Below are 124,949 nucleotides of genomic sequence, written 5' to 3' on the forward strand. Positions count from 1 at the left end.
TCTTTCAAGTTGTTAGAGAGCTGCAGGGTGAAAATGATGAGTAGAATGTAACATTCACTGTCAGCTTTCCTGCCAGGCCTGAGGGAAAGGGTTGTTGATTTCAGAAGCAGAGCTGTAGCCACTCTCTCCTGTAACCAAGAAATAAAGAGGGAAAGGTGAGAAAAGACTGGGGAAAAAAAACTAGGAGAAGAGATGAAGAAAATGCTTGTGAAAGGAGGGAAGAGCAAATGAATAATGGAGCGCTGGAAAAGGTGGGGAGAGAAAAGAGGTAGGGAAAGACAGACTATAAAGGACATCAAGGAAAGATGACAACAATTTTCATGTATTTGTGTCATCAAGTCCCCAGCAATCAAGACTCCATTGTTCTAGGCACTGTACACACATCATTTTTAAAAAGTCCTTGCCCCAAAGAGCTTGCAATCTGAATTGGCATGACAGATGGGGGAGGTGGGATGCAATGTATAAGCAGAGTCATTTAGACCACTGGTTTTCAAACAGGGGTATATGTACCCCTGGGGGTACTTAGAGGTCTTCCAGGGAGTACATCAACTCGTCTAGCTATTTGCATAGATTTACAACCGGATACATAGAAAGCACTAGCAAAATCATTAAACAAGTCATTGTCTGTATGAAATGTTAGTTTGTATACTGCTCTATATACTATACACTGAAATGCAAGTATAATATTTATTTTATAATCATAAGGTAAAAATGAGAAAGTAAGCAAATTTTCAGTAATAGTGTGCTGTGACACTTGTCTTTTTGTCTGATTTTGTAAGCAAATAGTTTAAGTGAGATGAAACATGGGTACACAAGACAAAAATCTCATTATTGAAAGGGGTACAGTTGAGAGCCACTGTTTTAGACTATCAGTTCTATGGGGCAGGAACTAACATTTGCTGTATGTTTGCACAGCACCTAGCACAATGGGGCCCCAAGCCAGTTGGCCTCTAAGTTCCTTTCCAATATAAATGTTAAATAATAGGAGCAATCACTGAGGTCACATTAGTTCAATTGGGGGAAGATCACGTTTATTTTATTTTTGATTATTGATGCATCTATAAAGAGGGGAGACGGTGGAGAGAATGAGTTAGGGAGCCTGGGCATATGGAAAGGAAGGAAGGGACGGGCAGAGGAGAGATGGGGAGGAATGTTAAGGGCAGGAGGAGAGAGGGCATTTTTTCATATTTAATCATCAAGTTTCATGTTACAACAGCAAATATGATGTTTGTCTCCACATAGAAGGTGAAATCATGGCCCCATTGAAGTCAACAGCAAAGCTCATATTGACTTCAACAGGGCCAGGATTTCACCCGCAGACCTTGCATCTATGGGGATAAGGGCCACAAGCTGCATTATGTCCAGCTCTACCATTCTCTATACCAGTATTCTGACCACTCGATTTAAATGAACAACATTGATTTGAACATTCTTCACAATGAAAAAGGCATTTACAGTTATTTTGAGCAGACAAGATTTTTGTTAATGCATTGATATGTTTTCATCTATATGAATTAAAATTATTTTTGCTTAGGTAATGTGAATTACAATTCCTGTCGTAGAGGAAGTGAGGTAGGTGTATCTGCTACAAATTGTGTTTTTCAAATGCCATGGTGATCTATAGAATGTGTGAGTTTACATATATATAAAATCTCTGTACACAGATATAGATATAATTTAATCTACTCTAAAACATTTATACAGTTAAATGAGGAAAGCAGGGAGACAAAGTTAAAATGCCCCATCTCACTTCTATTTGTATTAATGTATTTTGCTTTAATTGCAAGATGTAGATTTCCCAGTGAAATTAATTAGAATGTTGTTCTCAGGAGATCTTACAACATGCAGCAAAGAAATTGTGTTCATAAGCTAAATATAAAACTTCATCTGAGTGAATTAGATGTCAGCAAATTCCCTATTATAACACATTTGCCCAGTGCTGATAATACGCTATCACACTTCCTGCTCCCAGTCATTATGAACCTTAACAAGACTGATGACCCTTTAAAAAAATTTAAAAAAAATAAAAAAAAGTCAGCATAGCCTTATCATTCATGTAGCTTTGGAAACAAAAAATAAAGTCTATCCTGACTAAAATCCTGATCCTACAATTAGATCTCCATTGAAGTCAAACTCCCAGCTCCAAATTGCTTATAGTCTAAACTAGTGGCTCTCAAACTTTCCAGACTATTGTACCCCTTTCAGGAATGTGGTCGTCTTGTGTACTCCAAGTTTCATCTCACTTAAACTATTTGCTTACAAAATTAGACAAAAAATACAGAAGTGTCACAGCACTCTATACTGAAAAATTGCTTACTTTCTCATTTTTACCATATGATTATAAAACAAATCAATTGGAATATAAATATTGTACTTGCATTTCAGTGTATAGTATATAGAGCAGTATAAACAAATCATTGTATGAAATTTTAGTTTGTACTAACTTTGCTAGTGCTTCTTAGGTAGTCTGTTGTAAAACTAAGCAAATATCTAGATAAATTGATATACTCCCTGGAAGACCTCTGCAAACCGCTAGGGATATGTGTACCCCTGGTTGAGAACCACTGGTCTAAATAAGATTTTACAAACTCAGGCCTTGATCTTGCAGCTGGATATGCCTGGACAGAACCTGGCACCTGTGCCAATCCCTACTGACTTTAGTGGGGCACTGCATGGACAGAAGCATCTGCCTGCTTGGAACCAATTGCAGGGTTGGGGCCTTCAAACCTACTCGTGCTCTGACCAAAGTCAATGTCATGCCATGCTTTTTGGCAAATTGCATGTTCTGTCATTTGTATTGTATAGTCCATATATTGCACGTCACAGAAATAGATGGAATTCACTTAAACAATTACCATAAATCACAGATTGTCATTTATCTTCACTTGTTAATCCTTAAAGTCATTAACCTTAGCACTATTATCCCATTTGTGTGTGATTCAACTAGAATTCTTACTGAAGTAGTAAGAAACACCTTTCTCCTATAGACATTCATTTGATTTCAGGACTGTGATTCTCAAACTGTGGTTTGTGGACCATCAATGATGCACAGAGCCCTTCCTGGTGGACTGAGAGTAAAATGGTTTGAGAACAAAGCAAAGTGTTGGCAGAGTGCCCTTCACAGGAGCTCTCTCTTAGGAAGTGCTCCACTAAAGAAAAAGTTGAAGAACCATGGCCTTGATACCCAATGCATTGATCTAACTCACTGTAATAGAGCTAGGCAAAAGCTATTCTTAATGAAAGAAAGTCACAGTAAAGAAAAAAACCTCAGGGGATGCCTGTGACTGGCAGGTATTCAGGCACATCTGAAGAGAGAACTGATTTCCGAGATGACTCAGTCATAGAATTAGTGGTGTCAGTGATTGAAGAGACCTATTAGCCCATTTAGTCCATCTGTCTGCCATTGCAGGACTGTTCATGGCCTATTCCAGACCAATCCAGTTTCAAATGTCTCAAAACAAGATTATTCCCATACCCTTGGGAGGTTATTTCACATTCTGTTCAATTTAGGATATTTTTCCTGATATTTAGTCTAAAAATTTTCCTTTGCCTAATTTGATTTAATTACTCCCAGGATTATATGAAACCAAACAGCCTTGGTGAATGATCCCTGCAGGCCTGGTTTTTGCACGATGGAGCATTTTCAAGCTGCTGAACTACTAGATGGCAGAGCTGAGCAATCAGCTAGCTCCTCTGAAAAGCCTTCTTGTGGATTTGGGGACATTGGGCCTATGTCCCAGATATGCCAGATGAAGGATGCCTGTTAGCCAACCCCCAAACATCCAGGAGGGGACCAGAATAAAGTTCCCAGGGTCCTCTGCACCTTTGAAGGCTGCAAAAGTGAAGGCATGGGTGTAAGGCCCACCAGTTGGACTGTTGGAAATGGAGTAAGTGGGTCTTGGGGACTGAATACTTTAAGTTTTACATGAACTTCTAGCCAGGGGTGAAAGTAACTTTAAGGACTTACCAGTACACCAGAGTCCTGAGCAGGGGGGTGGGGCCTCAACCGGAAGGTAGCGGCAGCTGGGAGCCCCGGGCCCTTTAAATCACCGCCAGAGCCCCATGGTAGCAATAGCTGCAGAGGCAGCCGGGAGCCCCAGGGCTTTGGCAGCAGGGCCCTGGCGGCGATTTAAAGGGCCTGGGATTCCAGCCGCTGCCGGGAGCCCCGGGCCCTTTAAATCACCGGCCTGGGGAAGCCGCCCCCTGCTGGTACAGTTGGCTGTGTACCGGCTCTTGCCAGTAAGCCATACTGAACCGGACTGGCTTGCTTTCACCTCTGCTTCTAGCCCATGTTTGTGCAAGCTGGGGAGAGCTTAAAATTTTGGGGACAGTTTCAAGTTTGGGTGGGGGGAAAGGAAAATTTCATGAACTCTTCCCTTTCTTTCTGAAATTCAAAATTTCATTGAAGTTTGAAAAATTTCAACCAGCTCTACCCAAAATATTTACATAGTAGTTCTGTCTTTTCTGCCCTGGATCACCCTAAATATTTCTATTGCCACCTTTGTGCCTTGCATTTTTCCAGTGTTTGTAGGGGGGGGGTCTTTGATTCTGAACTCTCCAATAGTCAAATGTCTTGCAAAATAATTTCTTAACAGAGAGCATGCAGATTAATGGGAGTTACAGATGCTCATGATTTGGCCTATAAAGAGGGGATTTTAAAGACAGAAATCTCGCAAAAATCTTCATTTGCAATTAAAAACAAAAAAAAACAACACACCACTCCAAGCATGGGATAACTATAAAACAGAAAGCCATGCCCAACCGTCAACATCTATGAGCATTCTCAGTAGTTACCTGAGATTGGCTCTTTTAGCTAGCTTGCACAGAAACTGGCTTGTGGAAAGACGCAATTGCTTGCTTGGCAATGATCAAAGTGCTGTTGCCAAATCCCAGTGTTTGAGTTAATTGCCAACCAACTTTGGAATGTTGCCATGGTTCTAGGTGTGGCCCATGAACCCCTGGTGCCAACTGGCAGAGGGCACAGGAGATGCACAGAGTTTTACAGGGATTCCCTGGGTCAGATCTATGCATAATAATTCATTATAGGGTTGCATGTGAGGTTTCTACCAAGAGTCAGTAGTCAACTGGTCATCATAAATCACTGCAAATGTATGCTCAGATAATATTTAAGAAGCTGTCTTTTTACTGAAAATTATGTTCTTAAGGCAGGTGACCAGAAGGTGATATACCTCAGGAATGTTCCTTTCAATCAGGTGGTACAGATGTTTATCTCCTTTCTGGTCACTGTGTAGGGGATATTGTCCACCTCACAATGCATGTCTATTTGTATACTGAGCCTCATCAGGAAATTGCGACACCAACAAGAGAGGAAAGCCACAGGAATCAGCCGGGGGGCTTCCTGTTAATGAATATGAACAATGGATTGTTAATATATCTGGGGGTGTCAGACACCCTGGTCCTTTCACCAAGGAGACAAGCTGCCAGTGTCTCAGGAACAGAAGATCACAGTCAAGCCTGGCTGTAAAATGCTGGAAGAACTTGGGTGAGATTTGCTCTATAACATGAAAGTATCTAGTTAAAGAAGTCTAGGTTCTAGAATGCGTCTTATGATTTTATTTTATATGTAACCATTTGTTTCCAATATTTCTACTTGCTATCACTTGTATCTCTATACCTCACTGAATAAAACTTGTACTTGTTTTCCCTACAAAAATGTCTACGTGCTGTGTGTTAAGTGGAGTGGTGATCTAAGGTGTAACTGGTAAACTGATGTGCATTACTTCTTTGGGAGCAGCACATCTGGAAATACTGCAAGTATCAGTGGAACAGGGGCTGGATTCCCCAGGGAGATGCTCAGAGGGCTCGAGGATTGGAGTGTGTCCTCTGGTAGCTTGTGAAGAGGCAGCAGAGCCTGCTTAGGTCTAAAAGGGAGTACTTGTGTTGCCTGTTGCCACTGGAGTCACAGAACAGACCTCCAGCAGGCACAGACAAGGGTTCCTCACACGAAGGGCCTCAATCCTGGGTACCCCGGGGAAGCATCATGCTAGGTTGTTCATCACAGGTGAGGCAGCATGGGCAAATCTTGCACCACCATACCTGTTATATGGAGAGAGGATTTCAGTTTCCTATCCAGCATTTAAATTCCCCTTCACAAAAGGATTAGATTTTGTCTAACCCAAGCCAGGGAAGTTCAATGGAGAAAGCCAACTATATACTGTACATATACCTTAGTACTATGGCTCTCCTGTTTCTCTTAGGCTTAAGCCCTTCTACATCCCACCCTTTCAAATTTAAAAACTTATTTCAAACAAAATGGAGAGCAGTAATTTCAGCCATTTGGTTTTGCCTGAGGATATTAATAGTAAAACAGACAAACAGGACACAGTCCACCATGTAGACATAATTATGTCAATTGTCCAGTACCCAGGAAAAAGGAAATATAGGACCACATTGCCATGGAGACCAAGTATTAAATCTCTATTAGTTCTAATGATATTCAAGAGGACAAAGTGCTGTTGTAGAAGCCACTAAAGCAGTTTTAATGGACCGAATAAATATCCCTCAAACTCACAATTTTTTAAACAGAAAAGGTAAAGTTATTTTAATTGTATCTACATTTTACTGAGAAAAATCAATAGACAAATAGTAAATCTGCTCACTACAAAAAGTTAACTCTATATCCCCATCTGCCTTGTGTCTTTTTTTAGATTATATAAATGTTTTTATATAACTTACTCTAATTTTCTGTACAAAAACCTTTGTCAGTGAAAATGCACAATACCTAAAGCCCTGTTCTCCTAGGGCCTGTTACAAGTAAACCCTACTGAAGTCATTGGGGGATACTCATATCCTGCTCTAAGAGATTTGAGCATTCGGACTTTAGGACAGCAACCATTTCACCATATCCTAAATTAATCTTAGGTGAGTTTAAAAAGCTCAATATGGTGAACAGATACAATAGTCATATTAGAAATAAAACCAAAGGGTTAGAGAGATGGATAGAAAAGGTGTGTAGGAGAAAGAGAAATTAGGCATACTAACTTTCTACTGACCGCAATGTTGTCTTCTGAAATGACAAACCCTGCATTGGGGAGCTGACTACATGATTTGTCTACACATAAGGAGTTTTGTGCATACAAACAGTTGCACACTCAAAACTTGCAGATGTAATTCAGAGATCAGATTTTAAAATGTGACCCTGTAGTTTTACAATTCTACAAAATATCACTGGCAATTTATGTCACAAGGTACGCACAATACTACAAGCAGAACAAGAGTCCTTAGGAAGTTTTCTACTAGTAACCTTAAAGTTACTTTAAGCAGATAAGTCTGCTGTGTATTAAAGTAGGTCTCTTAGGTGACACAATGACTGATGAAAAGACATACTCAGCTCTAGGAAAAGACATCTTGATACAAATTAGAAATGCAAGGATCTGAAGTTAGGTACTCTGGATCCAAAGCTCATTGAAGACAATGGAAAGATTCCCCCTTACTTCTATGGGTTTAGATCAGTCCCTTAGTCCTCACAAATACGCAGCTGCCAACTCCAAGCAAAACTCTGCTCGGATCTGGATTGTAACTCCCATAGATTGTGTCGAGGTGTTATGAGGATGATCATTAGAATGCCATGGATGTAAACAGCAATTTACAAATCTATAAAGAGGACATACCATTAATCTGAGGTTTTTATAATCTGAGTCAGGTAAATAAAAATCCAAACGATAAAATATCAAGCATAAAAATTGAACATTTCTTGTCTGGGAGCTGGAAAGTTGTAAGAAAGGGTGATTTGAATAAAAGGGCAGGGAATGGGGGCATATTTGGCACACAGGAAGGGAGTTTGTGCCAAACCTAGTGTAAAGAATAGAAATAAGGTGCAAAGTTAACAGTAGGAGGAAGAGACAAAGGAATGCAAGTTGCAATTCCAGGCTCTGAATGTTCACTAAAGACTGGTTCCATGGATAATTGCAGTGTGGATCAAAGAGCAAGATCTTTCCCATTGAGAGTAATTAGCAGGTCAGGTTAGTAGCAAAAAAAGGTATTCCCCCCCTCCCCCATTATACAGGTGCATAGCAGGAATTGTATTACTCATTTGTGTCTTCTTTCATTCTATTGTCAATTATCCACTGCTAATGACGTCTTCACCATTTGACAGCTCTCTCCTTGTTAGCTCCCAGTTCATTGCCATATTATGAACATGCTGTGCTGTGTTATCCCAACTTTCACCTATGATTTAATAATATCTGTCTCCCTAAATAACACTCAGCTTCAGAGAGCTTATACTTCTGAGGCTGTTCCGCAGGGTGATAAAGTTGAGACACTAGAAGAGTTTCCTTGTTGCTAGATTTTTTTGTTTTGTTTTATATTCAATACTATATTTCATTAGTTCACTAGCTCTTAGGAAAGAGGCATGTCAACTCTCACATATTTGGCATTATGCCTGGCCTCAATTATCTTGCCACTCATTTACTGTTTAATTTCTATCCAACCCATCATCAGCTGTTACTAATGTTCCATAGAGCTCAGATCTGTAGCACGGTCTTTTTCCATTGCAGAAATTGTGACATGTTCTGGGTTTAATTATCACCATCATGAAGAGCATACTTATGCTCCATGGAAGTCTTAGTCTTTTCCTATATATTGATTATTGAAGGGTTTAATTGAGACTGAACATTGGATGCTCAACGATAAAGGACTCTCAAATTCTATACACACACTATTCGTTATTAGCTCTCTGTTTTATAGAATAATAATCCACAAAGTACAGGTTGGTTGGTTTGAAGTGGTCTATTAAAATAGGGTTTAAATAAACTTTTTGTATACATTTTACCATTATATCATATTTCAAGCGAATTATTAAATTGTAAAACACTTTCACCAGAATATTTAATTTAAACTGCATTCCTCTTAAACCAGGTTACTACTACAGTTCTTATTAATTCCTTTATTTCATCCATTTGTTTCTTTTCCGTGTACATTTATATGCTCTATGAAGAAAAGTTCATAAACACCATAAGATAGGGATGTTAGTAGGGTGGCAGGAATGTGGCTTAAAAACAACCGTGTCAGTGACTGAGACATGGGTGGTTGTGCCCAGGGATTAGAGCCAGACTCCGGAGCCAGATGCCAGAGCTGGAATCAGAAATTGGATCCAAGGATCAGAGCCCAAGTCAGGAATCAGAGCTCAGGGACAGGACCAGGTTACCTGGAGTGAGGCAAGGCAGGGGTAGGACTGGGAACAAGCAGGCTTAGGTACTATCACAACCATGAGCAAATGCTTTGAGCAACCACTGAACTGCTGCTGGGCTTAAGAGCTGGTCTGCTGCCTCTTCCAATCAATTAGGCAGCCTTCTATTGGCTGCACTTGAGAGGTTGCCAGGAGACTCTGTCTGCTTGATTTGACAATGTCAATCACTTTCAATAGTTTTTAGCTCCTAGCATTTTTTTTAACCCTGTAGGACTGTACCTTGAATGTATATGTGTATATGAGGAGAGAGGTGAAATGATTAAGTGGGCATATTGTAATATGATATCAAAGACAGATTTATTGTAACAGGCATAATCCTACAAGCCTAAATTCTTAAAATTCCCATTGATGTTAGTGGAAGTTTTACCGGAATAAAGGACTAAGCATGGGCAGCAGGATCCATCCCAGAAAAAACAAAACACAAAAAAACAAAAATCCACCACTCAAAAAAGGATTTCAAATGTAACAATTTAAGAGTTTCCTCATTTTCCTCTGCAGAATGAGAGAAACATGGAAAGTTATTTGAGGCCTCAAGCCAACACGTATTTTATTCTGAATAAATGGGATATAACTGAACCTTCCACTAGAATTATATGAGTCAAAATTAAAGAACAGCAATCATTAGGAAGCAGGTGTATTTCACAAGCAAGGCTGGACCTTGACATTTTCTTCATGATGGGGGTGTGAGCTTTCTAAGGGACAATGAAAGAGTTAGTCACTGACACTTTCACTGTGCAACACAAACCCACCGAGGTTCTCACACACAGAAGAAGAAACTTTAACAATATGTCTGCTCACATACCTACTAAAATGCCATTATTTTGTCTTCCATTTCTCCTCCCTTCCTCAAATCAATGAGAGAGAAGGGCCCAAACCAGAACATTAAATCTGAATACTGCCACGTTTCAGGGATTGTCGTCAATTCAAATCCCAAGTTCCAAAGCTTCTGTTTTCTTATATTTTAGTTCTGAGTTAGCTCCATAACTGGAAGAGACCTCTTTTCCTACATCTGATACAGATACAGCCCCCAAGTGATGGAAATCTAATGAAAAACACCTGACTATACAGGATTTCTGCCATTTGAAGCCAAAGTCTCATGAGAAAAGCTTGCAAGATTTCAGTGCCATCAAAACTAAACCCCAGATTCTCACACTATTCTGTGCTAAACTGTCATACTAGCAGAACCCTGAGGTGGATGTGGATTTGCACACTGCTTCTTTGACCCATCTGTGGCTAATTCTGATAAGCTTTTTTGAATTAATTACAAACCATTTATTGCATCTCTTCACTTCTAATGTCCCCACATGCCTGTATACAATATCTTATGAGCGTTCATTTTAAATATTGCTGTTTTAAAAATTAACTCTGATGTTATCCTGCCCGCTCTAACAAGTCACAGACCTGTCACTTCCCGCCCCCTCTTTCTTTCCAAGACTAATTTTTGTTTCTACGGGAATCACAGATTTCAGGGCACTGTAATCAAATATTAAACTCCATTAAATCCCAGTCTGCACATCTGTAGCCCAGCAACCCATTATTTTTGCAGAGAGTTACCATATTATACAACCGTGTGTTACTTCTTTACATTTCAGATACTCGGTCTGCAGCTATTTAACTCTTCCAAGCAATAGACATGCAGCACATAGCTGCTAAACTGAATTGCTTTGATATACATAATTCTAAAATAAGGAGGTTTTTATTAACCTGACTTGTCTAGAAAATATTTAATAGAGATTCAATCTCCCTGAAGACATCTAGCAAGAGGACAATGATTTCTGTCTGCAGCTTAACTCAGAATCCACTTTGCACTCAGAGCACAGGAATATTTGTCAGTCACTCATTCACTCAGCTGAACATTTTATTCTGCAGAAGAGAGTAGAATTTTCCCCCCTTACATTGGTTTGGGGGATTAATTCCATCTCTTTTCTCCCATATGAAATTGGACCAGCTGTCACCATGCAAGGAAGGTGCTGATTCAGTCCCAAAGAAGAAGGCATTCCCAACCAAAATAAGCATAAATAAGAATGGTAGGGGGCTTCACAGCCTGGGACTGCCCAGCTGGCTGCTTTCATGTCCCGCATTCACAGAAAGGACGGATATTTTCCCACCACCCATATTAAGAACACCAACTTTTAAAAGCTTCACAATGGTCATATCTACGGTCACATCTTTACATATATTCAGTGCATTTTATGCAATCTATAGAGTTTCTGTGTTGATGTGACAGGGTGTGTGCACTTCATCTAGGAGTTTGGGAGGGACCCCACTCTCTCAGGAGATACCACAAGTATCAGCCCTAGCTGTTGAGACAGCAAAAGCATCCCAGCCATAAGGGCTATATGCAGGATTCACATGGGGATAGATGCTCTTTAAAGGCCTGATCCAAAACTCATTGAACTTAGTTTAAAGATTCCCATTGACTTCAAATCAGACCCTATACATATATGGGCCATGGGCCCTCGGCTCCACCAGTATTCTAGAAAGCAGGCCCAGCCCCACCAGTGTTTGAGCCAGGGTGTGATCAGAATTCTACTCAGGAGGGGGATGCAGGCTACTTTGCCAACCACCCCAAATTAGATTGTGTTTCAACCTGGTACACGGGATTGCAATGCCACTCCAATTTGGACCGGCCACCCCGCCATCATGCCATGCCTACGTAGGGGGCTTTACCCCCCAGATGCCCAAGTACAGGAAGCTCTGCTCCTTAAACCCCTGCCAGAGGCCCTGGGCCATACCAAAAATGTTACAACCAGGCAGCTATGGTCCTATAGGACCCTTACCTGCAAATTGAGGGGCTGCTCCATCTCCCCTCGATATCACTGGGAGTCGCAGCTGCTCATTACCTCTCTGGATCACTTGTGGCCATGTTTCAGAGGAGCTCAGTGCATTGGGAGTGCACAGGAGACTGAGCTGTTTTGGAAATCTGGCCATCTGAGTCGCTTAAATGGGAGCTCAGCTCCTTTGAAAAATCTGGCCCTGACCGTGGAAGATGAATACTGCAAAATTGGTCCTGAGCTCTTTGCAAAAAATCTAGTTCTAGGTGAGTCTGGATCATTTCCCTTTGCTATTCGCATTAACCACATAAGTGGTTAATGAGTCTGCTAGAGTGGCCAACTAAGGGATTTAGGTAAAGACATTTAAAAACAGGAGCCTACAATTAGGCATTTAAGTCCATATTTAGGCTCCTAAATAGTGTTCTGTTCTAAAGAGCCATAAACTAGTCTGAATTAGCAAGCTGCTCCTTTTTCTCACAGGGTGGGAGCCTTATGTTTTTCAAAGCTACCATTTTATGGGTTGTATTCTCATGATGCCATGTAGATATCTGTAAGGGACGTACTTTGATAGATCAGTGCAGTGTGCCAGATCTTCCCATTGAAGAGATCCAAGGAATAGTTAGATGGTCTGGAGCATTCTTAAATAACTGCTGCTGTTTTCCCCCCCACGAGCTGCCTGTACACACTATACAACATAAATGATACTGGCCCCTACAACAAAAGCAGGAGAATAGGCTGCATCTACCCTGCATGCTATGTCAGAAAAAATTAATTGCCAGGCCTTTCTATTTCTAAGCAATACTAGATTATCCTCTGTAATAAAACACAGAACTGAATGAGCTCACATTGGAAAAATAGCATTTATTTTAGTGAAAGGAAATGTATTAGTACCTACAAATCAATTCCCTATGAGATGGGAGGATCTGCACACACAGCTCCTTAGATGTTAACAGCAATCAATGCATTGTTTTGTAACCACCAATCAAGCCAGCTGAAGCCTCTGTGTAGCTTGCACTCCATCCTCATTAAAATGCAGTTACCCAAAATGTAAGAGTTCGTGCCATACTGTAGATTACTGAGAGACCAATTAAAAAGGAAATATATTTGCATATAGTATGCTTTCAACATAGCAAAATGCCTACTTAAAGCCATATTGCTCCCTTGGAGAGGGAGAAATTTATGTCAGGCTACATCCTCACTACAGGGGGGGGTCGATTTAAGATACGCAAATTCAGCTACGCGAATAGCGTAGCTGAATTCGACGTATCAGATCTGACTTACCCCGCTGTGAGGACGGCGGCAAAATCGACTGCCGCGGCTCCCAGTCGACGGCGCTTACTCCCACCTCCGCTGGTGGAGTAAGCGCGTCGATTCGGGGATCGATTGTCGCGTCCTGACGAGACGCGATAAGTCGATCCCCAAGAGATCGATTTCTACCCGCCGATTCAGGCGGGTAGTGTAGACCTAGCCTAAGTCTAACCTGATCACCTCCTATGTAGGCATGACATTGTCAGAACCTCTTCAGCCAGAATGCCAAGCCACTGCAATGTTAGCTTTTGAGTGAGAAATAAGTGGGAATCCTATCCATGAATCAAAATAGGTGGCTGATAGCATTTTGAGGTAGCTCCACCATAACAAAAGAATTTGCATTCAGGGGTAGCCATACCACACACACACACACACACACACACACACACACACACACACAAAACTAACAATTTGCATGCATGTCACACTGAGAAAAAATTTAGTAAGGAAGCAGATTTTGGTTGCAAATTTCCAAGCAATTATAATGACTGAGTAAAACCAACTATTTTTAACATTATGGAAAGCACCTGGACAGAGTCCTATTGAGTCTTATATGCAATCATCTAGTACAGAAATAGAATGACATTCCTACAACTGTCCAGTGAAAATAAAATTACATCACTTCTATGTCCTAAACTTCAGCTAGTCCAGGAGGTACAATGTGATGGCCTCCATATATACAAACACCCAGTAGGAATATTAAGTGGCTCCAGATATGGAAAAGGACAGTTACCACATTGAAACTGATGACTTTTATAATGATCTACAGAAAACCACACAAGAGTTTCAAGACAAGAAGTGTTACTGGTACGGTGACCAGATAGCAACTGTGAAAAAATGGGACAGCGGGTAGGGGATAATAGGAGCCTAGATAAGAAAAAGTCCCAAAAAACGGGACTGTCCCTTTGAAAACAGGACATCCGGTCACTCTAGTTACTGGTGATGGGAGATTTTAATGCAAAAGTAGAATTGGACTGGAATTCCTGAGTGGGAACAACAGCCAGATTTGGACTTTGTGAAGAAAATGAAAAAGGAGAAAAGTTATTCCATTTGTGCCTGAATAACAATCTGGTTATAATGAATATGCTGTTTCAACAAACAAAGCTGAAGAGGAAAAAAAGACTTGGATATCACCAGATGGGCAAACGAAAAACATGATAGACTTTTTCGTGTTTCACGAAAGATTCACACTTTATGCTTGTGAATCGCACATAGAAATCAAGTGTGTTGCCATGCAGATCATTTGCAGCCAATATCAGATCAGATCATAAGTTAGTGCTGGCATCAATGAGGTTGGGCCTGAGAACAATCAAAAAAGGCCTGAAAAAGTGAGATACATGACATGGACAAACTGAAAAAGTCAGATATCAGAATACAAAGAAGCTGTGCAGAAAAGACAATCTCTGGTGAAAGAAGAAATGAATGTTTAAGAGACATGGAACAATGTAAAAATGGGATTATGAGAGTGTCTGAACAAGTGTTGGGCTACAAGGACAAAATGAAGAAACCAAGGTGGATTAGAGATGAAATGCTGCAGTTGAGTGACAAGTATAGAAAGCTAAAAGATGCACGTCTAAAAGCTGAGTACAATAGGTTGACCCGAGAGATACAACAGGAAGCAAAGAAAGACAAACAATTGGATAAGTGAATATAAAGAAGCAGAAGAATATATGAAGATAATGCAATACAGGGGTTGTATTGCAGGGAAGGAGAAGTGAGTGTGACATATGAGTTGAAGATGTTGGTGGTGAAAGACAAGCACAGGCAGATAATTGAGGGCAAACAAACAAAATGATGTAAAGAATATTCTGGGGGGCTGTACAACATGCAGAGCTCAGGAGATGAAATTGAACTGGAGAAGCTTTCCAGTACAAAAGAGGGAGAGCAGATGCTGGAATACTTAGAAGTAATAAAGATCTCAATAGAAAGTTTGAAAAAGAAAGGCTCTGGGAGTGACAACATAACTGCAGAGCTGCTAGGTACACATAGTAAAGGCAAAGCACAAGCTATTTAACAAGAGTTATAAACAAGAGCAAATGCCAAGCAAGTGAGGAAAAGTGAGAATAGTACCGACTGGAGGGGCTGGGGGAGGAAAGAGGAGTGAGTGCAAATTCTACAGAGGAATCACCTTACTGAGCATGCCAGGAAAAACATTCACCAAGGGTACATCTACTAGCAATTGTATTTTCTTACATGTCCATAGTTATGCCATAATCCTGCCATTGTCCACACCTAAACCTCAGAAGCACATGCCTGAAAGCTAGTAGAGGGTGGGCAAGCTAGCACGCCTGAGGGATATGGGTGAGTACATGCCTTAGGGTTGGTCTACACTGGGAGGATGGTGTCCAGCTGAAGCGCTACAGAGACATAGCTGTGGTGCAGCAGCTGTGCCAGCATTGCAGTTAAGTGTAGGCATACCCTTTGTCTGTGCACAGCCTCATACCTGTGCCAGTTTGCAACAGAGGGGGTTAAGGGGCATGTATGAGGTCTGGAGTTTCAGTAGTCCCAACAATGCACTGAATCCTTTTCTTCCTACCCTTAGCCAATCAGTAACAGCGTGCTGTGCTGTCCACTTCAGAACAACTTTCCGCTGCACTCTTTACCGATCAGTACAGGTGATAATGGATCCAGCTCCGATAGCAGCTACTTAGTCTGGCGACCACATGAGTACCACATCAGCATACACCATCCTCCACAACGTCACCTGGAGCAGCAGGAATATTCACCTCCAGTGGGAAATTTCATGGAGGTAGGAGCAGGTGGGCATTCAGAGGACTGTCTTCGTTCCAGGAACGCATTATGCACTTGAAGCTCCTGTTCAGTAAGCCTGAAGACTGAAAGAGTCACTTCAGGAGACTTGTCGTACATGCCCCTTCTATTAGGAGCTTGACCGGCTGTTGTCAAGTGCTCCACATACACAGCCTGAAGTGGCTCACAATCCCCTCCTTGTTCTCAGTCCCTCATTGTCCAATTGGATGCTGATGAAGGCCAGGGCAAGAAGGCAACAGGGCAAGGAGGATGCCACAGAAGACCCAGAGGGCAACCAATTCTGCACCTCTACCTGGAGAGGCCAGTTGAGGAAGCCCCCTGATGAATCTGAGGTGGCCCCCAAGCCACACCAGGAACCAGACCCTGAGGCTGTTAAAAGTACAACAGACATCTACCCTCCCCACCATTATCCCATCTTGTTCTGATGCTAAATTCCAGATTTTAAAATACAGGGCATTTGAATTACTGTACACTGGCTTTTCCTCTCTGGACAGTGTGCCATGCGTTGTTATGTCTCAGAGTCTGAATTACAAGCGCTGAAACCATAGCACTGTCACACTCTGTCCCCTTACCAAACTCCTCCAACTTTCACCCTCCATCTAGCCCTCACTCTGCTCCACCCCACACAGACCTCAAGCAAGACATGGTTATAACTCAATTGTTCTACTGATTTCTGATTAAGCACTATCATGCATTCAGATTCTAAAGGCACTTTTAAAAATAAGTTAAGGAAAAATCATTGTGCCCCCGTGTCTGTGCATTTCTCAGACAGCAGTCAGGCAGTGATAGTCCTGGCGCTATGCAGGCAGAGGCAAGGGAGGGGAGGACTGGAAAGGTCCCAGCTGGGGATAGGACAGCTGTAGAAAACTTATAGTTGGTTGTCAGTAAAGCAGTCTTTTGTCCCTTGGAATATTATCCAGTTTCAGAGCTTCTCCCGTCACCCTGATTTTACCTCCCCCTTACAAACAGGAGATGTGCAGAATGGGGGAGGTGGCGGGTGGTGGGAACTGAAGAGGGAGTTAGGCCCGGGGAGGGGAAGAGAACAGAACACAGCTGTAGAATACTTTGGTTGTCTGAGGAAAAGTTAGTCACAACAGTCCTTTCACCCTCGGAAGATTGCAACATTTTTACCATCCCTGTCTTGTCTCTCCTGGAATGCTGAAACATATCAAAATTGTAGCTTTCTACAGCCAAGTTATGTTCTATGGGGAGATTTGTCAGCTTCTTCCAAAAATAAATAAATACAATGCTATCCTTGTGTCACAGGGTCCTCTCACTGCTAGTGGTACCTCCTCCTGGTCATTCTGGGGATTATCTCCTTCCAAGTGCTGTGCCCTCCTCTGCATAGGCGCGGGAACTAACAATGCGGGGGGTGCTGCAGCACCCCCAGTTTTTGTGCAGGATCCCGGCACTGGCAGCCTGGCGCTCCACTCCCAGCCCCGCGCATGGGGTCCCGACTCCCAGCTGCTGCTGGACCTGCTCTGTTCCTGGCCCCGCATGCAGGGTCCCAGCCTTGACCCCTTACCCTTGTCTGTGTCCCCCCCCCCCCGCCCCAGAGCCACAGACCAATTCCTGGTCCCAGCTCTGGGGGGTGGGGGGACATGGTCAGGATAAGGGGGGGTGAGGTAAAAAGTTTGGGGTGGGGACAACTGGCTTTCAGCACCCACCCCCCCACTGTAAAAAGTGTTCCAGCGCCACTGCTCCTCCAGCAGTCTCTCTCTGCAAAAAGAGCTCCCACATGCTGTGGCTCCATTGTCTCTTCTCCCTCTTCCCCCCTCCCCCCCCCCCTGCTACAACTTTTCACACTCCCTGTATCAGAGGTTACTGCTTTATACAATTTTTCCCAGTCCACCACAGACTCCCCTTTTATCAGGGGTAATTGCCTGCACAGTCTTTCCCCTGCCCTTTGTATCAGAGGTACTGATCTACCCCAACATTCTCCACCCAACATCACAGGGTTCATGCACCACTAGTGACACCTCCTCCTAGTGGCTGTGGGGATTAGCTCTCACCAGGTGCTGCACCCTCCTCTGGAGAGGTCTCCACCGGTCTTCTTCTCTTACCCTGCAGGCTCTCTCAGTCCAGGAGCTGCATCTTCCTCTTTGTGACTTGGCCCACCGGGCAGGTCACTCTAGTCCTCCCCTTCTGGGGTATCAAAGTCTTCCAAGGCCAACTGTCCCAGACAGTCCAGTTTCTGGTCCATGCCACTTTCCCAGCAGCTGTTAGGGGATCCCGGTCCTGCCCTGGGTTCCAGCTCAGGGGCCCTCTCATCAGCAGCCAAGATCTGCCCTACCCCATACCTTGCTGCCTTTTCTGCCTTTCTGACTCTCCCCCCTTCTCTGGGTTTTCCAGCCCAAACTCCCTCCTCCCAGGGAGTAATTGTAGGCTACCTACCTCTATAGCCCCAGACATGCCTTCCTTCACCCAGGGAATCACTGCAGACTACTTCCTTGCAACCCCCAGCTGCTCTCCGCCCCTGGGCTTTACACAGGCCCTTCCTGTTCTTGTCCAGCTGGGCCCATTTAATCAATCCCTGCTCCCTGGCTCCTCCTCCAGGTGCAGGTTGGAGAGTTAATTGGCCCACCTGGCCACCTTAACCACTTCAAATCTTGCGTGGACACATTGTCTTTGAATTGGCAGGACCTTCAACTCCCAAGAGGGAAACCATTCCTCCAGGAGGGCAGGAGCATCAGCATAAAGACAGCAGAGGCAGACAGAGAAGGACTTGGAAGAACTGCTTATAGGGATGGATAGGAGAAACCAGGAGCAGTTTGAGTTCCTCAGGGTACAGGAGGAATGGGCTCTTCATCAGGAGGTGATTCATGATGAGGTGATTCATGGAGCAGGAGGAGGCACACCTTAGGGCAGTGGTTCCCAAATTCGTTCCACCGCTTGTGCAGGGAAAGCCCCTGGCAGTCCGGGCCGGTTTGTTTACCTGCCGCATCCACAGGTTCGGCCGATCGTGGCTCCCAGTGGCCGCGGTTTGCTGCTCCAGGCCAATGGGAGCTGCTGGAAGTGGCGGCCAGTACTTCCCTCAGCCCGCGCCACTTCCAGCACCTCCCATTGGCCTGGAGCAGCGAACCACGGCCACTGGGAGCCGCGATCGGTCAAAGCTGCGGATGCGGTAGGTAAACAAACCGGCCCGGCCCGCCAGGGGCTTTCCCTGCACAAGTGGCGGAACGAGTTTGGGAACCACTACCTTAGGGAATGGGAGCATTCCCTAATGGAAAGGGTCATTGAACTGGTGACCAAACAAGGTCAGGGTCTGACTGCGGCTGAGGTCACTGAACCAATATATCAACAGCAACCACCACATTCTCCTCCCTCCTCTTCCAGTTACCGCCCAGGGTGCTGCTGAGCCACAAGATCCTGTTTTAAGGATTACCCCACCCCGAATCACGGGGAGGAGAACATGGAGCCTGCAAGACTCCCAGGAGCTCACCCTCCACTGACACCTGAAACTCTGCACACGGGGATCCCCCAAGTCAACAAGAAGGGAATGATGACCCAGTGGGTGTCCTGATGTCAGATTTGTGTCCATTTATTCTTTTGCGTAGACACTGTCCAGTTTGGCCAATGTACATGGCAGAGGGGCATTGTTGGCCATTGGACACAAATAAATGGACACAAATCTGACATCAAGAATCATAACATTTAAAAACCAGTAGGAGAACACTTCAATCTCTCTGATCACTCAACAACAGACCTAAAAGTGGCAATTCAACAACAAAACTTCAAAAACAGACTCCAACATGAAGCTGCAGAACTGGAATTAATTTGCAAACTGGATACCATCAGATTAGGCCTGAATAAAGACTGGGAGTGGTTGGGTCATTACAAAACCTAAACTTAATTTCCCCCAATACTAATTTCTCCCTACTGTTACTTACACCTTCTTGTCAACTGTCTGTAATGGGCCACTCTCTTACCACTTCAAGAGAGATTTTTCCTCCCTTGGTATCCTGCTGTTAATTGATTTATCTCGTTAGACTGTCCTCACCCTTGGTAAAGCAACCCCCATCCTTTCATGTATTTATACCTGCTCCTGTATTTTTCACTTCATGCATCTGATGAAGTGGGTTCTAGCCCACGAAAGCTTATGCCCAAATAAATTTGTTAGTGTCTAAGGTGCCACAAGGACGCCTCTTTCCCCCCCCCACCCCGATACAGACTAACACGGCTACCACTCTGAAACAGATCAAAAAGGTTCAAAGATTAACTAAGCCATGAAGCTGGTATAAGACAAAAAGTGGTTTAAAAAGTTCATTCAGCTCCATCATCCCTGCTGAGATGATGAATGGGAATCAAAGAGGAAAGAAGAAAAGTTACTACATCATTTCATTTCTGTAGCTTTTTCTGAAAGAAGATCAAGAGTAAAAAGTGCCAACAGCAGAAGGATGAGAGTGTCAGAGAAAGTTATTCCTTTTCTCCATTAGATCACATGTCCCAGTGTAATTTCCTCCATTTCTTTTATTTTGTGCTATTATTTTCTGTAGCAATGTAAGGGCAAGAAAACCAGATAGATTTTCACTATTAAAAAAAATATGGTTCATTTTTGGTTATTTCCATTTACTAGAAACAAAACACTGTTCTGCAGTGTTTTCTATACAGCCCTTCACCAGAGTATCGAAATTCTAAAATTGAGACAATTCCTGAATGCAGACAGACAGAATCTGGACTCCACTGAAGCTGCTCTGGTCCATTCTGATTGTGCAGAGCTACCATGGAGCCAGCTTACTCAGTGTCATGGAGATTCCCCTGGCCTTCAGGAATCCCTAGGCTTTAGTCATAGAATCATAGAAGATTAGGGTTGGAAGGGACCGCGAGAGGTCATCTAGTCCAACCCCCTGCTCAAAGCACGACCAACCCCAACTAAATCATCCCAGCCAGGGCTTTGTCAAGCCGGACCTTAAAAACCTCTAAGGAAGGAGATTCCACCACCTCCCTAGGTAACCCATTCCAGTGCTTCACCACCCTCCCAGTGAAATAGTTTTTCCCAATATCCAACCTAGACCTACCCCACTGCAACTGGAGACCATTGCTCCTTGTTCTGTCATCTGCCACCACTGAGAACAGCCGAGCTCCATCCTCTTTGGAACCCCCCCCTTCAGGTAGTTGGAGGCTGCTATCAAATCCCCCCTCACTCGTCTTTTCTGCAGACTAAATAAGCCCAGTTCCCGCAGCCTCTCCTCGTAAGTCATGTGCCCCAGCCCCCTAATCATTTTCGTTGCCCTCCACTGGACTCTCTCCAATTTGTCCACATCTTTTCTGCAGTGGGGGCCCCAAAACTGGATGCAATCAGGGCCAGTGCAAGGAAGTTTCGCGCCCTAGGCAAAACTTCCAACTTGTGCCCCCCCCCCCCGCCCTGTGGCAGCTCCCCGCCCCCCCCGCCCCAAGGCGTGCCCCGCCCCACGGCAGCTCCCCCACTTGCCCTGAAGTGCCCCACACACAGCAGCTCCCCCCCCCGGGAGCCATGCGGCAGCTCCCCACCCCAGCTCACCTCTGCTCCGCCTCCTCCCCGCCTAGGAACGCTGTTAAAAAAAAAAAAAAAAAAAAAAAAAATGGTTGGGGGCACCGCTTTTTGACGCCCCCAAATCTTGGTGCCCTAAGCAACCACCTAGTTTGCCTTAATGGTAGCACCGGCCCTGGATGCAATACTCCAGCTGTGGCCTCACCAGTGCCAAATAGAGGGGAATAATCACTTCCCTCGATCTGCTGGCAATGCTCCTACTAATGCAGCCCAATATGCCGTTAGCCTTCTTGGCAACAAGGGCACGCTGCTGACTCACATCCAGCTTCTCGTCCACTGTAATCCCCAGGTCCTTTTCTGCAGAATTGCCGCTTAGCCAGTCGATCCCCAGCCTGTAGCGGTGCATGAGATTCTTACATCCTAAGTGCATGACACTGCACTTGTCCTTGTTGAACCTCATCAGATTTCTTTCTTATTATCAGATTTCCTACTTCTTTCCTTTTGCTGGGGTATGTCAGAGGTGCGTACGGGAAAAGGAGGCATGGCCAGAGAGCCACCTGTAGCCACCTTCACGCATACAGCCCCCCCAGACCCACACTGTGCTCCCCAAGATCTACCCCACAGCTAAAAAAAAGCCTGCAGATAATGCACATGATCATTTACAATTGATATTAAAAACAAGAAGTCCTACACATTCAAAGGATGATACACTGGCAATACTTTTAATCTGGTCATATTTGAAATTGATTACTTTGTATGGCTTTCTAAGGTTGTCTCATATGAAAGCAAAGTTCTTAGAAGATTGTAACAATAAAATCATATTCCCAGCCAGTGAAGGAAGGCTCTGGATGTTCTTTCCCCCCCAACCAGCTGACCTGGTAAGAAACCCTTACATAACTGGACCCTGTTGTGGAGAGAGCGGTTTTCACTAGCATGAAGGTAGAGAAATGCTGGCCTTTGGCTCGGTCTTCCTACCCAGAAGCTGGAAAATATTTTGCTTGATTACATACCATCTGTGCTTGTTCACAAAAAAAAAAAAAAAGGTTCTGATCAAATCAGGCTTATCCAAATGGTAGCATTGAGCTACCTCCCTCTAGAAGACCAGAAAAAAAACAACAAAAGATCTAAAGTTATTGACCTGTTGATGTGACATGATGCACTGTGAGACAGGAGATGATTGATCACATATAGCATGCTGAACTGCACATGCCATCTCATCACTTTGCAGCAACTCTTCATATATCTTCCTCTTTGATGTAAACAGGGCTGGCTCCAGGCACCAGCCTGGCAAGCAGGTGCTTGGGGCGGCCGCTCCGGAGAGGGGCGGCACGTCCAGCTATTCGGCGGCAATTCGGCGGACGGTCCCTCACTCCCGCTCGGAGCGAAGGACCTCCCGCCGAATTGCCGCCGCAGATCGTGGCTTTTTTTTTTTTTTTGGCTGCTTGGGGCGGCCAAAACCCTGGAGCTGGCCCTGGCTGCAAACCATAGCGAGGTGCTTGCTGTACATGGAAGCCTGCAAGCCCCTGTCCTTTGGCAACTGTCATGAAATGGTTGAGTGCATTAGTGACTCCAGGTGTGAATAACATTTCTTAGAGGGAGCTGAGATCATGTGCATATTTTTACATGATAAAGCCCCTGATATAAAAATGCCTGTCTCAGCACCTTCTCAAATGATTGACTTACATCCAAATTGTAGGAGGCAGTGATAACCATGGAAATACTCAGCTATGCCATTATCGCTAAAGTTACAGTGTCATCACAGCCACTGAGAAGGCATAAAAGGTAAATTGTTCAAGCTTTTCTGAAAATTGAAGAGGCCCTGACTGTTTAGATATTGCAGTTCCCATAGAATATAAGAGATGCTTTGCATCACTGATTTTTATGACATTCCAGAAGCAAAAAAGTAAGCAAATACATTATGTTCTAAGTTCATTTGTAATCGAATAGCAAATATTTTACAAGAAACAGCAATACTTAGTGAATGAAATGCACATTTTCATTACCAATGGCAAGATGCAAAGCTGAACGATAGAACCAGCTGGCAATACGAGCTGAGGATCCCACTGTTTGCACTTCCTTAGCAAATGAGCTGGCACCACTGCCTATTGTGCTGATCAATATTGTCTCTGTTCACTTGTGTTCCTGATCAGTCCGTCTGTATCCATCTGTTGCCTCATTTTATATTTAGATTGTAAGCTCTTTGGTGTAGGGACAATCTTTTGTTCTGTATTAGTACAGTGCCTAGCACAATAGGGTCCTGGACCATGACCGGGGCTCCTAGGTACTATCAAAATACAAATAATTAATAAGGCATATAGACACACATCTCTACCTAGATATGTACACTCAGGGCCCTGTCCTGCAAACTGTTGAGCACCTTCCACTCTTACTGAACTGAATGGGAAAGGAGAGTACTCAATACCACACATGACCAGGCCAAAGACACACACTGGGAAGTAGATTAAATCTATTCTAGAAATGCACACATCATGAGAGTGCACATCTTCTGAAATGACCTCCATACAGCCATCAGATAGTAACAACTAGAATTAGCCAAGTATATTAGCTAAATACAACATTTGACATATTTCCCAGGTATTTGTGGACTAGCAGGTTCACTGAATAGTGTTCAACCTGCTACAGAACTGGTAAAATAATAGAAAAGATTATTCATAAATAAATTTGACAAAAAACAGTGGCCTTCATTGAACAAGATATTTGCCAAATACTATTTAACCAGTTGCAGAAACAACTTGTGGTCTCTACCAGTACTTGAATTTTGATCTGATGATTTATTGTTGAGGGCTTTAAATTTCATTAGCCTATGCTTGAGTCATTTAATGCCCCCTTTATTTCCCTATGTAATTTAAGTAAGTGGGCCTCTCAAGTCATTTCTCCTACCCCCATGCTAGCTAAGAATCAGTGCAGACAAATTAAAGATCAGTGTGTGTGACACACAGAGGAAAAAACTCATGCAGGAGACATGGCTGATTGCCAATACAGATGCTAGTAATCTGACAATGCAAAGCCTTGACAGCATTAACCTTGCATGCAAAATCCCATTCAAAAGGAAAAATAAAGAGATTTTAAAGTAATGAAAATAATATGAAGAGTGGGCAGGTGGAAATGTTACATGAGAGAAACATGAATAAAAAACCTGAGAGAACAAATTACATTATGGATCTACTCACTTCTTATCGTGCTTGCAAGCCTTTCAGTGTAGGCCAAATAACCCATCAGTGAAATATCTCACATACTGTAACTGCTCTGCTGGGAAGTATTAGGATGTGTTCCTGTAAGTTGTTCCTTGCATACAGGTCCCTGTGCCTAGAAGATGGCGCTCCATTGACATCCATTATGTTCTAGGTAAGTATCAGAGGGGTAGCCGTGTTAGTCTGAATCTGTAAAAAGCAACAGAGGGTCCTGTGGCACCTTTAAGGCTAACAGAAGTATTGGGAGCATAAGCTTTCGTGGGTAAGAACCTCACTTCTTGCATCTGAAGAACCCATGAAAGCTTATGCTCCCAATACTTCTGTTAGTCTTAAAGGTGCCACAGGACCCTCTGTTGCTTTTTATGTTCTAGGTAGACACAGAAATCTGACCTTGTGGAACAGATTACAGAATCAGGACGTTAATGTGAAATCAAAGTGGTATCACTAATGCAGCATCAGGTTCAAAACCACAAACCCAGTACAACATCAATAGAAGTGGCTCATACAATGTATGAGCCCTAACAGTTTCTTCAACATCATATTGGATCCAAGGGAGATGCATATGGTACATAAGAGGTGTTTATAGACTAACAAGAGGTGGGGACAGGAAGGCATCGCTTGGAATCTGAATTGAGTTTAGGATATGATCAAGACCAAATGAGGAACAGTATTTGCATCTGATTGCACCAAAATTGTATGATCTGATCTTGCAAAAATAATGAGACCACAAAATAACAAAAATGTCATGATTATGTGAGTTCTCTTTTCAAACTGTAATTTTGGTTTCTGTCACCCTTCTAGCTTTTACCCTTTTCATGGGTGAATTCTGATTCTGGCCTCCCTGATTCTAACCTTACATCCATACCACTTTTGTACTGTCAGTTTCCAATACATTATTGAATTCCAGTAAGTTTCCTTTAACTAGAGTTACTCATTTCCTGCAGTACCTAGACAAAACTAAACAAGTTAAGAACGGAATGGCAATTTTAACTCCGAGTTTCCTTACATTTGCCAGCTGAAATTTGATCTGTGACATATGAATTTAGCTAAAATATTTAAGAATGGCAATAATCATTTCTTCTCTGAATTAGCTAAGATGAATAAACACTGATTGCAGCAGGTGGTTGCTATATAGAGCTAGATCACACAATGCCAATGGTCACTGTGCAAAGCAAGGTTTTTGTTTGTACAGTTGGTACAAAATTAGAAGTTTTATTAAGGACACAAGGGACTCGAGATACCAGCCTATTTCATATTTTTCTTAATGAGCTTCGCACTGTGAATCTTGTATGTTAGATTTTGTTTTAATGGCTTGTACCAATATTTTTTCAGTTATCATGGTGCTGGAGCTTATTCTGCCTTTGGTAATTATTATTAGAGCCACCACTGGACTAAGCAATTCAGGTAGGTGATAAGCCTAGAAGTCTGTGGATTTACAAACAATAGGCCAGATACTGCAGGGTGGGATTTTCAAAAGCATTCAGGGTTGGTCTAGCTCTGCTCTCACTGAAGTCAATGATAAAACTCCCATCGACTTTCAATGGGAGCAGAGTTAGGTCAAGGGTCATTTGTAGACCCTATTCAGGCAGAAGTAAGAGTAAGTATCAGGAGCTGCAGAATTTGGCCCAATGCAGTCAAATATGGGAGATGATGAGATAAAATATGGGATAAGATAGCATGTACATATCAGAGTTTAGTCGGGGCACTGTCCCAACTGCTGGAGTCCCATGAGACGCAAGTGATATCTCTTGCACTACCAGGTAATCTATTCTGTTGGACCTAAACGCTCCCTTCATGGAGAATCACAACCGCATTAATGATGTAGGAATGGCATGGGGAGCAAGAGGCAGGAAAAGGAAGGAAGGGAAAGAAGAATATTTCCTCCTACTCTGTATATGCATTCTTTGGATTTAAACAAGCTTTTTAAGAGGCATCCTGACAATTAATTATCCTTACAATGATATCGTTGTAATGGTCACCCAGACGCATTAAAAAAAAATACCACATATTGGTGATTCAAACTCAGTCCAACAGCAGCATTAAACAATCATAAATGATAACAAGTGATCTCATCCAATACATCAAAGAAACAGAAAAGTTCTTTCCATCCCCCACTACCTCTAGTTATGGCTCCTTCAGTATGGACACCTTCATCTCACAATCTTCATGTAACAGAGAAGTCTGTTTGTAGTCTTTTGTGTTTTCCCATCGAAAGCAAAAGAGGCCAAACTGAAACGAAAAAGAACCTTGCTGATTAGCCTAAAGACTGAAAAGTCACCAAATCTTAAAAGGCTCAATAGAATTAGGTACATCCATCTCAACCCAAACACTGCATTCCCAGGATTCAAGCAGGAAATGGAATTCTGTTCTTCTTGAGATGGATTGAGCGCCTTTTCTAACAAAACCCCATTATATACAAAATTCATGAGATCCATTTCTAAAATCTCCAAGGAGTACAAAGCTCAATTAAAAGGAAGATAAATGTATTGGTGATACAAAAGGAAAAAAGTGAGAAAGTGTTTCATCATGCATGTCTAGAACAAACTGACATAACCTCCTCCTCCTGCCCCATATGATTCCATGTAATGTGTAATTTAGTCCTGCAAATATTTTAGTGAAGTTAACAATTTGAACAAAAAATTTGCACCTATAACCTGAATAGATAGCAGTATGAGTGGAAAACAAATAATGGGTCATAGTTTGAAGGAAGAACATAGGCCTTACAGCACATTCTAGTACTTGAGTAATATCAAAGGAGTCCCTGAGATTTAAATGAGAATAAATATTCTCTCTCTCTCGGTTAAAAATACACATCTGGTTAAGATATATTACATAGTAAAATATATGAGCAAATTCACGGCTTGTGAATAAACTAAACTAAATTGAGAGAGAAGACTTAGTCAATACAGATTTTTTAAAATAATAGACTGAAAATCCCTACAGGCCTTTATTAAAATGCAGACTGAACACTGCTAAATACAGTTCTGGAGAAATCAGAAAAGTGTCTAAACTGTTGTGTAGTTCATTTAGATTCTTTTTCTTCTGCTTTTATTTCTAGGGTTGAAATATCTCTAGTGATCTGAGTTCTAATGACCATGATCCTCTTTCATAAGGAAGATTGTCTGTTCTGTTGTATTAGTGAAGTGTAACTACCAACATTCGGATTACGTTTTATCTTCAGATCTCTGAAAAATCAAGCCACTTAGGTGCCTAGCTTTAAGCACCAACATATAAAATGTCCTAGAGTTTTATATCTACTTTACTTTTCAAAGAGAAGTCAGTATACATTTCTAATTATTTTCTTCTGGGCAACTTTCATACCCAGACACACATTGCCACAAATCATATTGGGCATCATATAGAAAATATTTTTATTCCCTTACGTTTTCCTCTTTAATTAAATCTCACCTCCCATGGATAACTGGCAGAAATGTCTGGATTAGAATTGGCTGTGTTGCCAAATTCTTACATTTCCCACTTAACACAAATTTCAATACACAAATGTTGATACAAACAATGTAAAAGCCATTTTCAAGTGTAACTGTGTTTATATGTAATTTCCTTTTTGTCCTTTCAACAGCTGTGCTGCTGCAAGCACTTTTTCACTGGAGATATCAGAGGTGAACTTTAAAACAATAAATGGAATCAGATGATTCCAAATACAAAAAAATACAGCACAAGGGCAGGCAAATTCACCTCTGCTGTTTGCATTGTGGTTCTCTTATCTGGGCATTGAATCTCTTGCCAGCTCTTCACTCATTCCTTCTAAGGAACTGCCATTCATCAATAAATGTGGAATGAAAGCAGGATGTGACAATGATCCTCAGGGTGGCTCAGAGGTGAATTTTATCTTCATTTTTGTAAAGGGCCTTAGATTTTCATCAAGTATTTCCAGATGCTCTATTCAAATAAATTATATCAATCAAATAGAGACAGAAATGTCTTCAGGATGTTGTGACAGGCTGGGCACAGCTGGCCAATCTAATGTCATTGGACAGGGAACCATATTCAACAATTACAGCTAATAAACTGCAAAAAGAAAAGGATACCAGCAATAAAAGGGCAAGCAATAAAGGAATGTCCCAACAATTCCAGCTAATCAAAGATAGGACTGTTAGCTTGCAAAAGAAAAAAGAAAAACTTCATAAATAACTCCAAATGACTCACCGTGGGATAAGCCTTATTACTGTTCATCAGAATATTTTCCCCTCTACAGCTATTATGGGCCTGGTCCAAAGCCTAGTGAAGTCAATAGGAATCTTTCCATTGATCTCAATGGGCTTCGGAGCAGGTCCTAAACCAGCTATAATTTAAGCTAGTGTCATGTTTAATTTTAGAGGCTAGTTTTAGTCTGTCCGATGCTTGAGTTTCAAGAAGCACCCACATGGCACTGAAAGTCCAGGCTCCCCTGGGTGCTGTCAGCACTCGGATACATCTTGGTGATCTTTTCAGAAATGAATTTCTTATGCTTTCTGGCTAGAGCTAGCACAATCCAGAAGGCTCTTTTTCTCAGTACAAGTTTGCTCACTGAAGTCTTGGTTTTCTGCTCACCATTTTTTAAGCCTCTCTCAGTGTTCCCTATTGCCCAGTTTATTCAGATGTGAAATTGATGATAGAAGTCATCAGGGAAGCAGTAGATCTGCCCCTGTGGAAACTGTTCTGACCCTTCTTTGTATGTTTTTGGACCAATAGTCAGTTATTTATAAAAGTAAAGGGTAGTTTCACCTGCCTCCTACACAGGCAGGTATGGTTTAAGCACAGCACTAGAAAATGTCAGCAAAGTTTTTAGATTAAAAAGACTAACTGAAAGCACAAAGAAAATGAAAAACTCAGAAGCAGACCTTTTCCCTTCACCTTTCCATACAACTGTCTAAGCTTTAGCACTGAAAGAAAAAACTTTTCTTTTTAAGGCAGGGATTTATCTGTAAAAGTCCTATGACTACAATATCATAAAACAGCAAAAAAAAAAAAGCTTCAGTTCACATTTTAAGTGGGAAAGCTAAAAAAAAAACCAAATATGGTTTTGCAAAGTATAGCAGGTTAGTTTGCATGTAATGAGGTCACACTTTCAATGTCACTTCTCAGTTGGTGGACTGTTTCACTTCTTGATGCCTCAGCTCCTCAAAGGACCCTATACTGCAAACATGTATGCACGAGTGGCCCTATTTACCTTTCTAAGTGGAAAAAAGTTATTAGTGATCTATTTATAAATTATGTATTATCCCTTATGTATTATAGAGAGGAGAATGTTATAACTACCATGGAGATTTAATGCCCAGTTCCCATTAATTTTCATTGGAACTGGACATCCAAAACACCCAGTCTCACCCATATACAAGATAAAGCAGAGATACCAAAATACTCTTTTCAAACTGACTAATATAGAAATTAACAGATCCAAGTAACCACACAATCACCATCTGGACTGGAGCATCAGAAAAACTCTAGGAGATGTTAATTGTACTGGCACTTTCTATGTTCCCACAGAGAGTGAATTGTGTTGTAACGGGGATGGGACTCACCACCTGGCGCCTCCTGCTGGATGTCACCGGGAATTAGCTCAGTCCAGTGGAGCGCCCTCTCTCAGTGGTGTCCCGCCTGTTGTCTCGCCCTTGGCTGGCGTCTGAGCCCGCGTCGCTCACCAGCTCGCAGCGTCCTCTTCAGGACCACTGCCCTCCGGCAGTGCCCCTTAGTCCATCCACACACCCTTCCGGGGAGGGTGGGTTAACAGGAGTCTTTGCACCTGCCTCAGCAGCCTGCCACAACCCCCAAATCTAGCCCCTCTTACATCAGGGGGCAGGTTGCAGCCTGACTCAGCCACTGCTCCGTGGCCCGGTGCAGCACAAGGGGGAAAGGGGGGGGACCCAGGCCTGCCCGCTACTCTGGGTCCCGACCCAGGGACCCTCTAACGGCAGCCTCTCAGCCCTCCGTCTCTCCCCTTGCCTTTAGCCTTCCCTGGGTCACTTCCCCTCTGACTCCCTTGCACCCTCTAGGCCAGAGGTTCCCAAAGTGGGCGATACCGCCCCCTGGGGGGCGCTGGAACGATCCAGGGGGGCAGTAGTAGCCTCGGGTGCAATTGGGGGCCGTTGAATAAAAATAAGGGGGCGGTGGAAGCATAAAGAAAGAAGAGAATATAAGAAAATTTTGAATAACCGTTCGTACATGTTTCATCTGTTGTGTAACATAGAGTTAAAGTTGTAGTGATTACTTTATTTTCCAAATAAATTCACAAATTATAACCGATCAGGTGTCAAGTCCGCCAACAGCTCTTAACAAGCAAGTGTTGGCAGGCGAGCGTGTCGCGCATTGTCGGGAAGTCCAGCATGCATCGGCAGGAATATGTGCGTGTAATGACTTGTTTACAATACGATACTATAAATAGGCGACATGTATGAAATCTAATTTAGATTTTTACACAATTCAGAAACAAGCAATTAACAATAGTGCAATAAGTATTTAAAATTTTTTATTCATATTCGATACCTTCGATCTTTACGGATTACGGATCACATACAATTTGCTTTGTATTATTGTTGTTTCAATAAAACAGCAATTTACACGTGAGTATTTTTATACATTTTCTTACATATCTACCGTACATTTCTGTGTCTCTAGTGCTTACTAATAATAAAATCGTAGCAGGCTTGTGTCAGTACAGTACTATTTGAAGTGTACAGTCAATATATTTGTCATATTTTTTATTACAATATTAACGAAAACAGGGGAATGAAATCGTAAAAAAACTGTTAACTATTAACATTTATTTATATCTATCGAATCATCTGTGTTAATTAGTAAATAAAGCGTGTGTTAATAAGGAACAATTATTTAAATAAGGGCAAACTAAATTAAAACTATTAACTGATTTTTAATTGCATATTGATTATTTTTTAAATTAATTATTTCTTGATCAATTTACTTTGATATTTGACAATTTAATATCAAATACATATATCTAATGCTGAGCAAAGAACAAAACCCAGTTTATTAGTTTCATTAGTATTTTAGTTTGGTTGTCTTTTGCCATCTTACGCAAAAACCACTGTATACCTGATGTCATGGGCAATATTCTAATAACACATCTTTCTTTACTATATTGTAGGACGTAGGTAGAAATATAGATACATAAAAGAACGCAAATTTGTCACTGCATCTTTATGTTTGTTCGCTTAAAGAAGGTAGATTTCCAGGGGGGTGCTGAGTAATTTTTTTTCTGAAAAGGGGGCAGTAGGCCAAATAAGTTTGGGAACCTCTGCTCTAGGCCCTTCTACTCAGGGCCAGCAGTCTGGCAGGTATCAGGCTGAAGCTCCACTCTGCTTCCCTAAGCTTGCCCAGCACTGCGCTGTCCTGGGTGCTGATCTTCTGCTCAGGAGACGGGCCTTCCTCCCTGAAGGTTTGGGACAGACTGCCTGCTCCCTTCCTGAGCAGCCCTTTTATAGGGCTGAGCCGGGCCCTGATTGGGTCTCTCTAAGCCCTTCTCTGATTGGCTACCCATCTGCACAGGCCCACTGGCCTGCTGCAGCCTAAATTCTCACGGAGTGGGGCAGTCCGTCCTACTATATGTGTGTTTTCCATGATAAATAGAATTTGTAATTCATCATACACAGATTGAAAACTGATTTTAGTAGCTGAACTATGATAGGTGTAAAGATGAATTATTAATAATAAAATAATAACAATATAAAATATCTTTCCCCTTCCTCTCCATGGAGAATTCAGATACTTATGCAAAGTATAGGATTATCTAATGGGCTGGATTTATGTTATTGCCCCTTTTTTCCCCAGTGGTGGAGAAATCAGTGATCCTGAGTCTGGGCACATCCTATGTGTAACTTGCTCTATTTACACATCTATACCTGCCCAGCAATGAGATGGCCAAACAACACACAGAGCAATTCCTTCTTCCAGAATCTGAGCCCAATATCAGTGTCCACTTCCCAGGGAACAACTCTGCCTCATGAGTTTACTCTAATCAGGAACCAAAGCAGAGAAAAAATTATATTGCACCTCTCACAGTTCCCTATCTCCACAAGCTGCCTCTACACCGAACTTTGTATAACCCAAAACTAACAACAACACAGCATGTCTTTCCAAGAGTCAAAACTTGCCTGAATGCTAAGAAAAAGAACTTGGAAGACAATGAGTAACAGCATTACCTGGTGAAGTCTGCCATAACAACATATTTAAATTTTACCCACTCTTCATTATGCTATCACTTTAAATGAATATTGTTTTAAAATATTGCTTGTTTTCATAGTGTTGGGATCAATAAATGTCCATTATAGCTTTTGAAATATAAATTAAAGCATACTGGATATTGAAGGGATACTGTCAAAATAAATGTGTCATGTTATTTGAAATGTGTTTTCTTAGCCATGTCTCTAATAAAGCCATAGGGAATAATTGTGCCAATATACAATGAGATTTGCCTGGTTTGGGGTTTTGTTACAAGTTTAAACATCAAACTAGGCTTGCTCATATTCAAAAATCTTATGTGCAAAACCAGTGATATTAATATCTGTGACCGGGAGCGCAGGACAGGGATGATGGCACTGACCCAGCAAAGCACTTAAGTGGTGCAGAACTTTAAGCACTTGAGCAGTCCCATTGGCTTTTTAAAAAAGAATTAAACGAGAGGTTTTTTTAAAAGAAAGATTAAGGAGTATAGTTTCATATTAATGTAGCATTATTATTTGCCTAGCTCCCATTGATGCAAATGGGAACGGCATGCTTCAATCAATGCACACAAATCTGAGTATATCCCAAAATATGGTGGGTGATAGTAGTAAACACAATAGTCCAGGTAACTAACAGAAAATGGATTTGAACTCTACAATTCTGCTGGCATTGTATTTATGAACCTCTCTAACGCAAATCAACACCACCACCACTTTGGCTTCTATAAAAGGCTTTCATATGAGGGTCTCCAAGTGCCCATCAAGTGTAAACACACTGTCAAGTAATGGGAAACAGACATGAACAGCTGAGTGATTTGCCCAAGATTCCCTGTCTACAGCAGAGCCAAGAACAGAGCACAGGTCTCCTGGTGCCTACTTCTGTGCTTTAATGTTTCCTCTGGAATTAGTTAAAACCATGCTTTATAGACTTTGCAAACATGTTTGAAATTAGGGTCTGATTCAAAATACATCAAAGTCAATGGAAATCTTCAGGTTATAAATTGTCATAAGCTGTTGATTTATAGCTATGAATGCTTCCTGTATGCATTTCATTACCAGGTATGATTGTGAGCATACTGCTGATCTTTTGTTTCTCTTGTACAACGGACTAATTATATTTGTTCTTATATTTTCATCTTTTTTATAATTTTGAGCAGGTTTTCTTGTGATGTGTTATGGATCTAGGTCTATTCTGCTTTAAAGAAAGAAAATAAAGAGACATTGAGCTGCAGTATCAATACAAATCAAATGATTACAAAAATTTTCTTAATTTAACTTAAAATTAATATGTTCATCAGTTTAGACTGAAAAAGTAAATCGTTTTAGACTTATGAGATCTGCTGAATGCAAAAATTAACCTACTAGTACTCCAAGATATTCCATGGGTTAAAAGTTCTTTCCCTATAATCACTGACATTTGGAGTAAGTAACATGTGACTTCTTGGGCTAGGTCAGACATATTTGTTTCAACAACCATGTGGGTCAATATTTATTCAATTCCCGTTTACTGTATTTTCAATTGATAAAATATTAACAATATAAGGCTTTGGGTTCTACCATCAGTAATTTGGAGCAATTACCTACAGCAACAAACATACATAGATACTTTTGTACGTGCAAATGCCCAATATGCACATAAAATTGCATGCAGTCTTTGGGCATAAACTTTCTGAAAATCAGACTCTTTCACTTAAAGTTTTCCTCCAGCTCTGAAATGAAAGAAAGTTTGGTCTCATGTTCTAAACAGAGGCTGGGAATCACAGCTCTTGTTTTCCATCTTGCTGTGTCACTGACTTGCTGCATGCCCTCTGCCAACTTATTTCATTTCTCTCTGCCACAATACACCTATGTGTAGAACAGATGTGATTTTTTTTTCCACTGAAAAACAACCCATATCATAAGGAACATTGTGCAAACTGCTTTCAAACAGAAACAATCCATAACCAAAGTTATACAGACTGGAATTGAGAGGCAGACCCTCAGATGGTGCAAGTTGCATAGCTCCATTGGCTGCAATATAAACATTAAAGAGGAGTAGAACATCAGAAAGAGAAGAAAGCTGGAACTTTTACATAATACCTGCCAATAATCATGGGAGACTGCCCTTTTACATCCTATAGTTTGAAAGGCATAATTCAACCTCTCTACAAAGACATACAGAAAATTAAAATTTTTGTCCCAACATAATTCACAGTAGAGATGAATAGATAATGGGTTAAATATTGTTCAACAACAAATGCCATAATTGTCCAGATAAAATATTCACAATTAATAATTCACCCAGATCTGATGCAGCATCCAGACATTTCCCCAAGACTCCACTGTCCACATGGTCATTTGTCTCTGCCCCCATGAGAACCCCAAGCCTCTAATAATCCTCCTTTCTTCCTTTATTTCTTTTTTGTCTTGATATAATGTTTCCTGATAGCTTTCTTCTTGCTGTTGATGAATTTGGATTGAAACACATCTAACCTGCTAGCAAAGCAGATACAACAAATGCTGCCTATTTCTTTTGTAGTTTTTTTCTCTCTCTCTAGACTATAGCTGGCATACTAACTTATGAATCATAGCAATGATTTAGTCTCCTAAAATGTGTTGATTTTCCTTGTGTGAAAAAATGCCCTTCTTCATTTCACCTTTTCATCCTATTGATATCTCTGCGTGGAAGAAAACCGACAGGTAAATTAAATTGGGAGGGATAATTCTAACCTGATTTTAACAGTAACTAGAGTCCTAAAAACAGTTTCCAGCCCTGCGTGGTTGATAGTGAACTATTCCTGTGAATTCACAGACAGACATACAGCAGTTTCATTCTGACAGGACCGTAACTACCTTATCATCATGAGACATATTTGGGATTTGGTGTGGGAGGGATTGATGTCAGATCCTGCACTTGTTGTTTGCATTTGCAGTGGACTGCTATGTCCCTTTGCTTGATTGTCTTCTGTGCCTTTTAATTTTAGTGTCTCTTATTTGTATAACTCTGATGTCTATACTGGAACATGGTGGGCAGTACCCTGTTTTCACCTTAGCCAGATCCAGCTTTAGTGTTCATCTCATACTTTGACATTTGTCGATGTTTCTAGAACAAAATCCTGTCCTAGCCTTGAAACTTCCTCAAACATGAACCATATCTCTCTAACCTAAACACAGCTTCCTCACTGCCATTTCTCATTGTAATTTATTCTGCATATGTATTACTCCTTGTGGAACATAGTACTGTCTGAATTCAAAGATTTATGCTTATCACTCTTTTATGTCCTAGTTTTTCTAATATTCTCTTTTATCCCCCCCTTGCCAATGTGATAAATGCATTTTTGTCAGCTCTATAAAGCATCACAAAGTTTTTACCTTCCTAAACTGGCACTACTCACCTTCCTCCCTGTTTCATGTAAAGGTGAAAAGGTGAAAGCCCAAACCATAATAAACCCTTGAGCCTTCCAACTGCAAACAAAAATAATAAAGCAAAATAGAACTAGCATGCTGTCTCATTTTACAACATGGCAGAGGGAGATCTGAAGCACTAGATAGTGCTTTGTCACATTATTTCAAGTTAAGTCGAACTGCATTTATAAGTAAAATTCTTTGGTTTTGTTCTGATTTGGAATGATGACAAATTTTGAAATTGTAGAATTTCCCACAAAATGGAAATTCCAGTTCCCACACAGCTCTACATAACACAATATAACTAAACTTATAATCCAAAATGGGAAACTTCCCCCACATAATAGCAGATGCAGAAGAAACCCCATCCAACTACTCCAAAAAGAACAAACTGCAACACCCAAATAAGAAGTGTCAGCTATTTTAAGGTGTAATTGCAATATAACATTGACCGCCACACAACTGTAATTACAGTCTATCAACTTGGGTATTATCAACCATCAGTTTCAAGGGGCGGGGGGAAAGGAAGTAGATGAAAATGGTTGTACATAGCATAGCAAGCGTGCACTGCACTGAAGCATGAAGTGAGGTGATTGATAGATGCCTGGCATGCCTGAGAGCATTTAATATGGGCTCTTAGGACAGGTTTGAAATGAAAAGAGTGAAATTACAGCAGCTTATGAAGATCCCTGGATGCATATGCCTTTCTTTCTTCATGCAGAATTTCCAACATAAAGGTGGATTGAGAAAATAAAAATACAGGCTAAAAGCATGTGTTAAAGGTATAATAGTTATAAATCTGCCTTGCAATAAAGCATGAATAAAGCTAATTGGGCCCTTGCTTGGCAACAAGAGGATCTCATTTCAGAATGGCCAACATTCCACAAGTCCTCTCTCTAACTCCTCTAAGTCTATCTTGTGTTGGCAATGCACTCATGCGCATCTGAAATTAGCATACTGCCAATCTAACATATGGACATATGCATTAACATGACAACAACAACAAAAACCCACAAGCAAATGTGAGCACATCAAGGTCTCAGTACTGGGAGCCAAGGTTCCAGCAAACAATATCCATGGACAGCTTTGGAACATATAGGTCTGAAGGGAAAGAACATCTCCCATTACTTCTTCGAGCTGGAAAGGCTATGAAAATCCAACTCTTGATGCTACAGACACAGAAGGTGAATTTTCAGTGAAGTTGGCAGGGGGGAGCATATTAAAATATCTGTTCATGAGCAGCTCTGTGTGGAAAACCAACCTGCTGGTTTAGGAAAAGTAAAGATGTGGAAACCAGAATCAGCTTCTAGCTCATTTCTGGAGAATACCAGCTGCAGCATGAAAGGAGGTATTTCAGAATTATATATGAACGCTGGAATTCCTGGTTTGCTGGTACTGTATTGTCAGTTCTGCTGGTTAGAATACTTAGAATCATAGGATTAGAAGGGACTGCAAGGGCCATCTAGGCTAACCCCCTGCCAAGATGCAGGATTTGTTGTGTCTAAAGGTACATGAAGAAGTACCATGTCACCTCTTCACCCCACCCCGACTTTAGAAATGCCCTGTAACTGGGCTAGGAGGAAACTTGTAACTAGCCAGTGGTGCTCGTGTTGCTACCCACTCCCAACTCTCACTAGTCTGCAGATTACTGAGCTTCTACTGTACATTTGTTCAATAGAAAATTGTTTTTAAAAAATTGTGCATTTGCATGCTCATTAAATGGTAAGATTCAATAACCTGTACTGGGTCTCCTTTCTAGTAGCACAGATCAGAGAGGTTCTGCTTCCCTACCCAGGAGAGTCAGAATAATAATATTAAATTAAAAGGAATCATGCTATTTGTCTGGAGATGATGGGATAACATCAAACAAAAACACCTGAATACATGTGGAAGTGAAACACTGATTTGTCAAAGTGGAGAAAAATAGTAGGAAACGAGTATGATAGAATTCAATTTCCCCTACTCATTTAATTAAGACCAGATCTATCTAATAAAAGCTTTTCATTTATTTAATTGATAAATCTATGTATATATTCTCTCAAGCAGCCCAAAAATCTGTTCTGTTTGCCACTGACAAAGAAAATACTTTCTCTCTCAAGTATTGAACTCTTGTCACTCAGTGCTGCTAGCAGAGACAAGAAGAAAGCTGGCATCTGTCTGCATAGTCTGAAAAAGGGCTATTAATAAGTAAACCCCTTTGCAATAATATGTTACAACTGAAAAGTTGCCTTTATATAAGAAAAGACTTTCTGCACTGTGGCTATATCTGCTCTAAGGAATTTTACAAAAAATACAATCAGTTACATCTCAGTGCTATCACCAACAGGAGGCCTAGTGTAGGCAAGGCTCTGGTCACATCCAGAGTTTTGATCACCATGTCAGTTAATCCCAATTAGAGATATTTTGCATTTGTACTGCTTCAGATACCTGTATTTGGAATCCTTTGATTAGACAGAATAATCAATAGCGGATGCTAAATGATGATGTTTGTAGCATGTTTTGCCCCTTGAGATGTCAAGTCATTTCTGAAATAGGGCATAGAATTTGCATTGATAATTTGGCAAATGTCCCCTTTTTCTTTTTGCTAGTTGCTTGTGAACAGTCTGTGATTCTCAAGAGTATATGTTATTCAAAATTAGTTGCTGAATAATTTCTGCAAATTATTCTTGGGTGTAGCTCATTTGCAAAGAGCTGGTTGTGGTAACCACTTGAAATTCAAGCTGGCTTGATTGGCTATGTAACTTACATGGTGTGTCTCTCACTAAGTGGTGATCAGATTAAATGTAAGTGTTTGTGATTACAAATTCAGAATTCCTGTCCTGCAAATATTCTACAATATTCACATAAAATGTACTTCCATCAGTGAATGCTCCTACTAGTGAACTCATTCACTAAGTCATTCACAGAGAACAGACACAAAAGGACCACAAACTCTGACAAAGTGGATTCATTTAAAAGTTCAAATGATTATTCATGCAGATTTTTTGCAGTTTTCACCCAGCTGTAAAGTCAGCCAACATAGACTGGCCACAGCTGTAACACCAGTCCCATATGGGATTGATGCCTTTTAGGGGCAATAACTTCCCAAGGAATATCATGAATATAGTGGCCTCAAACTATTTGTGAGAAAGATTAGAAGAACCCTCCACTCTGGGACTCACTTTCTAATTGATCCAAGAGAGTCTAGATTTTTTTTAAACCTGGAACTCTGGAGACTTTGGAAATAGCCCAAATTTGGCAACTTTCAGGGTATGCTGCAAAAAACACCAGTTTCATAGGCTCAGGTTTTGCTTCCTAGATGATGTAATGGGTAGGTGGCTGGCTGTCAAGTTCCTGTGGAACAGGTTTTAATGCTTTTGAAGTTTAATTTAATTGTACTTATTGTATGATTAATTCATGTTAAGGTACTGTGACAAAGTTCCTCCTCTATCTTGGTGGGTCCTGCGCTTATTGGCAGATTTTCTTGCCTCAGAGATTCACCATGTGGGTTGGGGAACAGCCCAGAGACCTTCCCCTCTGGAAGAACCCACAGGCCAGGTCAATTGGGAGGTTTGGGGGGAACCCGGGCCCGCCCTCTACTCCGGGTTCCAGCCCAGGGCCCAGTGGACTGCAGCTGTCTATAGTGCCTCCTGTAACAGCTGCATGACAGCTACAACTCCCTGGGCTACTTCCCCATGGCCTCCTCCAAACACCTTCCTTATTCTCACCACAGGACCTTCCTCCTGGTGTCTGATAACGCTTGTGCTCCTCAGTCCTCCAGCAGCATACCCTCTGACTCTCAGCTCCTTGCGCCTCTTGCTCCCAGCTCCTCACACTCACACCACAAACTGAAGTGAGCTCCTTTTTAAAACCCAGGTGCACCAATTAGCCTGCCTTAATTGATTCTAGCAGCTTCTTCTTAATTGGCTCCAGGTGTCCTAATTAGCCTGCCTGCCTTAACTGGTTCTAGCAGGTTCCTGATTACTCTAGTGCAGCCCCTTCTCTGGTCACTCAGGGAACAGAAAACTACTCATCCAGTGACCAGTATATTTGCCCTCTACCAGATTCCTGTACCCCACTGGTCTGGGTCTGTCACATATCCCTCCCCCCTGCTCAACGCCAAGGGGTTGGGCAGCTTGGGACGCCAGACAGTGCATACATGACAAGCCATCGGCGTTGCCATGACAGCTCCCTGCTCTGTGTTGCACACGGAACTGGAAAGGTTGGAGGGATAAGAACCATCTGGTCACCCTTGTGTTCTTTTCCTTGTTCCGCTGCATCCATTGAAGAGGGGCATGGTTGGTCACGAGGACAAATCTGCGCCCGAGCAGGTAGTAGCGCAATGTTTCCATGGCCCATTTTACAGCGAGGCATTCTCTCTCCACCACTGCATATTTTTGTTCCCTTGGAAGGAGTTTCCGACTGAGGTATAGAATTGGGTGTTCCTCCTCCCCGACCATCTGTGATAGAACGGCCCCCAACCCTACTTCCGATGCATCCGTCTGCAGGATAAACTCCTTGGTGAAATCAGGGGCTATCAGTACGGGGTTACTGCAGAGGGCAATCCGTAGGTTTGTGAATGCTTCCTCTGCTGCGTCAGACCATCTCACCAGATCAGGTCCACGGGCTTTCACTAGGTCTGTCAGGGGGCTTGCCCTTGTGGCAAAGTGGGGGATAAATCGTCGGTAATACCCCACCACACCTAGGCACGCCCGGACTTGTTTCTTGCGACTTGGTCGGGGCCAATTTTGGATGGCCTCTAACTTGTTCACTTGGGGTTTTACCAGACCTTTTCCCACAACGTAGCCAAGATATTTGGCCTCCGTAAACCCTACAGCGCACTTGGCAGGGTTTGCTGTAAGGCCAGCTCGCCTGAAGGTATCGAGGACTGCCTCCACCTTCTCCAGGTGGGTTTCCCAGTCTGGGGTATGAATGACCACATCGTCCAAGTAGGCAGCAGCATAACTGTTATGCGGGCGTAATAACTTGTCCATGAGGCGCTGGAAGGTAGCTGGGGCCCCATGTAGTCCAAAAGGGAGGACCGTATATTGAAAAAGACCCTCTGGTGTAGAGAACGCAGTCTTTTCCTTTGCGTCTTCTGCAAGGGGAATCTGCCAGTACCCCTTTGTCAAGTCTAGGGTAGTCAAGTACCGGGCATTACCCAGACAGTCCACTAGCTCATCTATGCGAGGTATGGGGTACGCGTCGAACTGGGATACTTCATTTAGTCGCCGGAAGTCGTTCCAAAATCTTGTGGTGCCATCAGGTTTGGGCACCAGCACGATTGGGCTGGACCACTGACTGTGGGATTCTTCGATGATCCCCAACTCCAGCATTTTTTTTTTACTTCTGCTTTTATTTCCTCCCTTTTTGCCGCTGGCACCCGATAGGGCCTCATTGTTACTCTGGCCCCAGGGTTCGTGACAATGTGGTGATATGTCTCGGTTGTTCGACCCGGTTTTGTCGAGAACACATCTTGGTTCCGGAAGATCATCTCAGACACCTCATTCTTCTGGTCTGGTGTTAAATCGGGAGACACTCTCACCTGTTTGGAAGGCTTGTTTTCCTTGGTTAGGTCTTTTTGGACCATTGTGCACGCCTCTTGTGCATGCCAGAAGAACCATCGTCGGACTCGTGCCAGGGTCTTCTCTACCCCCAAATGCCCCCCAAAAAGATGACTATGAGCAAGACTTAATACAGCATTCTGGTGTTTTTGAGGTACTAGGATCTGCTGTACCTTCTGCCCCTGTACTGGTGCAACCCGGTACAGGAGATCCTTCTGCATTACGAAGTAGGGTCCTGGTCCCTGGGTTTTTCCTTCCACGGGGACCCCATCTATTTCAGTCACCTCCTTCCTAATGTTGTCATACCTTGGGTCTTCTGCCTGGTCCCATCCAAAATTTCCTCTCCCGGGGCTAATCTGCCCAAGATCTAGGGGCCCAGTCTCTGTTGCCTCTACTGGTTCAGAAGCATTAGGGTGGGGGGTCAGACTCAGGTGCTTCTCCCTCCTGCGTGGCCTTCTTTTCAGCTGCGCGGGTCCGCCTACCTACAAGAGCGACCCTCTGGCTTTGGGTCAGTATTCGGGTTCCCAAGGCCTTAGCTGCCCTTCTTTCCCTTTTTGTCTTTCTACCCTGTCTGGGAGTGGAGAACAAATCTGGGGACATTTCAGAGAAGATTGGGGGTTGACAGTCTGCTGTGGATGCCTCACCAATTTTAGGGTCCCCATCTTTCTCCAATCCCCCTACTGGGAGTAAGTTTCCAAACCCTGGGAAGTCCCTCCCTATGAGCACCGGGTATGGGAGTTTAGGGACTACACCTGCTGCTACCTCAGTAATGTTCCCTTGGATCTCGATTTTTACTGGGATGGTGGGGTAGTAACTAACTGTCCCATGGACACATGTTATCCCCGTACGTTTAGCCTGTAGCAGCTGACTACGCTTCACGAGCTTCCCTGAGATAAGCGTGATAGCACTCCCCGAATGAACCAGTGCCGTGGTCCCTACCCCATTTAGTTTCACTGGTCTGGTATACATATGTGGGGTTAGTGAGACCCCCACAAGGTGGATTAGGGAGCATGGATCTGCCCAGTTCCCCAGGTTACACTGCATAGGCTCCTCAGCATTGGGACACTGTGCAGCTATGTGTCCCCACTCCCCGCAGGCATAACATCTGTATGGAGCCCTAGGCGTTCCCCGGTCTCTTGGTTTGGGCAGTCTAACACCACGATCCTCTTCTCCCTCAGTGCTCCGACTCTTTGTGGCCTCTGATGAGCCTTCAGCCTCTCTCTTTTTCCACCTGGGCCCTCCTGGTGGCCCAGTCACCCGAACTTTAGGGCTTGGTGCTGCTAGTTTAACCCGGGGTGCCTCTTCCTTAACTGGTCGGGTCAGCTCCCTCGCTGTCCTTCACCTCTCTACCAGGGCAACAACCTCGTCATAGGTGGCAGGTTCGTTCTGGCTTACCCAGGCACGAAGGTCTGGCAGTAATCCCCTCATGTATCGGTCGATGACCAGAATCTCTAGTATCTCTTCAGGACTCCGGGACTCTGTTTGCAACCACTTTCGTGCAAGATGGATGAGGTCATACCATTGGGACCACAGGGTTTTGTCTTCCTGGTACCTCCAACCGTGATACCGCTGGGCCCGCACTGCGGTCATTACCCCAGATCTGGCCAGGATCTCTGCTTTCAGCTGGGGGTAGTCTGCCGCAGCCTCTTCAGGCAGATCATGGTAGGCCTTCTGGGCCTCCCCACACAGGAATGGGGCAAGGATGCCAGACCACTGATCTCGAGGCCAGGCCTCCCGTAGGGCTGTCCTCTCAAAGGCCAGAAAGTATGCCTCTACATCATCCTCCCGCGTCATTTTCTGCAGCCAATGGCTGGCCCGTATGAGCCGTGTCCCATCATGGCTGCGGTTCAGCTCTGTAAGGGCCTTTACCTGGTTTACCAGTTCCCGCAACATAGCTCGGTCTTGGGCAGCCTGGTCCATCAGCAGGCAATTAGTCTCTTGCTGCAGCCGCACTGCCTCCTGTTGGGCGGCTGCCTGGACACGGGTAGCCTCCTGCTGGGCCACTGTGGCTTGTATCAGTGCCCGCACTACGTCATCCATTGTGATGAAAAAAATAAATAAATAAACCCTCTTTTTTTTTTTTAAATCACCCTCCTTCTTCCGCCGCGCTGTGCACACCAAGATCCCACTCCTGACACCAGTGTGACAAAGTTCATCCTCTATCTTGGTGGGTCCTGCGCTTATTGGCAGATTTTCTTGCCTCAGAGATTCACCATGTGGGTTGGGGAACAGCCCAGAGACCTTCCCCTCTGGAAGAACCCACAGGCCAGGTCAATTGGGAGGTTTGGGGGGAACCCGAGCCCGCCCTCTACTCCGGGTTCCAGCCCAGGGCCCTGTGGACTGCAGCTGTCTATAGTGCCTCCTGTAACAGCTGCATGACAGCTACAACTCCCTGGGCTACTTCCCCATGGCCTCCTCCAAACACCTTCCTTATTCTCACCACAGGACCTTCCTCCTGGTGTCTGATAATGCTTGTGCTCCTCAGTCCTCCAGCAGCACACCCTCTGACTCTCAGCTCCTTGCGCCTCTTGCTCCCAGCTCCTCACACTCACACCACAAACTGAAGTGAGCTCCTTTTTAAAACCCAGGTGCACCAATTAGCCTGCCTTAATTGATTCTAGCAGCTTCTTCTTAATTGGCTCCAGGTGTCCTAATTAGCCTGCCTGCCTTAACTGGTTCTAGCAGGTTCCTGATTACTCTAGTGCAGCCCCTTCTCTGGTCACTCAGGGAACAGAAAACTACTCATCCAGTGACCAGTATATTTGCCCTCTACCAGACTCCTGTACCCCACTGGTCTGGGTCTGTCACAGTACCTAGAGCTTTGCATAGGTGTCTTTGGTGTTCATTTGAAAATGAAATAAATAAATTTCACAGCAAATTGCTGGATGCATCTGTTCCCCTGGACTTTCTCTTTTATTGTTTATTTTGCTCATTTCCAATGGTGGACTCTATTTTATATGTGTTCATTATATTGAGAGGGCCTGGTTTTCAAAAAGAGTTCAGCACCCAAAAGCTCTAATTGAGAACTGTAGGAACAATGGCAGCATCTGGGTTCTGAGCACTTTTGAAAATCTGGACTTGAGTTTATTGTGAACTGTTAATTATAGTTGTATGTTATATTGTACTGCATTAGTCTGAAGGCTATATTCTATTGTATGCTGCCTGAAAGCCTTTGTATCTGAATTTGAACTGTGTTAAAGGATTTTTACCCTTGAATTTTAATTGTATAATGTTGGGGGCTTGAGAATAACTATGTTAAAAGAAATAAACATTGCAGACAGCTAAATAGCTTAATATTTCAGTACTCACCAGTCTCTAATAATTCAGTAAGTACAGAAACAATCAGTATACTTTTGCAATTACAATGTACAATAAAACAACATAACCAGGAAAATGTTACTACAATGTACACATGTAGCAATTAAAATAGAATACACATTAATTTAAATTTCCCATTTTCCCAAAAGACCTTAATGTTCTTGTCATTCAGATGGCTGTGAGAATCCATCTCATGTGTTACTAAAACCTATTTTGACTTGCAAGCTGACTGAAACACAAGAAGTAAATAAACAACAGAAAGCGTGAAAAGTAAATTGCATTTTTTAAAAAATTGTTCAGGTTTAATAGCACTTGTGAACATAGAGAAATTGACCAGAATAGCTCCCCCTGTGGACACTATTCTATTACCAAATAATGAGGATGCTTCCAAAGTGGAGTAAGTATTCTGAAATAAAATCATTTTTATTCCAAAGTAGAATATCTAGATGGGGAGCTATTCTAGTCAATTTCCCCTAGTAATCCAAGGTATTATTAGTAATATAAGAAAAGAATTGTGCTTACAACATGTTTTAAATTGTCCATACCTATACTATTGATGCACATGAGGCTTCTTAGATATCATTTTTGTGTTATTCATCTCAAGTGAGATCTGCATTTATTGGACCAACAGAACACACAGCAAGATTCTGCCATCTGTCAGTTACCCATTTGAGGGTAACAGGTGTAACTGAGGGTTGAATTTAGCCCATTCTGTGGAAAGTGTCAGCTGACTGTAGTGGGAAAACACATTCTGTACTGTAGCTACTATAGTGACATTCACCCACATACCCAAATACACTAGAGTCATCAGGAAAGAGCATGATTCAGGCAGCTCTGTGTCTCAAAAGCAACCAGGGGAGTGGGCAAAAAATAGTCTTTGTGATTTTCAAAAAAGAAAACAATCAAAAAAATTCATGGAAAATTTTGAAAAATTCATGACCCAGAAGAATGAAAATGCCTTGAATTTTTTTTAATTTATTTTTTTTAAATAAAGTTATTATTTTTCAACCAGCTCTAATAAACTAGAACTTTTGCTTCAGGGATTAGACAGAATTTAGTCCTGGGTCTTAGTCTCAGGAATCCACAATCCAGTCCTCTCGCAAACAATTTAGAAACATTCTGTACTTCCTCTCTCTTTCTCCTCTTTTTGCCATGCTTCTTAGCACATCCCAGTTGGAAGGCTCTCCCCACAGGACTGGCAGCATATGTTCCAGAATAAAACAAAGCTGTTTTCTCAACAATTGATTATTATTAAGAAAAAATCAGCATGCATCTGTAACAGGGAAAGTGACAGTATAATAACTCACTACACATGAGAGACAACCTTTCCATTTACAGGAAAATGAGAAAGTGTTTGAAATCTGTATTAGCAAAATCTGCCATTCTGAGCATGCTGCCCTCTAGCATGTGTTTGTTCTTAGCAGAGCTTGAAGACTTCAGGGAGCATTATCGGGGTCTTAAAAAAGCTCTACACCGAACAAAAAATGTGGAGTGATACTTCACTTTTCTGGGAAAAATCTTTAATAGTTGTGGACATCATGTCTTTTTAAACTGTTAGTACTAAAGGAGAATCAAGAAGTGATTAACCAGTAGGAACCAGTGAGAATCTCAAAAATCTGACTGCAGGTTGTACACTACAGAACCTACTTGAAATGTGCACTGATCTATCTGTATTATGTGAAAATCAAGGTATGTATGATGAGTTGAAGAATATAGCAATTATTTATGAAAGAACACCAAAAAAATCTTTCTCTTTTCCTTATGACTGAGTCTTGTTTTCTCTTTATATCTTTGTGCTGTCTCCATGTATTTTATGCTCAATAGCATAATCAGCAGAAATTATCAATGGGCTTGATCCCATGCATATTGAAGTCAATGGAAAATTCCCATTGGTCTTAATGAAAACAGGAGCCAGGCAGACCCAACATCAGGTAATAATCACTATTAAAACTACCTTATTCATAGTATCAGGGGGTAGCTGTGTTAGTCTGTATCCACAAAAACAACAAGGAGTTTGGTGGCACCTTAAAGACTAACAGATTTATTTGGGCATAAGCTTTCATGGGTAAAAACTGAAAAAGTGGGGTTTTTTACCCACGAAAGCTTATGCCCAAATAAATCTGTTAGTCTTTAAGGTGCCACCGGACTCCTTGTTGTTTTTACCTTATTCACAGACATAGAATTTAAGGTCAGATGGGACCATTACATCATCTTGTCTAATCTCATGTATATCACAGGCCATTGTCAACCCATATGTCAACCCATTACCCCTGTATTGAACCCAATAATTTGTATTTAACTAAAGTATAAACTTGTGTTTGGCTAAAGCATACCTTCAAGAAAGTCATTCAGTCTTGATTTGAAAGCAAAGTGATGGAGAAACCACCATTCCCTTGGTAGTTTGTCCCAATGGTCAATAACCCTCACTATTTAAAATGTGTGCCCTATTTCTAAAGTGAATTTGTCTGTCTTCAGCTTCCAGCCCTGGGTTCTTGTTATGCCTTCCATGCTAAATTAAAGATCCCATCGGTACCTGGTATAGTCTCCCATGAAGATACTCATACACCATAATCAAACTATCTCTGGGTCTTATTTTTGATAAACTGAACAGATTGAGCTCTTTTAAATAGTTCATTGTAAGGCATTTTTTCCAGCCCTTGAATCATTTTTGTGGCTCTTTTGTGCACTCTCTCCAGTTTTTTAACATCCTTTTAAACCTTCTAAGGACTTTTATTTGTTTGTTTGTTTCCCTCCCTTTTTCATTATGTGATTTTATTTATTTGCTTTAGGAAGACAAAGATACGGTAGCATATAAAAAGGGTATTTTGTTTGTACATATTACACTTCAGTCTCAATATCAGCATAAACTTGAAGGGCCAGGTCTCAAGCTGATGGAAATAGAAATAACTTCATTGTGGAGTTATGCTGATTTACACCAACTGAGGAACTATAATGGAATTTTTACTCCCAATGTTGATAAAAGCTAGCTTTGGGGGTATTCTCTCTGTGAAAAGGGGCCAGTTTGCGTTACTGAGTGCATGTGTGCATGCACCCATACAAAGATTAAGCAATTTATTAAAACAGCTTTTCTTGTTTGCTTCCCCTGGTATCTATATGACCAGCTTGTTCTTCAGTGTCAGTGCAATTGCTTTTGAAAATTGTTATTGCAAACTGCAGATTTATGCAAATCTCTATTTTTGATTTTAAAAAAGAGAGAGCTGTTTATCCACTCTGCGGTGATGTGCGAGGAATAAGTACCTCCAATAATTTTCTTTGGCCAAACACTGCTTGCCTTAATTACAAAGATGGGCCCACTGAAGTCAAAGGGACAAAAACTGTCCTTTGAGAAGTGTGTAACTCTCACTGAATGAAAGCAGGGTTGTATGCATGTATCTTAGGGCAGAACTTAGCTCAGTGGGACAACTCACATGAGTTGAGATGAGTAGGATTTCACCCACTGCAAATATGGATACGTTCAATCACAGTGGACTTCAATAGATGTTGTGGGTTCTCTAAAGTAATCCATTATGACCCAATCCTCCTTCCATTGAATTCAGTGACATTCACTTCATTGGAAGCTGGATCGGGCACTTAAACAGAAAGTGCAGCCTAAAACATTGTCAAATACAATGTGTTTTGTAACAAAGTGCAACATAAAACTGATTGTCAAATGAAAAGCATTTTGCAAACAATAATTGCTCTTGGCTTCACAAAGTGTCAACTCTGGAATTTTTGATTTCCTTTCTGCCTGGTCTATTTTCTCTTTTGTGTATAAATAAATCATTTTTTTCACATTTTCTCTTTACCCTGCCAGGGTAACTGGAAGGGCTTCAGCAAGGCACATTGTTCTAGCTTATTGTGTGAAAATGACTAAAAGTGTTAGTTCAATGTCATCTTCAAATATCTTTCAGTGGCTGCTTAAATCACTAGCCTTGTATAACAGTTTCTGGCTATTCAAAAGCCCTTGAAAAGGTTGCTCCGTGTTGGTATTTCATAGTATTGAACAGGAAATAAACTAAGACTTCCATCCTGAGCATTGTGAAAGAGCTAAAAAAAGAGAAAAAGTCACTTACACCAGAATTTTGCAAGTTTCTTTTGGGCAATATGAACAATTCACAATTCATTGAAGTAACTTTTGGTTACTGGCTCCCTAACTTTGTGGGCAGCTATTCAATATGTTGCCTGGATAGACTAGACATTTCTTTGAGTAGACGAGGCTGGGGTTCAAAGTTAAAGGCAATGACAAATAGAGACTAAAATGTGTCTAATTAAACTCTCTACCATTTCCCCGCTCTAACTGACACCATGAGATCCTAGTAAACTCAGGAACAGCTTTCGAAGTCAGTGAGGCCAGAAATCGGAAGGGAATCAATCTGGACAGATTCCAGCCAATGATTTTCAGTGCCTCAGGTTTCGGGTGCCCCAGGCGGGACCCATTAAAGCGGGCCTGACTTTTAGGAAGTCCTGAGCACCTGTGCTCTAAAATCAGCCGTGGCCGGCCCCTGGCTGCGCTAAGGCGTGGAACAAACGCAGGCGGGGGCTGAGCTATGAAGCGGTTTGTACCGTCTAAGGAAATAACAGCCCGCCTCAGGCCGAGCGCACTCACTGCGGGCGGGAACTCCGCTCCCCGCCGCGCGGCTGGGCTGCTTCAGCGCCGAGCGAGGCCGGGCTGGCCGCGCCGCTGCGCCCAGCTCCGTCCCCCCGCCCTCCCGCCAGTCCCCGCCTCCCCGCCGGCCGGCCGCTGGAGGGGACAGGGCGGGGGACGCAGCCCGCCCTGGAGTTGCTCCGGCAGCTCGCGCAGAGGCTCCAGAGCGCGACTCGCCTTCCGAGCCGGCGGCGCCCAGCGAGCGGCTTCCCGGGCGCGCCCCAGTCCCGCCGCGGGACGGGCAGGGATGGCGCGTACCTGAGCCCTGCCGTGCCCTCCGCCCAGCGCAGCAGCCATGCCCGGAGACCTGCCCTGGCTCAACCTCTCCAGCCGCCCGGCGGCGCTGGGCAACGCGTGCGCGGCCGGCGCGGGGCAGCTGCTTCAGCACCCCGGCCAGTTCTCCGCCGGCCTCTCGGTGCTGCTGGCCGCGCTCATGGGGCTGCTGGTGCTGGCCACCGTGCTGGGCAACGCGCTGGTCATCCTGGCCTTCGTAGTGGACCGGAGCCTCCGCACGCAGGGCAACTTCTTCTTCCTCAACCTGGCCCTCGCCGACCTCCTGGTGGGTGAGTTCCGCCCCCAGCGGCGCGCCCGCGGGAGCCGGGCACCGGAGCTGGTTGGGACGGCCAGGGGCATGGCCCGGCCCCGCGCTGGGACCCCAGGGCGATACTGAGCACGCGGAGAGCCAGTCCCTGGGCGCTGCAGCCGGGGTGGGGACCGCCCCCAGGCCGGGGCAGGGAACGGGGCAGCACTGTGCCCAGCTGGGGCTGGAACAGGTTAATTCCCGGGGGCAGGGCGAGTGCAGCCCCCACCTCACCCCACCTTTCCCAAGGGGATAGGGGCCCAGGCTGTACGCTGGGGCTCAACCACCAGCCAGCTGGCATTAAACGTTTGGGTCCTGCCCCGCTGGAAGTGCCGGGCGGGTTAAAACAGGAGTACGCGGAGCCGGGGGGCAGGTGGGGTCGTGCGGTGCTGAGCTCTCTGTCCGCAGGTGGCTTCTGCATCCCGCTCTACATCCCCTACGTGCTGACGGGCGAGTGGAAGTTCGGCAAAGGCTTGTGCAAGCTGTGGCTGGTGGTGGATTACCTGGTGTGCACCGCCTCCGTCTTCAACATCGTCCTGATCAGCTTCGACAGATTCATTTCCGTTACCAAAGCGGTAAGGGACAGAGCCCTTCTACCTGAACCCCGGCCCTGCCTGGAGCTCCACGCCCCTCGCTGCAGCAGCGCTCAGCCTGGAGGCTAAGGGGAGACTCCTAGGTTAAAAGGGATAAGATCGGACCCGCTAATAAAGGCAAAAGAGAATGTGGGTTTTGAGGCTGGTCAGCACGGTCTGCATCATTACCACTGCTTGCCAACCGTGCTCCAGCCAACTCACAGGGACTGAATGCTACCTTAGCAAAACAAAGCAAGGCTTAGATTGATTTGGTTTGAGTCTTCAGTTTAGGAGGAACTGAATTTTAACAGTTCACAGAGGGATGCAGATTAGTTGCCTAGAGGCTAGGTTAAAACAAGGGCAGGGAATTAGAGTCACATTCACAAGCAGTTGTACTTGGCGGTGCAAGGCGTGACAAATACTAATTAAAGGCCACAACAAGCATGTGAAGCAGGGAAGTTCCATCTCCCTCATTTTATAGCAAGTCAAGGACCAGCATAGGATTTCAATTCAGGTTTCTGCCCCCCCCCACACACACACACACCTGTGACCATTGCTATAGCCCCCACTTCCCTCAATATTTGGGCATTCATTGAAATACACATTGTGGAGTGAGTAGTCATTTTGCAGAAATAGCTTGCACCTTTTTGCATGGCAGTTTTCCTTTTATCCTTCATGTCATTGCTTTTCTTTCTGATTTTGTTTGGGAAACAGTAAGATTTCCCAAAATATTGATTTTAATATCCATTGTTTATTACAAGTCACAGACTGAGGCAGTAAGACAGGTGGGGACCTAATAATTTTTAGTGATCATAGCCTGTCATACCAAAATTAAGCATTACAGCCTTTCCTACAATTTAGTAAGCGTTTGCAGAGGTGTTCTGTAAACTCAACTCATCACTTGGAAATGTAATTTAAGTTACTTAACTAATCCCACAGGAGAAAATATAAAAACTAAGAAACAAAAATTCACTCCCACAATATCCCACAAGCAGGCATCATAGCTACTACAACGAAACACATGCAACCTCTGACTGGGGCTAGAAGTATGAACCTTTCCTCGAGAATGCATGTGTTTTGTGCAGTCCACAGCTCTTAGGAATGGTGCAAGGTGCAATTCTTTGTCCACAGAACATGGACAATCAAGCAGCTGGAAGGGTGCCTATTTTATTAAATGGTGGGTGTTGGAAAGGAAGTTGCAGGAATGGCTTTGGTTTGTTACAAAAATGAAACCTTTTCTTGCTAAGCACACTAAGTGTGCCCAGCAGGTACAACATAAAAATAAAACAGGAATCCTTAACATTGTAGTTATAGGTTATTGAATTGTTCTGGGGAGCATGAACATAATTTGATACTTTTTTCATTGCTTAGGTGAGTTACAGAGCTCAGAAGGGGATGACTAGAAATGCCGTATTAAAGATGATAATTGTATGGATTGCAGCTTTTCTTCTCTATGGACCAGCCATCATCAGTTGGGAGTATATTGCTCAAAAAACTATCCTCCCTGAAGGAGAGTGCTATGCTGAATTCTTCTACAATTGGTATTTCTTAATGATTGCTTCCACTATTGAATTCTTTACACCTTTCATTAGCGTTACATACTTTAACTTAAGCATTTACATCAACATCAAGAAGCGCACTCCCATGAGAAACGAAAACCTAGCACCTGGTCAAGAGGACTGTGAAACAAGTTTCCAAGGGAAAAAAAGAGAGCATGTAATATTTTTTGTAAAACCTACTGCCAGACAGAGAGATAAGAAAAGGAGAGCTAGTAGCCTTTCACCTACTAGACCCTGCGGTTCAAGGCTCAGCCTATGTAAACTTGATAACCAGTCCCTAGATTTTAATGTCGGTCAAGATTTACCACCCTTACAGGTGGATGTTGAGACTAAACAACCCAGGGGCAGTTTTTACAAAGCTATAGAAAACGTTTGCAACACCACAAGAAGAACAGACATTGCCAACAGCATGGCAAACAGAGTTAGACTTTCCCGGGACAAACGAGTAGCCAAGTCTTTAGCAATTATTGTCTGTCTGTTTGGTTTGTGTTGGGCTCCTTATACACTTCTGATGATCATTAGAGCAGCTTGTCATGGGCAATGTGTGCATCATTCTCTCTATGAGACTTCATTTTGGCTTCTGTGGCTGAACTCAGCCATTAACCCTGTTTTATACCCACTATGCCACATGAGCTTCAGAAAAGCTTTTATAAAACTGCTGTGTCCTGGTAAGGCTAAAATTCATCCTCACATTTTTATGTAAAAATGTGTAAGGAAAACAAGCATGTTATGTAGAAACACTACTTGCTTCTAAAAGGAACCTACTGGTGCTGCTTTGGTTTAGGTCCATGAATTAGGACTACCACTAGTTACTTTAAGTCAGGGTAGGCTTAGGAGAATTTAAAGATCAATAAAAATATAAATCTCTGATTTATTTGTAACAGTGCAATGCTAATGCATCACAACCAGAAAGTGGCCCTAGCTAGTCTGTTTTTATTCAAAGCAGAATGACATGCAAAAAGGCAAACAACAATCCTATGAAAAAAGTAAAGTAAGAGTTTGCAAAGTCTTTCACCTTTAATACTTTCAGGTGTTAACAGGTTAGGATTTTTTCTTAAAATATGATCTGTAACCTGATAAAATTCCCTTTAATTACTTTGCAATGATAAAGTGTAGATGACATCTGCAGGCCACAAAAATACAGAGTACAGAAAGTAAAAATACTGCAAGAATTAATATAAGTTAAAATATAGAGTCTAGTTTGAAAAGATGTATTTTTCAGAAAGAAACTGATTAGATTTACAGTATTTTTATTCCTCCATTAAAATAATCAAAATGTACAGAGACAGTTTAAGAAAACATAAGCTGTGTGTGGATTTATCAATGTGTAAGCAATATTGCACCATTTATAAACAACGCTGCACTACGGACCGAATTCAAAATTCACGAAAGCTAATCATAGTCTCCCTTGGCTTAAGTGAGTTTTGGATAGGGGCCCAAATATCTGTGCGTGTTCTTATACAGAATAGCACACCATCGTACTCTTGTGTATAATGCCATACCTAAAAAACAGCAGCCTATTTTATACCTATGTACATCTATAAAACAGAGTTAAAACTAAGTGAATACAGAACAAACGTGAATGAATAAAATGTGTTTGGTAAGTAAGGGGAAGGTTTAACAGTTATTAACCCTGGATGGATATATATGGAAATGAGTACTACTCTAAATATGAATGTTGATGTGGCTTATTATTGGGCTATTGAGAGAAGAGATTAATAGAAGGAAGAAAAATGTGGGCAAAGAAGAGTCTAATTTTAGTTTTTCTATTGTGTCATGTTAGCAGTCTGCTAGTACAGAGTCCAGCATAATGTCAATGGGCATTAGGGTCAAAGTTGCAAAGAAATATAAACATGTGCTCCAATTATGTGTGGTAGCATAAAAGTATGTATTTACCCTACAGGCATCTTTTTAAATCTATGAACAGTGCTTAAAGTGATACTAAAATGTTTTTATGAATCTCACTATCCACAATCTTTGTCTCAAATAAAAATTAGTATTAAGACTAAAATTGATTTCCTGCTTCTGCAACATTTTAAGTCAATGAAAATATTTGTAGACAAACAGATATTGGTTGAAATTCATTTTTAAAAACACTCAAATCTTTCAAAGCCTAGTTATATACAGTCAGATCAGACACATTCCGTGAAAATCCAGGGAAATCCCCCAAAATAAAACACAAAGTAAAAAATACAAACATCAAGTCTGAATCTTTCAAAACGTAAATCCTTTTGCAGATAAAAATGGTTTGCTTTTTTAAATACAGTGTCCAGTGGCCTATCAGAAAGTTACTAGTGTTAAGTGAAAATATTGATACATTAGGCCCAATATAAATCCTTACTAGTCTTTTACTCAAGTCCACTCCCATCTCATCCAGTAAAGACTGTTCTCCCCAGAGTCTCTACCATGGCGGGGCTTAGGAAATGGCAGTAGGGGAAAAAAAAAAAAAAAAAGACTGAAAATATCTCCCCTTTTCTCAAATATTTGTAAGGGATACACTACCAGTCAAGCACTTATGTTATTTGGAGCAAATCCTGTCCCTAGAAAACAGCCATGCTGTGCACTGAGGCAGGTAGGGGAGAGAGAATGACCACTCCATAACCAATGAGGTAGTTGTGTAGCTCGTCTAGATAATACTTTGTCCTGCCATGAGAGCAGGGGATTCCCTTCCAGGCCTATGAAATACCAGTCCCACTACTCTTGCCCTCCCCTAAACCTATCTGTGCAGTGAAATGCAGGAAGCACCCACAGAAGACAGATCCACAGCGTGCTCCCACCAGAAAGATATTGCAGTGGTTCTGCTGTGTTCAGGTGTGTCTGCGTTAATTTGAGAGGTGAAAGCAGGATTTGGCTTTTTACCTCTTCAGTTCTCTCATCTTTCTCTCCCCACCCCAATGGGGAGAGTCAAATCTCGATGGACACACTGAATGCCAAAATCACTTCTACACTTTAAGCACACTGATCTGAGCAGTGAAACTCATGAAAGGTGCAGTTTCTTAGCTAGCAGGATGTTCCCCCATGAGCTTCCTCTGTGTTGTTTTGCAACTACTTCCCCATTGACAAACTGGAAAAAAAAAATCAGTTGGTGAATAGCAGTATTCATATTTGTCCATTACCACAGCAGACATACGTGTTAATCAGCTGTTATGACCCATCTTGTATTATATGCAGCCTGTGAAACACTGGTTTTGAAATCTGTTACTTTGTAAAAACTTCCATTAAAAAATAAGTTTACTGTAAATGAATTGTCTAAGTCATAAAATAGCCTACTTACTTAATACTTATACTCTGGCTCCAGCATACATGGTTACTTTGGAGACAGAAGCTGATATGGTAAAATGGACCTACTCCCAAGACTGTTAATTGTGCTCTCCCTTGGATATGCTTCATGAAGATCTAGCAGATGGGCCTTTAGGACTCCTATGAGCTGGATAGGGGGTCTGTATTGTAAAACAATGGGTGGTTCTTATTTCTTAGCTCCACACCACCACCTACAAACTCTTACTATAAAGATGACTCACTAAACTTTTTAGAATAGAGATTCGCTAGAGCTACAGAATAGAAGCGATGTTCACACCTTTCTAGCATAAGAGTTTGTAGACAGACTGTTCTTGGAAGGCCAAAAGATGCCAACAACATTAAACTTTTCCATAGAGGGCACAACTGGTGCTTGTAATCAGTGCATCTCTTGCAGATATTGAGGCATAGCGTAAGGCATCCTTTCCAGAGTTTACTATTAAGAAATTATACATTTAAATAAAGGCACTCATCACCATAGCACAGAATCTGCAGTATCAAACCATTTGCCTGGATCACCAGAGATTTCTAGGTGTTCTCCCACCAGCATCAGCATGTCAACACAGACTTCTATACTCACTGCCCAAATGGGTCCACTGCTGCTATTTGTACAAGGCTAATAAAACAGTTTTTGGTAGGTGTTGGGGTTGATTATTAGTCCTTAAGTTGAGTTAGGACCAGGCAGAGGACAGATCTTTTAGTGGAATTCCCTTGCAGAAGGAGATCACCAGTTTCTTATACAGACTGACTTTAGCAGCTGGCCCAGTAGCCAATTTTGTAAGCCTCCTGCATCTACTTTTATTTTCCTCACCCCTTAATAGCCTTCAGCCAAAACACCCCAGCTATCTGGCTGTGTACTTTCTTTAGATTCTAGTGGGGTATTTTATTGTATGACAGATCTCACAATAGGCATTCTATAAAATAAAAATATATGTACAACTTTCAGCCAGATGCTGATAAGTGAATGTATGTTAGTGTTTTTGGCTGAATTCTGATGTTAGGTAGCCATTTTATAATCCTGCCATCTGCATTCACTGGAACACCAGTGTACGCTCTCCCCATTAGTTTGAGTTAAATGCACTTAGATTTTTATGACCCCACCTGCGATTCAAGAAATTTACTTTTGCTTTTACTGTAACAAACATTAAATACAACAGCAGACAGACATAAAACCAGAGTTAATAGCAACTTTATTGTTTCAATGGTGCAAAATCATGATACTGAATAAACTTGTGTAATGCATTTTTCCCTAAATTTACAATGGTTATACATATACACTATATAGATCACAATTTCTCTATTTTTTTATACTATCTGGAACAAAATTATCTTGATAAATACGCCCTGTGCACAGTACTGGCCCTCACTGAATATCACAGAGCCCTAATATGCAAAATATAACTTTTGTTTCTGAGCATGGTGTTTTAAAACTCTCCAAACATGCATTAATATATTCTAGTTTTTAGGGAAAATATTACACTTAGACTTAACTTGCACTAAAAGAAAAGCTCAAGCAGAATCCAACAAACAATAGCCCCCAAAATCAAACGCTCTATTAAAGAAAAAGAAAAAAAATCAGATCACTTTGAGATGGATAGCCACTGCCAGGTTAGAGTTCCATAGTGCTACAGAAGCGACAGTGAACATGACAGAAAAGACAGGTCAGAACATGGAATAAAAGAGCCCTCACATGTCACATGAATTTTAAAGAAACAGGTCCAGTCATGCTAACATGATCAAATCTATAGTTGCTGGTCCAATCTGAACACCTTTTAAATTTGTTAACATATTGAACGCAAGTGTTTGGAAGTGCTGAACTGAACACATTACATTTAAATGAATTGTAACCTAACTTGGCATTTCTGAAAGGCACAGTCTATTAAATCTATCATAATAAAAAGACATACTGTGTGTAAATGGAAAGACAGAAATAAGTACAGTGTGTGCATGTCTGTGCAAGTGTGTCTTCTTTAAAGGACAAGACCTTCGTAAATTGGCCCTTCAGATTCTGGTGATTCCCTCCTCAAACGCAGGTGCTCCAGTGTGTTATGAAAATGTTTGTTAATTTGTTCCGTTTCTTCAGTAGATTCAAGGTTTGGAAGGTCTTCTCGTATCTTTTGTATGAGCTGATTCAAAACCTGAATTGTCACCTACAATAAATATATAAATAGTAAATCCTACTAGTAAATGAAAACTGAGCACATTTAATAGAGATCCGAGTTCTTTTCACCCACAGACTTTGCCTCCAAGTAAGTGCAGTTAGGGCACAAGAGAGATAGTCTTGCAGCTCTACCACAGGCTTGTGAGAATGATTTTGTACCTCCATTTACCCATCTTTAAAATAGGTACAATGCTTCTTACCTCACAAAAGTCTGCAAAGACTAATTAAGCAACATTAAAACACTTCAAAATCCCTTGTAAAAAATTATAGTGGCAAGTTTATTCATTTCTATTCGCTTTTCTAATAACCTTAGAATTAGAGCAGCTTCTATTGTAGAGAAAGCAGTCCCCGAAGTCTGGGATTTTCAATGGCACTTAAAGGAGTCTGGCATCCAACTCACTGGAATTCAATGGGAATTGAGCATCCTTAGGCTCATCCAAAAACCCACCCTAAACTTTACGTAAAGTAAAAGCCATACACAGGGAATCATTTCATCCACTGTTAAGTGCAGCTGCCTCTGGGGTGAAGCACAGCAACTATTTAACAAGACAGTACTACAGAACAGAAATCTGGAAATCTATTGGATTTAGCATATCATTGTAGTCAGATGTAAGAGAATTGATTTTCACAGCAGGATCTACTGAGAGCGTCAACGCAGTTTGGGCAAGCCAGAGGAAAATGCTTCAAATAAATCACAGAAAAGATAGGTCCTCTGAAACTAAGTTTTGAAGTTGGGCATCTTGGAAGGGTATGTTAAGTACAAAGCAGCCTCTGAAGTATGTTAACCACTGAAACCTAATTAGGCAACAAACCCATGCAACCTTATTTTGCAGTAGTATTATCACAAAGCATACAAAATTCAAAGTTACCCCATACTCATTTTCACAATCACATACCATATTGTATCTGAAATCCATTTTAAGTCAGTACAATACCAGAAGCCCTACTGATAAGATAAAAGTTCGCATCTGAAGCAAATTAGAACCAGTTCTCTCCCTGGGCAGAATATCTAAACATTCTCCTCTAACAGTTGTCTTTCCCCTTTCACATACATACAAGCAAGATGTACAAAATTAAACATGCTATCTACAACTAAATTAAAGTTAAACTTTAGGAGTTGAGTCCTAATAAATCACTTTATTATCCTCACCCCTTATATTCATCTTCACTTAAAGTGGCTAGTGGGTAATACAAGAACTTCTACTGAACATCTACATTTTATATTATAACCTGCTCTACACCTAAAATTAGGCTGACCTAGCTACAATCACCCAGGGCTGTGAAATTTTCAAATCCTGTGAGATGTAGTTAGGTCGACCTAATCTCCACTGTAGAATACTTCCACTGACCTAGCTATTGCCTCCTCGGGGAGGTGGATTACCTACATCGACCAAGAATCCCTTTCTGTCAACGTAAGAAGCATCAACACTACAGCAGCACAGCTCTTTCCTCCAAGAAACTAGAGACAAATGGCACTTGCAATAATTTAGAAAAAAGGGGATCTTTTTCAGACATAGAACTGATCCACTACTTTGTCAAGCAAAGGCAATACTAAGTAAACGGTGCTATGGGATGCATTTAACTCACGTCATTAGGAGAGTTGGGTATAAATTGTAGTGTAAGAAAAACTTCAAATAGGATTCAAATAAGAAAAATCCTATGGTTCTATATTACATCTTCACTTACCGCATCATTTTCCTTTTCGTAAAAATAGATGTATCTGTTCAGAATTTCTATAAAAAGCTGAACTTGGAGTGAAGGATCCATGCACTGATTTGCTATCTTTAGAGCCTTTTTCAAGCATTCCATTACTCTCTTTCCTCCGTGAAGCTAAAGATAGAGAAAAACAAAATGTTTATATATAGGGACAAATGTAAGCCTCCAACACCATTCCAACCAACACCTGAGTGGCCAACAGTCAAGAACACCTGTGTACCAGGAATCTTACATAGCCTGAGCACAAGGACATGCAAAAACCTACATAAATTCACCCACCTATTTAGAGCATTCAAGCACTCCTTGAGACAGGACAACGAATGCACCCAACACTTCTTTTTAAAAGCTTGATAAAATGTTCTGAGACAGTAAATATAAAAAAGTGTACACACTTGCCTAACAGCATCCACTCTAGCTAAGGTGGCAAAAGCTTTCATTATAAACCCTATCTGAGTTTTTATCATACTAAAACTTTCTGAAGGAGTCACCAACTGGGCTGAAGTTTGTTGCTTGATCTTTGCAGGAAGGGGCCTTTAAAATTTAGTTTGAGAAAAATCCCTCTAATCTCCATGTAGTTGAAGGGTTAAATTTTCCCCTTTTAAAAAATTTAATTACAATCTTTTCTACACATGAAACAGGACTACAGTAAAGTCAGACAAGTATGAAACTTGGTCAAGTCCTCAACAAGGATTGCTGCTTTGGAGTTTGTGGGGGGGTGGGGGGGGGGGGAGATTTTGGAACCCACTTGGTCATTTTGAAAGTTACTTGCGCAGAATACACAATAAAATAAGTCTATAAATTAACACTTCAATATGGCACTGCAGCTAATTTAGTACTCATTTCTACTCCCATTCAAGTCAATAGTTTTTTCTACTGATTTTAGGCAATACGGCATCTGTCCTTAACTGCATGCTTTTCAAAATTTGCACTATTCAGGTGTTCATAACTTTTTAGTTACAGAGCTTACTTTACTTACTTTGTAGTTCTCATCAAGCCAAGGTTTAGGAAAGTCAAATTTAGTTGTTTTGTAATAGAGAATATAAAACAGACTTTACATCATAGCTTATCTAAGGTCTTCATAGACATGAAATCAAAACTCTTTGGAAAGAGTCAGACACCCAAATGCTGGGAAAATACCTAAAGTTTTTGTGAATATGCCCTCCTACCTCCTCTCCATTTTTGTCAGTGTTTCGGCCAGACCAAAACAGGTGGGCACAAGTGCTTACAGCCCGGCACTGGTCTGGCTTCTTAAGCAGCTTTGAAGCTGCCAGTGCACACTGAGTCCTCAAAGGCTCATGGTTCTCCTCACTGAAGCATTTCATCCTTTCAAATGTTCCAATTATCAAGGTGATTGCAGCCAGCTGTGCTTTTGAATCACTGATTTCATCTTCATACAGAGAGAATGCCTAATACAACCAAGAGAAGAGATGAAACAAAGTTACAATTACTGTTCCTTACATCATTATTAGCAAAGGGAATGTAAGTGTGTGTTCTAAAAGCTCTCTGGAGCTTTGTGGGTGGAATTCCATACATGCTTTTAGGCTGAACACTTAGTAAACAGGACATAGATTAATTCCTGCATGGACAGAACCAAGCTAGAAAGCCAGAAACTGAAAAAAAAACCAAACAAGCAAGCTTGTCTAAAGCAGCCACCTAACACACACACCCACACACCCCAGTGGCTACTACAAGTCATCTTTAAAATACTCTCAAAGCTTTACTAGAGCTTTGTTTAACCTTTAGTTAAAATGGCTGCTTAAGACAAGGAGCTTCCTATTACAGACAGCCCTTGGTGCAGGCTCCACTCTATATCCAGAATAGGTAAAATTGCACAGGGGATGATAAAACCAGTAAAGGGGTAAATTAGTGACCCTGGGTAGTAAATCCCACTGATATGAATGTCCAGCATAAAAACTATTTGTAAAGCGGCAATGCAAGTGTCTCATGAGGAAAAGACCCTCTTATTTAAAAAGACTAGGCACATGGCACACACACCTGACAATATCAGTCTCACTTTCATAAAACAAGATTCTATACACAACTTTTAAAAGTCCCACACCACCCACAATTAGACAGTGAAGCACAGCACATGCTGCATGTCTCAACTATCCAGACCTGGCATTGGAGACACAAGGCGATACTTTGGGGGGGTAGGGGGGGAGACTTTCAAACAGTTATCAAATAGGAAGATTGAGAGAGAGGTGTTAAGAGGAAAGAATAGGTTGGCCTCGAAAATTCATTGTTTTCCAGTAATCTGGTCAACGTGCAGTAAAGTTAGCGCAAGGAGTTATTCAACAGGGATCTATAAAATAAATGTGGTTCATTTTCAGATAAAAGGACTATCTGAAATAAGTTTTGTGGATTTTAGCAGCAAGACCCAGTATGAAAACTCAACACTGCAACTTCTGAAGCTTATTGTAAATGTCTTGGGGTTTTGCCACATCAGACAGGTAGCTGGAGCTTTGAACGAAGACTAGAAAACTTGCTGAAGCAGATTTAAAGGTCAGAAGAAGCCACATTCTCCAATGAAAGGACTGCTGGAGCAGCAGGTGGCACTGCTGTGCTCCAGAAGTTGTTAAATTAAAGCACTTGTTCAGGCAGGGAGAAGCTAGACTTAACATGGGACTGAAGGAGTAAAAGGGAAGATTCAGGGGTCTCTTCCTGAAGAGGATCAGTTGCTAGAATCACACCTTCAGCGATCTTTGTAGTTAAATGTCAGATTTAATTTCTATAGCCAACCCATAACAAAGAAACTAGCCGCACCAAGATTTTAAAGCAATGCAGGCGAAGAAAAATATTCAGCAACGTCATTGTTACCTGGGACATGAATTCATAGGCCACTGTTTCATGGTTTTCAAAACCAATTTCTCCAGCAGCCAGTGCTCCTTGGAGAAAAAGCCGCAGAGGCAGCTCTGCCAATTCTGCTTTGATTAAAGCACTGATGGTCTGATGTGCAAAAGAGAAGATCTTCTGGCATTTCTTTTCCCATTTGTCATCCTAAAGAAATACAGTTAAGTCAAAACTTGGACTAAGCCATCGCAACAGCAAGAAGAGTAAGATTCAGGAGAAGAAAGTAATCAAAACATGTTCATCATTACTCTTATTCTCTTCCTCTCTCAACTGATCTCACTCAGCTTTGCACACTAATTAAGAAAGCAGAATGTTTAATCACGTTAGAGCAGGTTACCACACAAAATACAGTTGCACTACTGTATCCTGGTGTAGAATTCTCAATGGTATTTCACAGAAAACCTTCCATTTATGACAGTTCAAAAGTAGCACTAAATATCACCTTCCCCACCACATTTTGGAGCTTGACTTTCAGAAATGTATACCCACTTTTGAGGCACAGTTACCATGTTTATGCTTAATGCTCACAAGCAAGTCAGCCCAACTACAAAACAGTGAACGTGCACATGATGTAAAGAAAAGAGTTGTGAACAGGGGTCATTATAAAATATAATCTTAAATTACATAACAGATTTTGATGCTCACCCTGAAAATATTTTGATGAGGAATGTTCTAACATCTCCAATACCAACCAACAACATCATACAAAGTGTGGAACAAACGTTTTACTGCGACAAAGAGGTCTTTGGATGAAGTGAGATTGCTAGTTTTCAAGGGGCCAGAGTGGAGTAAACTCTGTACATACTTGAAAAAAAATCTGCAATTTAGTAACTACTGCATTATAATTAATCTGAGAGAAGGAATTATTTGCTTTCAAAAGGGCTAACATTTTTAAAGATAGTTTATTTTAACTTTATGCACTTTTAGAGCTGCAGGTATCTAGCCTGATTTTAAGTAGCAATTTCATTGCAGTCACCTGAAGTATGCTCCCTTAATCATTTGCTGAATGATATCAGGGCATTAAAGTCAGCCACTTCCAGTCTCAGAACATAATCTAGAACAGGGGTGGGCAAACTTTTTGGACCAAGGGCCACATTGGCATTGCAAAACTGTTTGGAGGGCCAGGTAGGGAAGGCTGTGCCTCCCCAAACAGCCTGGTCGCCGCCCCCTGTCCCCTCCCACTTCCTGCCCCCTGACTGCCCCCCTCAGAACCATCGATCCATCCAACCCCCTCTGCTCCTTGTCCCCTGACTGCCCCCTCCCGGGACCCCTGCCCCTAACTGCCCTCCGGGACCCCACCCCTTATCCAACCCCCGTGTGCCCTGTCCCCTGACTGCCCTGAGCCCAGACAGCCCCCCCCGCCCCGGACTCCCATGCCTATCCAGCCTCCCTGTCCCCTGACATCTATCCACACACTGCCCCCCTGGGACCACACCCCCTATCCACCCCCCCCACCTCCCTATCCTCTGACTGCCCCGACCCCTATCCACACCGCCAACCCTGACAGCCCCCTCCCCGGGATTCCCACACCTATCCAACCCCCCCTCTATTCCCGGACCACCTCCCCCCAGAACCTCCGCTCCATCCAACCACCCCCTGCTCTCCATCCCCTGACTGCCCCTCGGGGCCCCCTGCCCCTTATCCAAACCCCTCCATCCCCCCCTTACCATACTGCTCAGCAGCAGGAGCTCGCAGCCGCGCGGCCCAGCCGGAGCCAGCCACGCTGCCCGGCAGGAGCGGCAGGCCAGAGCGCTGGCGGTGCGGCGCGCTGCGGCTCTGGGGGAGGGGCCGGGGGCTAGCCTCCCTGGCCGGGAGCTCAGGGGCCGTCAGGACAGGCCCGCGGGCCATAGTTTGCCCACCTCTGATCTAGAACTATCCAAGTTTACATCCAATTTTTGTTTTATAAAATTTTTGGCTAACAATTTCTTAGCTAGGAAACTGAGTGGATAAAACAAACTTTTATTTCGCTTGGCTGCCTAAGAAATTGATTTGCTTTCTTATTTAATATCTGCTTTGAGAAGATAAAGAAATCAGATTTTAAAACCCTGTATCAAATTTTGAACTACACAGTAAATTTTAGACAAACAGAAAAGATTTTTAGGAGAATAGGACTAGAAGCAAGTACACAAAATGTGCGTAACTCACCACTTTGGAATTCTCCTTGTAGCGAAAGGCAAGCTGGTATGCAGCAAAAACCAAGGGTGCCAGTGTGAAACGAATACGTTGGTTTCCACCTGCGCCAAAGTGTTTCCGGGCAGTGTTTAAAATCTAAAATGAAAGGACTAAAATTATTTTCATAATCCTAGAGATATTTTCACATTTGCCTTTTGGACCATATAGTGGCTTATGCCTTTAGGAATTAGGGAATTATTTTCAGTGAATGAATACAAAACTGGCTTTAGACCTCTCAGATCAAATCTACTAATTAATACCGCAAAGGTCCATTGAAAAAGATTCCAGAGAGCAATTTAAAACATTAAAAAAAAAAAAAAACACCGTGAAAGTGCTTGCACAAGTGCACTTGTGCATAGCCCCTTCTGACAAGACTGTTGACTGGAAGGAGTATTAAGAGTTGAGAACCCAAGGTTGAGAGCATGTTTTAAGCACAACATATGCACAGGGTGAAAGAGTGGCTTCAGAGAACAGCTTGCATATTTATAGCGAACGCAGTTTTTCAATGCATATTGAGATTCACCTTCAAGTTACTTCTCGTTTGTAGTTTTTGTATAGAACTCCAATCCTAAACATCTGTAGATTACTTTCCATTTCTGCAAGTGCTGATAATTGCTTAACATTTAAATATTCCCACAGCCACACCACTACACATAGTTGTCATTTTAAGTCTCAGAAGGTGACCCAGAAATGGGTACTGAGTTGTGCAGGATCATTCTGTGGCCTTGTCTTCACTGCAACAGAGACTAGTAATTCAAGCTAGCAGAGAGGCCACCCTGCAAAACCCTCAGCACACAGAGCGATTGGATAAGCAGCTAATGAGCTATGTCCTGTAGCTCTATCCCGACTGCGTTACTAGTTCAAGCATCAGCAGCACTTGAGCTTTAATCCACACATAAACTGGCCAGCTAGTTAAGGTTAAAGCACCACTAAACTTTAGCTTGATTGTGTGTGAGAGTGTGGTGACAGGAGTCAGGTTAAGGACAACACTTGAGTTATACCTTGAGCTAACACTGTAGTGAAGACAAACACAAACTTGGTATTAATCTGTCAGAAAGACAGGAGGACTATTCTTAAATAAAATATTGCCTTTTAACAACTACAAAAATTAGCTTATTCCTTTTGTTACCCTTTTTGTTTGTGTTATATTTCTGATACACTCATGGCATTGATCCATTGAATGGCTCAATGAATGGCTCACTGAATGCTTCTTAAAGTGAGGAGAAAGGTTTCAGAATGTGAGCTTCAAAGGGACCCTCCCTGTGAGGAGGGAGGGTCCTAGAGCCTGGGGTCCAACCCAAGCCCAAATGTCTACACCACAGTTAAACAGCTCCTTAGCCCAAGTCCAAATCAGCTGGCCCAGGCCAGCTGCAGGTGTTTAATTGCGGAGTAGACATACCCATAATCTCTGTGTGTGACTCACCACAGTGTGACCCTCCTCACACTGTGAGCAGCAGAAAAAACAAACATACTGTCATAGGAAAAAACTGTTCTGGCTCACGATTGTCTGGTGTCAAGTCAATACGTTTCATTTTACCTGGTCAGGGAGAATACTGGAAGTATGGAGCAAAGTTAGCCAGTGGATAGAAAATTTAAATACAACCTGATAGGTTACAGGTGAGTTTGGTTAAGACTAGTCACACCGATAAGCCACATAGAATAGGCAAAAACTTAGCTTGACTGGCTGAAGTGTATTCCTCAGATCTGCATTTTATTTAAAAAAAGGGGGGGGGGGAGGATTTACACTTTTCAGATTTCTAGAACTTTTGAAGCAAGAAATTCAGGGTCTCATTTTTTGTTTTTAAGTGCACTATTTATACTGTGTCAATGTAATTACCATAACTGCAAATGCATTAGGTAATTGTATGCACAAATGCATCTACCTAGTTGTCTTCACATACAAATGCCTGAATTTCATGGGCAGCTACATTAATGGGTGCAAACTACATTCTTAACTTGCACACATGTAAAGTGGACCCCAGAACATGCAGAAACTTCACATATCAATAAAAGCAAAAATTACTACACAGGAGTTCAGACCCTTTTCAGTAAGTCTTGGTGGTCAACACAATATGAGTTAAGTACCCATTATCTCCATATTTATTCTTACACTCATGATATGTTTGCATCACTTCCCTGCTCTTCATAAAGAGTTTTATTCACAAGTTTTCCAAAAATTTAAGTTAGGTCACAAACGTATCATTTTCTCTTCCACGCACACCCCTCCCCAAAAGTTGGTTGGATCTGTCCATGCATTATTCTTTTTGTAATTCCACCACATGCTAGTTCTAAAGCCAGTTCATCAAGAAGGCATTCTGCCTAGTGCTGTGAACTGTTTATACCTCAGCTTTTTCTTCCTGTTTAAATAAAGTTTCATTTTTTCTATTACAAATAAAGTAAGAGATCCCTACATACAGGGTTGTCAGAATCTAGGCGTTTTTCCAAGCATGGAGATTAACTTTTATTTATTGTGATATTTTCAATTTTATCAGACCAAATCATTGTATTATGGAAATAAAAAGCACAAATCTTTGTTCTAAGAATGCCAATCATAATTATAGATAAGTAACACTCTAGTCCCTTTTCAGACTTATAGCGTGAAGAAAATGTACACCGCCCACTAAGAACCACATTTGGATGATTGTCGAAGTTCCTAAAAGGATGCTATTATAAATTGGAAATCTGAGTGACATTGTAACAATGCATTTTTTTTTTTAAATAAATTGATAATCCCTATCCAGGTCTCAGAACTAAAATGTCAAGTTACTATAGCCACCAAGCTTTCTTGCTTTCTGAGTATACCATATTCCCAACATGATTTTGAAGAGTTCTTCGACGAATAATATAAAAAGCTGAAGAATCTGACTTTGCATATACAAATTATTCTCCTCCTTCATTCATTGTTCCATACATAAAGTCTACATGTAAATGCAGAGACAAGGTGGGTGAGGTAATATCATTTATTGCCAGGGTTCTGCCCCACTCTGGGTAAGGCACTGCAGTTTTGGGGGCAACACCCTTGTGCTCCCCCAACTCTGCCCATGGGCTCAGGGCTTCTGTCCGCGGGGAGCACCGGGGCTCAAGCCATGCACTGCTCCTGGCTTCAGCCTGCGGGGGGGGGGGGGGGAGGGGGAGGAGGAGGAAGAGAAGAGGAGAGGAGAGGGTCCTGGGGCTAGCCCCATTGCTCCCAGCTTTAACCGGGGGGGGGGGGCGGCGCAGTAGGGCTCCCAGGTTCAGCCCTGCATCACTCCCAGCTTCAGCCCCATGGGGAGGTGCCAGGGCTCATGGCATCAGGTTTCAGCCATGGGGCCCTGCAGCCCCCTGAAAGGGCTTGCAGACCGCACGGGGGCAGTGGACCACTGGTTGAGAACAGCTGGTTTATTGTATCAACTTCTGTTGGTGAGACAAAAAGGCTTTAGAGCCATACAGAGCTCTTCTTTGGGTCTGAGAAAGGTACTCCGAGCATGACAGCTAAACGCAAGGTGGAACAGATTGCTTTGCATAAGTAGTAAGCACATACATTCCAGGAAGTGGCCCGTTAACATCTCTGCAGTCATAGAGCAAAAAGAGGGAGTTACAGATTGTTGCAATAAGCCATAAATCCAGTCTCTGTTCAGTCTATGATTTTTAGGGTCTACCAGAGTTTTGTGGCTCAAAAACTCATCTCTCTCACCAACAGAAGTTGGTCCAATAAAAGATCTTACCTCATCCACCCTGTCTCTCTAATATCCTGGGATCAACACTGCTACAACTACATTGAATATGTAAAATACAGATCAGAGTAAGTAGTAGACCATTTATTCATCTCCTCCATTATTCACCGCTTAAGCTCTTAATGCATCCCAGGTGTTGATCCAATTTGCATTTGATTTATGCACTGCATTCTGTACAGGAGATCATTTGAAATCTTAGATATTGCATGCAAAAAAACTGTCAGCATCCCACAGCATCTCGTGAGGAATTAAGTGGTTTTTTTCCTGCAATTTAAGAAAATCCTGATGATATAAGACTCCTTGATGTTCATCAATAAGCCATCAACCTGTCTCCCTCTTAATTTCCTGTATTCTTTCTAACCGCTTCAGAAAGAAGCAATTTACAGAATTCTACCCCCAAAAAAAGCTATTTTAAAGAAGTGCTTCCAGGTCTACTTTACTGGTCAGCGTGACTGATAATGTCAGATTTTTAGAGGAAGAAACATAGGTAAACCATTTTTAAGAAGACTATAGCTTCAGTTGAATTGGACTGAAGTGTTTAATGCAAGCCATTCAATTAATGAAAAGTTCAGGGCAATCAGTGCAGTTGTACCCTAAAATCATTTCTATTAAAAATATACTGATTTTATTGTTTCCAGTTACCAATAGGTCAGTTACCAACAGCTCCTCTTATAGCATAAAAACAAAAGATATCCTTAGAGGCTCAGAACCAAGGTCACTTAAGACTATCTATCAACACCTAAAAACACCTTGGGAGACAGACCTGTCCTCGCTTACAGACAACCCCCCAACCTAAAGCAAATACTCACCAGCAACCACACATCACTGAACAAAAACACTGACCCAGGAACCTATCCTTGTAACAAAGCCCGATGCCAACTCTGTCCACATATCTATTCAAGCGACATCATCATAGGACCTAATCACATCAGCCATACCATCAGGGGCTCGTTCACCTGCACATCTACCAATGTGATATATGCCATCATGTGCCAGCAATGCCCCTCTGCCATGTACATTGGCCAAACCGGACAGTCTCTACGCAAAAGAATTAATGGACACAAATCTGACATCAGGAATCATAATACCCAAAAACCAGTGGGAGAACACTTTAACCTGTCTGGTCATTCAATGACAGACCTGCGGGTGGCTATCTTAAAACAGAAAAACTTCAAAAACAGACTCCAACGAGAGACTGCTGAGCTGGAATTGATATGCAAACTAGATACAATCAATTTAGGATTGAATAAGGACTGGGAATGGCTGAGCCATTACAAACATTGAATCTCCCCTTGTAAGTATTCTCACACTTCTTATCAAACTGTCTGTACTGGGCTATCTTGATTATCACTTCAAAAGTTTTTTTTCTCTTACTTAATTGGCCTCTCAGAGTTGGTAAGAACTCCCACCTGTTCATACTCTCTGTATGTGTGTACATATATATCTCCTCAACATATGTTCCATTCTATATGCATCCGAAGAAGTGGGCTGTAGCCCACAAAAGCTTATGCTCTAATAAATTTGTTAGTCTCTAAGGTGCCACAAGTACTCCTGTTCTTTTTGCGGATACAGACTAACACGGCTGCTACTCTGAAACCTAGCAACACCTAGAAACCAGCATTTTTTACCTCAGCCCCCTGAAGACTGGTCTTTGCCTAATTATTCATCACACTTCTACTTCCTGCAGCTCCTCTTTTTCCAGTCACTCTAGTTACAACAGAGGGGACAGTACTCAAAAAGAAGGTTAGTGTCATTGCTTAACATATGCATTTAACAAACACTAACCCCTGCACAAACTAACATTAAGACAATGAATTAGTGAAGAGAAAGGGAGATTGTACTGCAACATGCAGGTAGAAACATTTTCCCATACCATGAGGAAAATTCTCCCCCCCTGGAAGTTTAGACATCAGCCTCAAGCTTTAGTAGCTATGGTGGTTTGACACCACAAGGGTGGAGGCCTTCTGAAGTACACCTAAAGGGTTCTCAAATTACTAACACAAAAGGCCAGTCAATAAGGGCTGCAATAGCTCCCTACAGGCATATCAGCTTGTCAGCCTTACAAATAGGCATTGATATTCTAAATACGTACTCCTTTCTATAGAGGGCCATTACCCAACAATTTGTGCCACACAGAAGCCTGACCCCACAAGATGTAGAATTCTGGCTGAGCGTGCTAAGCACCCTCACCTCTCACTGAAGTCAGTGTAAAGCTGACAGCACAAATATTTTGATCCTAATCCTGAATTTAGGAATAGCATTGCTGCATGCACATGTTGCATAGATTTTTTTTTTTTAAGGGGGGGGAGGAGACAGAGCACAGGTGGGCAGAGAAATGGATGAGAGTACTCATCAATGGCTCACCATGTAACAATGAAATTGCTACACTAGGGTAGCAGCTTCATTCATCACAACTTGTAATTTTATCCTTTCTCCATTAAAAAACCCTTAATGGGATCATCATCTAGTAAAACATTCCTGAAGAGACCATCTACATTAAAGGAGTGTTAGGCTTAATCAGAGGGTCTAAAGCAAACAACACTTATTACATTAATACAAAAAAAAAAAAGTCACAAATAAGCAGCCCCTATCTACACAAAAATAAGTCTATAGTAGTCAGAGTTAAGGTTGTAGACACCAAATCAAATGCATTATTGACGGGCATTAAAGAGGACTTAAAAATGCAAGTTTTTTCTGTTCAATTTAATACCATACATAACTCTCCTCTCTACCTTGGCATTTTTAGTATACCATCTCCATTGTGAATTTAGTTTTGATTTAAAATTCAGCTCTCTAAACTTAATTTAAAAATACCTGGTTGTATCCAGTGTGTATTTGGGTTTACAATGATCACATGATGTATACTAAGAACGAGAACTCAAGCGGATACTGTACTCCAGATTCAGTTTACTACTTAGGGCTGGTCTACACTGGGGGGGTGGGGGAAATCGATCTAAGATACGCAACTTCAGCTACGCGAATAGCATAGCTGAAGTCGAAATATCTTAGATCGAATTACCTGGGGTCCACACTGCGCGGGATCGACAGCCGCGGCTCCCCCGTCGACTGTGCTACCACCGCTCGCTCTGGTGGAGTTCCGGAGTTGACGGTGAGCACGTTCGGGGATCGATATATTGAGTCTTAACGAGACGCGATATATCGATCCCGGATAAATCAATTGCTACCCGCTGATACGGCGGGTAGTGAAGACGTACCCTTACTGACTGCATGGCTTTAGTAAATGAATTCTTGAATACAAACGCTACTAATATCCAAAAAACACATTTGAAGTAACGGGAACATGCATAGTTAAAAAAGCCATATCACACTACTTGTATCACCCATAGCAATTCACAGGTGATTGTACAAGTAAAAATAAATCCCAAGAGATGCTTCTGTCACCTTTTTTACCTGCCTCTCCTATATTGATAGTATTTCACATACAAAAAAAGTCAAGGAACATTAAGGTTGCTAAGTTGAGCATTCAGATGTTTGGAAATGTAAGAATTAAGGTTGCCTGGGCAACTTTATTGACAACCATATGGCTCATCAGCAGGGTTTAGCCTTTATGTGTACTGAGAGAGGAGATGCACACTTTGCTAGTGGGTTTCACAAATAATGGCTGACAGCAGAGGAATGGTGAGACTCAGAAAACGTGGGTTCCAGTCCACACTCTGGGAGCATGCTCTAGTGGGCTACTTGTTCCGTTCTGTTTTAACATTTAAGGACACGATTATGTCTATATTTATAGTAGACACCTATCCCATATAGAATTGGCAATACTGCACGTTGCCTATGACTAGATAGCACAAGGGGATACATTCTCTGACTGCCTCTATGTTCACATATACCCAGCATACACTGGCACATGCACGACGGTGCACAGATAATGTTTCTTCAATTTCAAACAAGACTGAAGGCCACTTCAGACTACTTGGCCCATATGATAGAAATGTTAACAGCTGTAACCACTCTTGGACTTCTGCAGCACCAAGTTTTACACAAGAGTCAACCTGTGTATAGGGAAGTCTAAGTGCTCTCCACCCTAATCAGTATTATTAACAAACTAAGATCTAAAAATTAGTTCCTTTGCTTACAGCTTACATTAGTTCCTTTGCTTACATTAAAATGTACCTTATAAACAAATGATAGTCTAAGTTATTACCACAGGTGGCATGCTGAAGAGCATGGAATGCATGTGGAAGTGTTAAAACCATACCAGATACTGTTGATCAGGGTCATCTGAATGTAGAAGATGAATAAATCTTCCCACAAGGCTCTGCTCATCAGCAAAGTCCTCAGGGTCAGGGTCTTCGGCAGGCTGATCTGGTTGGTCCTGTATCAGTGTTGATACCAGATTCATAATTGCATCAACCTGTAAGGAAGGCAACAAAACATATCTAATCAGGCTTAAAGTGGTATCAAACATGTAATAAACCACAAACCCAAGCCAAGCCCATTCATTAGATCCTACCAGCACAAACAAGAGTTACTGATCAGGAACACACAAACTCTTTACATTACTATTTTAAAAAGCAATTCACAGCACCCAAAGCACACTGGGAAAAGAGACTTCATTATTATTTTAAAGATTCTTTAGTTTATCCTGTTCTGAAGGGTGACCCTCATAATACAACAGCACCCACTCTGCATGAACAGTAGATTTCATCTCTTCAAGTGTGTGTAAGGTACTTTTTTTAAAAACTTGTTTAAATACCTTAGATTAAAACAAAAAAATCAATGGTACATTTGCTTTTAGCTAGAGACTTTACATAGTCCCTGCCGCACTTAACTTACACTCATTAATTAGCCAGTTTCCTCTGATCACATCTTGGAGGTTTAGGCTAGGTCTACACTACCCGCCTGAATCGGCGGGTAGAAATCGACCTCTCGGGGATCGAATTATCGCGTCTCGTCGGGACGCGACAATCGATCCCCGAATCGACGCTCTTACTCCACCAGCGGAGGTGGGAGTAAGCGCCGTCGACGGGAAGCCGCGGAGGTCGATTTTGCCACCGTCCTTACAGCGGGGTAAGTCGGCTGCGATACGTCGAATTCAGCTACGCTATTCGCGTAGCTGAATTTGCGTACCTTAAATCGACCCCCCCCCCCCCCGTAGTGAAGACCTGCCCTGGGGCACAGTGGACCAGGGAGATGAGTGAAAACGACCTAGATAATTTTGGAGGGGGAGTGTAACTCTACCAAGTATGGTAAAGAAAATCATGTGCGAATTATACTGTGGTTAGACTGTGGTTTTGAGACACACACACCCTCACCACCCACATGAAGTCAATTAGTGTTGGTTTCCAAGACTTCACACAGACAGAAAAAACACTGAAGTTTGCGATAGTTAATATTTAGCTGTATCTTTTCATACCTGTTCTTGGGAGACAATTACTGTATTATAATCCAGTACATTGCTAAGTACGTAACAACTCATACTCTTTCTGGACTCATAGTCAAAGTACTCAAAGAGCGGATGGAAGTGCTTTAGTTTCAGAACTGTCAGGATATTGTTGTAGGTATCAACCGGGATCTTTAAAAGTCGTGTTAGCTCTTTTGAAACAGCACTGCTTGTTGCAATACTAGAATATAAGTAGACAGTAAAAAAAATTAGAAATCTCATATGTTTACTGATATTTAAAAATAATAGTGAAAGCTAAAGGCGGAAATAAGAGTTTCACAACAATATACACCTCTACCCAGATATAACGCTGTCCTCGGGAGCCAAAAAAAAACCTCTTGCCACGTTATAGGTGAAACCGCGTTATATCGAACTTGCTTTGATCCGCCGGAGTGCGCAGCCCCGCCCCCCCGGAGCACTGCTTTACCGCGTTATATCCGCATTTGTGTTATATCGGGTCGTGTTATATCGGGGTAGAGGTGTAGTTTCACTGTTCAACATACGTGTTCAACCACTTGCCTGTAGTGGGATAGAAAAATCCCTCTACACAGGCAATCTTTGATGGCAATTAAAGTGGAAGTTAAGGCACAAATCCTGCCTCCAGCATACATCCCAAGTAGCAGGGCTACACACTAGGAGTTTACCTCCCAGACCAGAGTGGTAGTGCACTACAGCTACCATTCCAACTGGAGGACCAGAACAGCCGCGCCTATGCCATCCCACCTCTCCTTCCCCTTTATGAGGCGGAATGGCCGGTACACATAATTAGATCACTCTGAAACTGTACAAAGGGAGGCCCCAAGGTAGTGAGCTCAGCTGCATACAGGTCACGTGAACCTGTGTAGAGATTCTCCAAACCCTGCCCCCACCTCACAGAGTGGAATAGATTCCACTGTAGCAAGATCCTCTGTGCCTGAATGTGAGGAGCAGGGTTTGCCCATAAATTGCCTATTTACTGGCAGGAGAGAAGGGACCTCAGAAGTAGTATCTATTAGATACCTGAACACCATGAACTGAGCTAACCTAGTAGAAGCATCCTGTTCAATTTAGTACGAGTCATAGTAAAAGGGAATACAAGAATGCAAGTCTGTGTAATTTTTAGAGATTAAGAAATGGGTTGACATTACTTTAATACTATACAGTGTGAAGTGTTTCCTCAACTCTTCCTAGAGTTGCATTTGTTGATTTTTCTTCAGAAACCAAAAGGAAACCTTGAAGCTCATACCATAGCTCTTTCAGGAATAATCTAGTATTCCTACAATATAACTTGAATGCTGTCCACCCCCAAGGGATGTCTTATAAAAGATCTGTGTACCTAGGACAAAGGTTAGCACCAATAAACAACCTAATTTATTCAGGGTCTCTTCACTATTTGGTCTTCATCAGTAATTTCAGGATATGTCTACGCTGCATTTAGACACCGGTGGCTGGCCCGTACCAGCTGACTCGGGCTAAGGGGCTGTTGAATTGCGATGTAATCGTTCTGGCTCGGGCTGAAACCCAGGCTCTGAGACCCCACACGGTGGAAGGATCCCAGAGCCCAAGCTCCAGCCCAAGCCGTAACACCTACACTGCAATTCAACAGCCCTTAGTCTAAGCCCCACGAGCTAAAGTCAGCTGGCACAAGCTAGCCACCGGTGTCTAACCACAGTGTAGACATACCCTTAGAGACCAAATCATTATCACCTTTGAAGACTGATATCATTAACCCTTTGAACACTGCATTTTACAGTCTAGCAAACAAATGAATACTTAAGATAACATGTCAATCTCCTCTTTTTTTGGCTGACAGCAGGGGTTTGGAGGGTGTTATTAAAAAAAAGCCAAACTAAATACAGTTGCTCCCAGAGCAAGTACAGAAAAATTTCATGTGTCACAAGAAAATTAGTGTTCACTTACTGCTCCAGATTAAGTTTATTAAAAATTTCCACAGTTGTCTCCAACACTTTATCAACGTAGTCAACACGATCTGGATAGCATTTCATAGCTAGGTTAATAAGCGATACTTGCAATGACACCACGTCCTCTGAAGGCATATCTTGTCTAGACTGAAATTTGAGACAACATAAGTTAAATTTGAGAGAAATGTCTAGTTTTTTGTTAAAGACCAGATTTGTATCTTGTATTCAGAACACACCTGTATAACAGTGGCCACCTGCTGTGAAAAGATGTCAAAAAGCTTAATATCTGCTGGGATCCCTGGTCCATCTTCACGGTGAGCAAATAAAGCTAACCTGTGAACAGAGAAAGGAAAAAAGCTCATTCAGGTTAGATTCTTCTTACTTTAGGGAGACAAAGCATTAAATACACACAAAGAAAAGAGGAATCAAGTCATGTACATAGACCCAATGTATTACTACCTACTGGACATGAGTAGGAAGTTCGTGGGAGAGGTCAGAAGGCATAGCCGTCTTCATAAAAGTAAACCACTAGAATAACCTGGGAAATACTAGCCCCAAGAAAAGAGATTGAGAATGAATGGTGACAAATAACAGGGAGCAAGGAAAAAATAAAATAAAATAAAGGAGGAGAACGGGAGGCCTCAGTATGTTTTTGAATTCATGTTCCTAAACATGGGGCATACATCCTGCACCTCTGCAGCAGAGGACAGTCAGACAATGGTCATATTCTGATGCACCCACAACTATTTCATGTTATTTGCTGACAAAACATTATTTACTTAATCTCTGTACTGGTCTCAAGAGAAAGGTGTATTGGAGATAAATATTGACAGCTGTCTGTACACATGAAAAAAAAAAATCAGATCAGCAAGTCCAGGACTTTCACTGCTTGTGCAGGGCAAAACATGAAGCAAGATTATGGTTGGAAGCATTGATGATCAATTTCTTTCCATGTTATGGAGAGAATGCACGTCTGCTGAGAATGCAAGCAAGACAAGAGGGGATGTTTATCTGTTCTGTATGTCATGTAATTAGCTAGAATTATGCCCAGTAGTTACAATTGTAAGAGAAACCATTCATGCTCACAGCACTGTTTCAATATTTAAAGTTACAAGGGAAACAGGATGTGTTGGGGGGGCGGAAACATTTCAAAGGAACAGGAAGCCAGTAATGTTTGCTCTGCTGCGTGACAACAATACAGAGACTTTGCCAAACTCCAAGCAATACCACTTAATTACTTTCTAACCACTGTGCCATAGGTGTTCTTCCACTGCCTCACTAAAAGGAGTCGAGAGGGGAGGAGGGAGAACACCCTCACTGAATATGCAGGGAATCAGCTTTAAACCAGTTACTCATCTGCAATACTTGGGACATCTGGAACAGGATTTCAATCAAAGTTTGCTTAGACTTATTACAGAAGAGGCAGGTGAGAAAGGTCAGTCTGCCATGCTCTGTTTCCCAACCACGGGAGAGAGAAGGGCCTCAATGATTTAGTTTAGAGGCTGCAAGGCTCCATGAGCCAGAATCAACCTAGGGTGACCAGATCACCCAAATCAAATATCGGGACGCGGGGGCAGGGAAGGGTGACGCGGGGCAGGGCAAAAAAACCCAAAAAAACAAAAAAAAAAACCCACCCTTCCTCCACAAGCGCTGGAGGGAGGCCCGGGAGACGCAGGGGAAGCGCGGGGCCAGGGTGAGTGAGAGTCCGGCCTGGCCCCGAGCAAGCAGGACTCAGTCGGGCGGTAGGGAGAGTAGGGGGGCGGCCCGCAGGGCCAGGCGGCGGCTGTTCTCCCCCCTGGGCAGCGGGACTCGGGAGCAGCCGCTGCTGCAGCTCCCACTGCCGCGGGGGGAGGAAGCGGCCGATGGCCAAGCTCGACGGCTGCGGCTCTGGCGCCCCCAAGCCCGGGCCTGCTGCGGGGACCCAGCAGCGCGGACGCTGCGCCCAGCCCAGCCCCTGGCCAGTCGCGTCTGGGCTGCTGCCCAGCTGGTGCAATCCTGCGGCGGCCCCGGAGTGGGGGCAGCAGGCCCCAGCCCCCCCCGTCCCGCTCGGGTCCCGCAGGGGAACGAACGGGGCTGGGCTGCCGATGCCTCCGCCCCGGGGCCGCCGTGGGATAGTACCAGCTGGGCAGCAGCTCACAGGCGACTGGCCAGGGGCTAGACGCAGCGTGCGCGCTGTTGGGTCCCTGCAGCAGGCCCGGGCGCCATGCCGCAGCCGCAGAGCTTGGCCATCGGCCGCTTCCTCCCCCCGCGGCAGTGGGAGCTGCAGCAGCGGCTGCTCCCGAGTCCCGCTGCCCGGGGGGGGTGGTGGGGGGAAACAGCCGCCGCCTGGCCCCGCGGGCCGCCCCCCTACTCTCCCTACCGCCCGACTGAGTCCTGCCTGCGCTCGGGGCCAGGCCGGACTCTCACTCACCCCGGCCCCGCGCTCCCCCTGCGTCTCCGGGGCCTCCCTCCAGCGCTTGTGGAGGGAGGAGGAATGGTGAGCCTGGGGAAGAGGCAGGGATTCGGGGAGGGAGCCAATCGGGGGAGGAGGGGGGCGGAGTCGGGGCGGGGGGAGGCGCAAGCACTTCTGGGCTCCGGAGCATTTCCTTGTTTGTCCAGTGTCCCGACCGCACATCGGTCGGGAAGCGGGACAAACAAGGAAATATCGGGACAGTCCCGATAAAATCGGGACGTCTGGTCACCCTAGATCAACCCATCCTCACACTTCGCACAGCTGCAGTTGCATGTTTGCAGAGGAGCAGGCAGCTCCCTGAAAGCCAAAACACCTTCCTTTCCTGCTTCTGCCGTGGCCCCAAGGCAGCTGGCCATGACAGTAGAACATATGTCAAGCACTGCAGAATCAGAGTAGAAAAACAGTATCCTGGCCAGCAGCAAAACAGAAAGAATTTCTGCACACTGTGGACAGAAATAGTCATAAGTCAAGGACCCCAACGCTACAAACCAACTTGACCATTTCTGGGAAGACTCCCTGAACAGAGGGTTCTGATAAGTGTGGTGGGTTAGATCTTCAAGAGGTTTTCCTCCCCACAAGCCAATCCGGCTACCTCCTATTAAGCTTCTTGTAATAAAAGGTAACAGCCCAACCATGGATACGACATCCACCTATGAAACCAAGCTGCATGCCTATCCCCACACACAGCTAAGCCATATTTGATTCGGACATGAGGCTACATGCCATAGATGTTACTATGGTCTCCATACTAGACTGAGGATGTAATATTTCATGAATATGTTGGGTGGTTATAAAATTATTTTGCTCGGCTGGAATCCAAGATGCATAACCTAAATATCAAATTTTACTCAACACAAATGAAGCCATAAGTAATCTCAGTCATCTCTGCTGTTCACTTTGGAAGCTTAGCCCTTTTAGTACTTAGGTGTTTCTCTGTTAATAATGTAATAAGGTAAAATGTGTACATCTGTTTATATTGGAAAAACCAAATAAGAATAGGATCTTTGTTTTGACATGGCTGCACAGAGATAGCGATTTGACTCTCCAACTGCACTTCCCATTCTCATTCTCACACACACACACACACACACACACACACACACACAAAAAAGAGACAGAGTACCAATTTTCACCCCATAAGGCAGAGGTCCCCAAACTGTGGGATATGCCCCCCTAGAGGGCACAGAGGAACATTTGGGGGGGGGGCACGCGATTGGGGCAGAGGGCGGGGAGGGAGCACCACCCAGCTCCACTCCTGGCCCCGGCCCCATCCCCAGCTGTGGCCCCAGCCTTGGCCCCCTTACTCCTGTCTGCATCACCCCTCCTGGAGCTGCAGCCCCACTCCTGGCTGGGGGAGGGAGGGCAGACAGGAGATGGGGGGTCACTAGGTTAAAAGTTTGGGGGGCACTGCTATAAGGGCAGAAATGTAGGCCAAAACATTGTCTTTGGTTTATTCAAGTATTTATAGTTTAAATAAAATTAACTGTTGCAATTTAAAAAATTTTAAACAGATACCAAGAGGTAAAAAAAGCTTTTTTGGGAACAGGAGTAAAAGCGCTGCTGGTAACCTGTGAAATTAAGAGCAAAACACTTTTACCTCCTCAAACTAATTCCTCCTCACAACATTCAAGACATGCAAAATGCTGCATATTTTGTAAATACAAATAAATGCTTGGATCTCACAGACGCTCAAACAAGAGATTGCATAATAGATAGTTTCTGATATGCAGCCACCTCTGATGTGGCTGCTGCTTTGTTTCATGACTCCACATCAGAGCTCTTAATTATTGTGACTAAGTTCATTCATTCATTTCCTGGAGATGGCCAGAAAAATCCATCAACCAGAATTCACAAGTCACCAATTCTCCTGGATAGAAAATGCAAAGTTCAAAAAGAGCAGACACAATTAGTTCTTTAAATACTATATCTACGATGAAGGAAATTAATATGAAAGCAACATAAGGTAAGCACATGCTTATCTAGTAACATGAAATCATTCAAGACCAGCTATTCATGGATTTTAATTAAAACTGAAATTTGGAAGATACAGAAACAATGCAGTTAAATCAAACAGTAGGGGAAATCAAAGAAACAAAAAACTAGTAGATCCTCAGCTGTTTGTGCTCAAGCTACTTAGTCAATATTTATTCCAGCTAAATCCTTCCTCATACTCACCTGTCAATTAAAGCGATGATAATGTTTTTCACATTCACATTTTGGTGTAATTCCGCACAGGCTCGGAGAAAAGGGTTAAGGGTCTGGAGATGAAATTCGTCTGGGAAAACCTAAAATTCAAATCAAGAATTACCAAGCTTCATAACAATATTCACCTTTACTCACTCATCTCTCTGGAGAAGTAACATGATAAAATTGCTACTAATGTAAAGAAAATAGCTGCAGGATAACTGCACTTCACACTATGCAAGAGAAGTCTTGGTGTCACTTCAGGGCAACAGGCAAAATACAAAGCAGAAGTGGACTGGGCATGAAATGAAGCAGATGAGGACTGCATAGTCGCACAACACACAAGCAAAGCTGTTACCATCAATCATTTGTAATGCAGACACGCCTGCCTTGAAGAACTTACAAACTTCCGTAACGGAAAACGCAGGGAAGAGGAAATGGGATACACTAGCTGCAGCTTTGAGAGTCACGCCTCCAGCTTTCCCCACAAGCTGCAGAGTCAGTCGTCAAAGCATTGTGCTAGTACCAGGAGACAGAGGGCAACATATGGGAACTGGGCTCAAGCCAGTACATGATACTCCCAGAACCCCAAACAAAAACTGTTCCATCACCTATGAGAAAGGAGTGACAGCAGCTATGGTCCTATTAAGAATAAGAAGGGACTGGGATGAGGAAAATTAAGTGGCCTAATGCTCAAGAAGCAACATGCAGATTTACCCAGTGGACCAAGACGAACATTTTGACAGCTATTACAAAAAGTATATAAAAAAGTACTTCTTCCCAGCGTCAATTATATGAGCCAATAAACAAAAACCTAAGGAAATTCAGTAGTCAGTTTAAAAAAAAAAAAAAAAAAATTACTAAACACAGGTCGACTGCTTAGCCCCCCAGCCCTCCACCTCTCATAAAAAACCAGACCCACCACACTACAATACACCACAAACTTTAAGTCATTTATTTTAAACATTGCCACCCCAACCATCAAACGAAGCTACTTTTGCTCCTTTCTGCAGCTTACCTGAATAATACATTCCATGAGATACTCCTGAGCTAGAGCATCCCGGCAGTTTACTACTTGCTCCAATATTCCAGGCAAAACAATCTGTAAAGGAAGGAAGAAAGATGCTGCAATATTTTTTTCCTGATTGAGGAAGTCAATCTATACAAATCCTGAATCAGATTTTTAAAGTCTCATAAATTTTCAGTCTGCCAACTGATGTACAAACTTTGGCATTTTACAGCAATAGTCAGATTCTCTCTCACTAGGTATCAACATATAAATCAACGGCTGTACACGGACACTAAAATAGTAATGAGAAGAATTTAATGTCCATTCTTACTGAAAACATAAAAATGAAAATTTTCAAATAGAGGCACATGCACATGCTTACTCTCTCTCACTCACCGTGCAGATTACGAACGGGTATGTCCATTTATATAAATCTCTCCCACTTTAATTAAATGTAATTGTCTTCAGTGGCATTTGCCATGGCTTACAAAGTATTTCTCATCTATTACTTTAGACTGTCCAGATAGCTCAGGGGACATTCCAGATTTTTAGATCATCTGGATTCACTAGTATTGACACTTTTTTGGGGGGGGGTCTATTATTTTGAACAGGAATGTAGTCAATTTCTTGAATGCTTTGAAAGGTATCATTTCGTCCATCTTTTTGGCTCCTTTCCCTGTACACATGCATTGCATGTATGCATATAAAGGGAACTAGTATTTCTCAGTACACAGACTGGGGGACTGGGAGGCAGGACCTCAAAGTTCAATGGCCAGTTCTGTCACCAACTGTGTAATCTTGTGCATATCACTTTGTCTGGTTGCACTTCTTATTAACCTATCTGTAGGTGGACTTACCTACCTCCTGGAGCATTATGAGATTTCATTAATGTTCTGAGAGCTTCAAATAAACAAACAGTGCTACAAAAACACCAAATATATTGACTTTTGTGACACTAGTAACTTTCATAGACAATGGAACTCTCGATTCATGTTTTGTTCATCTGGTAAATATGGATACAGTTAAGTGTTAGATGAAAAATCTCACCTGTTTATATCTCTCCACATTAACGCCTTCCAACTGACTAAGGCGAACCAAGTTTGTTCCCACTAGGATTCTCAGTTCCTGCCTTTCCCGCTCCCTCTTTTCTCTATCTCGGCTGTGTCCTTGATGTTGCATTCGCACCCAGAGTTTGTTCATCTCAGCAAAGTTCAGCAACACAAAATCCATGGAATCACTGATGTCGCCAGTGGTTTCTTCACTGAAATCAGGTCAGTGGTTAAAAATAAGAAGGGTATGGCTTCTATCATAGAAGAGGAGCGTGTGTGTGTACGCATTTTGTTTTTGTTTTTAAACAAAAGATGCATGTTCCACCGTCCCCTTGAAAGGGGAAAGAACTTTCCACCATGAACTTTAAGTGAGATCAAGAGGAATTTTAGTTTTAGGAGAATGTGACAAAAGAGAAATCTACAACCAATCAAATACAGATACAATAGCCACAATCTACATTAGCATTTGAACCATGTTGGAAAAAACTGGGGTGAACAGGGTCAGTACCAGATAGCATAAAAAATAAATCTATAGCACACTTTGTCCACATCCACAATGGCCAGAAAACATTTTGCATACCAGAGACGTATTTAAAACATTAAATGTTCTCTACTGTAGAGAGATTATAGTCTATGTCTTGAAGACTAGAGCTCATTTTATCTTAAATCCTACTTTCCACAGTAAGAGAAAAACACAAAAAGCTTACATACCAACCTTAAAGCCAATAAATGAGTTGTTACTGACCAAGTTCTACCAATATTTTTGAGTGCATGGGGAAAGGAGGAAAATGAGGATATGTTGTTTTGACCAGCGAGGCCATTTTAAAGCTTTATTTAAGTTTGGGTTTTTTGCCCAAGCATACAAAGCATCTCTTAAGGTCACCTGCCAGGAATTAATTCATCAGGTCTTCACTAGAGACTGGACTTGCATTGTCTATCCAAAGAACAATTACAAAAAACAAATTCTATTTAAAATATGCACCTATCTGAAGCCTTACAAGATCATAGAGAATAAACACTATTCATGTATTCCTCATTTAAGGATGAAGCCACTCTGTGCTTGCATCACACTTCTCTTACTCTGTCTGTTCGCCTTCGTCTGGTAAGATATTCCTGGTACACTGAAGAAGGTAGTTTCGAAGAAACAAGCCTCTTAGAGGATGCTGGACACCGCGGCACATTTCCACCAAATCTTTCAGGATATCTTTTCTGGACTGAGGAAAGGATTTGACATAGACAACACCTACTGTTATCAGCAGATAGCTAGAAAAGAAAACAGAGTTGAAGAAATTCTGATTAAAATGGTGGATTAAGTATTATTGGAAAAAAATTGTCTTGATACATGAATACAATACAGTAACATGGTCAGAGGCAGGTCTACCCCTCTCTTCTCAAAAGATACTTAGAAAGGATAAGAAAGAATTAAATGAAGTGATGCGTGGGGCACAGATTTTGGAGTGGGTGGGCAAAGAAAGAAGTTTTTTATCTAAGTTTGGGTAACAACAAATACTTGGCCCTATTACAGCGCTTTATATATTCAAAGCATTGTACAGACATTAACTAATCAGTGCCCACAATGCACACCACTTTTGGCTGGTGGGCAAGAATTATTATTTCCACTTACAGAAGGGGAAACTTAAGGCATGTCTACACTTACCAGTGGATCAGCACTGCCTCAATCAATACAGCGAGTGTCGATTTAGCGAGTCTGGTGAACACACGCTAAATCGATGGGAGAGCACTCTCCCATCGATTTATGTACTCCACCTCCCGAGAAGCGTAAGGGAAGTCGACGGGAGATGCTCTCCCGTCGACACAGCGCAGTGTATACACCGCAGTAAGTGGATGTAACTACGCCGACTTCAGTTACGTTATTCACGTAACTGAAGTTGTGCAAGTTAGATCAATTTACTGCGGTAGTGTAGACCAGCCCTAAGAGATGATGTGAGTGGCCCAAGGCCACAGAGTGAGCCAGTTGCATAGCAGGATTGGAATTCAGGTTCTTGTGACTCCCCAGCCCTGTACTCATTCCTCCAAGCATCACTGCCCTTCAATGTTCTATTTAACACCCAGAAGAGGATGTGAGGATTTACAGTCATAAAAACTTAATAATTATAGGACCATGGTCTTAGAAGGGAATTGAGATTGCAAGCCTACAAGCATCTCCTCTTAGGCAAACTTCTGTATTTGCAGAGTATCCCTGAAGACTCTACATGGGCACAGGGGTCCACTCACACAGAGCTGCTTGCAGGATCGGAAGCTAAATCAACAAGAGGATAAAGAATGCTATGTATTTAGGGCAATTAATGAAGTTAAGACTTTGCAGTAGTCTCAAGTGTACTGTATCTGAGTTCAGTTATTGTATCGTTGTATAAGTTGAATTTTTGTTTCATCTTCTTTAGTGAACCTTACTAAGAGAAGCACATGACTAAGAATCAGAAGTCACTTCCTTTTCTAAGGATCAAAAAAGGGAAGAGGAATTCTTAAACTGAAGCGCCTCCATTCCCATGCAATAGTCACTTTTTAAAATTAGCTTTTCAATACTAAGTTTACTGTGGACTGATTTAAGAGCTTTTATTAAAAAGATACTACTAAAATGAAGTTGTAGAGACATGTCACAGATCTGTTTTTTCTAAAATGTAATAATCTACAGGAATATTTAATATATATTTAAAAGAGTGTTTTTTCTATTCCCTATGCCAATAACTGAACATAAGCAATAGGGGGGGGGGGAAAAGAGACCTCCCACTTATCTTTACACATATAGGGCTAGATCCTCAGCTGTGTGCAATCACTTTACACCAGCTAAGATCTGGCACTTATGTCAATTAGGCTTACTAAGATCAGTACAAGATATTTGGAGAAGCAGTTAAATAAAAATGTACGTTTCTAACAGCTGATTTATAATAACAATTAGAGTCAGTGAAATTTTTTTTTTTTTTTTTTTTAAACTTTATTTCACTAATTGCTAATAAAAAGGTACTTGACTGGGAGAATCCAACTACTAGTTACAAAACCTGCATTTGGGGCCTAAATAGCTCAAAACAGGAATCAGGAGGCTCCTGTGTTACCAGATATAGAGATTTTCTTTTGAGTACTTTGAAATCCTGCTCTGAAGCAGGAGACGAACACAAAATCCAAGGCAAGAATTTCCCCCGAGCAAGACGTTTTAGAAAAACAGTATTCATTAGTTAAGAAAGTTTCTTCGGTGCTCATTTACTTACAGTCTCGGGATAATATTTCCAGCATACTGTACTAGTTCATAAAGATCCGCCACTTTCCTTCCCTTGGCAAATTCATCTGTCAGATATACCTCCAAATAGTGTAGCTCATCAGAAATAGCCATATCTTTTCTCTTATGGTTAAGGATTAAACATTAATATTACTACAACAGATATGCATACCCATTTGCTCAACAGTACCAAGAGGAAGATACTGCCCAAGGAGTTTACAATCTGAACCAAACAGACAGACAAACAGTAAGAGTCAGGCACAGGGAGCTGAAACGATTTCTCACAGGGCATCACTGCTGAAAGATTGAATTTACAAGTTGAAATATTTGAAGGAGAAAGGTGTTCAGCATGCACAGGAGTGAGAAAGTATTGGGGGCAAGGATACTGCAGTAGAAGGTGGAAGCAAAGGCACATCGGACTAGGCAAAATGAAGAGTGGGGGGGAAGGTCATGGCTTTCACAGAGGGGTATCCCCATCCTTAGCAGCATGTATATATTAAAAAAAATATAATTATACACACACACACACACACACACTCTTACTGCCTTAATTTTTTTAGAGTGGGAAAGTAAACACCTCATTTCTCTGCATGTCAACAACATATTTGCTACATGAAAAGTTATTAGATGTTCCCTCAATTGATATATCACATAAAGAGAAGTAAATGTACTAGTCTCCCAGCTTTTAGAAAGAAAAAGCTAAAGCACACAGGGGCCAAAAAAGGCAGCTAACGCCTGCAGCATGTTCTTTTGGGGTAGGTAGGTAGTTGTACTGACTCTAAAGAGACTCCCTAGTTTTCTCGGCAAAATCTAGGTGCTCCATAGTTCTAACTCCTTGCTCAGCGCACACTGTAATTTTTAATAATGCCATACAGAATCTTCTAAGAGGGCAGGCCCACAGAGTTCTGAAGTGATTATGGACTACTTTATACTATACAACAAGAATGAACAATCTCTTTCACAGTGTGTTCCCTTCTTCAGCTTATCTGGATAAAGAACAGTTCTAGCAGACAAAGAAAACTGAATAAAGCAATGTTAGGGGAAAAATTGATTTTACAAGAGATGAGACCAAAGGGATATCATGTTACTACTAGGCACACAACTACACAGATTGCAGTGCACAGTACCTCAAATATTCTCCCATCAACCATTCAAAAGATACAGAGTTCATAATAGCTCTTTGGAGATAGCATAGAAGTCCGCAGCTCACCAAGCATGTTGGAGGCATGTTTCAGAGCATCCATAAGCTTGTTTTTGTCCTAAACAGTGAGTGTAAGAACAAACATTAGCAGTGTTCACTTGTCATTCCCCAGCCTAGACAACTGCAGTTTGATTTGTGTAGTGAGTTAGTTTTCTAACACGTTAAAAACAGCATGGAAAACTAAATGGGTAAAAATGCAAAACCAACCCCAAAAAAACAAAACTGAGAAACTATCTACCTCAAATCCAATTATTTTAAGTAACTTGGTCACCATCTAGACCGAGAACTAGTGAGTGTTTAACAAGAAAATGATTTAAGTTTTGTTCTTAGTGTCTCTTGATATGGGGATATAGTATACCTGTGGGCTAGTACATGAAACACTGGAGAAACAGCTGGTTATTTACACTAGTGGGGCAACCCTCGCCCCTCTTCTCCCCAACAAACATAATCCCACCCTAGAGACCAAAGCAAGACATCTTTACAACTCTAAAGTTCTAGACCCAAGTCTGCTTTCCAGCTCAGTCTAGTGATGAAGCACAGCACTATACCCTAACAGATAAAGATACAGGGTAACTCACATTATTAGTGGAAAACTCTGCAGAATTTGGATAAGATTCCCCTGTCCCTCTCCATAAAACGCTATTTTTAATGTGGGGGGAAAGTGGTGTTTTATTAGATTGTTGAGAACAAGAGGCATATTCAGAGAGTTCCATATAATTAGCTGGACCATGAACCTGCACACTTTTGTACGAATATAAAACAGGTTACTGGATGGGTGAGGATTAAGTCTTATGTCTACAGAGTTTATGAGCATGGGACTTCAAAATGTCTTTAAATAGTGGGACAAGTTCTCCTTTCAGTAACACGGATGGAAAGTATAGTTGTGATTTCTCTGCAGGTTGTTTTGGAGATGCCAACACATCATCAAGATATGAACAGAGGAAATTCTGTTGGTGCTATTGTTTCATTCTCGCTGGCTGCAAGTACATGACTGTAGTTGGCCAAGAACCACTATAAGCTTCCATAGACTCAAAGCTTCTCAAACTCATTTTAAATTCAGCTTTAAGTTTTATTCATTCTTTTGGAGATAAAGCCAAATTCCTCACATATGCTGGGCTTCCTACTGTTTATGCTCCTCATCTTCCCTCCAATTGTCTCTTCAAGTTTCAGCCAGCAGAGGTAAAGAGATGAAGGGAGATCTCAGTGCAATGCATCACAGTACAATCCATCTAAGGCTATGTCTACACTACCCCCCCGGATTAACGCACCGGGGATCGATGCACTAGGGTCAATTTAGCAGGTCTAGTGAAGACACGCCAAACCGACCGCAGACCGCTCTCCCGTCGACCCCAGTACTCTACCCCAAACGAGCAGAGTACGGTATGTCGATGGGAGAATGTCTCCCATCAACCCAGCATAGTGCGGACCCCGCAGTAAGTCAACCTAAGCTACGTTGACTCCAGCTACATTATTCACGTAGCTGGAGTTGCGTAGCTTAGGTTGACTTACCACAGTAGCGTAGACATAGCCTAACTAACGCCACAACTGCAGCCCTCGGAAGGTCCCCAGTGTACGCTATAGGAATAGTTCTCCCGCACAGCAGCATACAGAGCACTGCCCTGCTGAAAATACATTCAGCAAAATTCTGCAGCTTGACAGAAGGGAAGAGACATAGAAAAGCACTGTGGAGAAATACGCACTTAACATACTGAAAGTAAGGGACAAGCAGGATGTGTTCTTACCATGTTATGGACTACTTAGTTTTACATAAAAGGAAAGGGCTACACTAAAACCTTTGTGAAGATTTAATCTAAAGAGCTTTCAGGCTTGTAGGCACTTGCAGATTTCCACTTGAGAAGACTTATTCCCTCACTTGCTGCATGGAATAGCAGGTACTCGGACACTTTTACATTTTGCTGAGGGAAACTAAGTCAGTAAAACTTCTGGCCTATGAAATGAGAAAAATATTCCTTCCATTTCAGCAAGCAGTGGCACTAAAAGTAGTGCTCCAGTTTCACCCTGTGCTGGAAGTGTCATATCTATTTCTTCAAAGTGTGCTGGGTTCACCCCGAACAACAGAGTCAGTCAATGCTTGTGTACTCAAAACAGACTGTAAAGTTCACCATGCTTCCAACTAAAGCCAATGAATCGAACTGCAGCTCATGGGGGGAGGAGAGAAAGAGTTCCTTCCAGCTTCAAGAAATTACATTCCACTACTTAAAAAACAAAAAAAACAAAAAAAACCACACACATGCATTTCTTACCAAGCATCGCTTCATCTGGAAAGACTGGACTTTTACAGCCTGAATGGCTTCATCCAGGAGCTTTTCCTGCTCATCTTGAGGAGACTGCTGTGTTGTTGGCTAAGGAAAGAAAGAGACAAGGAAAAAAAATTGACTCAAGTGTAACTATTTATGGTTTGTTCTTCTCAAAGTTGGATTCCTACCATTTTGGCCATGAGATGTCCGCTGGGCTTCTACAAGCCTAATCCCAGTTCTACAATTCAGAGTTATTTATCATTGTCCTTCACCTAGGGTATGCCTACGCTTCTGAGACTACGCAGGCACAGATATGTCGGTATAGCCCAATGAGCTCGATCTGGAACAGGTGCAGAGAAGGGCTAATAGGAATGGAAAACCTACCTTGTGAGAGTAGACCCAAAGGGTGTGGCTTGTTTAGCCTAACCATAAGAAGTCTGAGGAGAGATAGGATTGCGCTCTATAAACACATCAGAGGGATAAATACCAGGGAGGGAAGAGGAGTTATTTAAGTAAAGCGCCTATCTGGAAACAAGAACAAATTAATATAAACTGGCCATGAACAAGTTTAGGCTTGAAATTAGACAAAGGTTTCTAACTACCAGAGGAGTGAAGTTCTTGAACAGCCTTCCAAAGGGAGTAGTGGAGGCAAAAAACCTAATGGCTTCAAGACTGAGCTTGGTAATTTTATGGAGGGGATGGTATGATGAGACTGCCTACAATGGCATGTAGCCAATCTGCAACTGCTAGCAGCAAATATTTCCAATGGCTGGTGATGGGACACAAGACGGGGAGTGCTCTGAGTTACTACGGAGAATTCTTTCCCAGGTGTTTGGCTGGAGGGTCTTGCCCACATGCTCAGGGTCTAACTGATTGCCATATTTGGGTCAGGAAGGAATTTTCCTCAGGTCAGATTGGCAAACACCCTGGGGCAGTTCACCGTTCCCATAGCATGGGGAACACAGGACTTGCAGGTTTAAACTAGTGTAAATGGTGGATTCTCTGTAACAAAGTCTTTAAATCATGATTTGAGGACTTCCATAACTAAGCCAGAGGTTGGGGGTCTATTACCCCGGGGGGGGGGGGGGGGGGAAGAGGAGGAATGTTAAGATTCTGTGGCCTGCAATGTGCAGGTCAGACTAAATGATCATGATGGTTCCTTGTGACCTTCAAGTCTATAAATCTATAAGCATAGATGGCAGCCTACTCCAACAAAAGAAGTTTTTCTTTTTATGTAGGAACACTACCTCCCCAAGCAAAGTTAGCTGTGTTGATGGAAGCATATATTCGTCAGTGGCGTGGTTTTTTCAACAGACATAACTATGCCAATACAGTGTAACTTACAGGCCTCAGAATGAACCCCTGGAAGTTTTACCTTCTTCACATGTCCACATATCTGAGAGGCAGTCATTACAGAGAGGAGACAGTAATAGAGAGCTCTATGGCTGAGTGACACCACCTCACCGCCAAGTCACCCTCCAAAAAGGAACATGTGGTTTTGGCTGCATTTGGCACACTCCAAATTGTAACACCCATTCTTTTCCAGCCATAGGCTTTTTTGCAGGTAGCAGACAGGTGATCTACTTTTGTGAGAGATGGGAAATAACCTCACATGAGTTTGTTTGCTTTTAAAAGAAAACTGGACAGCTCAAGTGGTACAAAAGATTTTTATCTTTGCCCCACCAGAAGATACTTCAGAATTATGTCATTACATGTAATACACGAATGAACATTTTCCCTGTCAGGAATTCAAGTTCCACACACACACACAGATGTGGTTTTCTCCATAACATGACGTTGCCTATGCAGCTAGGAACCTACAGGCAGTCCTATCCTGTTCTGTGATGATCACTTTTCCAAAACACCTTACAATACAACTTACCTAGAGAACAACTTCAAGTGACCTCCAGCTCTGCGTCTCTCCTCCATCCAGTGCAGGAGGGGGATTTTGCATCAAGGATGGTGAGTAGAATACAAGTTTCTATGGAGGGGCTTCCTTCAGAAGTGAAGCCACTCAGACAGATGTAGCTGCAGCCTCTCCCATGCGCCTCAATCAAGGTACAAGTTAGTAGTATTTCCAAAAGGAAAGAAGGGATCCCAAAATGTGTGTTGCCACATTAAAACAGGTGTTCAGCATAATCTTACAGCTATAGGAACATACTCTTATTCACCTCGTTCCAAGCTGGACTCACTTTTACAGAGGAAGAGCTTTAGATCATGTAAGGCCATTTTTGGAAGCAATACAGTAGAAAGGAGCACTATGGGCAGCCATAGTGAGAACATCCACCCACTTTGCTTCTCTACAGCAAAGCCACTGGATATGATGGAAACAAATCTAACGCTCACCCAGGCTCAGCAGGGACCTGCATGAAACATTTGGCCAGAATAAAGCATGGAGAGGCTATTGGCTGCACCACCACTGCCAGGCAGAGAACATTCAGAGGCAACAGAGTACGGCTGCTTCCCTCCCCGGAGCATTAAGAACAAAGTCCCATTCAAAACCATAACATTTATCTTTGTGCAGAATTAGAGGTTACTGGTAAACTTTGCTATCCACGTACCTGATGGCCCTAACCGGGGCAAATATTAGAGAAGCAGAACACTAACAGATCAGAAGTGCAGTACACATTTGCAGACAGTGAACATAAAATATGTCTTTCCTGTATTCTATGACTTCTGCTCCCCTGCTTCACAGCTTTTCACCTTGATGAATCCAGCAAGCTTCAGCTCTGAACAAATTTGGTTCCTTCTCATTGATTTAGATGTCAGACAGCCTTCAGAGCCCATCACTGTTTCAGCAGAGAACAAACGATCTTTTCACTGATACCAAGACTAATGGGATCATGACATATCCATGGAGATATTAGACGTCGCTGCATCAGTAGCATGCAGCTTGGATGATGGACTTAAATATTAGGTACAATATCATGAGCATATCCAGAGGAAGGAGACAGAGATACAAGTACTCCCTAACCCTACTCCAAATACAATCTCCTTTGTTATTTGCCAGGTTAACATCTCATTTATTGTATCACATTTTCTGCCCATATACTAAGCAGAAAAAGATTTTATTTTAGTCTTCTACAATGTTTTGAGGCTTTGTACATTAACACTGATCTTATATAAGTAGCTATAAATATTAGTATCAACTGCACCTTCACTTCTGAACTAGTAGAACAGATTTGCCACATTCCAAAATCCCTTTTATAGCAAGCATCTTTTTACAAAATATTTCTCCATTGCAGAATTATAGTAAGGAATGTAAGTCAGTTCAGAAACAGCAAGTTTGAAACTTAAGCAAAATATATTAAATTAAGGCTGCAATATCTGAAATGCAGCACAATGCATCAGTTTGCATTAAATTATTTAAATTTCTAACAAGTCATCCCCTACCCCATTTCCTATGAAGTGGACACAATCGTTTGCTTCAAGAAACTCCTTCCTATTTGAAAGCCTAGTCACTTCCTTATTATTATCCCTTTTTATAATAGAGGGCTACGCTTACTACAAAGCAAACAACACAAGGAAGGGGAGATGTTTACTGCAATTTAGGAATCATTTAATTCACAAGAGACTGAAGCAGAACCACAAGCTACTGTTTTTATCATGACTAATTATGAAAGTTACAAAAAACTGACTGCAGGTGTTTAAGTGTTATTTGGATAACTAGGGACTATATTTTTAGGGTAATGCCTCATGTACAGATAAGCCTTAATTATGATTAACTAATATTTCTACCCAAATTTTGTGCCCTACTAGACAGTCCAAAAAAAGGCATTGCTCCCACTAGTCCCAGGATGCATTCTGGTGCAACACATCTTCCCCTAGCTTGGTGCTGGCCAGCCCCTTGAACAAAGCAGCATGACACATACCTCTGGAACAGACTAACACAAGGCAATTTGTTTCAGGAATAAGATGTACATAATTGCAAGAACACATTCTATTTCCCCCCTCACTAACTAAAGTGTTTGGGTTTAAAAAACACATAATTTGGCTTTTCCTTTTTCATCTGAAAGGTGTGAAGTTAATTATGTACCAGCTGTAAAAATTCAGGGTTTAAGATAAATGTTGTTCATACACATAAGCCACAAAGTAGATAGTGCTAAAGCAATGTCTGCAGAGGGAGATGGTCACCTATCCAAACACAGAAGAATAACCGCAGTAAATTCAAATAATCACATTCAAAAGTAAATATTTGATGCCATTGCAACTTAATACTAACATTATAATTCTATTGATTCTTTATTCTATACGAGTACATCCGAGTTAATATGTTTATTTAAAAAAAAACAGATGTGGTGCAAATTACTCCCCAGCACAGTCAAGTCACTACCACTATTCAACCTATAATGTCATCAAAATTAACTTGGAGTCAGATATCCCCATCACATTTTATGCCCATTCACAATTACATCTCTGAAGGACAGAGATCATTCCCCAAGGCATAGTGCAGTCTCCAGTATTAAAGATAATAAAAGTAGTAATAACAAGTGTACTAAAGAAAGACACTTCATTAGTATGATTAACACATAAGCTTTGTCCATGCTGGGAGAAGAATTGTACTAGCTATCACTATGTTTAAATATGGGACAGTACAATGGTATAGTGGGGTAGGAGGTCATAGAAATATAGGGCTGGAAGGGACCTGGAGAAGTCACTGATTTCCAAGATGTAATTCCAGCCTGGTCAGGAACTTGGTGTGGTCCTGGGAAAGGTCAGTTCCCGTTTTTAAAATGACGATAATACTACCTCAGCGGGACAGGACTTGAAGTATATGACAGATGATAGTAGTGAGAGACTACTTACCAGGCAAAAAGTAAGTATAAAATACGAGGTAAGAACCTCTATCAAAGGAATCCAGGAATAACACCCTGACAAGAAGCCCAGCCCTACTGGCTATCCTCAAAAGCTGGGAAGGAGGAAGATTCCTAGCAGAGTATCCAACCACACACCCTTGTCTGTGCATTATTGTAGGGAGCCAGGTTGGCTGCCCTCCGAACCTGAGGGTAAAGGGCCGCGCTCTCAGCCTGAGTGGGCGGGGCCAGGCCAAGCTCACTCCACCCCCCGGAAGGGGAGGGGTGGAACAGGAAGTATAAAGGGCGGGGCCCTTAGCTCAGTCAGGGTAGCACCAGGGAGGGAGGCAGATGCAGACCGTGGGCTGCTCCCTTCAGACCCTGCTGCCACACCAGGGGAGGCCCTGGACCAGTGGAAACCTCACCTGGAGGAAGGACTGGGGCTGCCAGGACTGCCCGCTGCCGAGTACCCAAAGGAACTGGAGGAGCCGGAGGGGGAGCTGGAGCTGCCAGCAGCCGAGGACCGGGAAGAGCTGGAGGAGCCTGAGCCAGAGGGGGAGCTGGAGCTGCCAATAGCTGACTACCCCAACGAACTGGCGGGACCAGAGGGATTCAGACGAGCAATCGGGTAGGAAGTAGCCCAGGGACAGAGCTGCACCGCGGTGAGTCTATATAGCGGAAGGACCCCGCTGACCCAGTGGCGGGACCCTCGTCCTGCCACTGTCAGGGCCCTGGGCTGGAACACAGTGGTGTAGGGTGGGCCTGCGTTCCCCTACCTGGCCGACCCACGCCGGGACCATAACCCCGACAGCGCTCCCCTGCCTGAGGGGCGCGCTACGGACCTTTGCCGGCGCTCCCCTGCCTGAGGGGCGCGCTACGGACGCTAGCTGGCGCTCTTCCCGCCGCTAATTCCCCAGTGGCAGAGGCGTGACCCAGGCCGGCCAGTGACGTCGTAGCTCCCCACCGCCCCCTAGCGGGTAGGTGGACCAACCGACACCGCTCACAATTATATATACTACAACAGCTCCTAGCTAGGATGCTAGATACACATGAGGCTCCACTCGCACTCCCCTCATATACTAGAAGGAACGAGGAGCTTTCCGTCTTTTCTCCACCCTCCAGAGGATCCTGGCTTCTACAGCAAATAAAAGAAAAAAGAAGACAGTCTCCTCTGCTCTACTCCTCCCCCACTACCCATCTCCCTTTTGGGGGTTTGCCTCCCAGTAACCCCACAGCCTACCTCTGACAATCACTAGCTTTCCACAAACAGCAGTAGACAATGGAGATTCCTGGGATTCTTGAATGCATCACTGAGTCCCACAATGTTCTTGACAGCAACATGAGTCAGCATTAATTTCACTCAGCTACTGCTTAGTAAAGCTATAAGCAACATCCGCAGCCTAGGAACTCTCTCTACAGATTCAGGAAGACAACCCTATATTGAAAGCGGTCTTTGCAATGGTAAGGGCTAGCTAGAATCCATTTTCTTAAATCAATAGCAGAAGTTCATGATGTGCACCAGGTCAAGTTCCTACTCATACAAGGCAGGAGGATTTCTTCAAGCACTGTTATACCATAAGACCTGCATAGAGCTACATATTTCAAACGCTCTAATTTATGTGGTGCTCACTGTCATAGTAACTGACCACCTGGCAAATATGAATTTTTTTCACAGCATCCTTGTACCTTAGAAAGTATTAGCCACATTTTACAGATAGGGCACCAACACAAATTGTCACATGCCTACACACACCAAAAAAAAAAAAAAATCAGAGAGGTGGGAATCAAATCTACACCTGTCCCGTGCCTTAACCACAAGACCATTTTTGCAAAAGGGCTAATTACTAGTACAAGAGCTATTGCTAACAGATTTAGCACATTTTCTCAGAGAGTAATGCCAGGGTCAGGAAAGTTTGTTCTAGAATTTGGTCTGCTGGTGGACTTCATGGCACCCTCTCTCTCTCTCCAGAATATTACAGTAATAAGAGCATCTAAGTACTTTTAGAGCCAAAATTTCAGGTGTACAAGAGCACTCTCATTTGCATATGTAAATCATGTGTTTTCATGCACACATGAAGAAGTCTTCCTTTGCATACACAACCACAGAATTGCGCTCACAAATTAGGCAAGCCTTTTGCCAAGCCTAAGACTTCTACAAATAAAATCAGGTTCTTACTTTCAGTGCAAAATTGTAATGTTGGCTATAACTGTAAGCCAAAGAAGTAACAGACAACAAGAATGGCTGCATCTGAGTCAATTTATTTAATATTAACACTACATTTATCTGAAAGAGAAAAAAAAATAAGCATTGCAAGTGCCAGTATATTCTTATCTAACTCAATTGCTGTAAAAAAATAATAGCATAATTTGATTTTCTACAGGGATGCCAAATATACAGCCCATGGGCTGGGTACTACCTGCATGATCTATTTGTGTTGCTCAGATGATATCCAGATTGTGAAGAATCTAAGCTCTTGCGCGCACTTTCTGCTCTTTTCTTAAAAAGTTGTTTAGTCCAGTGTTTTTCAACCACTGTTCCGCGGCACGAGATGTTGCCTGGTGTGCCGTGGGAAAAAAATATTAAACCATGCTTGAATGTCGGAACTGGTTACTAAAATTTTTGAATCCCACCACTGATGTTAAGGACTATAAATAGCTCCGGTGTCACTGTTACACTAACAGGAGGAGGACAGGAGGAGACATCGCAGTAGATCGCCGATGAGCAGAAGAGCGCCAATGGATCTGGATTTGGAGGAAACATGAGCAGAAGAGCGCTGACTGATGGATCTGGATGGACACATGCGCAGAAGAGTGCTGAGTGTGACGGACAGCGGCTATCTGGAGGAGACAAGCGCAGTAAGTACTGAGTGACAGTGAGATACTGCAGTGATGGACAAGTTTTTGAAAAGGAAAGAACTGGACTCTGAACAAAATTTGGAGCCAGATGAGAGCCCAAGTATGAGTGGGGATCAAAAGAAAGCAAAGATGGTTAGCTCAAGCAAATTCTCTGGCACAAAGCAATATAGCGAAAGCTATATTTCATTTGGATTTACTTTCACCGGAGATGCAAACAAACCAACTCCACTGTGCGTGGTGTATGGTGAAAAGCTAGCTAACAGTGCTATGGTCCCAAGCAAACTTAAACGCCATCTCCAAACGAAACACCCTTCGCTTCAAAACAAGAATGCGGACTATTTTGTTCGCCTGCGTGAAAACACGGAGAAACAGGCAACTTTCATGAGAAAAACCACAAAGGTAAATGAAAGAGCTCTTAAAGCTAGCTATCAAGTTGCTGAACTTACAGCCAAGTCAAAAAAGTCGCACACTGTGGCAGAGACATTAATACTTCCCGCCTGCAAAGCTATTGTAGAGGAGATGCTCGGACCTGAAGCAGCTAAGGAAATAGCCAAAGTCCCTCTCTCAGACAACACAATTTCCAGACATATTAATGACATGTCTGCAGACATCGAAAGTGTGGTTTTGGAAAAGATCCGTATCAGTGAGAAATTTGCATTGCAACTTGACGAGTCTACTGATATCAGTGGACATGCTCAACTCTTGGCCAATGTGCGTTTTGTTGATGGTGATGCAATTAGAGAAAACTTCTTTTTTTGCAAGGCATTGCCAGAAAAAACAACAGGAGAAGAAATTTTTCGGGTCACATCAGAATACCTTGAACAAGGAGGACTTAAGTGGGAAAACTGCACAAGTGTCTGCACCGATGGAGCTGCAGCCATGGTCGGGCGCACCAAAGGCTTTGTAAGCAGAGTGAAGAAAGAAATCCAGATGTGATTGTTACGCATTGTTTTTTACACCGTGAGGCCCTCGTAGCCAAGACTTTACCAGCAGACCTAGTTCATGTGTTGGATGATGTTGTGCGCATGGTAAACTTTGTAAAGTCACGACCCGTGAAAAGTCGCATATTTGCAGCTTTGTGTGAGGAGATGGGAGCGAAGCATAAAACCTTGCTGTTTCATACGGAGGTCCGGTGGTTGTCGCGTGGCAAGGTCTTGGTTCGTGTGTATGAGCTGCGGGAGGAACTTAAAGTATTTCTGACAAATGAGAGGTCAGATTACGCAAAGCTGCTTGCAAGTGATGAGTGGTGTGCAAGGCTGGCATACCTGGCAGATATATTTCATCATCTGAATGAACTGAACACACGAATGCAAGGCCGAAATGAAAACCTGCTTACAAGTACAGATAAAATAAATGGATTCCGTTCAAAGGTGCAACTCTGGCATCAACATGTGGAAAGTGGCAATCTTGAAATGTTCACACTCACCAAGCAATGGCAAGGTGTTCACACTGCTGCACTGTGTGAGATAATAGTTAAACATTTAAAAACTCTCGAGGAGAAGTTGTCATTTTATTTCTCTTCAGTCTCCACTGAATGCCTTGACTGGGTTAGGGACCCTTATAGCTCAGCATCAGTTGGTGGAAAGGACATGACTTTACAGGAGCAGGAGGAACTAACTGAACTGAGACAAAATCGTGGTTTCAAGCTAAGATTTGCTGATCTACCTTTGGACAGTTTTTGGTTGGATACTGCCAAGGAGTTCCCCCTTCTGGCAAACAAAGCTATTTTGACATTGCTCCCATTTTCCACTACATATCTGTGTGAGATGAGCTTTTCAAGCATGATTGCTATAAAAACTAAATACAGAGAGAGACTGAGAGCTGTTGACGAAGAGCTACGTGTGTGTCTTTCTTCGATTCCAGCCAGAATATCAGCTTTGTGTTCAGCCAAACAGGCCCAGGTTGCGCACTGAATAAAGTATTTTATAATTTTTCATATTTCTGTTTACTTACTATTTCATAATAAAGTAATTATAAAATACTTTCTTTGTGTTTATTTGATTCCTATTCAAGAGAATTACTTTATATATAGTCAATATAGGCACAGAGTTAAATTTTTTAACATTTTCTAATGGTGGTGTGCCTCGTGATTTTTTTCATGAAACAAGTGTGCCTTTGCCCAAAAAAGGTTGAAAAACACTGGTTTAGTCCTCAGGGCTGCAAAGAGAGCCTTCCAAATATGAAGGAAGTGTAACCAACCAACAGCATGATGTCTGCCTAATTTGAGTATCAACTGTGGAACCCAGTGACACCACAACATGAACTGCTCCACTGCTAATCATCTTCACAGCTGAAACAAAAATGTTCAGCTTTTCAGGTTTCAAAGAAGAGCTCTGTGCAAGCTCGAAAGCTTGTCTCTCTCTTCACAGAAGTTGTCCAATAAAAGATACTACCTCACCCTCCTTGTGTCCCTAATATCCTGACACCAACACAGCTATAACATTGCATACAATAATACAATTTTTTAACAGTCACAGTTTCAGTATGGCATATAACTTCCACTGTACCTCTTCAAGACCAGAAAGTTAGTATATAAGCCCACTAAAGAGAAATATTTTCTGTTTCCATGCTATCACAGCTGGAAAAATCCCTTGCTGCGGTTTGTTTGTTTTTTTTCTTTTCAACTTCTATATCACTTTGAAGTATGTATATTAACATGGTCTATCTGAACAAGTTTTTTTTTTTTTTTTTTAATTTTAATACTAATTTTGGCCTGCGAATGAAAAGTTTAACTGTTCTAAAAACTGAGTGGTGAAGATACCAAGGTTCTTCTTACATCTAGAAGCCTAGATGGAATAGTGAGCAACTGGAGTCACTGACAATTAGAAAGTGTGTGGCTAGTTAGCAGAATTGTCTATCATTCAATAAGCAGTAAGCGGAGTTGTCAACTAGTAGGGGACTTTGCTTGGAAGAAGCTTAAAGACTTCTGGAAGGTGGGCCAGGGCATCTGATGAGGTTGTATAAAGGGTTAGCCAGCTTTACTTATTTTTCAGCTTTCACAATCTGCATTCACTAAGGCAGTTCACCTAGTTCTCATTCCAACTGTAGTAAGTATGAAAGCTGCTGCTGAGGCCTGCAAAAGGGCAATATAGTATATTACTGGGTATCAGTGTATGAGAGTTTGACTCAATAGCCTTAAAGTGTAAGGAAGTGGTAAGAAACAAGAAACTAAATGGATTTAAGCACTGAAAATAAATCATTCTTCTACAGCAAAATATAAACATTGTAAAGCATTAGAAAATGAGAAAGGATTCATGCTCATCTCAAATACATTTTGGGCCCCACACTACAAGAAGGATGTGGAAAAATTGGAAAGAGTCCAGCGGAGGGCAACAAAAATGATTAGGGGTCTGGAGAGCATGACTTATGAGGAGAGGCTGAGGGAACTGGGATTGTTTAGTCTCCAGAAGAGAAGAATGAGGGGGGATTTGATAGCAGCCTTCAACTACCTGAAGGGGGGTTCCAAAGAGGATGGAACTCGGCTGTTCTCACTGGTGGCAGATGACAGAACAAGGAGCAATGGTCTCAAGTTGCAGTGCGGGAGGTCTAGGTTGGATATTAGGAAACACTATTTCACTAGGAGGGTGGTGAAGCACTGGAATGCGTTACCTAGGGACGTGGTGGAGTCTCCTTCCTTGGAGGTTTTTAAGGCCCGGCTTGACAAAGCCCTGGCTGGGATGATTTAGTTGGGAATTGGTCCAGGGGGTTGGACTAGATGACCTCCTGAGGTCCCTTCCAACCCTGATATTCTATGATTCTATGAAATAGAAAACTGGGTCCTTTTAGATTCTTCAACATCAAAAATAAGCTACTAAATGAAACTTTGTCTAATTGAAGATGAAGACCAGAACATTGATGAGAATTTGATGTTCTAGGAAGTAAGACATTTTCCAATGACATCAAAGTCCAGCTTCAGTAAGTCACTGTTCCACGATGCCCAGCAATAGAAACTCTTCAACATGGACTATATTGAAAAAAAAAAAAAAAACAAACAAACAGTGTCTCTCACACAGACTTGGACTTGCCATGACAGTATAAAAGAAGGTTGCAACTAACCACCACCTTCAGTGCAGCATAATATGAGCAGTGTAATGAAAAGATGGAAGGAAGCACTTTGCCCTGAATAAACTCCTGCAGACAGATTTGAATTTGCAGCTGTGCAGGTCCATTACTTAATGCTCTAAGTGATGAAACAGAGGGGAAAATTGAAGGAATAAACCCACAACCCAACCCCTCAATTAATTTGACATTGATGTAAAATGGTTAATTGAACACCAGAAGCGACTCTGTAACAGCTACAAGTATCTATATAGTGAAAAGTCTGTCCCTATGTTATGCTACTAGATTCAGCATATTAAAATAAAACTGCAGAATATTATGTCCAAGGTGTTGAAGATGCTATCCAAGATGAGCAAAGTATATAAAGGAGGTCTCTGCTGTTTGTTCAGACAATAAACAAAAGACTATAAATTCTCTGACAAAACTACCCAGAACTTTTGGCATACGAATATTCACCACATTACTTAAACCTCATCAAGAAAGGATTAGCACTGCACAGTCCCAAGACACAATGGAGAAGGATTTTTGAGTTTCTACAATCATCAGGAAGCTGATTAGCTGAATGAAATAAGATTTATGCCTCAGGTTCCACAATATTTTGTGGAAGTCCCTAAAAGATTGTTTATCTACATTTATATCCGGCTACCTTGTGTTGAAATCTATACTGAAATTTGTACTAAGCACAAAGACTGATCACAACATAGCAGTCATTTCACAAAAGCAACTGAAGGTGGCTTCAGATGGACTTGACAGATTACAGGATGAACACACCACTGTCAAGTGTGACTGGACATATGGCTGCATAAATTAACAAAGTTTTGGATCACATAAGGACAAAGTTCAGAGAAAATATGGAATCTTTCCATTAGTGTATATGATTGATCCCAAACACAAAAGCCATAGGTTGTCCCCAGACAAGGAAGAAGAGGAAGTTACACGGCTAACAGAACACACATAATTCTGAGTTTCTTCCTTCTCTTCCACAGTTTAACATTGCAAAGAGGAATATGCCACATTTTGTTGCATCAAAATGCTGGAAAATTATAGAAGTCTCTATACAGAGCAGCTGAATTCAGAATTACCAGTTTTTAAAAAGCCTTACATTTGAACACATTGGAGGAAGGAAACTAACTGGCTAAGTGATAAAATTAAGTAAATTGGCTGAAGGATATCACCCTCTACAGGCAGATACAAAAGAATGGTAGGCCTGATTGGTTGGTAGACTGGGATGCTAATTATTTACTCCTGGGGAAATTCTGCACCACAGCACGTGTGCAGAATTCATGTCTACTACAGATTTCTTTGCTTTCTCGCAGAAAAATGACTTTCTGACAGGGAAGCTGCAAGAGCAGTCACACACCACTCCCTAGCAGAGCAGATAAATTGTGTCAGGCACCCGGAGCAGCTGGCAGAGAGAAATCACCACGGGGCTGGGCTAGTCCAGGCTGGGCAGGAGAGGACAGGACTTCCTCTTTCCCTGCAAGGAGTGTCTGGGGCTGTGTCAGACCCACCCCCAGAAACCCTCCCCAGCTGCAGGAAGCTCAGCATCCTCCTCTGCTTCCTGCCCCCATCACTCCTCAACTGTGGGGGAAGGGGGCTGCTCCCCCATCCACCCAAGCCCCATGCAGCTGGACCTCCCATATCCAGACACCCCTGCCAAGCCTCACCAGGTACATCCAGAACCCCCCTAGCCCTCAATACCCAAACCCCACTCTGCACCTGGAAAGCACACACACCCCCCACGAGCCTCTGTGCATCCAGATCCCTCCATATCTAGACCCCCCCACAGAGCTGCCTGCACCCAGATTGTCCCACACAGAATCTTCTCACCCCACACCTGGATTCCTCCCTCACTGAGCCCCTCCACACTTGGATCCTGCCTGGTTGAGACTGCCTGCCCCACAGCTGGTGCACCTGGCACAGAGGAGCAGGGCCCAGAGTGTTTCTGGGGCAAGTCCAGGCCTTGTGCTGTGTCAGGGTCGGGTGCAGCCTCACCATGGAGTCCGGGTCCCGGGGGTGGGGGAGCTTGCAGAGTGATCTCCCACTTTCAGCAAGCCAGTAGCCTGTGCTCTCCACTGCCATGCTGGAACCTCTGCATTTATTTACTGACAAATAAAACTTGCAGAATTTTAAAATATTGTGCGCAGAATTTTACATGTTTGGCACAGAATGCCCTCAAGAGTAAAATTGTTTTATTTATAGAACTACAACCTTTTCATTTTGAACAGTATGTATCTTGCGTGAGGAATGGATTATTACAACGTGAATGATGTAGTACAGGGGTAGGCAACCTATGGCATGCGTACTGAATGCGGCACGTGAGCGGATTTTCAGTGGCACTCACACTGACTGGGTCCTGGCCAGAGTCCGGAGGACTCTCCATTTTAATTTGCTTTTAAATGAAGCTTCTTAAACATTTTAAAAACCTTATTTATTTTATATACAACAATAGTTTAGTTATATATTATAGACTTATGGAAAGAGACCTTCTAAAAACATTACAATGTATTACTGGCACACGAAACCTTAAATTAGAGTGAATAAATGAAGACTCGGCACACCACTTCTGAAAGGTTGCCGACCCCTGATGTAGTATATGTCCGATGTTTAATTTAACAGGAAGAACATGGTCATCCCCACCACCACCTATTCCCATTCTCCCCCACACCCTCACCCCCAGAAGAGTTTTTTTCAGATGCGGGAGAGGAGGAAGAATCACAACAGCCAGGTATAGGATAGATACAGATTTTAAAATGAAACACTTAAAAAACAACAACAACACCACCACCAGCTACTGCTCTACACTTTCCATAAACTTAATATTTTAAAGTTTGTAAGACGAAAATTTCTCTTCTGAACAGACTGTAAAGTTCACGGATCTTCATAAAGTGCATAAGTTAAAGCAACTTACTAGATTTTTTTTTTTTTTTTAAAGAAAAATCTGCATCTGTGTAGCAGCTTTCAGCACTACACAAAATAAAAGAGTGAGGTTACAAGTCCCCATAAAAAGGGATTTGCAACGCCAATCTTTGTAAATCTTATTACGTTAGAGTTACCTGGCTGGGCACGCAAGTCAGTAAATGGTAAAGTAGGGTTACATGTGTAACTCCAACTTTGCTCCTTTCGAAGGCCTGGTCTACATCTAAAAACTTAGGTCAACCTACACCACTCGGGCTTCTGGAAAATTTCATGCCCTGTGAGACATAGTTACGTCAGCCTAACCACTAGAGTAGATGCCGCTAGGTCAATGGTTCTTCCATCGACGCAGCTTCCGCCTCTCCAGGAGAGGGGGGTGATTTACTACAGCAATGATCAACCCCTTCTATCACTGTAGTGTCTACACTACAGCAGCATAGCTGCAGCTGTAGTACCTGTGGTGCAGACAAATCCTAATTACGCATTTTCAGCTAGTCTCCAGATGATCATGTACTGTTCCTCAAGTACAAAACACATTTTTCTACAGCCTGACTAGGTAGCTAAGTTCCCTGTAAGCTCTGCAGCCGTGCAGCACGCTTCTTAGCGCCGCGCAAGTGCTCAGGAAACCCACCCGGGGACCTGCCACAGCCAGGGGAGGGGGCGTCCCTCCCCCGTCCCCAACCTAGCCCAGCCCCCAACCTGCCACGGCGCCCCCCCCCCCCCAACTCTGCCACGGCCGGGGAACCTGGACCAGCCGGTTCGCGCCTACCCCAGCCCTAAGGATGTGACATACGTCACAACTCTGTGCTGATTGGGCCACAGGTTGAGAACCACTGGTTTAAGCCAATCTCTATTAGGGACCTTAAAGGGGAGAAGATTATCCCTATCTGCTCACTGCAGAGTTCTTACACCTTCCTCTGAAGCCTCTGGTGTCAGGTGGCCACTATTAAAGATAGGATACTTGACTGGATGAACATCAGATCTGACCTAGTATGGCATTTCCTAGGCACTATATATATAGCAAAGGTTGGAGAAAGTTATGTGATCATTTAGTTAACGACTACCACAACGTATTCGTAGAGGAACAGAGATAAGGCTACTCATTGAACTTTTATCTTGTCATTGCCTGACTTGAATGCTTAGCCACACAACCCAAGTCCTCTTAGCATGTTTCAAATGAAATGTCCCCACACACCTTGATAAGATATGCAGGGCAGGGACTCCCTATTGCAAACCTAGGAAGTCTGTGGGAGTCCTTTTTCTCCTGCAAAGTTTCAGAGCTATGCAGCTTTTACTTTATAAGATGTTCAGCGAATAAGACAAGATCTTTGCCTCATTCACTGCACACTATCACTAGTTTTTTCATTCCATAGCTAAGTTAGTCAACACCTGAATGTGCAGTGCTGCCTTCCTAACTGCACACGTTACAAGCTTAGCAATAATACACAATGCAAAACACACTGAACATATTCAATTTTAAGAATATCACAACTTTCAAGTCAAAACTTTTTAAGTATTCCACTGAAAATAAGACGCTACCCAATGAGTGCTCTCTCCATGCCAAATTTCAGGTTTGTCTCCCCAGCCATTTCAACGGTAGGACTGTTCAAAAACAAGAACAAACCTATCAAAATATTTTCAATGTCCATGCGCTCCAATTAGCGAACTGTTTTTGTTCAAACTACCCAAAAGAAAATTCAATTTTAGTCAGAGACCCAGATTGGAAATGATCAGCCTGAAAGATGAAAACTATGGAATGTTATGAGTGACTGTAGACAGCACATTGGAATGGGGACACTAATTCTATCCTAACTGTAGCTTTGATATTACTAATACTTTTACTGTGCCACTCCTGCTATTGGCAAACCGCACTTAAAGTTTAACCACAAAAGCATTGTTAAGGCACCGCTATGATAAAATACATACATCCCATGTATATTCAAATATTTTGTTGTGAAATTCAATGATACCTAGATATTTCCCTACTAGTGGATTAATAGTTATAATTTGCACCAACAACTCACATTTTAGTCAAGAATCTCTGAGAGGTTTATAAGCATAAAATAAGCCCAGGAAGGAAGGCAAACATTCTTCTGCCCATTTCACAGACAGACAAAAAAGCCACGGGCCAAATTTTCTCCTCAAAATATCAGCATCAACGCCAGCCACTGCATTTTCAATAGAGTCACTGCAGAGCCACAACAACATAACCGAGGGCTGAACTGGACCAGACCCAGAAGCACCAAACTAAAGGAATTTCAGCCTTATCCAAAAAAAAAAAAAAAACCTGGGGATTTTTCCACCCCAAAATATAAACAAGCTCTCAGCCGCCACAGAAGTGGATTCACAGTCAGCTGCTACAGTCTGTGTAGAGCACTGGAGAAGGGAAGGAACAGTGACACGATCGCAGAGGTGGGTTGGTTTTAAAGCTAGACTTTGCTGGGTTTGCCAAGCACTGGTGGCCTGAGCAAGGATAACGTTTTACTGCACTTGTTCATGCCCGGGGCACGCTAGCACAGACCGCCCAGGCACAGGAAGCGCCCTGACCCCACTCCTCCGGTGCAGACCCCTCTAGGGCAAGAGGGGGAACGCGGACGAGGCTGCCTCTCTCCCACCCCGGAGCCAGGGCCTTGGACTGTTCGACGCCTGCCCCTCACCCCAGCGCAGCAAGGCCAACCGCCTCCCCCCGCCCCCGGGCCCATGCAGGGCTGCAACCCCCGCCCGCCTCCAGCCGCAGGCTAGGGCAGCCCCCGGCCTACCCGAGCCACAAGCCGCCGCCCCCCAGTCTCTAGCTCGCAGGCCAACCCCACTCACCATGATCGCTCCAAGCCCGCGGCCAGCACCAGCCCAGACAGCGTCTCTCTGTCATGTGACTCCACGGCCTCCTCGAAGCCCCACCTCCCCCCAACAGCGACTCCTCTTCATTGGCCGACTCCAAGGAAGTCAAGGTGTCAAGGCTGATTGGTTCTAGTGAGCCACGATTGACGCACGGGGTAGCCAATGAGTTTCAGGAATACTCCCTGCCAAGGTGGTGGCTCACGTCACGCCTGCCAGTAGCTCACGTCACGCACTGAGGACAGGAGCAAGCGGGCGGAAGGGGCGGGGCCAGCTGTGGCGCGCGGGGATGCGGCCCATGGAGGAGCCCGGAGTGATCCAGCGGCTGGCGCCCAAGCTGGGCATCGCTGCGCCCGGAGTGCTCAGGTAGCGGGCGGGGCGCCGGACACGCTCCCCCAGTGCCCGGCCAGGGGACCCGCCCCCGGGAGCCGCCTGCTGTCCTAGGCGGGAGTGGGGGCTCGGGGCCCATGTTCCAGGGGCCCGGATCCCGCCGCCCCCAGTCGTCTCCTGCCCTGGGTGCGAGGGGTGGGTTAGCGCTGCGCCCCGGAGGTGGCGGGGTGGGGATGATGGGTGGCAGGATCCCTGTGTGACGGGACGCACCTTGGGACCGACGGGAGCCGTGCGAGCATCTCTTTGCTGTTAAATAATAGCGGGGATGATCGCCCGGCGCGTTTACATTGTAATTAGGCGTGGCAGGATTCGATTTGTATTTATCGCTTCAGCAATCGCAGTTTTATTTATACGCGTCTTTTTTGTTTGTTTTTGTCAATTTAGATTGTCTCAGTTGCACAAAATTGTGGGGTTTTAATCTTGTTTTAGATTATTTAAATTTTCACAGTTGTAGGAAATTATGCTGGGGTCAGACAATCACTTAATGGCAGTAGAAGTTGATGCAAAAAGTTAAAGCTTGGTAACCATTGAAACACAAATTGTCAGCATCAGGTGTCAAAATATACACAGTAAATGTCATTAAATCAAACTTAAGTACTCAAGCAGCATTTTTCATATGCCATCTGTAAATTTTGATTGTTGATGGAAATTTGTTGCGTCAGTTTGTATGTGTGAAATGAGAGTGGGTTTTTACTTAGAAAAAAGAAAAACATTGTTTTTTATCCACCCTGAGTGAAATCAATGTTTACCAATAAAAATGTAATCCTTCCAAGCCCAACTTTAATACCTAACTTTTAAATAGCACTTTTCATTAGTAGATCTCAAAGCACTTTATAAAGATCAATATCTCCATTTTACAGATGGAGGAACTAAAGCAGCGTAATTTACACATGTGCACAGAGAGGCTAAACTGGAATAGAATCCAGATCGAATCCAGTCCCAGTCCAGGGCCCTATTCTCTAGGCCATTCCCAGAAAGCTCCTTGTGCAGAGACGCTATTCCTGGATACGTCACTTTATTCCATATTAATTAGTGTTCTCAAAGTGCACCAATTATTCTGGAGTAGTGTGTCCACACAGGAAGCTATTCTGGTCAATTTCCCCATGTAAAGAAGTCCTAGTTCTTTGCTGTTATGGTTGCAAAAAAACCATAACCTGGATGTAACTATACGGTGTACAACATAAATAATGCAGCAAAGAGTCCTGTGGCACCTTATAGACCAGGGGTCTCAAACTCAAATGACCACAAGGGCCACATGAGGACTAGTGCATTGGCCCGAGGGCCGCATCACTGACCCCCCGCCCCCTCGCTGGCCTGGCCCCGCCCCCACTCCACCCCTTCCATGAGGTCCCGCCCCTGCCCCGTCTCTTCTCCCCCTCCCTTCTCCCCTTCCCCCCGAGCGTGCTCCTCCCCCCTCCCTCCTGGAAAGTGCTAAGCATTATACACAGCATACAGATCACTGCTGCTCCTACAACAAGTCATTTCCAAGCGGTTTTAATAAAATATATACACTCAGTAATGCACCTCATTCAAAGGACAAAACATGCACTTAGTTAGATTTACTTCTGTTAAAGACCCCCCACTGCACTGGGCTGCACCACCACTCCACCACTGCTCTGCCTCTTCCAGGGGTGGCAGGTTTGTAGAAATTTTGGTGGTGCCCAGAACCTGCCCCCCCAAACTCCACCCCCACCTGCCTAAGGCTCTGGGAGGGAGTTTGGGTGCTGGGTGAAGGCTCCGGGCTGGGGCAGGGGGTGGGGGTGCAGGCTCTGGGATGGAGTTTGGAGTTAGGAGGGGGTGCAGAGGTGAGGCCGGGGGACACTCGGGGGAGGTGCGTGGGGGCGGCAGGCGGGGCCGGGGGAGAGACCCGGCCCCAAACATTGGGGAGCAGGGAGCTTAGCTGCCACATAAAATAACTCGGGGGGGGGGGGTGAAGGGAGTTTGGCTGTGACCGGAAGTAACTGGGGGGGTGGGCATGGGGAGCTTGGCAGGCCGCAGGGAAGAGCTCCGCGGGCCGCATACGACCCCCGGGCCGCATCTTTGAGACCCCTGTTATAGACTAATAGACGTATTGGAGCATGAGCTTTCGTGGGTGAATACCCACTTCTTCGGATGCATGCATCCAGATCCAGACTAACACAGCTATCCCTTTGATACTTAACATAAATAATGTCGTCTGACTGAGTTTGTAGGGAGCCTGACATTTATAGCTCTGATGTGTCAACTGCCCTATTTATTTCAGTGGGTGCTAACTCAGATACTAATAACTAATTAACAATGTTGAAATTTAAAATATCTCACTGTTCAGAATGTGTAAGAATGAGGAGGAAGTATGCTACTGTTAGAGCCGTACCTTGGGTAGGGCGAATCGGGGTTACCACTCCAGGCCACACGCTTCGGGGGGCCCTGCAGGCTGGTGCGATTGGCTGGCACAGTTGGCCCCGGAAGACCCGGTGCAGTGAGTTCCCCACCCCCGGCCGGAGCCCTGAACCGCCGTGGTAATATGGCCAACAATATCTCCGCGGTAGGCGCCGGCAACTGCCAGCAGCAGCAGGCGGCCCGGCACCTGGCCGGATCCATCCTGCCGGCCCAGCCGCCGATGCAGAGCGGGGCCCCCAAGCCTGGGGGGGGGGCTGATTTGCAGTGGAGCTGGAACATTTTTAATAGTGGGGGTGCTGAAAGCCAGCCCCCTTACCCCTGTCCACCCCCGCCCCACCCCCAGCTGAGCCCCCAGCGCGTGGGGCCAGCAGCCGGGATCCTGGGGGTTCTGCAGCACCCACAGCACCCTCCACACCCCTAGTTCCCGTGCCTATGCTGATTTGTCCTGGGCCCCGCACCCCCCTAGGGATGGCCCTGGCTACTGTGATGATAAACACAATTTAGGATATGTCTACACTTAAACAGCCACAAAACTGCTTTGAGCAGGGGGTTGGACTAGATGATCTCCTGAGGTCCCTTCCAACCCTGATATTCTCTGAACTCTGAACTCTTTGAACTCTATGAAAACCTCATCCATCCACTCATATAAGAGACCACTAGCCTCTGGCTGAGGTACTGCAGTCCTCAAATCATGTTACAGAGAATCCACCATTTACACTAGTTTAAACCTGCAAGTGACCCATGCCCCATGCAGCAGAGAAAGGCAAAAAAAAAACCCCAGGGTCTCTGCCAATCTGACCCTGGGGGAAAATTCCTTCCTGACCCCAAATGTGGCGATCAGTTAGACCCTGAGCATGTAGGCAAGACCCAGCTAGATACCGGTGGGAGAATGTTTGCTACCAAGTTTTAAAGAAAGTCATACTGATGGAAGTCACTGGCTAAGCACGTGGAATGGGAGTTTATTGAAGTTCTAAACCAACTTTTGACAGCAGTAGTCTCTGTTTTCTTCATTTCAGTTTATTGAACTAGTTCAGTTCAATGATGAGTTCATTGAAAGTTAAGAAACCAATTGGGAATTAGAAAAGCTTGTTTTCTTTTCCAATCTATGAATAAAAACAAGGTGGGAGGATCAGATCTTCTAGTTCTAAAATCTTGAAGGACATAGTGACCGGAAACAATCAATTTAATTAATTAACTTCAGATAATTCTTCCTTTGTTTAATAAATAAGTTTTCAATGCAAAACAGTTTTGATTAAAAAAAATGTCTGGTGTCCTGAACATTTAAGGTAGTTTTATTTAATAAAAACATTTAAAATGCTGGTTTTGTGAATATTTAATTGTTTTGAATTTCCATCCAAATAGAACTTGACACAATCACAAGTAAAAATATATCACCTAGTAAATAAGAAATGCATCATTTTCTAACATAATAAATGTAAAAATTAAGAACCTGAATAAATGTAAATTAAATAAAAGTTAAGCTATATAATTGCTTAAATAAATGTGTATAGATATAGTGAATCCTCCTGGTTAGCAAAAAGAAGTACCAAATTTAACGTGAAGGCTGTATTTAGTTGCAAATCAACATGTTTTAATGGTTACCAACCAATGAGAATCAACTTTCTTTAGGAAAATAACTAAAGTACAAATACAAATATGATTTAAAAATGTGTGATTTAAATCAATCCATTGTGGCAGGGCTCCGTGTGAGGGCAGGAAGGAGTATGCTTGTGGCAAGCCTGTTGCAGTATTGAGACCACATCAGTTAAAACACTTGCAAGCAGATCTATGCTAGGATTCCTGCCACTGCTAAGCCTCACCTATAATAGCAATAGCAATGGCGGGACACCTTGCTGCAGAAAAGCATAGAGAAGGCCCTTGGCCTAAATGATTCTTCCCATTATCCACTTTAACTCTGCTGCCTTTTTAAAATCTCTTATAGGGATGACTAGTCTCTTATCACTGGCCTACTCACAGCCTTGAACTGAAATAATTAAATTGGTTTTAATTTGCACCTTAAATTTAATTTAATTTGAAATGAGATAGTTCATGCATAGACTGGCCCTGAAATAACTAGAGGTGTGAATTATAACAGATTTAGTTACTTCTAGACTAGTCTGTTCCGCCCCCTCCACCCTACCCCCTTGCCTGAAACGAAAGGTTGTCTTCCTTAGATTACGCCAGCTGGTAGAGTTAGAATAAAGATGAGTTTTTACTATAAGCTTAATTATCACGAGGGTGCTCAGTGTTCTGCCTGTGTGTAATGGTTATTATAGTTAAATCAAAATAAATATATATGTGCATTCCCCTGTAACATTTGAACATCACTAAGACCTATAACTAAATCTAATCTCTTAACTTCTCTCCAGTGCCTAATCCAGGGAAAGGGTCAAATTACTTTTAACACTATTCAAAATTACTTTGAATTCCTTTTAACTAATATTTGACTGACATTTCGGTAGGCTACAACACGCTACAGTGCATACACAGTTATGCAAACCAGCCTGCCAGTGCTTCCAGACATATTTCACTGATCTCCCATTTATCTTAATCTTCTTTTATCTTGATTTAAAGCAGCCAGTCCTGGGTATGTGTGTTTGAATTCTTGCAGATGTAAATGCCACCAATCTGTAACCTCAGTGGTATTAACGAATGGCATTTTGTGTGTGTGCTCACGTGGGGATATTTTACAGAAAAGCAGAAGAATATCTGCGACTGTCCCAGCTGAAGTGCACAGGCTTATTGGCTCAGATGACAGCAACAAGCAATGCGGTGATGTGCCTGGACCTAGCAGCTGGCTATATGCAACACCCAGTGGACAAAGTAGGATACAATATGTGACATGGTTCTTTGTTCTTCCTAATGCTTACCAACTCCAATAAAACTTGTACTGTTTAGTGTATATGATGAGGCAGCAAGGAAAGACTAGTAAATTCCCATTTCCTCACATTATGGACCAGTCTGCAATTGGGTCCTTCCAACAATCCAGTGCTATTCCAGTTTTCATCAGAGGTTAACAATGGAGAATTGGAGACTAGAGTCTCCATTACATTCTGGTGTGAATTGACTTCTACTACCCCTGACTGAGGGTTCCTGAAGGGTGGTAAACAGTAAGCCAGCGTGCCCCTTTATTGTGAGAAGTGATGCAAGGGGGCTCTTAAAGCTACCAAAAGGAAGCAATGGCTTTATGTATGTCCCTCTGCCTCCTGCAAGCCTGTGGATGCCTGTTTGCAGGACTGCCAGGCAAGACAATTGTCCCCACCATCACCCCCCCCCCCAAAAAGAGACAGAAGACATAGCTGATTGTCCATATAATCTTTTGTAGATTCCTCCTCCATACATGGGAGAGGTTTCCATTGCCTAGATTCCCATGAGTAGCACTGACCCTTCATACAAATGATCCTGGTGTCTTAGCTCTCTAAAAGGCAGTTAAAAGGGCCAAATCATTTTCCAAACTGCAGCACCAGTGTAACTATCTGAAGGTAACTCTGCATTGAAACGTGTGTTGTTCCTTTGCCATTGTGTATTTTTTCCTCTTCATAGGGCAGCCTCACGTGTATAACAGATCTAACCAAACAATGAGCAAACAACAACAAAACTATTCAAAACAAAAATAGAAGATGGATTGATTAACCTATTCTATTTAGATGGGTTAAGTTCCAGAAGGGAAATTCTGCTCACACATAAGGTTTTGTTTTGTTTTTCAAAGAGCTACTTAGTTAAACTCTCCGGTTTGAACAAGAGGACTTACCAGAGCTGTATGAAGTCTTTTGAGTGTTTGCTAGGTTTGAACTCCAATCTGGGAATCCGAGATTTGGCTGTACAGTTCTGCTGCACCGAGGCAGTGAACACCGCTTCAAAAATATTACAAAGGTAGGGCACATAACCTTTTATGGCCATCATTTTATTATCCATTTCTATTAAGAAATGGAAATGCTTTCTTTGTTTTTAAATAAGACTGCTCTTTAAGTATGAAAAGTCTGATTTTTCAGAGGTACTGAGCACCTGCAGCTCCCATTGACTTCAGGGAATGTTGAGTGGTCAGCACCTCTGAAAATTAGACCACTTATTTAGGAACCCATGTTTGAAAAATGTAGACCATTTGGGAATAGACTGCAGGACTCCTGACTCCCAGTCCAATTTCCTATCCACAGCCCCACACTTCCTCTCATTTAACCCTTCCTGTAGCCCTTTCTCAGTCAACCTTGCAGTTCCAGGAGATATATACAAATATGAAAGAAACCACATGTCTAGAGAAATGTATCCATTCCAACATGAATCCTACATTTTCTTGATAAAAACTGTTGAATAAGAAAACTTCACAAAGTTGAGAGTCCTTTCACATAAAACCCTCTCCTCTGTGTAATATCCGCTTTAACAAAAGCAATTTTTAACTGGAAATTATAAAAAACAACAGCAACAAATGGAAGAAAGGGGAAGCCAGTAATAATGGCTATCAATCAGAAGATAGAACTGTAGAAAATTGGTCAAGGAAGCAAAGGGACATAAGGAGACATCTATGGCCAGCAGACTTAAAGGCCATAAGAAGGGGAGGTTTTCAAGTAGGAACAAAAAGAATTCTGACAGTGGGATTAGTTCATTGCTAAATGGAAATGGTAGAATTATCAATAATAATGCAGAAAAGGCAGAAGCATTCAATAAATATTTGGTCTGTATTTGGGGGGGAAACAGATGATGTAGTCATATCTTCTTCTTACCATATGCGCAACATGCCAACGTTTAACATCTTCCTAAGATACTAGTGGAATAGAAAGTTTTATCATATGGTATGACAAAGGGAGCATGGATCAGTGTTCATGTCGCACTCCCCATCAGTGCCTGGCCCAGGCCAGGGAAGCTAACGATTCGACTAGCAGACCAAATTCTTGGCCACCAATGGTGGCATGTGACAAGGATTCATCACCAAATTTGGTCCACTGATTGGACCACACACCATTTTGTTTAAAAAAAACTGAGAACAATGCATAATTAACATGTCACACTTTAAATGGATTAAAAGCTGGCTAACTGATAGGTTTCAAAATGTAATTGTAAACAGGGAAACATCATTGAGTAGGTGTGTTTTTAGTGGGTCCCACAGGGATCTGTTCTTCACTCTATGCTATTTAACATTTTTATTAATGGCCTGGAAGAAAACAAAATCATCACTGATAAAGTATGCAGATGAGATGACACAAATTGAGGTAATGTTAAGGAAGTGGACAGGTCAGCAATACAGAGCAATCTGGATCGCTTGGTAAACAGGATGCAAGCACATTATGCATTTTAATAAGGCTAAATGTAAATGTAGACATCTAGGAACAAAGTAGGCCATACATACATGATGGGGACTGTATCCTGGGAAGTAGTGATGCTGAAAAAGACAGGGGGGTTGTGGTGGATAATCAGCTGAACCTGAGCTCCCAGTGTGACACTGTGGCCAAAAGGGCTAATTCAGTCCTTGGATGCTTAAATGGGAATGTCAAGTACGAATAGAGAGGATATTTTACTTCTGTATTTGGCAGTGGTATAGATGCTACTGTCCAGTTCTAGTGCCCACAATTCAAGAAAGATGTTGAAAACTTGGAGAGAGTTCAAGGAAGGGCCACAAGAATGAGTAAAGATTAGAAAACCTGCCTTCTAGTGACCTGCACAAGGAACTCAATCTACTTAGCTTAACAGAAGAAGGTTAAGGGTTGTCTTGATGACAGTCTATTAGCACCTACATGGGGAACAAATATTTAATAATGAGCTCATCCATCTAGCAGAGAAAGACATAGGACAGGGGTTCTCAAACTGGGGGTCGGGACCCCTCAGGGGGTGGCGAGGTTATTACATAGGGGGTTGCGAGCTGTCAGCCCTCACCCCAAGCCCCGCTTTGCATCCAGCATTTATAATGGTGTTAATATATTAAAAAGTGTTTTTAATTTATAAGCGGGGGAGTCACACTCAGAGGCTTGCTATGTGAAAGGAGTCATCAGTACAAAAATTTGAGAACCACTGACATAGCATAATCCAGAGGCTGGAAGTTGAAGCTAAACAAATTTAGTCTGGAAATAAGGCATAATTTTTTAACTGAGATAATTAACGATCTACACAATTTATCATAGCAACTTTTAAATCAGATTGGATGTTTTCCTAAAAGATCTGCTCTAGGAATTATTTTGGGGAAGTTTTATAGGCTGCGTAACAGGAGATCAGACTAGATGATCATACTGATCCCTTTGGGCCTTAGAAGCTATGAATCCTGGGCTGCAAAGAACAGTCTTCACTTATGTAGCTGACACTCTTCATGGCTGCATCATATTTAAAGATTAAGGCTATTGAAACTTACCTATAGATGTTTCCTTGTATAAACAGTACACCTGTCAGTCTGACAACTATAGATTGAAATAAATGGTCTGTTGGCTGTTTCATAATACTCAGAGAATGAAATTCACCTCTGTGCTGAGGGCTCACAAAGCCTTCTGCCATGCTTAAACCCTATATCAAGAGGTTACTGGGGATTAAATGGTTAAAAGAGCTATGGGCAGACCCTCTGCACTGGGATGAATTGAATTCAAAGTGGCTTATCACATTTTTTAGAGATAATTTATAGATGTTAAGTACTAGGTTCCATTGAGTGTGGTGAGTAGGTAGAATAGAGACTGTGCTGACTCCACTTTGTCCCCTCTGCCTGATATCTTGATCTAAAATAAATATCACACCTCCACCCCCTATCTCAGGATGTGCTGCCATCCCTTTCCCGTCTTTGCCTCTTTCTTCTGTTCTCAGGCAGGAGTAGAAAATGCTTGTGCCTGGCTGAGACAAAGAACCAAGCAATCTTGTACCAGGTCTTTGTTCAACTCCAAAGTAATCAACTTCACAAGCTTTGTTTAGAAGCAAACTGGCTGTGTAATAAACAATGTTGCTCTCTTTTAGGTATGAATCCAGTCTCTCTGAAATGCAGCAGATGGATCTTGATTTATCAAAACCCTTGTTCACAACAGCGGCATTGTTCACAGCCTGCAGGTATGCTCTTCATACAATTACATGCTGGGTGAGATTCCCCATTATTCTAACAGCGAGAGCACAAAATCACATTCTTGGATTTCCCCCCAACTCAGGCATGCTGTACATGATAATGAAAGATTTCACAAGTGTGAAATAGCTGTTACAGTGCAAACAGCTGCTCCAGGCTCCAGAATTCCTTAATATCCTAAAGGACCGTTAGGTGGTTAAATGTATCTTGTAGCACTACTCTCAGAACCCCAGATAGTCTTGACAGCCTGCTGAGGCTAATGTCTTCCTTGCAGTGAAGTATTCAGCCTAGAACTCGATTGTGTTTTGCCTTGGAGAAAGAAAACATTAAATCAAACACTTAGTCTAGTAGCCCAAAGGCAAATCACATGATTTTATAAATATTGCCACTGGTACTTAAAGTATTATGGATGGATGATTCTATAGTGTGAGAGTCATCTGAAGATCATCTGTTGGGTGTGTTTGACCTTCCATCAAACCTTTCTCCCAAACCAACATAAGAATCTTACTAGTTAATATCTTGCATTTGGTGGGAAGATTGTTTCTGTTTGCCAAGATGTACTAGAGTGTATTTGAGTTGGTCATATAGCAGACAAAGATGTCTGTGGAATGTGCAGTGGTAATGAGATGATGTCTTGCATTCAAATTGGGAGCCATTGCAGAAAGGCTAAAGACTGACACGCTCCAAATAGTCATCTGTTTCTCTGCCTCCCACACCCCGCAGGCAATCTTGCCTTTGAGACATGGAGCCCTCTAAAGAGAGAGCTGTAACAGCCTGCAAGTTAGTGTCCAGCAGACAATGACTCAGGAAAACCCACATGGACTTTTACTGTACATGAATCTTCCCCCAAGCTAAGAGTTATACATGTTAGAAATCTTATGAACCAGTCTGGCTTTAGGGGTGCTGTACAGTTCATTAGATGAGCTTTAAAAATGAGCACCTGTCTACTGGGGTGAAAGTCCCATTTGGCTCATTGCAGGAGTAGGATTGTTTACTGTCCTGGCCAAATTACAATTTGTAGAACTACTTTCTTTCTATTTAAATTTCCCCTTGTGATTTCAACAAGGTGTGAAATTTTTCACTTCCTGTTCCAAATGGTTACATGCTGTTAGGATTAATTGATCATCACAGCTTCCCTGTAAGGCAGATGGGTATGGCTCATCTCCTTTTTTACAGACGGAGAAACTGAGGCAGGAAGGAAGTCTCTTGAGCAAGGTCACAAAGTGAGTCAGTAGCCGAGTTGGATATGAATTCTGGAATTCCAGGCCCCAGCCTTCTGCTTATTCTCCAAGGCAGCGCTGCCTATAAATGCATTGATCGACCTGAGTTATGTATGTCTGAATGTTGCTTCCTTCAGAAAATAAACTAACTTCCTATTTTAGGTGCTTGAAACTAAAAGTGGATAAGAAGAAAATGGTGGATACCTCTGGGGTGAAGAAGGCAATATTCGATCGGCTCTGCAGCCAGCTGGAGACAATTGGCCAGCAGATCAGCAGTAAGTGTTCAGCACTTGCAGTCTCATGTTCTGGAACGCAGGTGATGTAGCCATGCTGTTGGGTCCCACAGAGCAACATCCTTCTCTCTCTGCACCCTTTCTGAGGGCGATCTCCTTTGCTCCTATAATTTCAACTGTTCTTTTTGTGCCAGCCTATCTGTCCACTCCTAATTTGTCTCGTTCAGTCCACTTTCTGATCACTGCCTGTCTCGTTCCTCAGGGATGTCATGTCAGTCTGTCATCTAACTCACATAACACAGGAACTATCTCTGACTCCTCCCTTGTGCTTGCCCCACACATGGGAGCAATACAAAACTTACGGCTCTTCCTCTGCAATATGTCAAGTTCTGGCCTTTTCTTTACCGCCACACAGCTAAAACCCTCTTCTAGGTCCTGCCCTTCTTCTGCCTTTAGTAGTGCAGCTGCCACCTCTGACTGACTCTCCTGTAGTCCCACTCCATTTCGTACAGTGCAGCTGCCAAGATCATCTTCCATACGTGTCACGGAGCCCCTGTTAGAATCCCTCCGTCTCGTCCTTCTCCAGTCACCAAGTCAATGTCCTCACCTTCCTTGTACAACTCTGCCCCATCACGATTTGTGCACTTTTTCCTCGTATTCCACCATTGGCATCCTCAGCCCCCATCCCCTGTCATTGCATCTCCTACCATAATGCTCATCATGCAGAGAATGTCCCACCTGAACTTATCCATAAAGCAATTGCTCTCTCCTCCTTGAAAACCCCTTCAAGGCCCACATCTGTTGCTGCTCCTACAAGAAATTAGCCCATTGCTGAAACGGGGATTGTTGCTGCCATCTTCAGCTGGGAAGTTTGCCAGGGAAGACACTGTTCTTGTGTGTGTGGCTTGCACCCAGCACATTGCAGGTGCTACTGTAGTAGAAATACATTAATTGAGGTGGTGGAGAAATGAGAAGCAAGAGAGAGTCCTGCCAGAGATATCAGCAAGGTAGAGGGAAGTGTGTGTGTGTGGGGGGGGGGGTCCCTAAGTAAAGCATGAATGTGAATCATTAGGTGCCCTAGTACCCCAATGACTGTCCAAAATTAAATAAATAAAAGCAGCTTTCTCTTCTTTAAAAGGAGACTGTGCTTCACTGACTCCTCAGCCAACCCAAAGCCAGAAGACCTTGCTTGAATGCATTGAAAAGGAAGAGAGTAAGTTGTCTCTTAATTGTGAAATTAAGCTTTGATCTTCTGCTGTTGCCTAATAATGCTTTAGCTAGATAACTTTGTTATAGCTCAGTATGTCTTGAGGCTGTTCTCAACAACCCACTCCCTTCCATATGGCCAGATGTTGGAAACGCTAAGAGAGTCTAGTGCAGTGGGGCACAACCCCTCTGCAGCAATGGAGGGGGGGACACGGACCACAGGCACCAGCTTTCTCCGGGCCCCAGGGGTGCTCAACACTCAGCTCCACCCCAGGCCCCACCTTCACCCACCCTCTTCCCCTAAGCGCGCCCCACCTCTTCCCCATCCCCACTCCACCCTAGGCCTGCCCCCACCTCACCCCTTCTTCCAAGCCCCCACTCCAGCTCTTCCCACCCAGTTCTGCCCCTTCCCCGCTCCTCCCACTCCGTGCCTCCTGCACGCTGTGAAACAGCTGATTGCGGCGGGCGGGAGGGGGAGGTTTGGGGGGGGGGGGTCAATCCACAGGGTCGCCAGCTAATGGGAGGCGCTGGCAGTGGAGGGGGGAAGCTGGCTGCTGGTGGGTGCTAAGCACCTATTAATTTTTTTTCTGTGGGTACTCCAACCCTGGAGTACCCATGGAGTCAGCGCCTATGGTGCGGACAGATTCCATTACGGGCGGGGGGGGCACAAGAGGAAAAGTTTGGGCATCGCTGGCCTAGTGGAAGCACCATTACGTTTTTGTAGAGCAAGTCTAGTGGAACTAGGGTAGCCTTTTCCTCTCAAACAAAAAGATAAATAAGTGAAGATCATAGTGTTAAACAAAACTACAGCTTGATTATTATTTTCTTTTAAATATTTGATGGTAGTCTTTGTGTGCATGAAATAGACTGGTATGTGTACATTCCAGGGGTCTGAGACTCGGTATTAGGCACTCTTTAGGCAAAATATTATAAATGATAGAGAGCGTTTCCTGAAAGTTTTGTTCTTGTCTCCCTCCCTCCCCCCCGGTAGATCATGAAGATGAAGTTGAGACCCCTCGCAAGCGGCAGAAAAGTGAAACCGAAGCAAAACAAGATTATGAAGAATGGAAAAAGAGAATCCTGGAAAATGCTGCTAAGGCAAAAGGGGCCAATGTCTGACTTCAGTCTCTGGAGTGCCACCAAGCAATGTCACTACCTCTGGTTTGTAATTTTAAATCCCCCTTCACACTAGTGCAACTTGGTAGCATGTGAATTTATGGATGGTAACCAGCCATTCTTATTTATTTGACTGGCAAGATTTTAAATTGTTAAAGCCTCTCATTTTACTAAGTGGGACCAGCATTATGGTGACACACTATTACTACACAGTTGGCCCAAGTTTGAAAGTTGACCCTGTGATGCCTTCCCCTCGGACCAGTGCAGACCTCAGCTCTAGGACATGGAGTAGCCTTACTACTTTTAAGCAACAAACAGGCCAAATAATGGTGCAGTATTAAGTAACCTCTGAGAAGGTTGCACACTCTTGTGTTCCGAACTGAAGCTTCAGTCATGGTTACTAAGGTCTATGGAAAGGTCCATCCATGAGGAAACCACTTGTGTCATCGGCGAAACAAAACTGAGGAATTCAGACTGTTAAAACTTTTTTATAGCCATAATATCTGATTAAATAAATTTTCTACTGTGTATGTGGGACCTAAATGTTTTTAGAGAGCAATAAAGATTCTTTTTCCTATATCTGGATCTTTAGTTTAAGAACTTGCATATGGTCCTAGGGTTGCTTCGGTGACCTCTTATCACTTTTATTGTATAAATACCATCAGGATCAAAATCTAAATGGGTTTAAAGAAACTTTCTGTACTTACTTAAAATGTTTCTTTACGTCCAGTAATAAGGTCTACAGAATATGTGATAAGAGGTACTTCAGTCTGCTTGCAGCTTGGGAACAGAATCAAATCTGCCAGTCAGTGGCAGCAGGAGAATGCCCCATCCTCTGACGTTGCCTCCACTTGAGACTACTTCCACAGCCAGCCTGATTAACTATACTTTGACAAGAAAGCACAAGTTTATCCTATGGCAGAGCCTGGGGTTAACTTCTAACAGAATAAACCTGAATCTTTGGATGTCACTTTCCATCTCTGCTCTGGGTGATCTGTTTGTCTCCAGGGTGAATTGGATCTGACTGGACTGTTTCTCAAAGAAAGGACTCTTTCAGGTAAGCCAGAACATTTCCTATTCATTGGGCTAAAATACAGTGGGATTTTCACAACTGTGTGCCTCCACTGTTGGAAACAAGATCATTATCTATTTACATTGAAAATGAGGTTTATGGAAAAATTGTGAAGACTACTTTTCTGCAGTAAAAGTACAAACCTGGGTCTCATCTGAGGAAGCTAACTGAATAAACTCATCTGCATAAAGATAGTAATCATACTTCCTGTCCATTTGTGTGGATGTCGTGATGACACCTTCCATGGGAGTGCTGCACCAAGCAGGAACAGGTTCCAAGGCTGCGCTCTCTACACTTGTGGGGCTGGAATCACTGTAGTTGCCCTCAGGAAGCGCAGAATGTCAGGGTTTGTACAAAACTTCATTTCGTGAACATGCTGAGAAGACTATAGTGCTGGGATGCTAATACACCTCAGGGGGTTGGGCATTCCTCTGCTGTCACTGACTGATAGGTGTGGTTCTGCACTCAGGTTGAAGTAGCCATTGTAACAGAGCTGTGGAAATTAGTACAATAAAGTGAACTCCTATGTTTGTCTCCTCTCTGCACCCCATATTTCCACACCGTGCCCTGGTATAAAGGACACGACTAGCCTGTTACAATATAATGCATATATGAAATTAAAGTGAGAGGCCCATCTCCAAGGTTAACGAGTAGAGATCCGGCGCAGAATCTCGCCCTTCAGAGCCAAAGCATGGAATTTACAGAGGCAGGGTAGGTAATCCTGCGTTAAGCCACCTTTGGGTCATCCCACTACAAGGCTGCTCTGGGCCCCCAGCATAATTAAAAGAGCCTTGTGCACCGTCTGAGGTATGGCACCCTCATTCCCACTGCCTGCCAGGAATGGCAGTAGGGGGAGGGCTACAGCCCCACCCCGCCAGTACATTGACACTTGTGAAGCAGGTTCCTGGGGGAGCTTTTGGCCTGCACCAGGGGAGTCCTCCCAAAGCTGGGAATTGGGACTTTTAGGGCCATGGCTATGGAAAGGGGCCAGACTATCACCCTAAATCTCTTTTAATCCACTGCTTCATTTGTACGGGGCTGTGGTACAAAAGTCCTCTCTGATGTAATAAGGATGAAACCAAAAGGGTTCTATAGAAACTGCTGGGTTTTGTTTTTTTTTTAATAAATTGAAAGAGTTCTGCAGAGAGGTTGGGGGGGAGGGGAGTTGTGAAAGCCTGGCCCGCTACCATCTGCAGGATGGATATTCTGAAGGGACTTTCATGTTAAGAATTAAGGTCTGAGCCTAAAGTAGGCAACTGAAAAAACTAAACATCAAGGAACAGTGTGCAGCCTGCAGTCAGCCTAAAACATATATCATGAATAAGGCTACGTTTTAGTCACGGGTATTTTTAGTAAAAGTCAGACAGGTCACGGGCAGTAAACAAAAATTCACTGCCTGTGACCTGTCCATGACTTTTACTATATACCCCTAATTAAAACTTGGGCTGGGGGCTGCAGGTGCTTGTGTGGGGCGGTGGTCTGGGGGTGCCGTGGGTGCTGAGGGAGGTGGCTCGGGACCCCGATGGTGCTGGGGTGGGGGGGAGTTGGCGAGGCTGGCAGGGGCTCCCTACCCTGCTCTGCGTGTCCTGCAGCTCCTAGGCAGTGGAGAGGCCAGGGGGCTCCACGCATTGCTTCCACCACAAGCACTGGCTGCGCAGTTCCCGGCCAATGGGCGCAGCGGAGGCGGGGCCTGTGAGCATGGACAGCTCGCAAAGCCCCTTGGCCCCTCTGCCTAGGACTGCAGGGCCATGCCAGTGGGCGCCGGGGACCCTCCCATACCCCGAGGTAAGCATCCCCTCCCCCCCTGCCCCTAGATCTGAGCTCCCTCCCACACACCCAAACTGCTGCTGCTGGCCCAGGGCCAGCACCAGCCACTGCAGTAGTCACGGAGGTCATGGGAGGTCACGGATGCCGTGACTTCTGTGACAGACTCGCAGCCTTAAGCATGAATAAGTAAGGGCATCCATCCATTATCCATTTACAAAGACAAGGTAATGAAGAAGAGATGCTGCCATGGCAACTGACCAGCTTCTTAAGGGAGAAGTTTGCTTATCTCTCTCTTCTCTTCACCCACTCTGCTCCACCCCGTTTTACAAAATTTAAGAGTGAAAGTGGAAGCATTCCTCCCGGTCAACTTACATTTGTTTTGGGGTTGGTTCAAGTTAAAATTTTAATAAGTTGATTCAGGAAGAGGCCAGACAAATGCTGAAGAGCAGGGCAAACACGGAGCAGTCTCAACTCACTAAGAATAGCTGTAAAATGAGATTCCAGAATTTTTTTCTAAATCAGATTTCATAATATCGAAGGAGGGTCCACGCTCTGGGAGAAAGTCAGTTATAAAGGGCTCACCAATGCTACCTTTACATTAAACTCATTACTGTATTTCAGACTCGAGAGAAATAGGCCAGTTACATTTTTACTGAGATTTATTAGTGTTAATTTCATAACTAGGCATACTAACAATAACTATTTACCATGCAATGTCACTGGGGAGGGGAAATGTGAACAAGCTTGGGCCTTCATAGAAGGTGATCCCTTGTCAAGATTTTTTCATGTAACTTTTGTTGCCCTCTGACATAATGCCAAAAGTGCTGTACAAGTCCAGTCCATCTGGAAGTGAAGGGAGATGTTCTAGAACTGAAAAGCTAGACAAGCTTAACATTAAACTAGTGTAAGCAATTTTTAAGGTCTTGATGAGGGCTGGTAGCAACAACCACCTTAGGCAATTGAAGAGCTATGAGTTAATGGGAGTAAAATAGTGATTTGATTAGGCTTAATGTGCAGTCTTAAGCTGCTACTGTTAGTGATAAATTATTTTAATCAGCTCACATAGAGTGGTGCAGCCTCTAGGTTAGCCACAAAGGAAACAGCATGCCAGCCACCTCTACAAAAGTGCCTGATAAACATTAAGGAAACGCAATTGATACTGGGCTTATGTTATAGGGGGTGCCTCCAGCTTTATAAGCATCAGGAAAAAAATCTTTGGTTCTTGAAACTAACCTTTTTCTTCACAATACTAATTTACTTTTGTTTTTAAACAATCAGAAAAAGGGCAACAGTTCCCATGTGACTGAAACAGAGTCAAAGGCTGGCAATTCACTGATTCTCCTCCCCCACCCCCCCATCCCCAGCAGCTGAACAGAAACAAAAACCAGTTCATCTGTTACAAAGCAGTAGCTTTTCTGTTACACTTCATGGCATTTGGTAGAAGTGTTGAACTCAAATATCAGCTTAGAAAACTAAGCATTCAGGTCCCAGCTACAGAAAAGCATTGATATGTTTAAAATGTACCCCCTGAAACTCACACCCAGAGGGGAGAATAAAAGAACCTCTGTTCCTGGGGAGGAGGTGACACCTAAGTGCACAGTATTGCATCCACCAGATTGTCATCCCAATTGTTTTTTATTTGTGGCAGTTGAACCTAGATTCATGCCAACCTAAAGAGCTATTTAATCAGTTTGCCCCATTATAAATATAGGGCAGTAGGGGACAATCTGTCTTAACTTGTGCCAGGTTTTAAATATCTCTGAAAGCAGTAGGTTTTGTTTTAGAGGATAATGTGGAAGACACTTTTTCTTTCTACTCTGACTAGTTGCCATGCATTATTGTGATGCTTCTGTGCAAAAAAAAAAAATGGGGGGGGGAGGGAAGAGGCAGGAAAAAAAATCAACCCCTTTAGAAGAAATGTAGAAAAACTGCATTTCTCAACCTCAGTTTTGTCCCTGGGTATTTTGC

General features: G+C 42.9%; 3 protein-coding genes across 3 annotated transcripts; 2 read left to right on the plus strand and 1 right to left on the minus strand.

The window, feature by feature from the left end:
• The first annotated feature begins 50,103 nt into the window (after positions 1 to 50,103).
• Positions 50,104 to 53,222, plus strand: LOC135888977 (histamine H3 receptor-like). Its single transcript, XM_065416789.1, has 3 exons — positions 50,104 to 50,371; positions 50,797 to 50,963; positions 52,332 to 53,222. The coding sequence occupies exons 1-3, from the start codon at positions 50,104 to 50,106 to the stop codon at positions 53,220 to 53,222; spliced, it is 1,326 nt and encodes a 441-aa protein (XP_065272861.1).
• Positions 53,223 to 56,991: 3,769 nt separating this feature from the next.
• On the minus strand, positions 56,992 to 106,619 carry VPS35 (VPS35 retromer complex component). Its single transcript, XM_065416334.1, has 17 exons — positions 106,557 to 106,619; positions 89,125 to 89,223; positions 86,822 to 86,918; positions 85,652 to 85,775; positions 83,508 to 83,690; positions 82,426 to 82,639; positions 81,388 to 81,471; positions 80,361 to 80,470; positions 75,970 to 76,066; positions 75,732 to 75,880; positions 73,806 to 74,013; positions 72,648 to 72,803; positions 64,689 to 64,811; positions 62,511 to 62,690; positions 60,860 to 61,099; positions 59,664 to 59,807; positions 56,992 to 57,966 (listed from the first exon to the last, which is right to left on the minus strand). Exons 1-17 carry the CDS (start codon positions 106,557 to 106,559, stop codon positions 57,787 to 57,789), a joined length of 2,391 nt encoding a protein of 796 aa, XP_065272406.1. The 5' UTR covers positions 106,560 to 106,619; the 3' UTR covers positions 56,992 to 57,786.
• Positions 106,620 to 106,849: 230 nt separating this feature from the next.
• On the plus strand, positions 106,850 to 120,717 carry ORC6 (origin recognition complex subunit 6). The gene is made up of 7 exons (XM_065416666.1): positions 106,850 to 106,943; positions 112,040 to 112,169; positions 113,056 to 113,219; positions 116,268 to 116,357; positions 117,750 to 117,862; positions 118,959 to 119,033; positions 120,018 to 120,717. The coding sequence occupies exons 1-7, from the start codon at positions 106,867 to 106,869 to the stop codon at positions 120,143 to 120,145; spliced, it is 777 nt and encodes a 258-aa protein (XP_065272738.1). The 5' UTR covers positions 106,850 to 106,866; the 3' UTR covers positions 120,146 to 120,717.
• Positions 120,718 to 124,949: the final 4,232 nt, after the last annotated feature.

The sequence above is a fragment of the Emys orbicularis genome, chromosome 14, assembly GCF_028017835.1.
Source record: "Emys orbicularis isolate rEmyOrb1 chromosome 14, rEmyOrb1.hap1, whole genome shotgun sequence".
NCBI lineage: Eukaryota > Metazoa > Chordata > Testudines > Emydidae > Emys > Emys orbicularis.

What these genes read in the sequence shown, in the direction of transcription:
- LOC135888977 (XM_065416789.1), top strand. Translation starts at nt 50,104, where the DNA reads ATGCCCGGAGACCTGCCCTGGCTCAACCTCTCCAGCCGCCCGGCGGCG. An exon ending in CCTCGCCGACCTCCTGGTGG is followed by an intron (nt 50,372 to 50,796) that starts GTGAGTTCCGCC and finishes CTCTGTCCGCAG; the next exon opens with GTGGCTTCTGCATCCCGCTC. An exon ending in TCATTTCCGTTACCAAAGCG is followed by an intron (nt 50,964 to 52,331) that starts GTAAGGGACAGA and finishes TTCATTGCTTAG; the next exon opens with GTGAGTTACAGAGCTCAGAA.
- VPS35 (XM_065416334.1), bottom strand. An exon ending in TCCAGATGAAGCGATGCTTG is followed by an intron (nt 86,919 to 89,124) that starts GTAAGAAATGCA and finishes CTCACTGTTTAG; the next exon opens with GACAAAAACAAGCTTATGGA. An exon ending in TCATGGAATGTATTATTCAG is followed by an intron (nt 80,471 to 81,387) that starts GTAAGCTGCAGA and finishes TTTGAATTTTAG; the next exon opens with GTTTTCCCAGACGAATTTCA.
- ORC6 (XM_065416666.1), top strand. Translation starts at nt 106,867, where the DNA reads ATGCGGCCCATGGAGGAGCCCGGAGTGATCCAGCGGCTGGCGCCCAAG. An exon ending in GCTGCGCCCGGAGTGCTCAG is followed by an intron (nt 106,944 to 112,039) that starts GTAGCGGGCGGG and finishes GATATTTTACAG; the next exon opens with AAAAGCAGAAGAATATCTGC. An exon ending in TGCAACACCCAGTGGACAAA is followed by an intron (nt 112,170 to 113,055) that starts GTAGGATACAAT and finishes TGTTTTTCAAAG; the next exon opens with AGCTACTTAGTTAAACTCTC.